Source organism: Setaria viridis, chromosome 2 (assembly GCF_005286985.2).
Source record: "Setaria viridis chromosome 2, Setaria_viridis_v4.0, whole genome shotgun sequence".
Classification (NCBI taxonomy): Eukaryota; Viridiplantae; Streptophyta; class Magnoliopsida; order Poales; family Poaceae; genus Setaria; species Setaria viridis.
This window is the reverse complement of record NC_048264.2, coordinates 1-120,745: the sequence shown is the minus strand read 5'-3', so window position 1 is coordinate 120,745 and position 120,745 is coordinate 1. Positions and strand designations below refer to the sequence as shown.

General features: G+C 49.0%; 14 protein-coding genes and 1 pseudogene across 17 annotated transcripts; 7 read left to right on the top strand and 8 right to left on the bottom strand.

The window, feature by feature from the left end:
• Window positions 1-2,633: 2,633 nt before the first annotated feature.
• LOC117843249 (probable transcriptional regulator RABBIT EARS) lies at window positions 2,634-3,925 on the bottom strand. Its single transcript, XM_034723821.2, has one exon. The coding sequence runs from the start codon at window positions 3,811-3,813 to the stop codon at window positions 3,010-3,012; it is 804 nt and encodes a 267-aa protein (XP_034579712.1). The 5' UTR covers window positions 3,814-3,925; the 3' UTR covers window positions 2,634-3,009.
• Window positions 3,926-15,371: 11,446 nt separating this feature from the next.
• LOC117842335 (BTB/POZ and MATH domain-containing protein 3) lies at window positions 15,372-19,655 on the top strand. Of its 2 annotated transcripts, none has more exons than XM_034722744.2 (4): window positions 15,372-16,023; window positions 16,236-16,584; window positions 17,133-17,409; window positions 19,268-19,655. In XM_034722744.2, the coding sequence occupies exons 1-4, from the start codon at window positions 15,638-15,640 to the stop codon at window positions 19,381-19,383; spliced, it is 1,128 nt and encodes a 375-aa protein (XP_034578635.1). In that variant the 5' UTR covers window positions 15,372-15,637; the 3' UTR covers window positions 19,384-19,655. The 2 variants fall into 2 exon arrangements, with proteins under 2 accessions (XP_034578635.1, XP_034578633.1); XM_034722742.2 differs by having other exon boundaries at window positions 15,374-16,023; window positions 19,187-19,655.
• Window positions 19,656-19,902: 247 nt separating this feature from the next.
• On the bottom strand, window positions 19,903-24,187 carry LOC117842334 (transcription factor EMB1444). The gene is made up of 11 exons (XM_034722741.2): window positions 23,907-24,187; window positions 23,200-23,632; window positions 22,528-22,719; window positions 22,331-22,409; window positions 22,200-22,241; window positions 22,017-22,076; window positions 20,836-21,843; window positions 20,653-20,730; window positions 20,428-20,538; window positions 20,232-20,357; window positions 19,903-20,100 (listed from the first exon to the last, which is right to left on the bottom strand). The coding sequence occupies exons 2-11, from the start codon at window positions 23,295-23,297 to the stop codon at window positions 20,029-20,031; spliced, it is 1,866 nt and encodes a 621-aa protein (XP_034578632.1). The 5' UTR covers window positions 23,298-23,632; window positions 23,907-24,187; the 3' UTR covers window positions 19,903-20,028.
• An 865-nt stretch (window positions 24,188-25,052) lies between these two features.
• LOC117842333 (uncharacterized) lies at window positions 25,053-28,285 on the bottom strand. Of its 2 annotated transcripts, none has more exons than XM_034722739.2 (3): window positions 25,827-28,285; window positions 25,563-25,723; window positions 25,053-25,403 (listed from the first exon to the last, which is right to left on the bottom strand). In XM_034722739.2, exon 1 carries the CDS (start codon window positions 28,246-28,248, stop codon window positions 26,002-26,004), a length of 2,247 nt encoding a protein of 748 aa, XP_034578630.1. In that variant the 5' UTR covers window positions 28,249-28,285; the 3' UTR covers window positions 25,053-25,403; window positions 25,563-25,723; window positions 25,827-26,001. The 2 variants fall into 2 exon arrangements, with proteins under 2 accessions (XP_034578630.1, XP_034578631.1); XM_034722740.2 differs by having other exon boundaries at window positions 25,660-25,723.
• Window positions 28,286-31,605: 3,320 nt separating this feature from the next.
• Window positions 31,606-33,876, top strand: LOC117842408 (laccase-14). The gene is made up of 2 exons (XM_034722858.2): window positions 31,606-32,050; window positions 32,128-33,876. The coding sequence occupies exons 1-2, from the start codon at window positions 31,928-31,930 to the stop codon at window positions 33,712-33,714; spliced, it is 1,710 nt and encodes a 569-aa protein (XP_034578749.1). The 5' UTR covers window positions 31,606-31,927; the 3' UTR covers window positions 33,715-33,876.
• A 110-nt stretch (window positions 33,877-33,986) lies between these two features.
• Window positions 33,987-36,431, bottom strand: LOC117842409 (uncharacterized). Of its 2 annotated transcripts, none has more exons than XM_034722859.2 (6): window positions 35,820-36,431; window positions 35,517-35,714; window positions 34,756-35,401; window positions 34,556-34,659; window positions 34,388-34,450; window positions 33,987-34,280 (listed from the first exon to the last, which is right to left on the bottom strand). In XM_034722859.2, the coding sequence occupies exons 1-6, from the start codon at window positions 36,262-36,264 to the stop codon at window positions 34,258-34,260; spliced, it is 1,479 nt and encodes a 492-aa protein (XP_034578750.1). In that variant the 5' UTR covers window positions 36,265-36,431; the 3' UTR covers window positions 33,987-34,257. The 2 variants fall into 2 exon arrangements, with proteins under 2 accessions (XP_034578750.1, XP_034578751.1); XM_034722860.2 differs by having other exon boundaries at window positions 34,388-34,447; window positions 35,820-36,428.
• A 924-nt stretch (window positions 36,432-37,355) lies between these two features.
• LOC117843577 (uncharacterized) lies at window positions 37,356-39,099 on the top strand. The gene has a single exon (XM_034724222.2). The coding sequence runs from the start codon at window positions 37,736-37,738 to the stop codon at window positions 38,750-38,752; it is 1,017 nt and encodes a 338-aa protein (XP_034580113.1). The 5' UTR covers window positions 37,356-37,735; the 3' UTR covers window positions 38,753-39,099.
• Window positions 39,100-41,363: 2,264 nt separating this feature from the next.
• LOC117843576 (probable proline transporter 2) lies at window positions 41,364-45,182 on the top strand. Its single transcript, XM_034724221.2, has 8 exons — window positions 41,364-41,850; window positions 42,347-42,551; window positions 42,749-42,973; window positions 43,076-43,170; window positions 43,503-43,692; window positions 43,839-43,963; window positions 44,038-44,253; window positions 44,408-45,182. The coding sequence occupies exons 1-8, from the start codon at window positions 41,839-41,841 to the stop codon at window positions 44,786-44,788; spliced, it is 1,449 nt and encodes a 482-aa protein (XP_034580112.1). The 5' UTR covers window positions 41,364-41,838; the 3' UTR covers window positions 44,789-45,182.
• A 2,023-nt stretch (window positions 45,183-47,205) lies between these two features.
• LOC117842455 (uncharacterized) lies at window positions 47,206-47,815 on the bottom strand (annotated as a pseudogene).
• A 20,068-nt stretch (window positions 47,816-67,883) lies between these two features.
• Window positions 67,884-68,414, top strand: LOC117842449 (uncharacterized). The gene has a single exon (XM_034722913.1). The coding sequence runs from the start codon at window positions 67,884-67,886 to the stop codon at window positions 68,412-68,414; it is 531 nt and encodes a 176-aa protein (XP_034578804.1).
• A 10,044-nt stretch (window positions 68,415-78,458) lies between these two features.
• Window positions 78,459-80,752, bottom strand: LOC117843456 (cytochrome P450 93G2). The gene is made up of 2 exons (XM_034724040.2): window positions 79,320-80,752; window positions 78,459-79,243 (listed from the first exon to the last, which is right to left on the bottom strand). Exons 1-2 carry the CDS (start codon window positions 80,211-80,213, stop codon window positions 78,599-78,601), a joined length of 1,539 nt encoding a protein of 512 aa, XP_034579931.1. The 5' UTR covers window positions 80,214-80,752; the 3' UTR covers window positions 78,459-78,598.
• Window positions 80,753-80,900: 148 nt separating this feature from the next.
• LOC140222017 (protein TIC 62, chloroplastic) lies at window positions 80,901-83,204 on the bottom strand. Its single transcript, XM_072291995.1, has 7 exons — window positions 82,813-83,204; window positions 82,655-82,703; window positions 82,294-82,558; window positions 82,091-82,163; window positions 81,624-81,866; window positions 81,212-81,330; window positions 80,901-81,039 (listed from the first exon to the last, which is right to left on the bottom strand). Exons 1-6 carry the CDS (start codon window positions 83,170-83,172, stop codon window positions 81,277-81,279), a joined length of 1,044 nt encoding a protein of 347 aa, XP_072148096.1. The 5' UTR covers window positions 83,173-83,204; the 3' UTR covers window positions 80,901-81,039; window positions 81,212-81,276.
• Window positions 83,205-86,582: 3,378 nt separating this feature from the next.
• Window positions 86,583-88,228, bottom strand: LOC117843457 (probable pyridoxal 5'-phosphate synthase subunit PDX1.1). Its single transcript, XM_034724041.2, has one exon. The coding sequence runs from the start codon at window positions 87,753-87,755 to the stop codon at window positions 86,799-86,801; it is 957 nt and encodes a 318-aa protein (XP_034579932.1). The 5' UTR covers window positions 87,756-88,228; the 3' UTR covers window positions 86,583-86,798.
• A 7,878-nt stretch (window positions 88,229-96,106) lies between these two features.
• Window positions 96,107-99,495, top strand: LOC117845653 (sulfoquinovosyl transferase SQD2). Its single transcript, XM_034726716.2, has 9 exons — window positions 96,107-96,766; window positions 96,843-96,960; window positions 97,045-97,118; window positions 97,657-97,712; window positions 97,790-97,873; window positions 97,948-98,035; window positions 98,159-98,236; window positions 98,561-98,617; window positions 98,694-99,495. Exons 1-9 carry the CDS (start codon window positions 96,372-96,374, stop codon window positions 99,202-99,204), a joined length of 1,461 nt encoding a protein of 486 aa, XP_034582607.1. The 5' UTR covers window positions 96,107-96,371; the 3' UTR covers window positions 99,205-99,495.
• A 535-nt stretch (window positions 99,496-100,030) lies between these two features.
• On the top strand, window positions 100,031-105,226 carry LOC117845652 (uncharacterized). The gene is made up of 5 exons (XM_034726715.2): window positions 100,031-100,419; window positions 100,514-100,629; window positions 103,061-103,304; window positions 103,479-104,606; window positions 104,679-105,226. The coding sequence occupies exons 1-5, from the start codon at window positions 100,048-100,050 to the stop codon at window positions 104,874-104,876; spliced, it is 2,058 nt and encodes a 685-aa protein (XP_034582606.1). The 5' UTR covers window positions 100,031-100,047; the 3' UTR covers window positions 104,877-105,226.
• Window positions 105,227-120,745: the final 15,519 nt, after the last annotated feature.

The following is a 120,745-nucleotide window of genomic DNA, read 5'->3' as shown; positions in this document are numbered from 1 at the left end:
ATTATTTGGGTAATGTATGAAATGGTTCAAAATAGATAGTTATTTTTTTTGGTTGGGTGAACTGTACCAACTCATCCAGAATTATGTCATCCCACTTGGTATAACTATCTACTACGAGGGGTGAACTATATGGTTGAAGCAAATTGGTTGAACCATACTATACAGGATAATCTATACATACATCATGTGGTGCATTCAACCAAACGCAACCGTGTCAACGTGCCTACCAAAACCAGCCTGAGGTCTGGTTAGCTGAAGGCTACCTCTCCTCCTTTGCTTGTGTAATTTCTATTGGTGTCTGCAATGTTCTGTACCTCCATTATGTGCACAGCCCTATCATACTCCAGCATGACACAAGCCAGTATAAACACATGTGCTTCCTCATAGGAACCAAAATGTGACAAATAAGAGGCGCTCTAGGGATAGCCAATAGCAAAGTTTTATTTTGTTGTTAGTCATTGAAAATAAAAACAAACTTACATATATATTTGAGGTTGAACTACAGGAACACAAACCCAAATCATGTTTACATACAATTTATGACATGATAAAACGATATATGACGCATTGACGTAGAATTTGGCAAAATAAATTAGTACAGAGTACATGTAAATGCTAGGAGCCGGAAATTTAAATTTTATGTAAAAAAATAAAAATAACCTTACAATTTCTAATATAGAGTTTACCTCATGCATGGAAATTTCTAATACACACATTGATTACGTAGCCACTAGCTAGGGCCGGGTTCACCTAACCCATAATGAAAGAACAAGGGAATGACACACACATGTATACATATGTATATCCGGCCGGCAGTACGCGATGCATGTGCGTCATATATAGATATTCCCCCTAGCCTGTCAACTGGCAGCTTACTGACTAAAATATCTGAATTAATACTCCCCATGCATCAATCAAAGTGCACTCCATCTGTGAGCATCTCCTGCCACTCGTATTTTTTATAGCTAATTAATAAGTTATTTTGTTCAGAAAAATCCAACCATGTGCATATATTTTTATATATTTTGAATTCCTCACTTGACATTATATTAAAGTAAGCAGGTACGTAAATGATCCAAGCTAGCTAGTGAGGAAATTTATTTTTGGAGCACACACATATATTTACTAGCTACAAGCCTACATATAATGCAAGAGTAATTAAGTTAATTCTATGCAGTATGTAGTAGAGGTAGCTAGAGCTAATAATAAGTGTATATATGATCTGCATGGTTCAGAGCAGGATGGATGGAAGCTATAGCTAGCATGCTTAATTATTATATAATGCAGTTGCAGCAGAGAGACACGACAGAGATGCAAGCTAATCTCACCCACTCACAATATATGCCACTGACACATTCCAGCACAGCTCAGAATACGCATATATAGCATCAGATACGTACAATGCATGCATGGAATAATACAAGCAAGGTGCCCCCACTGCATCTTTGCAATTGCACGGATCGATATGATATGATCCCCCCCTCTCTCTCTCTAGATCAGACCAGACCAAGAATGTGGTGGCAGCAGTGCTCATACATGCATGATACATCATCATCAACGCTCGGTTGTTCCCTCTGTCTCTACATTCATGTGATCAGTGCAAACTTTTCACTGCACAATAATGTATGCATTAACGATCAAGGGGAGCGGCAAAAGACATTCAAAAGCCAGGAAAAAAAAAGATAGTCATACAAAAACCTTAGATAACTGCTGGTTATCTAAAAAAGGGAGAAAATAGCAAAAAAAAAACATAATGCACATACAGCATTAATAAGTAGGACTACTAGTTTAATTCGGTTCAAAAAAAATAGTAGGAGTAGTGCATACTACTAGTACTAATAATAACGACAAGTGTAAATAATATATGTAGTGTATAATCTTGATACGATATAATAACGTACAGAGAAACATTATATTCCTTGCTGCCCTGTCTACTTTGCCCTGTCTGCTGTCTGCTTGTGATCTGAGCTAAGAAGCAACGTTAGGCTTCTACATTGCTTATGGTTGAAGCGAAAATCAAGCTAGGACCAGCAGACCAATGCCCAAACTACAGTCGATTCAGAGGCAAACATGCCCAAACATGTGTACGTGATGATCTATACGGATCGGACAAGGTTTAATTATTTGTTTGGGATATATCTATATATTGCATTGCTATCTCCCACCCGTGTATATATCTTATGAGAATAGCTAAAGTACTGGACTTGGGAACAAACTATGATTTTTTGTTTCGCAGAAAAAAAGAATTTTACTTTTATTGTTAGAAGAGATATTTGTAAAATGATGAGGTGAAGAAATAGGATATCCTATTTTACTGGACATGTAATGAGAACCGATCATTTTACACATACTTGTTATGTCGTTCCAATTTTAATTAATCTTTTGTATGCGCTCCTAAGCAAAGCTTCTTTGTTCTTATTAGAGCTTGTACTTGTTCTTTTTTTTTAAAAAAATAAATGATCAGTACTTGAATTATCCTCAAGTATAAATCTTGACAAAAACTTGACTATATATGTTACTTAAGAACAAAAGGCAAAAGAAAAAAACAGAGAGACCATCAACGACTAACAATCAAATAAGTAGCAAGTAATGTACAGCAGGAATCGAAGGAAAACAAATAAAACACAAGAAAAAGGTTCAGAACGAATTTACGATCATATATCGATGGAGCTATGTGGTCAGGAAATATTATGAGAGGAACTACATACATACAGTATCACTTTTTGATTTATAGATCATCATTTATATAGTTTTAGTTTGACAATTAACATACAAGCTCTTACAACAAGAACTCTGGCCAAAGGCGGCTTCGATAAAATCAAGAACATCATGCAGCCGATGACGATGACCAATGAAACCTTAATCGAGAAGAGAGGGGGGGAAGAACAACTGAAAAGTCCTCATCACGAAGGATCAAGTATATGATTCGGCTGTGCACGCACACACTCGCATGGTGATCGAGAAAGAGATGAAACAAGAGCGAAATCGCGTACGGATCCATTTAGGATCCTACTTCAAAGCTAGCCTGAGCTCCAGATCCACTTCTTGCCGGGCTGCAAGATGAAGTGTATTGGGGCTACTAGGGCTTGTGATTACTTTGGGTACCTTTGCGTCATGTTCAGCTCCGGATTTGGATGATGCCAGCGGCCGCAGGAAGAAGAGCGGCAGCAGAGCCTCTGGTTGCTGGTGGACTCGCCTTCGCTTCCTCCTCTCCGCCGCCACGGTCACCTCATCCTCATCATCGATTGTTGCTGCAGGTATGGAGATGACTAGCTTGTTCTTGCTCTCCTTGACGACGGTTGATATGTATGAAGGAGAAGTAGTAGTGGTAATCACAGCCTCCTGATGATCGTGACTGTAAATTTGATGATCACAACAAGTAGATTTAGGGCCAGAGATTGATACTGCTGCCTTGGCCCTCAACAAGGGAGATTCCTGCAGCTGAAGAAGCTGGTGATGATGATCAGCAGCAGGAGGGGCGATATCGATCGACGGCTGTTGCTTGTGTGCGTCGTCGTGGTCCGGCGAGGCGCACTGGCGGAGGCGAGCCCGGTCGCGGCGGTGCACGTTCATGTGGCCGCCGAGCGCCTGCGCGGACCTGAACTCCCGGCGGCAGAAGGTGCAGGTGTAGGAGCGCGGCGGCCACACGCAGCCGCCGAGGTGCCCCGCCGCGTCCCGGGCGAACGCCAGCTCCTCCCATGACGGCTCGCCGGCGGCGGTGGCATGCGCCGGGGGTGGCCAGTAGGACCTGGGGCTGCTACTACCAGCCGCGGCCGTCAACATGCCCCAGTAGTACTTGGCCATTTGCTCCATGGCTTTGCTGCTGCTGCTGCTGCTGCTAGAGAGGTCGCCAGAGGTAGCAGCTGAATTGAAGGTAACTAGTACACGACGACTGCTGCTGCGACTAGTAGTCCAACATGACAACGCAAGTTGGTCCAATACCATATGCGATGATGTGACACATATACAAATACTTAGCAGCAGCCCTGTAAAAAAATATTTATAGCTATGTGTGCGTGGCTTTATTTAACTTTGCGAGTAGAGCGCATATATCATATCATAGGAGTATACATGATGAGGAGGAATGAATTGAAGCTAATCAGTACGTAATAGCTTATTAGAAGAAGTAGTTACTGCTAGCTAGATAGTAGTACTAATTAAGCTAGTAGATGAGAGAAGCAGGAAGTCTTCTCGATCGATCAATTACGAGTTCATTAATTGTTTGTACGTTTGCTTAGGCGGTGTTGGTGGGTGTGCCTCGCTAGTTGGTTTGTTTTGTTCCTGATTTCAATTCAGGAGAAACAAGGGAGGCGCTGTCGCTTGCTTGCTTAATTTAATTGCTATCTCTCACTGCACTGGACAAATTAGCTAGCTAGATCAACTAGTGATCGAACTGTTTTCAATTTCCACAGTACATGCATGCATCAGATAGATGCTTGGGAGCAAACAGTTTTGTTTGGAAACCAAAATCACAATTTCACATCTCTTTAATTTTCCAATATATATGCATGCACATGCGTGCTTGTGCGCCCAAAGGGAGCCATTATTCTCCAGATGCCGTACATCCACAAGACCATTATATTATCAGATCAGATAATAAATTTAGCATATAGATCATGACCGAGTCAGTAAAATGCATGGACTGTCAAACTTGAGCAATTTTGACTAGTGTGTCTCTGTCAAATCGAATCTCAGATTGGCATTGACGAGTGAATTAATATCATCAGTTAATAACTATTAATTTTGTTAGATGAATTGAACATACACAGTACGTATTTCTCATGCATTATTAACGACTGGATTGCTGTATCTCTAATTTCATTACCTAGCAAATTCTCGTCTAATTGAACCATATATGGTACGGTTCAATTCCTAGCGTACGTCCGCCTACTTAATAAATGTTAATGAGTTTAATAGATGTATTTATGCATCCAACCACGCAGTCGGTGAAGAGGCCGGAACTTAAATTCTTGGATTATTCATCTGAAAAAGAAAATTTGCCCTGATTATTTGCATTTAAATATAGAGCATTAGTAAACAGGCTAAAGATCAGAAACGGTAGATTTAATTTGGGGGAAAGGAATGATATATGGGTAAACAATATATATATATATACATAATAATATATACATGCATTGTGTGATAGCTAGCTTGCACTCCTCAACCACCACTTTTTGGCCTTTAATTTGTCTCTTCATTTGTTCCATCTATCGACGACACACCAACTAGCATACGTCACTGATTCCAACTAACTCTCTGTCTGTCTCCATCCGATGAGTCAACATATGGGATAATTTAGTGTCTCATGTCATAATAAAGTCGATGCTTGTGTGATGCCTTTGTCTTGTGACCTTTTCTTCCCATTATATATCCGCTCATTCGATCCAAGGTAGAGAAGGAAGGTGCAGTGCTTGCTTGGGTGCCGCGCCGTACGTTGATCTCTCTCATGCATGTTGCATGATGACGGTCAGATCGACCGGAAACTATCAATCAATGGCCATCGATATGATCATGCATGGGGCCTGCCGGGCACTAAGATTCTTGTGCTCTTGTCTCTGTATGCATAGCATATATATAGAGCTAGCTAGGGTGGTAGCTCTAGCTCTCTCTTCGATCTGATCCCATCAATTTGCCATGAAAAAAAGATCCATTATTATTATTATTTGGACGAAATTAAGATAGAAGACGTAAAACCTTTAATTTGCATACACACACCAATATAATTAATGAACTCTGCGATCTGGTTCATGTGTGGGCCTCAGGGTCTGTACGTTGTCAGCAAGTGATCTGTCATCGTATTCGCATAAGCATGTGGAATCGCATGCATCTATTTTGCAGCAAGCACGGTCTGCATGCATGCAATGGGCCTGAAACAATGAGCAAGCTAAGCAAAGTACGCCGCTACAGCACACGCTGCTGGTCGTGCATTCATGCCCATGAGGGGCTTCAATTTATTTGCTTTTGTATGTTTCTTTAGTGCATTGTACTCTCCATCTATCCATATGCATATATGTATATACAGGGTTCCATCAATTACTCCATAGTGGCTTCACCAGTGATCCGTCCATGTACAGGCAGGTACAATTATACGATCAGTGTATTGTGTAGTAGTACCTTGGCATCAAAGTCTCAACTACACCATACTGTGCTCATCGAGCCATCATAATTGTACAACAAGTACTTCCTGCACATTCTATCTCATTCATCCCTCATCTGCATTGTTGCCCTACTGTCGATATCGCAACAACAATTGCCGTCCCATACGCCACCAACTTTAATAATGTATGTACTCAATTATTCCCTACTCCAAACTTGTAGCAATGGCAAGTGTGCCTATTTTTTTTTAAATTTCGTTCATAAAGTTTGCATTGGTAGAAACATATAGTATATGAATGCTAAGATCGCATATTACGTATTCTATTACAAGGAGCTCGTTTCTAAAACATCTTGCAAGGAACCATTCCATTCCTGGATTCACCCTAGAGAATTTGCTAGCTACCTCCTAGCCCCCAGCTATTAGGACTATGAGAATGATGTCAACCAGAAGGGGATGTGAGCGAGGGGAGCCTGATGAGGGAGCGGTGGTTCTCTCTTGACACGCGGGCCCTGTGGCTAGGCGACATGTCAGCCAACTTCCCGCGCTAAGGGGCGTGGGCCCCACCCACCAAGAGCGTGGAGCATCAATAGCTCACGCCACGAGGCTACACTGAGAGCCAAGTGGGCTCGGGGCGCTCACCCCACACGCTAGCCCTCCGTCCCACAGGATCCACATGGACACGAAACCTAGCCAAACCACCCCGACCACCCCCCTCCCGCTCTCACAGGAGGTTCGAGGGGAGCATACACACACGAACACATTTCATGCGCCCGCCATAGGAGCGTATGCACAACATTGCATGCCTCCCATAGGGAATACTATCATGATAGGGCCTCATCTTGTCAGCCACAGTTGACAAGAGGGGCAGGTGCGTACGGTCGTCTCACTTGTCGTACGGGGAAACATGGGTGGCCTTCCCACCGACGTGACCTAGGGCAACTTGCACTGCTTCCTGTCACTGGTGAGTACCCTCACCTAGCCCTAACTAGTGGGGTGGTTGAAGGAATAATAAGGATTGGCGATCCTTGTTGTCTGCGCAGGTAGTACAACCACGCGGCACCTAACCCCATGACAAGCAGGTGGTTGCCAAGGAGGGGTCCCAAGCAATTTCTCCGATAGATGTATATTTCAACGGTATCATCGTTCTTAGTGTTTTATGCGCCTTCATGATCTTAGAATCGACCCCTATCATTTAGTACGCTCTTTTAAAGCTTTTCTTTGATTAGTGTATTGTTCTTAGTTGTACTTATTTATTTGTTTTGTATGCTTTTGCCGATATTTTCTTCGAGTAGAAGGATTGTTGTTTGAAAGCTTTGAAGATTAAGAGTTTCAAGAGAGCAAGAGCTGAAGAGTGGTAAGAGCAACTTTTTTTTGGAGAAAGGCAAATGTCTCTAACCATCCTTCTGTCTATGCTTATTTATAAAAATACGTTGCATCAATTGGAACATGGAGAACCACCCAGGAAAACAATGCAACCACAAGAACTACATGGCTCTGGTAATTAAAGACTCTAGTTTGAAGCGATCTCACCGAAAGAGCAAGAGGGGCGGCGGCAGATGGGGTATATCCCAGCACTCAGACTGATCTGCTCTATGGTAGCTTCACAGTCTTGAGAGAGATTTATGCTCTGCTACTGATCCGAAAACCTTAGGGGGCTACTTCTTATTAGGGAATCTTTGTAAAGATCTCGTAACGTCCCTATGCAATCACACCTCGGTAGTGTGATAAGTGCCTACTTTTGCACAGCATGGTTGGGTCTAAAGTTCTTCTGAACTTTTCGCGACTTGTGGTGAAAGTGTACAGCCTCTGCAAAGTGTAAAACTGATATATCAGCCGTGCTCATGGTTAGGAGCGGGCTGAACTCTCACATGATTAATAAACTTGAAGATAGACTTAAATCAATATTCTAGTTATTTCTTGTGGCATTGCTGAGTACCAACCATAAGTGTACTCACCCTTGCTAATTGTTGCTCAAAAGGGGAATGTGCGTGAAGTCCCGTGAAGATGATGCTAGGCCTACGCGACCCCAGTCGATTGCATGTGAAGTTTGGAGCCTTCGTTTCCAGGATTAAGCTGTATATCTCTGATAGACTCGTAAGTCATTATTTATATTCTTTTACGTGATACTATTATTGTTATTCACTGATGATGTCACTATATGTATGAAACTTGATCCTGGCATATATATAGGTAGCACTTGGTTTTGTTTTAAAATTGGGTGTGACACACATCCAATCTCATACACTAGAGTACAAGCCACAGGAACATAGAAAGTAGGGTATTGCATCATTGGTGCATGGAACCTTTAAATCTTGTGTGTTTGTGTTAGCATCTATCGGAAAAATGGCCCATGGAGAGGTCCATTTAATGGAATCCCAAAGCAAGAATGTGGTGGCTTTTAATAGTCCCATGCTGCTAGTTTGAGTTGGTGGAAACCAACTTAAATAGGAGAGCTCTCTCACTGCTCTCAATACGTAATTGAAGGAGAGAATGGGGCTTGGGTTACACAACGCACGCGCGCGTGTATTCGCGTTTCTTTTCGTGTAACCAGCTGCGTGACTTGTGACTTGCGATGCAGCGAGCAACCAAGCTAAGTTTGTGTAACCTTTTTACCGTTTTTTGTGTAATCTTTTGACAACAGTCATTAGAGGTGATAAGCATGCAGTCAATGCCTTAATCTTGAATTAACTAGACAATTACTACTGCCATTTAGTGGGCCGATTTTATAGTAGAAACGGTCAGCAGAAGGTTGTGTTCTTCTCTATAAGAAGTCCTAGAGACGTCTAGGAACATAGACGTGAGATACCCACGAATTCCTTCTCTTTCTCTTTTTCCATCTGGTGATTTGTGCTGCTGAATCTCGCCGGCTCTCCTCCTTGGCGTGCACTGAGGAGCAGGGTGAGCGGTATCTCCGAGCCGTTGCCATCGAGAAGCCTGCACGAGGGGCGGCAATAAGGTATCTGGGCAGCACAACTGCGTGACCGCTCGAATCGATCTACTACGTTCTACGCTGCCTCATCTTTGATCTGCACTGCATCGAGTAACCCTGCACCCGATTCTACACGAGGACAGGACGCTTGATCTGTAAGTCCATAGATTGGATCTGTTACAATTTGGGTTACATCATGTGCAGGAAGGTTACATGCTTAGAAGTTTTTGTTACATCTGCTTTGCTTATACTGCTTTTACACACCATTTATATGAGTATGGTGCAGGTCACGCATGTCTGTTTGAATCTAGAATTTGATTATATAGCAGTAGCAATGAGTTATGTAATACGCCTCATGTTTATATCCAGTAGATTTAAACGCATATCTCCAACAGCATCGAGCTTCATATCTAGTACACCGCCGCCTCCGAACAATTGTGGTACGAACACCGACAAAACCAAAGTGCTGTAAGGTCAAACCTATTCAACAGGTAAACACCATATCACCGGAGTATGATCGAATTCATAGCGCATCCAAACTTCGATTTAGCGAAAAATTGAACACCAGAAGATCCAGCGATGAACATTAGACCGAGCTTTGATAGAGCTATAGATAGTCCCAAGACTATTCGATCATTACATAAGACAAAAACACCAGGATGTTCATCGATCTTAGAAAGCTCAAAGCTGCACGTGGGAGTAGTGCTTGGTCAAGTAGCTCAACACTTGCAAATTAAAGTGCACTGGTATATGCATACGAGTTGCATACCTCTGTGTGCATATGCATGTATCCACACGTATGTGACAGCGAACTGAGCAGCTCAGTAGTAAGATTCCTTGTGGTGGAATTTGCTCACTAGGGTTCGAATCCACGACTCGGCACTGCATTGGTGCTCGTATTTTTCAGTGGTAGGCGACGTGTCCGTCGACAGCGAAGTGCCGGTAGCAACTTCGTCAATCTCGAGAATTTGATGGCTTAGTCTCTCGGAGGTGCTCATAGAGGTAAGGTTGCATGCTTATGTTCGTAGGGGCAAGTGTGCGTGCGTGTACGTGAGCGTCTATATCTGTACTGTGTGATTAGAAAAAAAAACACATAAGTGTGACAAGTAACCATGAGTTGGAACTGTTTATTAGAAATAAACCGGTATGATCTCATCCACCGAGTGTCTCACACCAGACTTTAAATGTGTCCGTTCGTAGCACCCCTTCCTCGTGTGTGTCTATGTATGTATGTATGTATGTAAACAGTCTAGAGATCAATACAAGGATTTATTCCTGCCTACATTTGTGTCTCTCTTTTACACTAGCACAAATTATATTACTCATCTTCATAGGAAACTCTAGCATATATACTGTAATTGTTGTCGGTTGTGTGTGAAATGAATTAAGCTGCATGATTAAGTACTATACTTGTCCATGTCAAGAACATGCATATATTATCTATCATTTGTGTAGTGCCTGGCTACGGAACAATAAGTCATATCTCGCTCCGTGATTGTGTGCCAACCAGCCAGGCCAGCTATCCGATCCCTTCATCAGTTGGTTCTATGCATGTCTAGCTCCTTTTTAGACAAAGGCATCTGCCCCGCTTTTATGTAAAGCGAAAGAATCGAAATTATCATCCTGAAACATATTTTCACAGTAGATATCTTTTTGACGTTGTACAAATTTAGTTAAATTTAAGATAGTTTGATTTGCATTGTAATAATACTAGAAATGTATTCCTTTTATGAAGGAGGGGAGTACGGTACTACTCCAATCGAACAATTTTCTTTAGGTATGTTGGGTTAATGTTTTCATAATTTTCCGCAAAAAGTTAATCTTTTAATAATGCCAGCTGTGGCAATAATCGATAAATATGTATAGGGTTATTTTTCGAGCAATTTGTAAATAGATAATTAGCGTAGTACTACCTGCAGCGGATAAACATATCATTTCAGACAAAGTAATATCTTCTTGTTTCATGTAAAGCAATATCTTAATGACACAATCAGTACATAGTAAGTTATAGACCTCCAGGGCAAATGCGGAGATAGCACGGTAAGGCCATTCGTTATTTCATATTTATTTTACAAAATGCCACGCAAGCAAGATCACATTCATACTCACTATATCCCAAATTATAGTTCGTTTTGGCATTTGTAGGTTCATAACTTTTTGTCCAAACACTAATTGGTTTGGTATGCATCTAGATAAGCACCAGCCAGCATAGAAACCATATGTGCTGGTGGGTGATCTACCACCCGCCAGCACATAAATCATCTGTGCTGGCGAGTGGCTAACGTCGTCTACTAGCATAGAGCGGTCTGTGCTAGCAGGCGAGCACCCGGCAGCACAGGCGGCATTTGTACTAGCTCAAGGTTGCTGACGGGTGCTCGACCCACCAGAACATACCCGTTTTAGCCGTTAGCACATATCTTTTGTGACCTCGTGTATTTAGCTCATCAACGTATATATATGGAGCCCTCCTGTTTTAGGTAATCCAAACGCCCCTAAAGTATCATCACGCGTGCAGTGCGTGCAGCCGATGGACCGATGAATAATCGATCGACGACATGACGTACGGATGGTTATTAATTAAATTATATAATAATGCGTGGGGCTGCCGTGCAGTGTTAAGCATGCAACTACCAGCAAGACATCGAGATGACATGCATGATTATAATGTGAACGCACGGAGACAAGACAGACCTAAGAATCCAAGCAACTAGCAGCAGCAGTCCATGGTACATGCGTGATTATAATGCAGGGATCCATGCAGGGGGACAAAACAAAACACACACAGCAGCAGAGCTGATGGATGCTGGAATGCATGTCATCTGTGTGTGCCTGTGGAATACACGTCGACCACCGTATGTACCAGCTCGCTTCCTCGCGCGTGATCCAGTAGTACTCAATTTGCTACCTCTAGAGTCCTAGACTACATATACATATAGCTAGGGCATTTATATATATATGTAGTATCTTTCTTCTTGTCAAACTCAAATTAACGTACTATTCGGCTTTACAATAATGTATGCATACACGGACTGTTACTTATTAGGTCTTGACATGATATCTCTGCAGATTAATCGTCAACTGCCTAGCAGCTGTTTGATGACTGTTGGTCCAAGTTGAAGACCCTACTTACGGTCTGCTCTTAATTAGCTTCCATCTATATTTTTGTTTTATTAAATCTAACTAGCTTGAGGCAGCCTAAGAGAGATGAGGGAACTCTGTAAAACCAAGTTGGCAAGAATCTTTATTTTTTTATGATGAGTACTGACAAATAATGAAATGGGGTCGGGTTTTAAAACTTATGGGAATGCATGAAGTTCCCGTGTCTCACACTTGACTCCTCGATTGTGTTTAACACTTGTCCTTCCTTTGAGAACGGAGAGTTTTTACCGAAGCTTTCATGATCCATTCTGTTAGCGACTCGATGCTTTCTTTTATACTTTCTATTATCATGAATATGCTTGTTCTTTAGTCTAATACTAGGTTAGACTACATAGCATGCTTTATGTAATCGTGATGATTAGATCTAATATGTTGACCCTTCATGGTAGCTAGACACGTTCACTTGTGGTCGTGCCCTTAAACTGCCTGCATCGATAGGGGGATTGTGACAGGATCTGCTTCCGTGTAAGGTGGGGATTTTCAGGGCAATGACCGGAGGTAATAGTTTAAAGATTACTTTGGATGAGATGCATGATGTGCTTGTTTATTGGCTAGAATTGTAGCTAGAAGGCGATAGGTCCTTTGTACCTTTTGTTGCGCTCTCTCATGTGTATCTGTGGATGTGATCAACCTATGCTCTATCATTCATATTTACCAGGTTTACCTTTATATGCAATCAATATTTCATATTAGGATTGATATGTCAAATTAGATGGAAAACCCTAGTAAGTTCGTTATCAATCCACGGATTGATAAACCTTGGATGAATAATCTAAGGAAAAGGCTATGATGATCCGTGCACTTGCGGTTCATAAATTGGTGCGCTAACTGCCGCCAACAAGGGCCTTGATGATGGCTGGACATGTGTCGACATTACAGGGGCTCGTGTAAGTGTGCTACATGGGTTCAGATGGTTTGATCGGTTCAAACCAGCGGCGGGTCACGCTTCGAGAGGTGTGTAGGAGGGTTTGACTGGTTTGAACAACAAAACTAGCGGTGAGTCACACATTGCGAGGTGTCTAAGAAGGTTTGCCAGTTTGAATCTCAAAACTGGGAAGGGATAGTTTAATGGTTTAGTCCTCAAAACTATTGGCGGGGTATGTCTGGTACACTGGGTCAACGGGGTAATCATGAAGCTTGCATCGAGATGAAGCAAAATCATGAATGAGTGGTATTCATTTGATGGTTCGACGAATAATAGGATGGTTTTACCCTAAGGTATTTGGGTTGCAGATGCTTCATGTAATTCCTTTTGTCTTTGGTGGCATGGTGGTCGGAAAGTGAATTTTTTTTAATGCTTTTAGGTGGAGCACTATGGTTAGTATGGTGAGGAGTTTTGATTTAGGGTTAGAAGATAGAAAAAGGGGAGGGGAGAGGCTCTTTGTCCCTCATGGTTTTGCCCTCCGATGTTGCAGAGAAGGCTGCATGGGCCAACCGTGCTGCGGCGGATGCCAGCGGCGAGGGAGCCCAGTTCGACACGGACAAGCTCTGCCGGGCACCAACTGCGGGCGAGCCACGTACAACCCAGCTGAGCTTCAGTGTACACTAGTGGTGGTGCCCTATGCGGTGTGGCTGAGGTTCGGCTGATATCGGTGGTGGTGCTCCGGCTCCTCACTCCGGTGATGGGTTCTACTCCGTGCGCACCTACTTCCCCGCACTCACAGCGCACTTCGCCCCACCTAGCCCACTGCAGCAGCGAGCTTCGCTATGCTCGCTAAGTGGGTGCGGCCTGTGCGCCGGCCAGGGGCACTTGTCACCCCAAATGTTGTGCCGCCGCGAGGGCCCGCAACGTGACTATCCACTGCACCCTCCTTGTCGGGGATAGATCCCTAGTACCCGCAAGCAAGGAAGAAGACGGACTCCTATTAGGATTCCCCTGTAATCCTACATGGACTCATACCTTGTAATCCTACTAGGACTCCTACTTTAGTAATCCCGCCCCCCTGAAGTATATAAAGGAGGGCAGGGGTCCCTAGATCAGTAGGCGAAGACCTTATAGAACCACAATAGAGGACCAAATCCTCAATACCAAACAACACCCAAACGCAGGGCGCAATATACAACACCCCGAATAGGACGTAGGATATTACGTTATTATGGTGGCCCGAATCTGTATAAATTCGTATCTTGTGTCCTCATTTTTACCTTCAAGTTTTAGATCCAATAATCCTCTACCAATCAATCTATTCTCTCGTGATACCCCTCCAACCTGGCGAGGTTGACTGTATAAAACACTGACGCTTCCGGGCCCCCTCTCCCTGCCTTCCCCGCGATGCTGCGCACCAACGGTCGCACCCCTCCTCGACGCCTCCACCAAGGGTCCATTTGGTTTTGGGACGAAGTAGGTTGGGTTGGAGCCGACCCACTTTTATGGGTTGGAGCCGACCCATCTCATGTTTGGATGGGTAGGTTGGAGCTGACCCAGTCTTTTGTTTAATTGGAGAGGTTGAGGGTTGGAATGGATGTCCATTTAACACTGTTAGTTGTGGGCCCCACCGGTCAGCTACGGGCCCACCTGTCACCCTCTCTCTATTTTCCCCCTCCCTTCCATCTTTCCCATCGAGCTTGCCCAGCCAGCGGCGGGGCTCGAGCTCGCTCGACCGCGGTGGGGCACGAGCTCGCCCACGCACCTCCTCGGCCCGCGCACCTCCCCGTTGGTACCAGTGGAGGGTGGCGGCGGAGGGCGGTGCCGATGTCGGGTGGGCGAAGGGCGGCGCCAGTGGAGGGTGATGGAGGGTCGGGCGGGCAGCGGCGGCAGCGCCAGTGGAGGGCTACGACGGTGTCGGGCGGGCGGGCGGACGCGGGCAGGGCGAACGGAGAAGAAACGGAGAAGAAGTGGGTTGGGATGATTCCACCTTTTTTCGGGGATCGGATGAACCCGGATCTATGAGGAATATTCCTCAACTGGGTTGGACCCAACCCTCACCCTCTCCAACCAAACATGGGTCGGCTCCAACCCAACCCACTTCGACCCCAGAACCAAACACACCCCAAGTGACAGTCGAGCCCCGCCCCTCCAGCCGCACCCCGCCTCCACACAATGGCATGAATTTGGAGGGGCTCCATGGGAAGTGATATCCACTGTGGGCCTCAACCGTGACCAGGACCATCCAGAATGGGGGAACTTGTAATATTTCTTGTAGCAGAATGAAAATTCGGCATTAGAGGAGGACTAGAGTGAAAAGTGCTCTCTTCCCCTTCCCACACTCTCAACCCCTACCGCAGTAGGAAGAGAGAGAGAGGGAGAGGGGGGCGGAGGGCGACGGTGGGTGTCAATCCATCGCCATCGACCCCTGCCGGACCCAGAACCACCCCCTCGCCGGAATCCACCACCCACACCCAGAGCCCACCCAGAGCCCAGAGCCCAGAGCCCCTCCTAGTCGTAGCGTAGGCACGGCCAGGCCTCCCCCTCACCGGGATCCACCATCCCCTCCCTAGGGTTTCCGGATGCGATGGCGATTCCGCCGCAGACGCCTCCCCCGCCGACATCCTGGTCGCGCTCCGTCACCGAGGCGGTGCGAGGCTCGCACCAGTTCACCGTCAAGGGTTTCTCCCTCGCCAAGGGCATGGGCCCCGGCCGCTTCGTCACCAGCGACATCTTCGCCGTCGGAGGATACCACTGGGCCGTCTACTTCTATCCCGACGGCAAAAACCCCGAGGACAACGCCAACTACGTCTCCGTCTTCGTCGCGCTCGCCTCCGACGGCGCCGACGTCCGCGCGCTCTTCGAGCTCACCCTCCTCGACCAGTCAGGCCGCGCGCGCCACAAGGTCCATTCCCACTTCGACCGCGCGCTCCAGGCAGGCCCCTACACGCTCAAGTACAGGGGATCCATGTGGTACCATCCCTCCCTCCCTCCCTCACCCGCATTTTACTTTACCCCTTTGCTCTAGTATTAGATTGATTATGTTAATTACATCGGCTACAGTCATCTGCTCCCTTGATGAATTGCAACCAATGTCGCTACTCTCAAGTTAGGTTATTGGGGAGAAATCGATAAGGAAGCATCTTTTGTTTCTCTGATTATTCCCATCATCCTTTCCATTTCAGGGGTTACAAGCGCTTCTACAGAAGGTCACTCTTGGAAACATCTGATTTCTTAAAGAATGATTGCCTAGTGCTCAACTGCACTGTCGGTGTTGTCAAGAACCGTATCGAAACACCAAAGAACGCCCAGGTTCATTTTCCACTTTCGGACATGGGCCGCTGCTTCAAGGAGCTCCTCAGCCTCGGCATTGGATGTGACATAACCTTTGAAGTGGGTGACGAGAAAGTCAGGGCACATAAGTGGATTCTTGCTGCTCGCTCTCCGGTGTTCAAAGCCCAATTCTTTGGTCCTATTGGAAAACCTGATCTGCACAGAGTTGTCGTGGAGGATGTGGAGCCTGTTGTCTTCAAGGTAATGACTAGGTTGCTCCACTCCAACATATGTCCTCTGTACGCTACTGCTCAAGGCACTTGTTGTCTGAAGCTGTAGTTTAACCTATATCCAGGAGGGATGCATAGTTAGGCGGGTAATTTTTTTTTATGTAAATTTAGTGCTCAAACTGGAGGCGTTTTGATTATGCTTTTGCACCATAAATTAAGAACGCAATCAGTCTCAGTCTTATTCCTAGTAGAACTAATCTTTTTTTTTTGTTTCTGCATTGTAATGCTTCTTATAGCTTCTTAATGTGTTGGAACTTTTTACTTTGGAAAAAATAATTCAATGCATTGCTATTTGATTGAAGCGCTTTGATTATGCTTTTGCACCATAAATTAAGAACGTAATCAGTCTCGGTCTTATTCCTAGTAGAACTAATCTTGTTTTTGTTTCTGCATTGTAATGCTTCTTATAGCTTCTTAATGTGTTGGAACTTTTTACTTTGAAAAAAAATAATTCAATGCATTGCTATTTGATTGGAAGTATCCCCTTACTATAATGCCATTTCCCCCGCCCCAATGCAGGCAATGGTGAACTTCATATATGCTGATGAACTTCCTAGCATTCATGAACTTGCTGGATCTGTCTCGATGTGGACATCAACAGTAGTAGTACAGCATTTATTGGCCGCGGCTGATAGATATGGATTGGACCGGCTGCGTATCTTGTGTGAAGCAAAGTTATGTGATGAACTGACTCCTGAAACAGTCGCAACAACATTAGCCCTAGCTGAACAGCACCATTGTGCTGAGCTAAAGTTCGCCTGTCTAAAGTTTGTTGCTGTTAGAGAAAATTTGGGAGGTATGACTTTATCTCTGGAATATGAAGCATACTTTATGTCTATGATTCTGTTTGCAGTACACAGCATTTTGTGTATTCTGTTTATCAAGTTCTGCACCACTGGAGGGTTGTTTTCTTGGTTGTTCAAAGAATATATCTAACCATCTAAAGTATGGTGCATGGTGAGATACAAAGGTGTGACGTGTGTGTAGTTTAGATTTTCCTATATATATTCCTACTCTGCGATGTTTTTCTAGGGTAATCTACGTGATTGATGTTTTCCTATGGCTTAGGGCACTAAATTGAAGGGGTTAAATAGGCTAAAATCTCTTATCCTATTTTTGATCTGGAATGTGCCCTGAAACACAGGCTGGAATGTCAGGCTGGCTGGAAATAAGTGTGCAATATTTGTATATTTCGGTAGTATGATTGTCGTGCTAGATAGGTACTATCAGTGGTGTAGCCTTTATTACTTTCTTAAATGTTGTGATTGGATGGGTATATCTACCATTTTTGTGGGTGCTTGTGACTGGCTTAGTGGTGCTTAATTCATTTGGCAAATGTCGCAACCCTTGCACTTCTCGTCAAATAATATAATGATGCACTAATCTTATCCAGTACCCTAAAAAGCATGACCAAACTCTTATATAATGGTGTTACATTGTACAGGATTTAATAGCATTGACATATGTTTCACATTCTTATCTCATGTTTCAAAATAGTGTTGATGTTGTGCTCAAGGATTTCCAGTGAAGCATCAGGATGGATGAATCCATGACTTTTAGCATCTATTTTCTTATTAGAAAACAGCTCTTGTTTGAAACTGTTTGGAGTGCTTATTAGTACAGTTCATTCTGCCAATGCTAAAAACTAGAGCTATAAGTTCCTGATGTCAGCATACTGTGCCTGCGTGCAGTCCAGTGGGTCTGGGTGGGTGATTGGGTGGCCACACAAGCATACACATTCTATGTTTGTTTGTCCAGGGCTGTGGTTAATCCAATTCTGGTGTCATCCTTGTGGTATTCAAGGAATTGATTGTAAATTCTATTTCCAACATAAGAATGACCATTTTCTTTTTCTCTTTTAATCATCAGTCCGTCAATATCTGCACTTTCATTATCTCCAGTCTTTGGTGTGGTAACTTCAAATGGTTGCTCACTTGATACTTGATTTCTATATTACTATGCTGAAATATGATTAGTTTGTGCCTAGCTATGCAACTTTATCCTAGTTGCATCGGCCATGTCAATACAAATGAAGAAGCATCATGATGTGTCTGCCAACCTTAAAAAGATCTGCTCTTATAAATAATCTTCATCTTTGAGTTATTAGAACAGAAATGCAAAGCTGCTTGCCATTGTTAGTGTAGAGGAAGAATAATAACCTTGAGCGGCAGAATGATATTAGACCCCTTGGATTTTCCAATGATCCTTCACTCTGACAGTCTATATATGAAGTGTTGGTGAAGAGATATCAAGGTGAATCAGTAGTAGTACAATGTACAATGGCAGATTCAATTTCTCAAAAGGTTATTTAGCACCCTTCCCTGTTTTGGGTAGTTGGTCTCAGTGTGCCTCCAGATGATAATTCTAGGTCCAATCATCATCAACTCAGCCTCATTTAGAGGCCTTTGTTCTGTGTGTTTGTCAGATTGGTCTCTACAAGACTAACTCAGCCAAGGCTGTTCTGTTGTCTTGTGACACCTGCATCGGTTGTAACTGAATTACAGTTTTAGCCCGATGGGTGTTGTTTGCTGAATTTCTCATGCTGTGCTGTTGCTGCTGTTGTTATTCTGCAGCTGTTATGGATACAGAAGGCTTTAATTACTTGGAAGAGACATGCCCGTCCCTACTATCTGACTTGTTAGCCACTGTGGCAGTTGTGGACGATGATCATGCATCTGTTAACCGAAAGAGGGGAGTTTGTGGGAACGAAGGCGCAACACCAGTCGAAAGTGTTGAGGCTAGTGAAAGGCGCATCCGGAGGAGGTTTTAGCGGGCTGGTTAGATGCAAGCTGTAAACTAATGTAACTAAAATGCTGCCTCGCTTCCCAGGATCCGTATGCTATGGTGGGGGAAGGGGGATGGAAGTTCTGAGGTGACGGTTCAATGTAGACTTGAGTAGCTTGTGAATAATCTTGTATCCTGATGATTTTGTATTGCAGAAGTTGTAAATTTGTTACTAGCATGGAAAATTTATGTTGCAGGTTGACATGTGCAGCTGTGATAATCTGTGTCATGAAAAATGAGGAATTTACCATGTTTCAATGTTGTGTTCTGATGTGGTCGTCAGGATGGTAGGAATGCTGGATCGAAGAGGTTCTGGCGATATGTGATGATGAAAGATTGTTTATATCTCAATCAAATGTGTTCAAAATTCAATTACATTTTTGCAGATAAATAATTTCATGCTGGCATCAAATCATCCGCGAATGAAATTTTCGATAGTTTCCTGCTTGGTACCTTTTTTAGCAACATCGAATATTGAGTTTTAATGTGGATAACATCCCAGTCCTGTTGTGATGTAAATGCATTGTGAATCCATTTATTTGGCTGTAAGTACATAGTAGTAAAGTACCAAGCGAACAGACTGCATCAACCAATCCAAAATGAACCACAAACATTTCAAGGACAAGCCATGCTAACTGAATCTCCTGTGCAGGAGATGCATCAGTGGGCACAGAATCTGCGTCTGGCTGAAACCTCCCGATGCCTGCGAGAGACGTGGCAGAACACAGCCAAATAAGATTTGTATGAACGTGCTCCAAGGTATAATCGATCTTTGATGCACCACTCCACAACCACAATGGGTTGAAAACAAAGGAGAGAGGGTCTTTGATGTACCTCGACGACAACGCGAGCCCAGAGCTTGTCGGAACGATGCTCCAGCACTCCTTTTAGTATGCTCACCTCAAGGCCCTTCAGCACATGCGCCATCTCAAGAAAGACTTCATAATCCTCGCACATCATCTGGATGAAGCAATTGATGAGAATACTTCCCATTATGAAAAGACAAAACCCATGCATGCAGAACAGTCACCTCAATGAGAAGATGGTCAGGCATATCGAGCTCTTCAACTCTCAGAGGGCAGCTTTCAAGTTGTTTCTTTGTCTCATCGCGGGACTCCTTGTCTTCCAATGTATTCTGAATCTGTTTCAGTGTTGCGGCAAAACAGAAATCAAGCATCAGACTTAAAATACAAATACCACATGGACTTGTTGACTCAATATATGATAGGATATATTTGGATTTAAAGAAGCTTACCTTCTCAGCTTTCTCGGATACACTCTGGAGGAACAGCATGTATGCTATGGTTTTGTCCAGTAGAGCATCAATGCTACACTGTTTATGCAACAAGATGTAATCAGCACTTATCACTTCATTTTTGCCATGCAAACACAGCTTTAACGAGGCTTGAAACAAAAAAGAAGAAGTTAGAAGCCAAACCTTTGATGCATTTGGAATGAGCTCCCTCAATCCCTTCATCCTATCTTGGATCAATTGCCTGTCTCTTGGTCTTGGTCTCTGGAGCTCAACTTTCCTGCATCTTTTTTTTATTTTAGCTGAATTTGTCCCCAATGTATTTCGAACTATGTATTCTTCAGTTATGGTCTTGTTGGTTTCTGTAGGTGAAGCATCAGTCGTTGCACAAATTATGAAGCCTTCGTTCTCATTCATGGGGATAGGTGAAAGTTCTTGACCACCAGGGATATCAGGAACTGACGATTCATCCAGCCTCAACGCATGATCTTTTTCAATTTGTGTTTCGCGTGTAAATGGAGAATTAGTTGAGTGAGAAGATGCATTATTCGACGTATGACCAATCTGGTCAATTACAGTATCTAGTAACAGTTCTGCATAATTGTTGGTTTCAAGCTCCACGTAAAAGTCAGCATTGTTGCCATTCATTTGAAGGGGAGCAGAGCTTGTATGCTTCAACCTACTATGCCACATGAAGAGCTCATGTTCTTCCCTGCACAATTCCATGAGATCTCTGTGAAATTCTGAATGAGTTGAAGAATTTGGAATCACTACACCATAATTTAGAACAGTGCTGCCATCACCACAAGTATTCTCTTGATATCCATGTGCCATATCTGTCAGGGTAAAGCCATTGAAATATTCATACTCCATGGTTCCATTACCATCCAACAGTCCATTAGGCGGACCTGTTGGACTAGTTCTGTAAGAGCCAATAGTGATGTCTTCTGATATTGGAAATTCCGGTGAACTGAAGGCATGTGTCAAACTGAGGTGATCATTCAAAAGCTCAGCTGAACTATCGATCTCAAACAAGTTGACGTCTGGATGTTCATTTGATAGAGTTGCAGTAGGTGACCTCAAAGTATTTGAGTAGGCAGGCCCAACAGATAATGAGGTATGAGAAACCGGATCATCATAAAGCTCATGAAACAAGTCCTTGATGAGTGCCACCAATGCTGAACTTTCAAAAACCTGAAGGAAGTGAATTTGCAACAACATTTTGAATTAAGCATCCCAGTTATGCAGCAATGGCTCAGACTCTCTAAACCCATGATATTCCTCAATTGATGGAACAATGTAGACACATTGGTTATCAAATACCAATCATACTAAAAAAATTATTTTATTAGACAAGCTGAGCGTACCTTATGTAAAGAGCCCAATTGAAGAACCCCGTGAGGAACCACTGGTACAAGCAGTACTGTCTACAGGTAAAAAAAAAAAATACAGATATCAGTTTAGTCAAGCAGGATGTTTGCAGTGCAGCTGTTTAATATAGGCATAAACTGTAAGTGATATCCGGTAATTGAAAAATATAAGTCGGTTACCTTGATTCCTGCTGCAAATTGAAGCTCCCAGTCTTCTCGGTACTGAAAAGATAAGATGTTGAAACCACATCCTCTGCTATGCAAGATCAACATTACATAGATGTGGACTGCTAACTGTAAAATCAACTCACCTTAGGCATAGATCTTGAACAAAGCTCGTTAGCAGAAATCAAGCAATGTTGTCCTGTAAGTGCTACTTTACCAATAATCCTGTCAAAGTAGGAAATGTTACAGACAATAACCTTAGGCTTGGGAGAAAAAATTATTCGCAAAACAGGTGCATCCAACATTAACTGAAAGAAGTTGAGTAGTATGCAAGCATGCTTACCCTTCTCCAAGAGGGTACAAATGGCTAGTCATTCTCAGCAGTGCTGCCTCAATGGGGCAAAATGGATAGCATTTGTTGTAGCAAGAGGATGATACCATCTGAATCTTACTAACAGTGGGGCCAGAAGAAAGATCTCCCACTTGTCTGTCTTTTATCACTTTATCAACATAGCCATCGCCCCAAGTCAAGATCCTGCAAGACATATTATCCAATTATGAAAGAGTGAGATGAAGACTCCTTAGTGTTGTTTTTCTGTAAGTCTTTTTTTGTGAAACCCCAAAATCCCCTGCCCTGGCTCAAAGTGGGGTGATGTTGTTTTGTAATTTGGCCCATTTTTCCCTCTCTTAATACAAAGATGCGCAGCTCTCTTGCGTGTTCGAGAAAAAAAAAAGAGTGAGATGAAGACACTACAAACAGAAATTTCTTAACACCAAGTTTGTGCTAATCCATGCCAACTTCAAGTATAAGCTTTTGGCTAATGCTCTCATTCAATCATAGGAGGTCTAGTTACAACCATGACTTTAAGCTATGGAAAGTTATTTGAGCATGCTTGAAGATTGTATAGTGAGCAGTAGTTATTCTTGGACTTGATATGAGAATTGGAGTTATACTTCGAATTTTCATGCATGCTAGGTCAATAACAGTGTGCCAGAAACAAACAAATAGACTTACCACCCACTCATCTCGCTTTTGAAAGACCAGAAGATGGCATACCTCCATAGACCATCAGAACACAGGCCTTGTAACAATTGTATCATATGTGTGCCCATCCCTTTAATGTGGCTACAGCTCAAATTTCATGCATAAAGGTACATGAATTAACTAGGAGAATTATGTATCTAAGTAGCAGGAAGTTAAGAAAGACCAGGAGGCTAGCTGCAGCGGTAAGATGCTCTTCCCGCTTGCTTCCACCGCAAAGAAGCTCGTCGTTTAATTAACTGGCCCAAGAAACCCAGAAGCACAACTCCCATAACTCTTCTAATTATCGTTAATTCCCCTCACTTAACTCCTTGCAAGACTAATCAAGAAAATTCAGTGGCCAGGCTCATTTTCAAGAGGCAACATCTTGAAAGAGAGCAAGTCTTGAGAGCCTCAAGGTCCGGTGCTGCAGGTATATGATTTAGACGTCAGAACTCAGAAGACATGCAGCAGAAAATAACTCTCAAAATCAAAAACAGTTTGTGCTCTGTAAATTTGACATTCCTTTTTATTCACCAAAACTGAAAAGATGGACTCAAAGAAAAGGGAGGGGAACATACTGCAAGAACAATCAAAGATTGCGATTTTGATATTTATGAAACAAAAATATAATTGAGTGAAAGATGAAACGAGATCTGCCAAACAAGGTTTGATTCTATTTGACAAGGGTTTAAACAGACCTGAAATAAGAATATAATCGATCTGTAGAAGAAGCAGAGAACGTGAGAGGAGACCAAGGCCAAGAGGTGGCACCAATGAAAGCCAGGCTGAGGAGGAGGGCAGTTGGGTCCTATTGGTTCCCTTCTAACCAGCAGGACATTAGCTGCTTTAAGACCTTGATTTTACTAGGCACTATTATTTTTTAACAGATACAGTAGGGAAGTCTTCTCACAAATATATAGATGATGTCTTCTACCACAGACAATTAGCAGTACATGCAAGATTAAATGCAGGAAAAAAAACAAGCGATCGAAGAGCGGTCCACAGTTGGCGATGCTGACAAGATTTCAAGAAAGGAACGATTGACAAGCTACCAAAATACTTCTTTAAATAAACATAATACCTTTTTTCAAGGTGTCCATTCCATGACATTAGTTAGTAGCTGCAGGTCCAAGACAACGTAGCAAGAGGTGAATCAAGTAATAATAAGTTCAATATATAATCGAGTAACTACAAAGCTGGCTGGTTATGATTCGAGAAAAAAAACAGAGAGCTGGTTCTGAGTCCACATTTTGCAACAAGTCAACATATTACTATATTGTATGGTCCACATTTTTTGGCAAGACATCACCAATAATGGTTGAGGAAGCTAAGTAGTCTAAATCAGTTGCATCATGCTTACCCCAATTTTTTTTTATTGGTAAAGGCAACCGTTTGGTAGGTGAGTTGTGATGGTTGACTATATATGGTGCTCTCTTCCTTTAAGCATTTCCTCTCTTTTCTGCTGGCATGACATAAGCTGATAAGGATCGATTAGTATGGCCTAATTAAGAGGCGCTCAACTGACCAGGCGCGTCTTTTTGGAAAACGTTAGCAAATAAAAGCTTCTTCTCCCCGTCAGTCTGGTACATGTAGTTTAATAAATTGTGTTAATTCCGACTTGTGGTTAATTCAGTTGGTCCACTTCTCAAAAAAATATCAGTTGATACTTGGTTTACACATATCATAACACTATTACCATTTCTAATGCTGAAAGATTTTCCATAATTATTATTTGTCCTGTCTGTATAGAATTAGAATGTCTTGACTGCCGTCTCGAACAGGCAAAACCCCTCCATTTGCAAATACAAGCCAGCCTAGAAATATAATCCATGCACAGACAAGTATAGAGCTAGACATGCAGCATGTAGAAAAAAACAGTTAGGTTGCACAAAGCAAATTAATGGAATAACTTCACACTGAGATGTATCACTTGATCCTGTGTGTTACAGCAGACTGCCAGGAACAGATTAGAGAATGCAGGTATTTCATTGGTTGTAGTAGAGCCTTGGAAATTTAGTTCATCACCCCAGGTCAGCCCTTGTGTCTCTGAAAAACTGCTGGTGAGAAACATGAGGTGCCTGTCATCCTTCTTTATCAAATGGCAGAGAAAACATATAGAAGCACAAGCAGCAACAGAGAGGAGGTGGACAGAATCTTGTCACAAGCTCAGTCAGAACTCAGAAGAGCACAGCAGCCTGCATTAACAGGTTATAGAAATATAGTCAGGATCTAATTACATGTCAGTATTGTATATGTCAATATCAACAAACTTATCAACGTTTTTTAGCATGTCTTTATAATGTACAGACTATAGAGTAACTTAGAAATGCCCAAAATAGTATTTTACTATGTACCTCGAGTGGGACTGCATTCAAATAAGCCGATAGAGGGGGATTAGGGCACTCCCCATGAAATTTGTAAGCAAGACATAGAACATGGCCAATTACTCACAATTTCACAAGTACTTCTTATGAGCAATGCGTGCCTTCCAACATTGACTTCAAACATTGAGTGCCTGCCATCAGCAGCCACAGAGTGAAGCCTTTACTCGGATATTCAGAATGAAAAGAAACTGTAGCTAACATATTATTATACTCTTTCCAGCTCCTTAGAATTACCTTGAACTACCATGAGCCTTCAAAACATACATAGAAATGTCTCGATAGACTCCATATTCTGAGCAAATAAGTACAGAAGTACAAGAACTATTAGCATAAGCAGATCTTATGTTCAGGAACATCGAAGCTGCTTCGGCTTACTGGCATGATTTTTTACTGATGTGAAGTAAACACACTAGATGAACTTTTCCTTTCGAGCTTTTCTAGTTAATCTGTTATCTCTGACCCCTTCATGGAGAACTTCATAAGTAGAGTAACTAATGTGACCCTTCTTCATCAATTCCTCAACAAGTATCTTTGGTGCAGCTATCTCCTTCTTATCAGCACTTAAGATGGTATCAACAACCTCGGGAACAACTCCTATTCTCAGCATGATGTGAATAACGGAAACAGCTTCGGAAATCCGATGATTCACTGCAAGTGAATTTATTACACGACCAAAAGTCACCATGGATGGAACAAAACCCTTGTTTACCATTTCTGTCAGATGCGCATATGCACGGTCAACATTTGCAGCCTTGCATGACCCATCAATAAGAACACGATACGTATAGAGATCGGGTTTATAGCTCTTGCTTATCATTTCATCGAAAATATTTTCAGCCATTTCCATATTCAGCTTACTAGAATATGCACCAATCAAGATGTTGAAAGTATCAGCTGTCGCAGAGTACCCTTTCTCATCCAACTTCTGAAAAAGTAGGTATGCTCCATCAAGATCACCATTCCTGCAGAACCCATGAATCAGCGTGTTGAAACTAACTGCATCAGGAACTAACCCTTCCTGACTCATCCTGAGTATCACCCCAGAAGCCGCTTCTAGTTGGTTGATCTTGCAAAAATTCTCTATCAGTATGTTGTACGTAATAGCATTTGGTCGGCATCCTTTAAGAATCATCTCTTCAAATGTTTCGTTGACTTCCTTGGACTTCCCAGCTTTGCAGAGGCCATTCAGAACCGAGTTGTATGTAATAGCATCAGGGGCGATGCCATATGTCCACATTCTTTCAACAAGCTGAAGTGCTCTGTCCAGCTTCAACCTCTTGCAGTAGCCATCAATCAATGTGTTGAAGGTAAAGACATCTGGAAGGTATCCTTTCACAATGGCATCATTCATTACAACTGTCGCATCTGAAATATTTCCCATTTTGCATAGTCCATTGATGACAATGTTGTACGTCCAAATGTCGGGCTGGCAGCCATCCTCGACCATCTCATTCATGATCTGCAAGGCATGCAAGATCAGGCCCTGACGACAAAGCCCCTTGACAAGAGAGTTGTAGACGACAAGGTCAGGCTTCAGGTCTTTTGCCCGTGCCTCGCTAAAGAGCTCCAGGGCCCTCTCGACATCACCCTCGGCGCACAGTCCATTGATCAGTGAGCAATATGTGATCCGGTCAGGCACAAAACCTTTGAAGACAGCATCTTTCAGAAGCTCGGTAGCTTCCTGCAGCAAGCCCCTCTTGCAGTAGCCATCGATGATGGTGTTGTAGGTGAAATCATCTGGCATGCATCCCCGGTTCATCATCCTACGAAGATACTTCGCAGCTTCCCAGACCTTGGAGTTCTTGCAAAGGCCGCGCATCAGTGTGTTGTAAGTCACAACATCAGGCAAAATGGAGTAGTCCATCCTCTCCACGAGCGCAACAGCCTCTCCCAACATGCCACTTTCACAGAGTCCACGGATCCATATGTTGTAGGTGAACTTGTTGGCCGACATCCCCCGCTTGAGGACCTTGGCGAGAAGGGCCCCGGACTCCATGATATCCCCTTTCTGGCAAAGAGGGTGCAAGACATTGTTGAAAGTGGCAACGTCAGGGAAGACATCCCTCCCGAGCATTTCATCGAACAGGTGACGTGCGTCGTGACCCCGGCCGTTGGCATAGAGCCCCCGCACGACCGTGCAGTAGGCGAGCGGTTTGGCGTCACAGCCACGGTCCGGCAAGGTGCGCAGCAGGCGCAGCGCTACGTGCGGGCGGCCGGTGAGGCAGAAGGACTTGAGGCGGACGGTGTGGGTGCGGACGTCGGGAGGAACGCCGGCGGCAAGCATCCTGACGTAGACCTTGTGAGCCTGGTCGTGGTAGTCGGCGTTGACGAGGGCGTCCATGATGGCGTTATAGGCGGGGGTGGCGGGCGGGCAGCCGAAGAGGTCCATGCGCTCGAAAGTGTCGACGGCGGCGCGGAGGCGGCCGGCGCGGGCGTAGGATTGAATGGAGGCCACGTAGAGCGGTTGGAGGGAGTCGGGGGCGAGGCGGGAGCGCGCTGAGGCGAGGGCGGCGTCGACGTCATCGAGGCGGCCGGCGGAGGCGAGGTCGCGGATGAGCGCGCGATAGGAGGGGAGCGTGGAGGCAGTGGGCTCGGAGGCGGAGGCGGGTAGCTGGGGAGGGTGGCGGGTGATTACTGGCGGCGGGCGCGGCGGCATCGCATCCGCGGCGCGGGGGGCGGCCCCTGGCGGCGTAATTGCAATGGAGGACTATTTTGCAAAACATCCGTCATCCATATGGGCTGGGTCGCATTGCATTTATGGTGGCTCGGCCCGGCCCGATAGGACGCAGTTCGGGGCCTGTTGGGCTCCTCTCCTCCTCGACTCCTCCACTTGAGTTGAGGAGACATTGGGCTTCGCAATGCATTCATGCATGATTCCACGGCATGACGTGACTGCTCTCTTATTCCACCATCGATCCATATCCGCACGTACAATCCGATCCATCCCCTCATCTATTAGCTAGCTACTCCTAGCTAGCTAGGTAGCAGCATATGCAGCTGTCAACCGTCAACCGCCGGTTGTGCCGACCAGATCGACGACAGTTATGGTGGTCGGCGCTCTGGCACTTGATGCAACTTTGTTCATGAACGGAATAGCCTGCTGTAACATTATGCATGCATATATATTCGAGATGTGATGTTGAGTCCATTACATGCATCTATCTATCTGCTGCCAAGCATCACATGGATGCATGCATGCATCAATGAATGAATCCAGGCCATTAATTTGACCATACCTGGCCTGCTGCATCGCATTCGCATGCATGTGCTGTGTGTTGTTGAATCCTCATCCATCAGTAGTTCAGGACATGCATCCATCAGTAGTTCAGTACATGCATGTACATAAACAATCGATTCGATCGATCCATGTATAGAAAACGACCGATATCGATGCATATAACTCCAGCTACCAGCATAGGCCGTCTCTCCATCTATAAAACAAAGTTGCATCGCATTGCATTGGGCCAGCCAGTGCCAACAGAGAGGAAAGCTAGCACTAGCAGCCTCCATCTCCTTCCTTATTAGCTTCGTTCCTCTGCAAATTAAACATATATAATATTGGATGGTGATCACGGCGGCACGCTACTGAAAAACTGAGCATTTGTCCTTAGGCTCAGTATCGGTTGCATTTTGACCCGGTACTAATATGAGTATTAGTACCGGGTTTAACGGATAATCCCCGAGGAGCCCCCTAACCCCCATTAGTACCAGGTGGAGGTTCTACCCAGTACTAAAGGCTCTTAGGCACTTTAGTACCGAGTGGGAGCTCCACCTGGTACTAGAGCTCCACCCGCCGCCTGCCGCATCCATCCATCTGTCTCCCTTCCTATCTCTCTCCTCTATCTCTCCTGTCTCCCTTCCTCTCCCAGCCGCTTCCTCTCCCTTCCTATCTCCTTGCTCTCAGCACCTCCTCTCCCGACCCCTTCCTCTGCCTCCCCTCCCCTCCCCCCTCCGCTCGCCCCTCACCGACAGTGAGGAGCAACGGCGGGGCAAGGTGAGGCGGTGGCGGGGGCGGCGGCGGGCGGGCGGGAGTGGTGGGCAGGCGAGCAGGGGCGGCGGGACGGAGGAGGGTGGGAAGCGGAGGGCAAAGGGCCGCGGGCTGAGGCGGGTGGGCGAAGGGTGGTAGGGCCGAGCGGAGGCGGGCGGCGGGAGAGGGTGTGGGGGCTGCGGGAGGCAGGGGCGGCGGGGGCAGGGTCGACGAGGGATTTCAAATTTTTTATTTTTTAATACCCCTTTAGTACCGGTTATTTCAACCGGTACTAAAGGGTCCCATTTAGTACTGAACTAGTAGTATCGGTTGTGAAACCGGTATTAAAGAGGTTCCCAACTGGTACTGATGGTGCATTCCCTAGTAGTGAGCAGCAGGAAGCAGCAGCAGCTACTGGCATGCATGCTATCGATATCTACAATAAAAACTGGTATATATGTTATGTGCATGACACCATGCGCGCAGACATGCATGTGTACTACTATTTTAGATGCACATATAAGTCAGTCTATGTATTATATATATTTGTGTGTATCCCTATACTACTCCATTCCAAATTGTAAATCGTTTTGATTCTTTTAGATCCTTCATAAATATTATTATCTAGACATACACTATATCTAGTCAAATCGACCTACAATTTGGAACATAATATGTGTTTACGTGCATATATATGAATATGTGTCTCCAAAAAAATTTTAAAAAAATGCTTGGGACATGGTACTCTTACCTTCGAGATCGAGACATAGATGGCTTCTATAGAAAGTTCAAAAATCAAAACCTCTCCCATTGTTTTTACAGTTTTCACCTCTCTAATTAACCCTCTTCTAGAGACGGGGACCTGCTTCTCACCATTGGAGATCACCTCTCTTGAGCCGGCGCAGCAAAGCCGACGCAGATGAGGGAAGAATGTATCTGTGCCGGTGCATGTAAGCCCCGGCAAGGATAAGCAATTATCACTGTCAAACTTGGTTGTGACCCGGTAAGAATATTATACTGATTAACCAAACCAAATTACAACTAGGTTCGGGATGGATACTTGTGTATATATCGCACCCGGTAGTAATTAACATTACTCCGGCATGCATGGCTTGTTGATGTATGCTTCGTCCGTTCTAAATTGTAGGTTATTTTAACTTTTTTAAGTTTATAGATAGTATTATGCATCTAGATATAGTGTATGTCTAGGTGCATGATAATATCTATGAACTAAAAAAGTTAAAACGACCTATAATTTGAACGAAGGGAGTAACTACTACGGGCTCTGCTTATACACCAGCACAGATATATATTGTATCAAGATTCTAAAAATAAAACCGGTCACTAATATGCTAGCTAACTGAGTAAAATGCTGGTAATCCGTACATAACACAAGAGGCAACGCTAATTATATCGTCCAAGAGTGCGAGTGGGGCTTCCAAGTGTGGGCTGAATTTCTCCACACTAAAGAATATACCAAGAACTTGAGTATCCTAGTGAGATTCGGAAACTCTGTAATACTAGAACTCGGCCGGCTTGCCGGAGAAATTGGATAGTGAATCATTCGTCCTTGTACTGAACCTATTCTTGTAAACTATCGCCAACTCCACAAGCATCGTTACAGTATAGGCTATATTTATAGGAGCTGCCATTCCCAAGGGTGGGTGGAGGAAGACCTATGGTTACTGGGCCCGGCTCTAGCATGGGCTGAATTTCTCCACACTATAAAATATGTAAAGCTAGTGTAATTGGCCCATGAAGTGGCTCTAGCGCTGGACCGGCCCAGCTCCATCTTTGGTCATCATGAAGTTAAGGTTTCAAGTAAACAAATGTCGGATTAATACCTACAGAGATACGATGCACCTTAAAAGACAATGGCCGGAACACTTAGTGTCAAAGACAATGGCTGCAGAGGGACCAAACCGTTGTAAACAAGACCTACCTTGCAGGCAGGGTTTTCTTTCATTTGCTTGTGTTAACTGAACACGGCAACACCAACAGTTAGTTAGCGTTTTGTCAAAAAATAAAAAAACAGTTAGTTAGTGTGACAGGTTGGCGTGTGAATGCATGGGAGGTGCCGGCGTTTGCGTATGAAATGAATTGGGAAAAAACAAGATCATATGCAGCTGCCTCCTCTTTCTGACCAACTCCAATATGATCATCATCTGTCCTGAGGACTGACTGGATAACTGCAGCCTGCTGCTGCGGTAACAGAATGATGGGATTTATTATACATAATATCTTGTGATGCAAAGCAATGCTTGCAAATTAAGTTAATTTGCAAGAACACGAGCTGATGGATGCGAGACCTGACGACCAGCAGCTAGCTTCTAGCTATAAAGATGACAGAGCTTGAGCATGCAGTGCAATGCATCATACCCCAATGGCTCAGCCGAGGCCATTACTGTTGCTCCGTCTCGCATTCGCCCTGTGCTTCTTGCTCATAAGATGCATGTTGGCTGACGCGGCCATCGTTGAGCACACCTTCAATGTAAATTAATTCACTTCTCTGTTCTCCCTGTCTGCTTCATAATTAACATACCCTACCCCAATTATGTGGGCAATCAGGTGGGCAACCTGACGGTGGAGCGTCTGGGCCGGAGCCAGGTGATCACGGCGGTGAACGGGCAGTTCCCGGGCCCCAAGATCGAGGCCCGCGACGGCGACACGGTGGTGGTGCACGTCGTGAACAACTCCCCCTACAACATGAGCATCCACTGGCACGGCATCCTGCAGCGGCAGTCGAGCTGGGCGGACGGGCCCAACATGGTGTCGCAGTGCCCCATCCGCCCCGGCGGCGGCCGCTACACCTACCGCTTCAACGTCACCGGGCAGGAGGGCACGCTGTGGTGGCACGCCCACGTCTCCTTCCTCCGCGCCACCGTCTACGGCGCGCTGCTCCTGCGGCCGGCGCCGGCAGAGGGGTACCCCTTCGACAAGCCCCACCGCGAGGCCACCATCCTCCTCGGCGAATGGTGGAACGCCAGCGTCGTCGACGTCGAGAGGCAGGCCCTCCTCGCCGGCGGCGCGCCCAACAACTCCGTCGCGCTCACCATCAACGGCCTCGTCGATGGTGACCACCAGCTGCTCACCGTGGAGCGCGGCCGGACTTACCTGCTCCGCATCGTCAACGCCGCGCTCAACTACCAGCTCTTCTTCAAGGTCGCCGCCCACTCCTTCACCGTCGTCGCCGCCGACGCCTGCTACACCGACCCCTACCACACCGACGTCATTGTCGTCGCGCCGGGCCAGACGGTGGACGCGCTCATGCGCGCCGACGCCCACCCGGGTCGCTACTACATGGCCGCCCAGGTGTACCAGAGCCTCGCCAACGCAACCTACAGCGCCACCGCCACGGCCCTCATCACCTACTACCACCAAGACGATGCAACGCCGCCAGAGATGCCGAGCATGCCGGCGTTCAACGACAGCGCCACCGCCGAGCGCTTCTACGCCGGCCTCACCGGGCTGCTGCGGGACAGCACGCCGACGGTGCCGCCCCACGTGGACACGCGGATGCTGGTGACCTTCGGCCTGGGCGTGACGCCGTGCGCGCCGGAGCAGACGCTGTGCAACCGGACGCTGGGCTCCGTGGCGGGCAGCATGAACAACGTGTCCTTCCAGTTCCCGGCGGCCATGTCGCTGCTGGAGGCGCACATGCGGGGCGATCCGGACGGCGTGTACACGCGCGAGTTCCCGGACCGGCCGCCGGTGATGTTCGACTTCTCGGGCGAGGCGGGGGCGGGCGCCGCCTTCGCCTTCACCTCCAAGGGGACCAAGGTGAAGGCGCTGCGGTACGGCGAGACGGTGGAGGTGGTGCTGCAGAACACGGCCATCCTTGGCGCCGAGAACCATCCGCTGCACCTCCACGGCTTCAACTTCTACGTCCTGGCGCAGGGCGCCGGCAACTTCAACGCCCACAGGCACGTGCGCGCCTACAACCTCGTCAACCCGCACCAGCGCAACACCGTCGCAGTCCCCACCGGCGGATGGGCCGTCATCCGCTTCACCGCCGACAACCCGGGCGTGTGGATCATGCACTGCCACCTGGACTCGCACCTGCCCTTCGGCCTGGCCATGATCTTCGAGGTGGACGACGGCCCCACGCCTGACGCCGTTCTCCCACCGCCGCCGCCAGACTACCCCCGGTGCTGATCAAGCACTTAACAAATCAAGAACAAACAAGCTCCATCTCCTCCATTCTTTATTCCTTCCTTACCACTTTGTTTTATGTTCAGTTGCCAGTGTCTTGCCGATGAGTATATATGTTGCAATTGCAACAAGCTGCTATTCAGATTCTCCAATTTGGCGTACGTATGCTAAGAGAACAAGCAACTTCGTTCTGAACAGCAACAATGTACCAGGCCTCTAATTCTAAACAGCATGGGCCCAACAGCTAAATACCAAACAGGCTATTAATACCAAACTTCTCATACAAACAAACCATTAACCTTAGAATTAGTAATGCCATATTGCTTAGCATTTACATGAGGACAAAATGCTAACAAATGCAGGGAGGAAACAGCATAACATTACTAGCATGCTACAGGAGGCTGAAAACGCCCTCATCAGTGCAGTACAATTGGTCACTACTACAACATACACTGTCATGCATTGTCAGGCCATCTAGACATCGTTAGTCAGTCATGCCGCTACATACTGTGGCATTTGACTTGGTATGAAATCCCATCCACTGCTCTAAGAAGCTATGCGGCCCTTCACTGAAAAGAAATAACCAAGTACAGCACGTTAGATGGTTCTTACAACTGTTGATCACTGAATATGTATACAAGAATGACAAATGCAATCTCATAATAAGAATACATACCAGGGCTAACGATCTTTATCCTCTTAGTAATAGCCCTGACAGAAGTAACAGATGTGGCTCCTGCTGAGGAAGATATCAATCAGTATAGTTGTTGGGGACCAAAAGAATGATGATTGCAATAAGGGGCGAAAGAAAAAAAAAGGAGGATCTTATTAGCTGGATCACAACCTTGTGAATTGAAATCTTCAGCGAAATCTGCAGCCATTGACTTGACTGAATCAGGTAAGGCAGGATCCTCTGTCACATAACCACTCTTGGCAACAGGCTCTAGTCTGTATGCAGAAAGAACACATCTTAGCATGCACAGTTCTGCAAAAACTAGAAATTGAAAGGTTCCAAACAAACAAACAGAATGAACTATGACATACCTTTGAACTTCAGCGCTTGCTGAAGGGTTCTGGCAGTGAACGCCTTCAGTGTCAAGGTCAAGGTCAAGCAGAAGCTCGGAAAAGGAAAATTCGCCATCGAATATATCAAGATTTGTGAAATCAATGTCAAAGTCATCTTGCTTGTCTTCATCAGAGGAGGTAGAGGCCTTGTCACAAACCTGCTGCTCATTTGGAACTGGCCTTGAATCAGTAATGTCAAAATTTAGTTTTCCTTTGACATGTTCCCTCTTGGTTGACTTGTGGGTGGTCGATTTCAAGGGGGAGCTGACATGGTAGCTCCTCTCGACAGCATAATAGGCGCCTCCTTTGAGAGGGCTGACGATGAGGGTCTTGGAAGACACTATGGAGCACTGGGAGGAGGCAATGTCCTGTTGGGTATGAGCACTTGCAGCCACAGGCAATGGCATTTGAGTTGGATAAGCAGCGGCCTGATCCTGATCTTGTATGTCATAACTTTGTTGCGGTGTACAGGGAGAAGAGTGGAGCTGAGGCTGAAGTGGCCTGAATAAGCTCTTTGCAACAGATGAATTCTGGACAGGAAGCTTTGCCATAGCAGAGTGTTCAGCCGAAGTTGGATGGGCCGCTGACAAGTTATCATTCGACAGCTGAGAGGCAACAGCTTTACCTGGCAATGCATCAGGAAACAACATTTATGAAGTGCTCTGTTTGCTTGCTTGCTCTGTTTGTGCAAGTGCAATGCTAGTGGGGGCAATTACATACACACAGTAAACAGACTGTACCTTTTGTATCTGAGGTGGTAGCCGATGCGATGCAGGATTTCTTGGAGGCCGTCGTAGTCTTCCCTGCAGACTTTGAATGCTTCCTCTTTTTGGTGGGCTGCTGACAGGAGGACACGTCTGAGGAGTTGTGGACAAGAAGCGCCGTGGATGCATGAGCGTAGTGATGTACGACAGGCGAAGTATATCCCGCAGCGGTGCCTGCAGCAGCAGCAAAATACAAGAAAACGCAATGAATGAAGGAAGCAATATGTCGAACAGGTGGAGGGCAATGCAATGCAAATATGCAACAAAACTGATGATTACCTTGGGGCTGCGGAGGAGACGACGAAGACGAGGCGACGAAGAGCGGCGGCACGAGCGGGGGCGACGATGGCTGGGCGCTGTTGGTGGCCGGATGCAGGGGAGGCATCATCATCATCATCGGAGGCGGCGGCGAGGAGGAAGAGGAGGCGTAGTAGGTGGAGACGAGGGAGTGCATGGCGTGCATGGCGGAGTCGATTGCGACGCGTCCCTCCTTGAGGGCGATGTAGTCGTGGAGGATGTCGGCGAGCGGGAGGAGGCCCTTTGGCGGGGGCTTGGCGCGGTTGGGGCTGAAGAGGTGGGCGGCGTCGGAGCGGAAGGCGGCGAGCGCGGCGTGGAAGCCGTTGTCGGCGAGGTAGCGGTCGACGAGGAAGGCGACCTGCGCGGGGGTGACCTTCTTCTTGGGCTTGCTGGCAGCGTCGGGAGTGGCGGGCTTAGGCGGCGCCATGGCTAGCTTAGCTGATGCGGGGAGCGGAGATCTGCTCCCTTCTCGCTCGTCTCCTCCAATTCGATTGGATTGGATCTGGCGACCGGCGTGCCGGGAGAAGAGAAGGGAAATGGATTGTGGAGGGAAAAAACGAACCAAGGCGGGAGGGAAGGAAGAAGGGAGGGAGGGAGGGGAAAAGAAGAAGCGCGCGCGCGGGAAGGGAAACTATTCATTCGTTCACCGCCGATCACCGCTCCCGCGCTCCATTTCCACCAATCAATCACACCGTTTCTCAACTGGGCTGGGCTGGGAATGCTGGCGCAAGGCTGCTGGTATGGGCTGGAAATGCTTGCGGCCGGCCCTAAAAGCAGCAGCAGGCAGGCAGGCTGAACAACAAGGAAGGCTGCTGGTATGAGCTGGAAATGTGTGCGGCCCACACGCAGTTCCGGAACAAAAGTAAAACCGTGTGGATGGGAGAGGATCAGAGGAGTGGTGGTCCTATCGAACGAGAGAGAGAGAGAGGATTAGCAGGAGACTCACGGGTCTGCAAATCCAATCCATCCTGACTTGGGTGCATGCACGTTTTTGTTTTTCAAACGGTAGTATAGTACGTATATAGAGTAGAGTCCAATAAAAGGGGTGAAATACATACATATTGTATAAATAAACGGTCTGTTCGGCTGGACTTATAAACTAGCTGAAAAGTTGAAACGGTTGATTTGTTGGAGAGGAAAACACGGTGGCTGATAAACTGGCTGATAAGCCGAAGCGAACAGATTGAAAGTAAATAAATCTTGTACTAACTGTTTTTTTTTCTTTTTCTCACCTCTTTTCTTTTCGATGGAAAGAAATGGTTAGTGCATTGCTGCTGTAGCATTATCATGGATGTCATTTCTGGCAGATTATTATTACTGCCGACTGACTGCCGTAGAGTAGAAGGGGTGTGTGTGGTTGCGGCAAACACAAGAAGAGCACTAGCAAAGACAAGTAACAGTAACGGCAGGCGTGCGCGACGGCCCGACAGCACAGCACGCCTTTTTTTGTTGGCTTGCTTTTGCTTTGCTTTGCTTTGCTTTTCTTTTCTTCGATTGATGGACGCCTTCGAGTTGAGAGAGAGAGAGAGAGTGGAGGAATGGACGATAATCAATCAATCAACCCTAGCTGAGACTACTGTTCTTGGAGATGCTAGCCAGCGAGCTCGGTTAAAATTTCTCTGTCTCTCTGTCTCTCTCTCGTTTTCTTCTTGGAATTTGAAAGAAAAGAAATGCCGGTTAATTCTCTTCTCCAAAGGAGGAGCCAGAGCACTAGCTGATGGCTGTTGGTCTGGTCTGGACGTCTGGTCCACACTACAGCACTGAGCAGCAGTGAGCACAACCCACCCGCTCTTCTCTGTCTTGCTCCTATAGTCCTATCCATCCACCTCCATCCCTTTCCCCTGCAAATCTGCAATGCCGGCCGATCTACTGAACAATCCCTTTTGGACTTGATTTTCATGCATTGCAAATTTGCAATCTTGCAACTGCTGCTGCTGCTGCCGGTGCTCAAGCTCAAGGTGGCTCAAATGCCGCTGCTGATTTCCCTCTTCCTCCTCCCGCTGCTGCTAGCTCCACCTCCCTCCGCCGCCTCTTCTTCTTCCTTCTCCCTCGACTTCTTCCCCGCCGCCGGCGCCGCCGCCCAGCTCGCCCTCTCCGGTGGAGCCAATGCCACCGCCGCCGCCGTCTCCATGCCCTCCCCGGGTGCCCGTGTCCAGTACAGGACCCCAATCGTCTTCTCCTCCGCCCCCGGGCTAACCTTCTCCACATACTTCGCCTTCGCCCTCCCCGCTACCGCTTCCTCCCTAGCCTTCTTCCTCACGCCCTCCGCCGCCACCCACGAGCCCCCGGCCCTCGCCGTCGTCTTCTCCGAGCACCGCATCCGCGTCGACCTCGCCGGCCGCGCCGCCCGCCAGGCCAACTATTCCCCCACTGCCACTGCCACCGCCACCCGCCACGCCTGGATAGACTACAACGCCACCTCCGCCACGCTCCACGTCCGCCTCTCCGCCGCGACCACCATCCACAACCACCCGACCCCGCCGCTGCTCTCCTGCCCGCTCGATCTGTCCCCCGTCCTCCTCAGGGGGCCCGTCCTCGCCGGCTTCCGGACACCCTCCGGCAACTGCACCCTCTTCAGCTGGGCCTTCCACGCCGCTCCCTACCGGATGCACTCCCAGCCGCTCAACCCCGCCAGCCTGCTCGCCACGCCGCCGCCCGACCGCGCCGACCGTCATTACAGCCCCTGGGGGGCCGCCGTGTCCCTGCTCTTCGCGGCCGCGTGCGGCGCCATGGTCACCTTCTTCGTGCTCTACCTCTGGTATGCCGTGACGGCGCGCCGACCCGTCGCGCCGGTGGAGTACCCCATGCACCCCTCCGACGTTGCCTACCAGAAGATTGTGCTCGTCGGGGTCAAGGACGACTCTGCCACCACCGACGACGACGGCCACCCGCCTCCTGCCTCGGCTAACAAGTAACAAGTAGATGATGATGATGCTCCTTCTCGGCTCGTCCTCGTCCCCAAGTACTAGCTCTAGCTCAAGCTCTTACTACCTTATTCCTTTGTTTTGTTCGCACTTCAGTTCAATGAACGTTGCTGATGGCTTTGCAATTGTCCTGTAATTACTACTGTAGTAAGTACCCTGTGGTGGAAACTGCAGAATTTTGCCATCAAAGAACGCAGACAGCGCAAACTCTGCACTTTCCACCCAGATCAAATTAGTTACAAGTTCTTTCGTTTCGATTCCTAATTAATCAAGTTGTAACACCACTGCTACCACTGTATTTCCTCTCTTTGCACTGATGCTGCATAGTTGTGTGCTTAGTCTCGCATTCTAGTTATGTTTCGGTTCTCAGTTCTACCGAACAAACATGAGCTTTCTTTGCTTATTATATATATAAGTGCATACTAATGCTCACTATAAATTGGTTCAAATTCAACCTGGTTTGTATCACATACATTCAATTCGTACTTGCTCAAGAAGGTACCAATACATAGCACTTCTCCACTACACATCCTAAATATGTTGTGGTCATGTTCCGATACATCTCAGTGCATTCGTAAATTACACCAGTGCTATCTGCTTCCCTCTACCTGGATGGATGCGATTGTTTCTTCTATTCAAGCTAGTTCTTCCTTCTGTTGCAATTCCTCCTCCCATAGACCCATAGTATTCCAAGCTGTGGTTAGTTTTGGCCTGCATTTCAGCACCAAGCTTGATTTGATGATGAAGTTGCCAACAAATCAACTTGGAGTAAGTGACCTGCACTTTAGATTTGTGGTTAGAGCCCGAAAATCCGGGCTGCTTTCTGTTACCCAAAACGACATTGCCTTTGCATTGGGAGTATCATATGATTGCTCTTTATTATGGGAGCTACTAGGGGAAAGAGTCTAGAACTATATATTTCCATAGCGCTGCTTTCAGTTAGGAACTACAAACTAGAATATGGAATCCATGGTTGCTTTTAGCCTTCCGTTTCCTTTTCCTTTTCTGGGCATATGTCTCCTGTTTGAATTCCCGGTTCATTATGAGGAGAATATTTTCATCCACTAGAGTTTAGGTAAGTTACTGGATTGCCTTTAGTGATTGAGGAATCAGATGCTGCACTTAGCGGAGCGGAGATATGGCATGTTGCTTATAATTCTAATGTGAGCTGAGTGTGGCCATCATCATTAGTGATCGGTGTTTTGACAAGTGTTAGCCATGATAATTTTCAAGGCACAAGAGTGCATCTGTTGGGGAAAAAAATGGTGCTGCTCTCCTACCTTTTGGATGGTGAGTTTCTGTACTTTGTCATGTATATTCAGAATGACGCAAGACCCACCCTGTAATGGCATGTTGCAATTGCTTTTGGTGTTGGTTGCAACCAAGCGTAGTGGGCATCTCAAGCGAATTCGAATATTCCCAGCATGGATGATTGCAGCAGGATGGGTGTTCTTTGGTCATCGGAATACATGCATGAATGCGAATATGAATGGCGATTGAATTGGTGACGGCAGTCTCATCTCATTCTCATCTGGACTTGGGAGCAGGCTGGATCAAAAGTTTGTAGAAAGGAGGAAATGGACCTGCACATCTCAATTCACATGATATTGCCCCTTTCTTGTTTGTCCTACTTAGGATTCTCAAACCTTTGTTCGTTTCAATTTTGTCTCGTTGTCATGTTTTCCTTTTTGTGACCTTTGAAGCCGGTTCCGGTTGTATAGAAAAAGAAGAAACACAAATTTTTCTCATGTTTGCTTTTTGCATGCTACTATAATATATACGCTGACTTGGATAGTTGGATATGGGGTGTGTTCTTAAGATTTGGTATGCTCAAACATCTGGAATCTTTGCTGATTTGGGTAATTGGATAGCTGGTGATGATGTTGCAAATCGGGGACATCCCTGCACTGTTTGTTTTTGGTATCTTCCGGGTCAATCGATGGACGAAATTGAAGGAGCAGAAAATGACCCGGCCCTCCTGATCTTTTTTTCTGTCTTTTGATTGGATGTCATGCCGTCAATGTTGCAGCATATTTTTTTAAAATTTATTATTTTTTCTTTTTTAGTTTATTATTAATTTAATTTATTACTTTCTGTTTGACGATATTTTATGTACTGGTGGCCTTCTCTCCCCATCCCTTTCTGTTCGTTTCTTTTCAGAAAAAAAGAAGAAGAGGAAAACTGTTTAGGACGGAGTTGCTGCCTAAAGTTGTATATGTTGGAGGAAAACTTTTTATCTGCATGTCTATCAGTCTATGTACCGTGTACGCATCCATGATCCATCTATCCATATATTCATTTACTTATTATCACAATCAGTATACATGCTAGTATGTAAATATATACTTACATTATGGTTGCGTGGTGTTTGGTGGGTGGCTGTGCGGGGCCCAAGAGGCAGTGAGTGAGCAACGGAGGAGAGATAAAAAGAAATGCATTTTTTTTAGATCGAGAAAAAGAAATGTATTGCGTGCGTGGTTGGGGAATTTTGCAAGCAAAGGAAAGGAACAGTTTATTTATTTTTCTTTAAAAAAAGAGATACTAAGAGAGAAGGAGATGCAACGGAATGCGAGAAAAACAAACCAAGGCGGTTTCTTGTTGGTTTGAGGAGAAAAATCGGTTGCAATGCAACCAACGAACCAAGCAAGCCTTCTCCTTCCATCATCTTCGTCTTCCTCGCGTCTCCCCTGCCGCGGCTCGCTCTGCCCTGCCCTGCCTCTATATAAATAAATAACAGCACGGGCGGGCCCCGCGGCTGCCATTAGCCCCTTCATCTTCCTCCTCGCCGCATCTGCTGCTGCAATTCCTTTCCCCACCCACCAACTCCCCTCCCCCATCTGTAAGTGGCCGCGCAGGAGGAGGAGGAGGAGGAGGAGGAGAGGAGGAGCTCGTCGTGGTCAAGCCGAAAGGCGTTTGCTTCCCTTCCCTGCCCTGCAAGTGGCCGCCAGGGAATAATCAACCGATACGCAGTTGGGGAGCTCCATCAAATTCAAATTCATCCTCCGCACGCCCGGCCAATAGGATCGGACGAGGGACCGGAAAGCAGATTGGATTGGATTCCCTCAGGAACCAAAGCAATGGATGTCAACGTGAGTCTTCCTTTCTTTGTCGCCGGCTTTCCCAGCTTTCTCTGTCAATTCTATTGCAGCCTGTGCTTGCTATTGCTATGGCTATGCTAGCAGATTATTACTCTTCGGCGCGCACTCACTCACTCACTCACCTGCAGATGCTGCTGCTCTCATGAGCCACCGATTCAGTGCGTGCTTGCGCCATCGTTTTTCTTTCTTGCTTTCTTTCTTCCTGTGCTAGCTTGGACTGACTTGTGTTATATGTTGGTATTGTGTTGCACATGGCATATACTAGCAGTATATAATATAACCACACCAGTATCACATCAAGATCGCACTTGATTCTCTAATTGATTGGTGCGGCCATCATCATTCAATGTTCTCACCACTTTGGCAATAATAACGTGTCCCTCATTTTTTCCTTGCAAACGAAAATGAAAATGATGCTACTTTTGGGGAAGACACCGCATCACCGCGCTCTGGTGCCGTGGCGGCTTCCTCCTCCTCCTTTTTATAGGCCGCCTCCGCTTCTTCCTCCTCCTCCTCATCGTCGTGCGCCACACAGGAGACGGAGGACCGGCGCCTCGGCCTGCACCTGCCATTCGACGACGGCCACGAGAGGGCGCCGCTCCTGCTGCCGCCCACCAAGACCATGGACGCTGCCGACGAGAAGGGCGAGAGGCCCGACCTCTCCGAGGATACGGCCCACCAGATTAGCGTTGGTACGCGACGGACGACATAACCACCGTTTCTTTCTTTCTTGTTACCCCTGCATGCAAGCGAATCAAGTTCTCATCTTTCGTTCAATTCCAAAGTTAAAACATGCCACCACATGTGGAAGCGTAGTAAATTGCTGACTGCATTCAGATAAATTTACATTATTCATGGTTCAATCCTGCAAGATTTCTGTCATTTTCAGATCCATGGTATCAGGTTGGCTTCGTCCTCATAACGGGGGTCAACAGCGCGTATGTGCTAGGATACTCTGGGTCAATCATGGTCCCTTTAGGCTGGATTGGCGGGACATGTGGCCTCCTCCTAGCTGCTGCCATATCCATGTATGCTAATGCTCTTCTTGCACGGCTCCATGAAGTTGGTGGCAAACGCCATATCAGATACAGAGATCTTGCTGGGCACATATATGGTTAGTAGTGTTAACTTCAGAAACTAACTTCTTCTTTTAAAAGGGAACTTGCCTCGGCGTAGTGTAAGCTATGATCAATTTTCCTTATTCTTTTGACTGCAGGAAGAAAAATATATGCGCTTACATGGGCTCTGCAATACGTCAATCTTTTCATGATCAACACTGGCTTTATCATCTTAGCTGGACAAGCTCTGAAGGTATTCAGAAAAATAATCACAAATACATCTTGTTACTCCCTTTTTTTTCATTTTACAATCAAATTCTCCTCTCCGTGCCTCCATCTACCATATTTGCTTGGAAGTATTGTTTATCGATCCTGTATCTAAATTAGAGTTTGATTGGTCCATTTGTTGATGACATGCTGTAACACAGGTGGCACTGTAGTTCAAGATAATGTTAAGCAATCACCTGGATTTAATTTGTTCTCATAGTGAAATTATTGAAGTTAGATTAGTTGCCTTTAGCTTTGATATTAAATATACAAATGTTTTCCTCTGAAACTTATTTGCCACCTCCCCTATGCATGCAGGCAACATATGCACTCTTTAGTGACGATGGAGCTCTAAAACTTCCTTACTGCATCGCGATATCAGGATTCACCTGTGCTCTTTTTGCCTTTGGAATTCCTTATTTATCCGCCCTCAGGATTTGGTTGGGATTCTCCACACTTTTCAGCCTCATCTATATTGTCATAACATTTGTGCTGTCATTGAGAGATGGTATTATCCTTGGCTCCATCTTCAGCTACCTTGCCAACTTTGATACCATCATTTCGTATGCATTTCTGTTTACCATCCCTTGTTATACCAATATAACAATGCTAGAAGTATGTTTGACATTCTGTTTCATCGCTGATATTTCGTAGGAATAACTGCGCCTGCAAGGGATTACAGTATTCCCGGGTCACATGGAACTCGAATCTTCACTACGATAGGTGCTGTAGCAGACCTTGTGTTTGCTTACAACACCGGAATGCTGCCAGAAATTCAAGTGAGTCCAAACAAGCGTTGTCTAGTACTATATTTCCCAGGAAATCACCTTACGTGCTGAATATGTTATTACAGGCAACCATAAGGCCTCCTGTGGTCAAGAACATGGAGAAAGCTCTATGGTTCCAGTTCACTGCTGGCTCGTTGCCTCTCTATGCAGTAACCTTTATGGGTTACTGGGCTTATGGTTCCGCGACATCAAGTTATCTACTGAACAATGTTAAGGGCCCAGTTTGGATAAAAGCCACTGCAAATATGTCAGCCTTTCTTCAGACTGTCATAGCGTTACATGTAAGCCGCCTTCTTTGTGTTCTTCCAGTCCAAACTACAGTATTTAGTCCTATACCCCTCTTTAAGTATTCATGTAGCAGTGTGGTTTGTTTATTTCCGATGTAGCCACTGATGTTAGGTCACTAACTAGACTTCTAATTTATATATTTCCCAGATATTTGCGAGCCCAATGTATGAGTTTCTGGATACAAAATACGGAAGTGGGCATGGCGGGCCTTTTGCATTCCACAACGTAGTGTTCAGAGTACTTGTGAGAGGAGGCTACCTGACGGTGAACACGCTGGTGGCAGCAGTGCTCCCGTTCCTTGGTGACTTCATGAGCCTGACAGGCGCCCTCAGCACCTTCCCCCTGACGTTCGTTCTTGCAAATCACATGTATCTGATGGTGAAGAGGCATAAGCTATCTGCCATCCAGAAATCCTGGCACTGGCTGAATGTAATTGGGTTCACCGGATTGGCTGTTGCAGCCGCAGTCGCGGCAATAAGGCTTATCATGCTTGATTCCAGCACATACCACTTCTTCGCTGATCTTTGAGGCCAGGTTTAATTTCTCGTCCGGTGGCGATTTGGAACATTGCCTTGATAGATGAGTTGAAAGATTCAATTTTTATTTCTTTTTGGGTGGGCTGGGCATAGCATGGTAATAGAAGCAGTGAACTCAAGCAATAAAACGGAGACCAAATGTGCTTGCATATTTGGTCCTTCAGATTGGGTATGAGGCTATTTCAGAGAATGTTTTGGTGTGGATTGCGTAGCATTGGGAAGTGGAACTATAATGATCTGCAGTGCATCCTGACGAACATGAATACTGGAATAATGTATATTAGTTTGTAGATGTAAAATTTTAACTTCAGGCCTACTAGTTTGAATGAAGGATTATCAATCAATATTATAAAGGATTGATTATAAAGAATGAGTTCTCAGATTCACTCCTAGTTCAACCCTCGTTATTTGCGAGATTTATTGCGGTGGAGTTGTTTTGTATGACGAATTAATTCTTGCCAGGGATGCGTACGTAGTTGTTGGAGCCATTGCTGCTTGTCCTGTCCTGAGCATCTCTCATGTTTTCAAGCTAGTCCTGCTAATTGGATTGGGCTTAGGTGGTGTTTGGTTCAAATTTTGTATCGCAAACGTAAACGATATCGGATAGCAGCGGGAATGATTCTTTGTTTTGTTTGGTTCAAACGGAGATGAGCTCTGTAATTGGTTGCCACCATTGCATGCCAAAACTGCCACCTCGGCGACTCCCTTCTTTCTGCTTCCCTGGTCACCGTGGTCTTTGCACGGCACTTGTGAGGAAGCATAGCAGCAAGCAGTAGAAGATAAGCAGAATTAGTACGCTGATGACGATGAGTACGAGCTCATCGGTGCTGAACTCGCAGCAGCAGTACGCCTCATTCGCACTTGACGCCGGCGCGCGGACTGCGCCGGGTATGAGGACGCTCGACGGGATCTCGCCGGCGAGCACGTTGCCGAAGAATTCGAGCGCCTTGAGGTTGAGGAGGGAGCCAATCTCAGCTAGGATGGTGCCGTCGAGCTTGTTGCCGGCGAGGCCTGCATCCTGCAGCTTGGTGAGGTCCGTCAGGGAGTTATGCGTGAGGAGGAAGCCTCCTGCGGGATTCGATTACCCCCTAGATGAGAGGTATCGGTTAAAACGCCGGATAGGTATTATGTATATGGACGGGACCCGATTACACGGGACCTGATTGCTGCATCGTTGAACCAAACAAATTTATAACGGTATTAAGTTGTGCTGTAATCGGATAACACCCGAAATTTGCCGAACCAAACGCCACCTTAATGGTTTAGCTAGTCCTGCTAGTTGGATTGGGATTAATGATTTTAATGGATTGGTTTTCTCTTTAAAGTTGTTTAGATTTGTTACTAATAGGCTAATTCATCGAATAGTTTGGTTTAGTTTGAGAGGAAATGATTTGGGAGTGGTTTAGATTAGGTTGCATTGGTTCAATTCAAAAACAATTCAAGGGTCCGACTCGGCTATACTTTTTCGCACGAAGTAACAAACTAAGTCATCTCCAAAAAATTTCAATCAATTTTGTTAAAATTTTAAAGTGTGAACGTAAGATTTTAGTTCCAGGGTTCGACTCTGGACACGGGCCCATATAGCCACATGTATGTCCAGTCATACTATTTTGTATAAAGTAGTAGATAGTCAAACTGAGTCATCTACAGCAAGTTTCGATCAATTTCGCTAAACTTTTAAGGTGTGAACCTGAGGTTTTAATTCTAGAGTCCGACTCTTGACGTGGGGCCCACATGTATGTTTAGCCATACTACAAAGTTGTGGACAGTCAAATTGAGTCATCTTCAATAAATTTCGATTAATTTAGCTAAAGTTTTAAGGAGTAAACGCAAGGTTCTCTTGACGCGGGGTCCACATGTATGTTTAGCCATACTATTTTGTGCAAAGTGGTGGACCCTCAAATTGAGTCATCTTCAATAAATTTCGATCAATTTTACTAAAATTTTAAGGTGGGGACGCGACATTTTAGTTCCAGCTCTTGATGTATGGCCCACATGTCGGTCTAACTTTTATTTTAAATATATACATGATTTTTATATGAGCCCATAAGTTTATATAACAAAATCATGGGTTATATTAGCTAGAAGGTTGGATTGGCTTGGTTTTAGATCTCTACCTAATATTTTTAATATTAAAGGGCCACATGTTTCTTCCGACCGTCAAGAACGTTTAACAAAAAGAACACTCACTTTGTTCATAATTAATCCTAAAATCCTCGCCACTCCCTATCCATGCCTCTGTCCCTACCCGTTCGTGCTCAGCGGCAGGCATGACTCGCCATCCGCCCCTCACTCCCTCTCTCAACATGTCTCCGTCCGCGGCTCCTAACCCGACATGCGGCACTGGCAGCACGGCACCCATCCCTCCTTCCCTCCCCGTCCAGTCAATATCCAGATACATCTGCCCTTCTAGAGCTCCCTGCTGATAATCATTGCCATTGCATTGTTGCTCCCAGCCGCAGCCACCACCCGCCTTGGCGCCATGGGTGGGCCGCTTGAGCTCGTCGCGCTCCTGCAGCTCCTCTTGCAACCGCTCGGACGCATCGCCGTGACCCTACTAGGGAGCGAGAACGTGCCTGACCATGCCACCATGATGCCATTGGTGAACACTTGCGTGGAGAGAAGGAACGCATGTAGGGTCGTGGTGGTGACACCAATTGTGTCCCAGCTTGAAACCCATCGGGGATGTAGAGCGTCGGGATGACGAAGCCTACCATGATGTGCACCGCGAGGTAGAGCCGCCCGTCAAGGCTCAGTAAGATGGGCACGGACAGGTTAGGCTTTCTCGGACGTTGCGGGAAGAAGACTTGGCAAGGGCGAAGAGGCAGGGGAGGAGTACCGCGATGGCGATCTTCGAGAGTGGGACCGTGGTGTAGAAGGCCAACACAGCGGTTGCGTCCAGCGTATTCAGCTGCTTGATGGAGAAGATGTAGTAGTGGTGGTATGGGTGCGTCGTTGGGGAGGCAGGAATGGACGGCACTGTGATGCCACTCCCACCGTTAGGCCAACACCCTGGCATGCGAGTGAGCAGGCGAGGCAGTCGGGGAGTATAGCGCGCGTTGTGGCGTCGATTTGGATGGATGCTGGAAACGATAGTGAGCGACAAAGGTGTTTGGGCCTGGTGAGCCTAGCACGGGAGGATGTGGTGAGCCGTGGTGCCCTGGCAAGCACCGTGTGAGCTGAGACGAGATTTGAGTTGGATTATTTTACTAGCCTGGGAGAATAGTGCAGCAGAGAGAGTCCTTTGAATTTGGTTAGACTTGTTAAGTTGCTAAGTTGCGAGCTGCTAGCTTTGGCTCAAGCACTCAGCTCCCCAGTGCATTACTGGCATAAATAATGAAAGGCAGCTACGTGTTGGAGAGCAAGTGCAAAGCTATCAACCTCAAAGTTCCCAAGAAGATGTACACTCAATTTGTGGGTTCCTTCTGTATGATTTTTTTTCACCAGCGGACTGACTAAGAACGGGCAGGAGCGGACTGACTAAGAACGGGCAGGATCTGTAGCAACGTACGGTTATTTTTGATAGTAATATAAATATAGGACGAGTTAGGTTGAAAATTAAATTAATTTGACGTGGACTGCTGTGGGTTAGAATAGGATTGCAATCCAATTGGAAGCCTAATTCAAGCGTCCTCGTCTCAGCCACGGTGGTGGGCTCGCTGCCTGCCGCCGCCCGCCACCTCCTCCTTGTGAAAGATGCATCACACGTGAGCGCTATACAGCCCATAACAAAGAAGCCAGGACGGCCAATTAAACCTACCCACTCGTTTTCTTGTTTCCGCTTTGGCTGTTTGCATCCTCACGTGACAAGTCTCTTTGGCGTTCGATTACATTTTTCACTTGTTGGACGATCCCACTTATTTTCGTCTCGGATATTTGGTAGCTGCTTCCACCCCCGTTCCTTTACAGAGCAGTGTCTGGTACCATCTTTCACTTATTCGAAAGATCCCATTAACATATTTTTTTATCTTGATCTTGGATCTAGCTATTTTCCACCTCCCGCAGCTATAGCTAGAGGCAGCCCAAAGGTTCGAGAATGTGTATTCAAAAGATAAAAAGAATTACCTGTTTCAACCCTATTATTAATTGAATATAAACATGTTCCTTTTGCACGAGACGTGTCCGGGTGGTGGCACTTATTTCCATCCGGGGTCTCCGGTGAAACTGTTTCTGCCTGCCGTGAGGTATACCACATGTTTCCATAACATAACATGTGTTAGGTGGTATTTTTCACTGGTTCGAACGATCCTACTCATTTTCGTCCCGGCATCTCAAGTCTCCGCACCAACAATTTTCCGCCTAGCGTGACCTATAGCATATGTTTACTTGATAGAATACGTATCTGGTGGTATTTTTCACATGTTGGGGGTGGTGCTACTTGTTTTCATCCTTAGTTATTGGTTTGAGCTGTTTTCAATCTCTTCATACTTATAGCACGCGTTTACTTAGATGAACACATGTCCGGTGGCATTTCTCATTTGTTCAGGCGATTCCACTCATTTTCGTCTCGAGTCTCCGGTCAAGTTGTTTTCCACCTCTTGTGAACTTTAGCACACATTTCCTTGACAAAACATGTGTCGGGTGACATTTCTCACTTGTTCGTGTGAATCGACTCATTTTTCGTCGTGAATCTCAACTCTAGCTATTTTCCGCCTCCCGTGAGCTTATAGCACACGTTTCCTTAAAAGAAAATGTGTCAGGTGACATTTTTCACTTGTTCGGGTAGTCCACTTGTTTTCATCTCTGATCTCCGGTCAAGATGTTTTCCGCATCTCATGAGTTATAGCATACCTCCTAGGTGACGCTTATTAAGGTGATCCCACTCATTTTCGTTCTGGGTCTCCGCTCCAGCTATTTTCTGCCTCCCGTGACCTATAGCACACTTTCCTTGAAAGAACACGTGTTCAATGGCAATTTTCACATGTTTGGGCGATCCCACTCGTTCTCGTGTCGCATCTCCGCTCCAACTGTTTTTCACCTCCCGTGAGCTATAGCGCACGTTTCCTTGGCTGAACACGTGCCCAGTGGCATTTTTTCATGTGTTCAGGTGGTCCCACTCGTTTTTATCTCCAGTCTGCTGCCCAACTATTTTCCACCTCCCATGGCTATATAGCACACGTTTTCTTGATATTACACGTGTCCGATGGCATTTTACACTTGTTAGGGCGATCCAACTCGTTTTCATCTTGAGTCTCCGGTCCAGCTGTGTCTCACCTCCTATGAGCCATATCACACATTTTCTTAGCCGAACACATTACACGTGTCCATTGGTATTTTTCACTTGTTTGGGTGGTTGCACTGTTTTCACTTTTTTCTCTCATGATTCTCCAATCCTATTGTTTTCCACCTTACATGAGTTATAGGACACATTTTCTTGACATAACACGTATCCAATGGTATTTTTCAATTGTTCGTGTGGTCGCACCATTTTTACCTTAGTCTCTAGTTGGGCTATTTTTTTTTTGAGGGTCAAACGGGGGGGGGGGGGGGGATCCTCACCTGAATTTTCATTACTGGGGCCATTGTCTGGCCAAAGTCTTACACTGTGCATTTTAGCATTGAAAATTTAGGGGAAGAGGGGAAACTGAAAGTTTTCATGAAACTGTTTACATGGAGCTAAATAGAGAGCACCAAGCTTCTGTTACAACCCGCTCCTCTTGTCTGAACCTAGCGCTCCAAAGGCGAGCTTCCTCACGGCAGGAGAGCCAGAACCGTGTATGTGATGGTATGATTTGCCGGAACACATGTGCATTCCGTTCCTTCCAAAGCATCCAGGTAATCAGAAGGAGAAAAGCCGAGAACTGACGGACAGGAACCGTTGCCGGTCGGACTACAGTCCACAGTCGGCGCACTGTTGTGTTTGTTGTGTCGAAGCCCATGGAGTTCCAGATTTGGGAAGCAAAGTGGCGCTAGAAAATAATGTGGTCACAGCTCTCAATCTGACCACACAACTCACACAGGGGGTTATCTAGGATGTGTTTTTTGACCAAGTTTTTGCAGCTCTGTATTCTCCCTTGAACTAGCAGCCATCCGAAGAACTGCACACGGGGTGGTGCACGATTGCGCCAGATGAAGTTGAAGAAGGGCGAGGGGGTGGATCCTGCTGCAGCCATGAGTTTGTGGTAGGCGCCCCTTGATGAGAAAGAAGCATTCTGCTTGCTGTTGGGGTAAATTCTCTGGTCATCCCCGGTTCTCAGCGAGACATGTGTGAGCAGGTCCTACAGGCTACCAAGCTCTGATACTGCTTGAGCTGATAACCGTGGCGCCAGGTTCAGGTCCAAGTCACCGGCCATTGCTTGTGCTACGGTCATGACGTCGTCGAGGACATGGCTGTGAAGCATAGGGAACAGATCACGGAGCCGTCCTGTGGCGAGCCACCGATCATGCCAGAAACTTGTAGTTTGCCCGTTTGACACCAACGAGCAGGATAGGACTTGATATACTGGAAGCAGATCGCGCAGGTCTTTCCAGTGAGGCCCCGTGATTTCGCCATTGAGATCAGATATGTTGACAAGGCTGCGAACCCAGTTCGCCCAGGAGGAGCCATTGGGATGGTGCATTCGGTGCAGTGATTTGAGAAGTAAGCTTTTGTTCTGCATAGCAATATCCTTGAGCCCCAATCCTCCGTTTTCCTTTGTCTGACAGGCTTTTTCCCATGCTACTAAGCATTGAGCACCGCTGATCTTGTCTTCCCCCGACCACAGAAACCTTCTGCGACGGCTGTCCAGGGATTCAATTGTGCCATTGGGAAGGAGAAGCACTGACATGATGTAGGTAAAACTACTGTCTATCACACTGTTAACAAGAACTGCCCGGCCTGTTGCATTGAGTAGGGATGCACGCCAACCACTGAGCTGTTTATCCACCTTTGCGATCAACGGACTGAAAGCAGACAACCTGAGTTTTTCATGTGATAGTGGTAGTCCCAAGTAGGTTTGCGGGAAACTTTCAAGCTTGCACCCGAGGATTCCTTGAAAATTTTCTACCCTGGAACTTGTAATGTGCATGGGCACCATTGTGCTCTTGTGGAAGTTGATTGCCAGACCTGTTGTAGCAGAGAATCGATCGAGAACCTGCTTGAGAGCAGACACACCTCCCTCATCCGCCTGAAGTAACAACAGCGTATCGTCTGCATATTGCAGAACGCGGCATGGTTGCCCCATGGCAGCAGGGTGGTAGATGCGTGTATCTTGTTTGATCATCTGTTGCAAGATATCAGCCACAAGGAGGAAAAGGTATGGGGACAGTGGGTCGCCTTGGCGCAAACCACGTTCACAGGCAAACCACGGTCCCGGTACCCCGTTTACTAGCACTGCCAATTTTGTTGTTTCGAGCATGTCCATGATCCATTTGATCCAGGCTGGTGGGAATCCCCGGACTTCCAAAACCGCAGCCAGGCTTGCCCAATTGACAGAGTCGAAGGCTTTTGCAAAATCCAGTTTCAACACTAAGGTGGGAAGTTTGCGGCGATGGCAACATTGAACTAATTCCAGTGCATAGATAAAGTTTTCAGATATCGACCTGCCCTTGATGAAGCCCGTTTGGTCAGGGTCGATGAGGCGTTGGATCTGTTGCTGCAGCCTTGTAGTCATCATTTTTGAGATAATCTTGAGTGAACAGTTCTGCAGGCAAATCGGCCTGTAGTCGCCGGGTACCTTTACCGTGGTGAGCTTCGGGATCATGACAATGAACGAACGGTTGAGGCGCTCGAGTTCTGCATCGCCATTCTGGAAAGCCCATGCCAAGTTCATGACCGCCGGCGAGACCGTCTGCCACGTTGCCGTGTAGGGCGGGGCCGAACCCATCGGGGCCAGGCGAACTGTATGTATGGTGTTATTTTTCACTTGTTCTCTGGTACATAAGTTTTCCGCCTCTCGTCAGCTATCGCGCACGTTTTCTTGCAGAAAAAATCGACATTTCTCACATGTATTGGGTGGTGATACTCATTTTCATCCTTAGTCATTGGTTGAGTTATTTTCCGCCTCTTTGGTTGAGCTGTTTTCCGATTCGGAGTTATAACACACGTTTCCTTAACAGAACACGTACCATGTGATGTTTTACACTTGTTCAGGCGATGCCACTCATTTTCATTCCGGATCTCCACTCCAACAATTTTTCATCTTTCATGATCTATAGCACACATTTGTCAGGTGGTATTTTTCACATGTTCGGACAATGCCACTAAGCACACGTTCTCTTGGCCGAAAACGGGCCTGGAGGCTATTTTCACGGTTTCGGACCTTCCCCACGTTTTCGACCCCGGTTGCCGGTCTGACCGTATTCGGGCTCCCATGACCTATAGCACATGTTTTCTTAGCCGAAAATGGGTCCGGATGCCATTTTCACGGCTTGAGACCATCCCCCATGTTTTCGACCCTGAAGACCGGTGTGGTCGTTTTCAGGCTCTCGTGACCTTTAGCAAACGTTTTCATCGCCGAAAACGGGTCCGGAGGCCATTTTCACGGCTTCGGACCATCCCCCACATTTTCGACCTCGGTGGCCGGTGTGGCCGTTTTCAGGCTCCCGTGACCGTTAGCACACGTTTTCACGGCAAGAAAACGGGTTCGGAGGCCATTTTCACGGCTTCGGACCATCCGCCACGTTTACGACCCCGATGGCCGGTGTGGCCGTTTTCGGGCTCCCGTGACCTTTAGCACACGTTTTCACGCCCGAAAACGGGTCCGGAGGCCATTTTCACAGCTTCGAACCATACCCCACGTTTTCGATCCCAGTGGCCGGTGTGACTATATTCGGGCACCTGTGACCTATAGCACACATTTTCACGGTCGAAAACGGGTCCGAAGGCCATTTTCACAACTTCGGACCATCCCCACGTTTTCGACCCCGGTTGCCGGTGTGACCGTATTCAGGCTCCCGTGACCTATAGCACATGTATTCTTGGCCGAAAATGGGTCTGGAGGCCATTTTCACAGCTTCGGACGATCACCGACGTTTTCAACCCCGGTTGCCGGTGTGACCGTATTCGAGCTCCGGTGACCTATAGCACACGTTTTCTTGGCCGAAAACGGGTCCGGAAGCCATTTTTATGGTTTCGGACCATCCCCCACGTTTTCGACCCCGGTTGCTGGTGTGTCCGTATTCGGGCTCCGGTGACCTATAGCACACGCATTTTGGGCCAAAAAGGGGTCCGGAGGCCATTTTCACAGCTTCAAACGATCACCCACGTTTTCGATCCCGGTTGCCGGTGTGACCGTATTCGGGCTCCGGTGACCTATAACACACGTTTTCTTGGCCGAAAACGGGTCCGGAAGCCATTTTCATGGTTTCGGACCCTCCCCCATGTTTTCTACCCCGGTTGCCGGTGTGTCCGTATTCGGGCTTCCGTGACCTATAGCACACGTTTTCTTGGCCGAAAACGGGCCTGGAGGCCATTTTCATGGTAACGGACCTTCCCCCACGTTTTCGACCCCGGTTGCCGGTCTGACCGTATTCGGCCTCTCGTGACCTATAGCACACGTTTTCTTGGCCGAAAACGGGTCCGGAGGCCATTTTCACAGCTTCGCACGATCACCCACGTTTTCGACCCCGGTTGCCGGTGTGACCGTATTCGGGCTCCGCTGACCTATGGCACACGTTTTCTTGACCAAAAATGGGTCCGGAAGCCATTTTCATGGTTTCGGACCTTCCACCACGTTTTCGACCCCGGTTGCCGGTGTGTCTGTATTCGGGCTCCCGTGACGTATAGCACACGCATTCTTGGCCGAAAACGGGTCCGGCGGCCATTTTCACGGCTTTGGACCATCCCCCATGTTTTCGACCCCGATGACCAGTGTGGTCGTTTTCGGGCTCCCGTGACCTTTAGCACATGTTTCCATGGCCGAAAACGGGTTCGGAGGCTATTTTCACGGCTTCGGACCATCCCCACGTTTTCGACCTCGGTAGCCGGTGTGGCCGTTTTTGGGCTCCCGTGACCGTTAGCACACGTTTTCACGGCAAGAAAACGGGTCCGGAGGCCATTTTCACGGCTTCGGACCACCCGCCACGTTTACGACCCCGGTGGCCGGTGTGGCCGTTTTCGGGCTCCCGTGACCTTTAGCACACGTTTTCACGCCCGAAAACGGGTCGGGAGGCCATTTTCACAGCTTCGAACCATACCCCACGTTTTCGATCCCAGTGGCCGGTGTGACTATATTCGGGCACTTGTGACCTATAGCACACATTTTCACGGCCGAAAACGGGTCCGAAGGCCATTTTCAGAACTTCGGACCATCCCCACGTTTTCGACCCCGGTTGCCGGTGTGACCGTATTCAGGCTCCCGTGACCTATAGCACATGTATTCTTGGCCGAAAATGGGTCCGGAGGCCATTTTCACAGTTTCGGACGATCACCCACGTTTTCAACCCCGGTTGCCGGTGTGGCCGTATTCGAGCTCCGGTGACCTATAGCACATGTTTTCTTGGCCGAAAACGGGTCCGGAAGCCATTTTTATGGTTCCGGACCATCCCCCACGTTTTCGACCCCGGTTGCTGGTGTGTCCGTATTCGGGCTCCGGTGACCTATAGCACACGTATCCTTGGCCGAAAATGGGTCCGGAGGCCATTTTCACAGCTTCGGACGATCACCAACGTTTTCGACCCCGGTTGCCGGTGTGACCGTATTCGGGCTCCAGTGACCTATAGCACACATTTTCCTTGCCGAAAACGGGTCCAGAAGCCATTTTCATGGTTTCAGATCTAATCCCACGTTTTCGACCCCGGTTGCCGGTGTGTCCGTATTCGGGCTTCGATGACCTATAGCACAGGTTTTCTTGGCCGAAAACGGGTCCGGAAGCCATCTTCATGGTTTCGGACCTTCCGCCACGTTTTCGACCCTGGTTGCCGGTGTGTCCGTATTCGGGCTCCCGTGACCTATAGCACACGTATTCTTGGCCGAAAACAGGTCCGGAGGCCATTTTCACAGCTTCGGACGATCACCAACGTTTTCGACCCCGGTTGCCGATGTGACCATTTTCGGGCTCCGGTGGCCTATAGTACACGTTTTCTTGGCCGAAAACGGGTCCGGAAGCCATTTTCATGGTTTCGGACCTTCCCCCACGTTTTTGACCCCGGTTGCCGGTGTATCCGTATTCAGGCTCCGGTGACTTATAGCACACGTATCCTTGGTCGAAAATGGGTCCGGAGGCTATTTTCACAGCTTCGGACGATCACCAACGTTTTCGTCCCCGGTTGCCGGTGTGCCTGTATTCGGGCTCCGGTGACGTATAGCACACATTTTCCTTGCCGAAAATGGGTCCAAAAGCCATTTTCATGGTTTCGGACCTCATCCCACGTTTTTGACCCCGGTTGCTAGTGTGTCCGTATTTGGGCTCCGGTGACCTATAGCACAGGTTTTCTTGGCCGAAAACGGGTTCGGAAGCCATCTTCATGGTTTCCGACCTCCCTCCACGTTTTCGACCCCGGTTGCCGGTGTGTCTGTATTCGGGCTCCCGTGACCTATAGGACACGTATTCTTGGCCGAAAACGGGTCCGGAGGCCATTTTCACGGCTTTGGACCATCCCCGATGTTTTCGACCCCGATGATCGGTGTGGTCGTTTTTGGGCTCCCGTGACCTTTAGACACGTTTTCATGGCCGAAAACGGGTCCGGAGGCCATTTTCACTGCTTCGAACCATCCCCCACGTTTTGGACCTCGGTGGCCGTTGTGGCCGTTTTCGTGCTCCCGTGACCGTTAGCACACGTTTTCACACCAAGAAAATGGGTCCGGAGGCCATTTTCACAACTTCGAACCGTCCCCACATTTTCGACCCCGGTTGCCGGTGTGACCGTATTCGGGCTCCCGTGACCTATAGGACACGTATTCTTGGCCGAAAACGGGTCCGGAGGCCATTTTCACAGCTTCGGACGATCACAAACGTTTTCGACCCCGGCTGCCGATGTGACCGTTTTCGGGCTCCGGTGACCTATAGCACACGTTTTCTTAGCCGAAAACGGGTCCGGAAGCCATTTTCATGGTTTCGGACCTACCCCACGTTTTTCACCCCGGTTGTCGGTGTGTCCGTATTCGGGCTCCCGTGACCTATAGCACACGTTTTCTTGGCCGAAAACGGGCCTGGAGGCCATTTTCACGGTTTGGACCTTCCCCCACGTTTTTGACCCCGGTTGCCGGTCTGACCGTTATCGGGCTCCCATGACCTATAACACACGTTTTCTTGGCCGAAAACGGGTCCGGAGGCCATTTTCACAGCTTCGGACGATCACCCACGTTTTCAACCCCGGTTGCCGGTGTGACCGTATTCGGGCTCCGGTGACCTATAGCACACGTTTTCTTCGCCCAAAACGGTTGCGGAAGCCATTTTCATGGTTTCGGACCTCCCGCCATGTTTTCAACCCCGGTTGCCGGTGTGTCCGTATTCGGGCTCTCGTGACCTATAGCATACGTTTTCTTTGCCGAAAACGGGCCTGGAGGCCATTTTCACAGTTTTGGACCTTCCCCCACGTTTTCGACCTCGGTTGCTGATCTGACCGTTATCGGGCTTCCGTGACCTATAGCACACGTTTTCTTGGCCGAAAACAGGTCCGGAGGCCATTTTCACAGCTTCGGACGGTCACCCACGTTTTCGACCCCAGTTGCCGGTGTGACCGTATTCGGGCTCCGATGACCTATAGCACACGTTTTCTTGGCCGAAAACGGGTCCGGAAGCCATTTTCATTGTTTCGAACCCTTCCCCCATGTTTTCGACCCCGGTTGCGGTGTGTCCGTATTCGGGCTCACGTGACCTATAGCACACGTATTCTTGGCCTGAAACGTGTCCGGAAGCAATTTTCATAGCTTGAGACGATGTCCAATGTTTTCGACCCCGGTTGCCGGTGTGATCGTATTCGGGCTCTAGTGGCCTGTAGCACACATTTTCTTGGCCGAAAACGGGTTCGGAAGCCATTTTCATGGTTTCGGATCTTGCCCCACGTTTTCGACCCCGGTTGCCGGTGTGTCCGTATTCGGGCTCCCGTGACATATAGCACACGTATTCTTGTCCGAAAACGGGTCCGGAGGCTATTTTCACGGTTTCGGACCATCCCCCTTGTTTTCGACCCCGGTGACCAGTGTGGTCATTTTCGGGCTCCCGTGACCTTTAGCACACGTTTTCATGGCCGAAAACGGGTCCGGAGGTCATTTTCACAGCTTCGGACCATCCCCCAGATTTTCGACTCCGGTGGCCGGTGTGGCCGTTTTCGGGCTCCTGTGACCTTTAGCACACGTTTTTTGCGGCAACAAAACGGGTCCGGAGGCCATTTTCACGGCTTCGGACCATCCCCCATGTTTTCGACCCCGGTGACCAGTGTGGTCGTTTTCGGGCTGCCGTGGCCTTTAGCACACGTTTTCTTCGCCGAAAATGGGTCCGGAGGCCATTGTCACGGCTTCGGACCATCCCCCACATTTTCGACACCGGTTGTCGAGGTGGCCGTTTTCGGGCTCCTATGACCTATACCACACATTTCCATGGCCGAAAACGCGTCCGACGACCATTTTCATAGCTTCGGTCCATCCCCTATATTTTCGATTCCGATACCTGGTGTGGCCGTTTTGGGGCTCCCGGGAGCTATAGCACACGTTTTCTTAGCTGAAAACAGGTCTGGAGGCCGTTTTCACGGCTTCGGACTATCCCCCGGGGTTTTGACCGTGGTTGCCGCTGTAACCGTTTTCTGGCTGCTGTGACCTTAGCACACGTTTTCTTGGCCAAAAACGGGTCCTTTCATGGCTTCGGATCATCCCCCATGTTTTTGACCTCGATGGCTGGTGTGGCCATTTTCGGGCTCTCGTGACCTGTAGCACACGTTTTCTTGGCCGAAATTGGGTCCGAAGGCCATTTTCACGGCTTCGGACCAACCTACACGTTTTCTACCCCGGTTGCCGAGGTGGCCGTTGTCGGGCTCCCATGACCCATAGCACACATTTTTCATTGCCGAAAATGGGTCTAGAGGCCATTTTCACGGCTTCGGACCATACCCACATTTTCAACCTCGGTTGCTGAAGTGGCCGTTTTCGGGCTCTGGTGACCTATACCACACGTTTTCATGGCCGAAACATGTTCGGAGGCCATTTTCACGGCTTCGGACCATCCCCCACATTTTCGACCCTGATGCCCGGTGTGGCCGTTTTGGGGCTCCTGTGACCTATATAGCACACACGTATTCTTGGCCGAAAACGGGTCTGGAGGCCATTTTCACAGTTTCGGACGATCACCCATGTTGTCGACCCCGGTTGCAGGTGTGACTGGATTCGGGCTCCGGTGACCTATAGCACACGTTTTCTTGGCCGAAAATAGGTCCGGAAGCCATTTTCATGCTTTCGGACCTTCCCCCACGTTTTTGACCCCGGTTGCCGGTGTGATCATATTCGGGCTTCCGTGACCTATAGCACACGTTTTCTTGACCGAAAACGGGTCCGGAGGCCATTTTCATAGCTTCGGACGATCCCCCACGTTTTCGACTCCGGTTGCCGGTCTGACCGTATTCGGGCTTCGGCGACCTATAGCACACGTTTTCTTGGCCGAAAACGGGTCCGGAAGCCATTTTCATGGTTTCGGACCCCCCCCCCCCATGTTTTCGACCCCGGTTGCCGGTGTGTCCGTATTCGGGCTCCCGTGACCTATAGCACACGTATTCTTGGCCAAAAACGGGTCCGGAGGCCATTTTCACGGCTTCGGACCATCCCTCATGTTTTCGACCCCATTGACCAGTGTGGTCGTTTTCGGGCTCCCGTAACTTTAGCACATGTTTTCACGGCAAGAAAACGGGTCCGGAGGCCATTTTCACGGCTTCGGACCATCCGCCACGTTTTTGACCCCGGTGGCCGGTGTGGCTGTTTTCGGGCTCCCGTGACCTTTAGCACACGTTTTCACAGCTAGAAAATGGGTCCGTGGCCATTTTCACGGCTTCGATCCATACCCCATGTTCTCGACCCCGGTTGCCGGTGTGGCCGTTTTCGGGCTCCCGTGATCTACAGCACACATTTTCACGCCCGAAAACGGGTCCGGAGGCCATTTTCACACCTTCGGACCATCCCCCACGTTTTCGACCCCGGTTGCCGGTGTGACCGTATTCGCGCTACCGTGACCTATACCACACGTATTTTTGGCCAAAAATGGGTCCGGAGGCCATTTTCACAACTTCGGACGATCACCCATGTTTTCGACCCCGGTTGCCGGTATGACCGTATTCGGGCTCTTGTGACCAATAGCACACGTTTTCTTGGCCGAAAACGTGTCCGGAGGCCATTTTCACAGCTTCGGATGATCACCCATGTTTTCGACCCCAATTGCCTGGGTGGCCGTTTTCGGGCTCCTGTGACCTGTAGCACACGTTTTCTGGGATTGCAAATGGGTGTAGAGGCCATTTTCACGACTTCAGATCATCCCCACGTTTTTGACCCAGGTGGCCAGTGTGGCCGTTCTGGGGCTCCCGTGACCTGCACACGTTTTCTTCACCGAAAATGGGTCCGGAGGCCATTGTCACGGCTTCGGACCATCCCCCACATTTTCGACCCTGGTTGTCGAGGTGGCCGTTTTCGGGCTCCTATGACCTATACCACACATTTCCATGGCCGAAAACGCGTCCGACGACCATTTTCATAGCTTCGGTCCATCCCCTATATTTTCGATTCCGATACCCGGTGTGGCCGTTTTGGGGCTCCCGGGAGCTATAGCACACGTTTTCATGGCCAAAAAAGGGTCTGCAGACCATTTTCACTTCTTCGGACCATCTCCACGTTTTCGACCTCGGTTGCCAATGTGGCCGTTTTTTGGGCTCCCGTGACCTATAGCACACGTTTTCTTAGCCGAAAACAAGTCTGGAGGCCATTTTCACGGCTTCGGGCTATCCCCCGGGTTTTCGACCCAAGTTGCCGCTGTAGCCGTTTTCTGGCTCCTGTGACCTTAGCACACGTTTTCTTGGCCAAAAACGGGTCCTTTCATGGCTTCGGACCATCCCCCATGTTTTTGACCTCGATGGCTGGTGTGGCCGTTTTCGGGCTCCCGTGACCTGTAGCACACGTTTACACGGGCGAAAACGGATCCAGAGGCAATTTTCTCGGCTTCGGACCTTCCCCCACGTTTTCGACCCAAGTTGCTGGTGTGGCCGTTTTCTTAGCCGAAAATGGGTCCGGAGGCCTTTTTCACTCCTTCGGACCATCCCCCACATTTTCGACACCGGTGGTCGGTGTGGCCGCTTTGGGGCTCCCGTGACCTATAGCACGCGTTTTCTTGGCCTAAAATGGGTCTGAAGGCCATTTTCACGGCTTCGGACCATCCCACACGTTTTCTACCCCGGTTGCCGGATGTGGCCGGTGTCGGGCTCCCATGACCCATAGCACACGTTTTCTTCGCCGAAAATGGGTCCGGAGGCCATTTTAACGGCTTCGGACCATACCCCCAAGTTGCTGAAGTGGCCGTTTTCAGGCTCTGGTGACCTATACCACACGTTTTCATGGCCGAAACATGTTCGGAGGCCATTTTCACGGCTTCGAACCATCCCCCACATTTTCAAGCCTGATGCCCGGTGTGGCCGTTTTGGGGCTCCCGTGACCTATAGCACACGGTTTCATGGCCGAAAATGGGTCTGTAGGCCCTTTTTACGGCTTCGGACCATCTCCACGTTTTCGACCCCGGTGGCTGATCCTACCATTTTGGGGCTCCCGTGAACTATAGCACACGTTTTCTCTACCAAAAACGCGTCCGGAGGCTATTTTCACAGCTTCGGACCATCCATCACGTTTTTTATCCCGATTGCCGGTGTGGCCATTTTCGGGCTCCCGTGACCTATAGCACACATTTTAATGGCCGAAAATGGGTTCTGAGGTCATTTTCACGTCTTCGGTCCAACCCCCACGATTTCGACCCTGGTGGTCGGTGCGGACATTTTCGGGATCGGGTGACCTTTAGCACACGTTTTCACGGCCGAAAACGGGTCCTGAGGCCATTTTCACAGCTTCGGTCCATCCCCCACGTTTTCGACCCCGCTGGCCGGTGTGGCTATTTTCGGGCTCCCGTGGCCTTTAGCACACGTTTTCACGGCCAAAAACGGGTCTGGAGGCCATTTTCACAGCTTCGGACGATCACCAACGTTTTCGACCCCGGTTGCCGGTGTGACCGTATTCGGGCTCCCGTGACCTATAGCACACGTTTTCTTGGCCAAAAACGGTTCCGGAAGCCATTTTCATGGAGTCGGACCTTCCACCACGTTTTTGACCCTGGTTACCGGTCCATCCATATTCGGGCTCCCGTGACCTATAGCACATATATTCTTGGCTGAAAACGGGTCTGGAGGCCATTTTCACAGCTTCGGACCATCCCCCATGTTTTGAACCCCGGTGACCGTTGTGGTCGTTTTCGGGCTCCCGTGACCATTACCACACGTTTTAATGGCCGAAAACGGGTTCGGTGGCCATTTTCGCAGCTTCGGACCATTCCCCACGTATTCGACCTCAGTGGCCCGTGAATCCGTTTTCAAGCTCCCGTGACCTTTAGCACACGTTTTCACGGCAAGAAAACGGTTCCGGAGGCCATTTTCACGGCTTCGGACCATCCGCCACGTTTTCGACCCCGGTGGCCGGTGTGGCCGTTTTCGAGCTCCCGTGACCTTTAGCACACGTTTTCAGACCCGAAAACGGGTCCGGACGCCATTTTTACGGCTTCGAAGCATACGCCATGTTTTCGATCCCAGTGGCCGGTGTGACTGTATTCGGGCTCCTGTGACCTATAGCACACATTTTCACGACCAAAAACGGGTCCGAAGGCCATTTTCACAACTTCGGACCATCCCCACGTTTTTGACCCCGGTTGCCGGTGTGACCGTATTCGGGCTCCTGTGACCTAAAGCACACGTATTTTTGGCCGAAAACAGGTCCGGAGGCCATTTTCACAGTTTCGGATGATCACCCACGTTTTCGACCCCGGTTGCCAGTTTGTCCATATTCTGACTCCCGTGACCTATAGCACACATGTATTTTTGGCCAAAAACGGGTCTGGAGGCCATTTTCACAGCTTCGGACGATCACCCACGTTTTCGACCCCGGTTGCCGGTGTGTCCATATTCTTGCTCCCTTGACCTATAGCACACGTTTTCTTGGCCGAAAACGGGTTCGGAAGTCATTTTCATGGTTTCGGACGTTCCCCACATTTTCGACCCCGGTTGTTGGTGTGTCCATATTCTGGCTCCCGTGACCTATAGCACACACGTATTCTGGGCCGAAAACGAGTCCGGAGGCCATTTTCACAGTTTCGGATGATCACCCATGTTGTCGACCCCGGTTGCCGATATGACCGGATTCGGGCTCCGGTGACCTATAGCACACGTTTTCTTGGCCGAAAACGGGTCCGGAAGCCATTTTCATGGTTTTCGACCTTCCCCCACGTTTTCAACCCCGGTTGCCGGTGTGATCGTATTCGGGCTCCCGTGACCTATACCACACGTTTTCTTGGCCGAAAATAGGCCTGGAGGCCATTTTCACGGTCTCCGACCTTCCCCCACGGTTTCAACCCTGGTTGCCGGTCTGACTGTATTCGGGCTCCCGTGACCTATAGCACACGTTTTCTTGGCCGAAAACGGGTCCGGAGGCCATTTTCACAGCTTCGGACGATCACCCACATTTTCGACCCCGGTTGCCGGTGTGACCGTATTCGGGCTCCGGTGACCTATAGCACACGTTTTCTTGGCCGAAAATGGGTCCGGAAGCCATTTTCATGGTTTCGGACCATCCCACACGTTTTCGACCCCGGTTACCGGTGTGTTCGTATTCGGGCTCCCGTGACCTATAGCACAGGTATTCTTGGCCGAAAACGGGTCCGGAGGCCATTTTCACGGCTTAGGACCATCCCCCATGTTTTCGACCCCGGTGACCAGTGTGGTCGTTTTCGTTCTCCCGTGACCTTTAGCACACGTTTTCACGGCAAGAAAACGGGTCCGGAGGCCATTTTCACGGCTTCGGACCATCCCCCACGTTTTCGACCCCGGTGGCCGGTGTGGCTGTTTTCGGGCTCCCATGACCTTTAGCACACGTTTTCACGGCAAGAAAACGGGTCCGGAGGCCATATTCCCAGCTTCGGACCATCCGCCACGTTTTCGACCCCGGTGGCCGGTGTGGCCGTTTTCAGGCTCCCGTGACCTATAGCACACGGTTTCATGCCCGAAAACGGGTCTGTAGGCCATTTTTTCGGCTTCGGACCATCTCCACGTTTTCGACCTGGTGGCCGATCTGGCCGGTTTGGAGCTCCCGTGAACTGTAGCATACGTTTTCTCTGCCGAAAACGCGTCCGGAGGCTATTTTCACGGCTTCGGACCATCCCCCACGTTTTCGACCCTGGTTGCCGGTGTGGCCGTTTTCAGGCTCCCGTGACCTATAACACACGTTTTAATGGCCGATAATGGGTCCCGAGGTCATTTTCACGTCTTCGGTCCAACTCCCACGATTTCAACCCCGGTGGTTGGTGCGGCCATTTTCGGGATCGGGCGACCTATAGCATACATTTTCAAGGCTGAAAATTGGTCCTGGGGCCACTTTCACGGCTTCGGACCATCCCCCACGTTTTCGACCCTGGTGACCGGTGTCACCGTTTTGGGGATCCCGTGACCTATAGCACACGTTTTCTTGGCCAAAAACGGGTCCGGAGGCCATTTTCATAGCTTCTGTCCATCCCCCACGTTTTTGACCCCGATGGCCGGTGTGGCTGTTTTCGGGCTCTCGTGACCTATAGCACATGTTTTAATAGCCGAAAATGGGTCCCATGGCCATTTTCATGGCTTCGAACCATTCCCAATGTTTGCATCCCTGGTGGCTGGTGTCGCATTTTTTGAGCTTCTGTGACCTATAGCACACGTTTTCTTGGCCGAAAACGGGTTCGGAGGCAAGTTTCACGGCTTCATACCATCCCCCACCTTGTCGACCTCGATGGCTGGTGTGGCCATTTTCGCGCTCCCGTGACCTATAGCACACGTTTTCATGGCCGAGAATGGAACGGAGGCCATTTTCACGTCTTCGGTCCATCTCCCACGTTTTCGACCCCGGTGGCAGGTGTGGTCATTTTCGGGCTCCCGTGACCTATAGCACACGTTTTAATGGCCGAAAATGGGTCCTGAGGCCATTTTTACAGCTTCAGACCATTCCCAACGTTTGCAACCCTGGTAGCCGGTATCGCAATTTTCGGGCTTCCGTGACCTATAGCACACATTTTCTTGGCCGGAAACGGGTCCGGAGGCCATTTTCATGGCTTCAGACCATTCCCAACGTTTGCGACCTCGGTGGCCGGTCTTACCGCTTTCGGGCTCCCATGACCTATAGCACACGGTTTCATGGCCGGGAACGCGTTCAGATGCTATTTTCACGTCTTTGGTCCAACCCCCACGTTTTCAACCCTAGTGGCCGGTGTGGCCGTTTTTGGGCTCCCGTGATCTATAGCACACGTTTTCATGGCCGAAAACGGGTCCGGAGGCCATTTTCACGTCTTCAGTCCATCCCTCACATTTTCGACCCCGGTGGCTGGTGTGGCTGTTTTCAGGCTCCCGGGACCTATAGCACACGTTTTAATGGCCGAAAATGGGTCCAGAGGCTATTTTCACGGCTTCGCACGATCCCCCACATTTCTGACCCTGGTGGCCGGTGTTGCCGTTTTCGGGCTTTCGTGACCTATAACGTTTTCTTGGGCGAAAATGGGTCCGGAGGCCATTTTCACGGCTTTGGACCATCCCCCACATTTTCCAACCCCGGTGGTCGGTTTGGCGGTTTTTGGGCACCCGTGACCTATAGCACACGTTTTAATGGCCGAAAATGGGTCCTGAGGCCATTTTCACGGCTTTGGACCATCCCCAATGTTTCAACCTGTGGCGGAACCGCTCAAATTAACTTAGCTAAAGCACCAATAAGCTGCCTAACACGCGATCATGTACTTTAATCAAGTTAACTCGGCAGTCCGTCGGATTTCATCCGATAAACCACTTCACAGGACCGAGAAAGCATAGCTCACAAGATGGTGACTACTTCCAGAGATTACAATAGATCATCCAAATTAAACAAGTGCAACAAGATTATTACAACATTGAGTTCGAAATTCAAACATAGTTGCAGAGTTTAAATAGTGGAAATAAACAAACAGAAGCTAACGTCGTTGCCGGACATCATGATGAAGCCGATCATGACATCAGTGATCCCGGTCCTAGCCGTCCGAGGAGGGATCCATCTCGACCATCCACCCAGGAGGAAGCTGGGGAGGCCAAGTGCCACTTGCAGCAAGCTCAGAGGCATCAACCTCACCTGAAAGAGATATGCCACAACAAGGCTGAGTGACTACGCTCAACAAGACTTAACCGATCGGTGGTACTAATCCACCAACACCTAGACATGCAAGCTTTTTGGCTCTGGGGTTTGTTTTTGCCAGAAGCGACTAGAGTAGGTCCTTACTTTCAATATTTTAGCCGCAAGTTCTAAGTCATTTACCCATCTAAGTTAGCAACTATACTAAACAAACATAGTTTTCAAAACAATTTATGACAAGTATTAATATTAACATCATTATCAAGCTCCATTCTTACTCAGCGAAGCATAGCGATCAAGTAGTCCCAAACTGTGAGAGGCAGACGAATCGATTTGAATTTCTTAATCATGTATGGCGAACCTAATCTCACGACATCCGCGCACCACGAAGGGTCGCTTCACTTGTCCGTCGTCCCCATCAATTCCCAGACCCGAGTCGGGCCCACTTCCCTTGGTGCAAGGCTCCATAGACCTAGCCTCTGCCATCCTATGACTGCACTTGTCACCACATGCGGCCGCAAGGGAACTTCGTTCCAGAGACAGTGGAACGATCCGCTCACGTCCTGGTTCAATCAGGTACTAGGCTTCCCCATCCCATACTAGGTATGAGATTAGTACTTTCAAACACTTGATCACGAACACTATCACATCTCAACCTTAGTCCAATTTCGTGTGGACAGACGGGGCAATCCACTGACCACCAAAATAGTTCATAGAGCCCAGCCCCATCCATCGTCCTTATAGTTGTAACAAAAGGATAGAAAACAACTCCTATAACTCGCGAGTGATAGTCAATCACTCGACTTTCCTTGAGTCCTATTAAGCATTGCAACTGCTCGGCCTATCATACTAGTGTTCCAAATAAAGGGGTACTATGTTCATGAATCTATGGTTTCAATCAAATCCTAGAAACGTAAATGCACAATCAAAGCAACCAATATATATTGCAAGTAGTTAAAGATAGGATTTTTATGCTCCGGGGCTTGCCTTCACGCGGGAAGGTAGCGAATAGGGACTCCCTCTCTACCGAGTCCTGAAGAAGACTAACCGCTTTGTGTGGACCGCCGAGGCCCAGGAGGCGCTTGACCGGCTCAAGCACATCCTGACGAAGGCCCCAATCCTGGTCCCACCGACCGATGGGGAGCCACTCCTGCTCTGCATCGCAGCAACCACCCAGGTGGTTAGCACCGCTCTAGTGGTGGAGCGAGAGGAGGAGGGACACGCCCTCAAGGTGTAGCGCCCGGTGTACTTCATCAGCATGGTCTTGTCCAAATCCAAGACCCGCTACCCTCAAATCCAAAAGCTCATATACGCAGTCCTCATCACGAAGAGGAAGCTGCGCCACTACTTCACCTCCCACCCGGTGATGGTCGTGTCATCGTTCCCCCTCAGCGAAGTGATTCAGAATCAGGATGCCACAGGATGGATCGCAAAGTGGGCGCTCGAGCTTATGGACTAGGGCATCACCTACGTCCCCCGGACAACCATCAAGTCCCAGGTACTCGCCGACTTTGTCGTGGAATGGACGGAGATCCAGACGCCATTAGCATCAGAGAAGCAGGAGTACTAGACAATGTATTTCGACGGGTCGCTGATGAAAGCTCGCGCCGGAAAGGGCCTGGTTTTCGTCTCCCCCCTCGGCGTGCGCATGAGGTACATGATCCGCATCCATTTTCCCGCATCTAACAATGTCGCCGAGTTTGAGGCTCTCCTTAATGGGCTTCGCATCGCCATCGAGCTGGGCATCCGACGGCTGGACATCCGGGGCAACTCTCAGCTAGTCGTTGAGCAAGTCATGAAGGAGTGGAGCTGCCACGATCCCAAGATGGCGGCGTACTGCAACAAAGTCCGCAAGCTCGAGGAAAAGTTTGACGGTCTGGAGCTCAACCACGTCGCAAGATGCTTCAACGAGGCAGCTGACGAGCTGGCAAAGGCGGCGTCCGGTCGGAAGCCAATCCCCGACGGCGTCTTCATCAGTGACCAGCATAAGCCCTCGATATGCTACAAGGAGCCGGGAGAGGCTGGCAATGTGCCACCTATTCCGGACTCGGGAGCCGACCCGGGAGAGGTCGGCAACACGCCACCTGTCCCAGACTCGGAGGTCAATCCCTCTGACCCCGAGGTCATGGAAATCGACACGAATCTAGCGGAGGGGCCCGACCCTCCACCTGACTGGAGAGTCCCGTACCTCAATTACCTCATCCGCGAGTTGCTCCCGACGGACAAGACAGAAGCGCGAAGGATTGCCCGCCATGCCAAATCCTTCGTCATTATCGACCAAGAGCTCTACAAGCGGAGCCATACCAGCATCCTGCAACGCTGCATCCCGATCGAGCAGGGAAAGGCATTACTCTAGGACATTGACGCTGGAGCCTGCGGCCACCACGCCGCACCAAGAACCCTCGTCGAGAATGCCTTCCGACAGGGCTTCTACTGGCCGACGGCGGTAGCCGACGCCACCCGCGTGGTGCGCACCTGCGAAGGATGCCAGTTCTTCGCGCGATAAACCCATCTTCTCGCCCAAGCACTCCAGACCATCCCCATTATGTGGCCCTTCGCGGTCTGGCATCTGGACCTCATCGGGCCCTTCAAGAAGGCGCTTGGGGGCTTTACCCACCTGCTCGTCGCCGTCGACAACTTCTCGAAGTGGATCGAGGCACGACCAGTTGCGCAGATCAAGTCCGAGCAGGCGGTGCAATTCTTCACCAACATCATCCATCGCTTCTGAGTTCCCAACTCCATCATCACGGACAACGGCACGTAGTTCACCAGGAAGAAATTCCTCAAGTTCTGCAATGATCACCACATCCGAGTGGACTAGTTGGCTGTAGCGCATCCCCGCACAAACGGACAGGTTGAGCGGGCTAACGGCATGATATTCCAGGGTCTCAAGCCACAGATATTCGACCGCCTCAACAAGTTCGGCGGCCAATGGGTTGCGGAGCTCCCCGCAGTCCTATGAAGCCTGAGGACAACCCCCAGCAGGGCAACCGGCTTCACCCCGTTCTTCATGGTCTATGGGTCCGAGGCAATCCTCCCCACCGACCTGGAGTATGGGTTGCCGAGGGTCAGAGCATATGACGAACGAGGGAACCAAGCATCTCTCGAGGACGCGCAAGACCAGCTCGACGAAGTGCGTGACGTGGCCCTGCTGCACTCGGCCAAGTACCAGGAAGCTTTGCGACGGTATCACAGCCATAAGGTATGGGGTCGGGCCTTCAACGTCGGTGACCTGGTGCTTCGCCTCGTCCAAGACAACAGAGGTCGGCACAAGCAGACCCCTCCGTGGGAAGGTCCTTTCATCATCATGCAAGTACTGCGGCCGGGCACGTACAAGTTGGTGACCCCCGATGGGCAGGTCTTCACCAATGCTTGGAACATCGAGCAGCTAAGACATTTCTATCCTTAGCTATTATTTCCAAGTTTGTACATACATAATTCCGTCATCTTTTAGTTTGTGAAAAGGGGCTGTTTTGAGTTGCCCTCGCTAAAGTTTCGTCCCAAGCTTAGGGATATCCGACCCAGGGTCGCATATCCCTCGGGGGCTATCAAGGGCTCCGGCCCAAGACACTTGGCGTCTTCTCAAAACACCATCTTTTTGAACCGACCCTCTTCCAAAATGTTTGGGCGTGAAAAGAAAGGAGTGCGCGAATGACGCTCGGGCAAGACCGATCGGACTGCGAGAAACCTACGCTCTAGCAGCTACGGCGCCTTTGCTCATCGGCACTTCCTAACGCGTCTGACTCGCGCTCTGATCTTTCCAAACCCAAAAAATAGAAAGAGAATCGAAACCTTTTTCCAAAAATTGCATGAACCAAAAAGGCCTCTATGGCCATCACAAAAGCAAGTTCAAAATTACTTAACTTATTTACATATTTTTGGGCATCTTGGCCTGATACAGCTAGCTCATCCCCGGGTCCTACGGCGGGATGGCTTCATCCTCCAGGAGCTTCACCAAGGCCTCTGCTGGATTGAGCACCGACGTGTCGATCTCGTCCAGCTCGGCCTCAAAGTAGCCGGAGGCGTACCCCCCCGCTCATCGCGTCGAAGTTGATGCCAGAGTAGCGAGAGCCGAAGATGTCGAAGGCCCACCTCACACCAACATGGAGCGCCTCTCGAGCGATCTCACGGGCCCACCGGTACGTCCCGAGGACACGAGCCACTAGCGTGCTCGTCCCCTCCTCTTGGACCACACTGAGGTCCTCGCAGACGATGCGAAGAGCGTCCCACAGGTTGGCGAGCTCGACGTGCTCCGCATCGGTGGCGTCCCTCAGCCGGGCGAGGTCGGCCTCAAGGCCTGTCCAGAAAAACCCGCCAAGTCAGAAACCAGCGCAACATGCTAGCAAGAAGACAACGAAAGCCTTATCCTCAGATTGGGCTCTCAGCAGACATTCCTGGTCGAGCCCTTGAGACACAGCGGTCTAAAGCCCCTGCATCTGCGACTCGAGTTGACTGACCTCCGCCCCAAGGTCGGCCGCCACCCTCACGGCCTCAACCTTCCGGCCCGCCTCGAGGTCGCGCTCCTACCGAGCCGTGTGTCGCTCGTGCCGGATGCGCTCAACGGTTTTTTGAAGGGCCTCATGCTCCTTCCTCAACCATGAGAGCTCCTCGGCATCATGGCGGGCCCTCTCGGCAGCGGCCCGGAACTTGTCCTCTGCCCTTCGCGCGCCTTCGTGCGCCTCCTGCTCCCACGTTCGCAGGTCGGTGGTGTTCTGCTGGGCGGTGGCGAGCTGCCCGGTCAGCTCCCCGGTCCACCGCAGCTCCCTGGCGAAGCGCTCCCAGACCCCCCGCTCACGCCGGAGGAACTCGGATTTCCCCCGGCTGCATTCCTGGAGGGCCTGCAGAACGATTTTTGCTCAAGAGCCGTCGGGAGAAAAAAGGGACGGAGAAATGAAAGAAAAATAACCACCAAGGAGAACACCGTACCTGACCGCCAGGAACAACAATGCCATCAAGCTTCCCCATCGTGGATGACAGGGCGGCACGGACGTGTTCGAGTCTACCCTACACCTCCTACCATCTTTTCCGCTCCCCGACATCGTCCAGCATGAAGCGGGGCCTCTGTGGATCCTCACGGGACATCCAGCGCACGGTCGGCCCTCCCCACACGTTGGGGTCACGACCAAGCGGGATGAGGGCACAGGAGGACTCTCCGACCAGCCCCGACGGCGCCACCATCTCCACCACCGCCGCCGTCCCCATCGTCGCCGCCGTCCCCGCCATCGCTGTCGGGGTAGGCACTACCGTCTCCACTGCCGCCGTCGTCTCCATCGTTGCCGCCACCGTCTCCGCTACCGCTGCCGTCTCCACCGCCGTTGGCGCCACCTCCACGGCCGGCGTCTCGGACATTGGTGCCTCCCTCCCCAGCTCCTCCTCTGCCTCGTCATCAAGGTTTATCACCTCCTTGGATGAAGGAACCCCAGGAGCAGCATCTTGTCCTGCAGGGTCAGTTGCGGGGGCAGAAGGCGAGACACGGGTCGGCCCCTGCTCCTACCCGACTGCGGAACCCTTTCGCCAATCGCCGCCGGGGAGGCCGCCTCCACAGGGGGCACCGCGGCCCCTCCAACGACACTACCGCTCAATCCCGGCGGGGTCATGGTTGGCCCCACGGAGGCGATCGACACCCGGAGCGCCTTCTTCAGCACCAGTGGCAGGACGAAGTCCCACAGAGCAGCACTGCGAGATGATGACAACCTCATCAAAAACATCTCGACTCTAGGAAGGGAATAAGGTGCGCGAGAACTTTCCACTTACCTCGCAGTGGTACAAGGGCGGCGAGCGCACTTCGCCTCTGAGCTCGACGCCGACCCTAGGACATCCAATAGCAGCCGCTTGCCGCTACCCCTCTGCTCGTGTGACGCGGGCACAGGGCCGGGGGTCGGTCCTGTTGATCCCTGAGGCGCGTCCCTCGCCAACCCCCAGGGCACGGCCTCCGAGGCCTGCGGGGTCGGGCCCTGTGCGGGTGGTCCGCTCGACCTGTCCCCCGCGTCCGGTTGAGGGGGCTGGTCCCGGATGATGAGCGCACCCGGCACGAAGGCTGGAACATAACCCTCCTCCTCCTCCTCCTCGGTCTCATCTTCATCATCCTCATTGTCATCGTCGTCGTCCGACGCGACCGCGCCCCTCCACTTCCTTTGGAACTCTTTCGCGGCCCTCTTCCTCTTCCTCGTCGTCTCTTTGTCTTTCCTCCTCTTCTGCTTTTCGGTGAGGAAGCGGTTCTGCTGCCGCCGCGCTGTGTCCTCTGGCACCGGCGGGCGCGAGGTCATGACCTGGTTTAGCTCACCCTGCAGATTCAAAGACTCCGCGTCAGAACGGCAAACTAGAAAATGCAGGAAAGAAGAATGAGAGTGCAAAATTGTCACCAGCGTGACGAAGTCCTCGTACGGGCGCATCGGAGGGTGACCCGGCACTGGGTAGATGATGTCCCTGTCATCCAACGCCTCCCGGACGCGCTGCTCGATCTCGGCATCGGCAAGCACGCCCGTCGCAAGGACGGTGCCGTCAGTCGCCACGTCGGGAACCATATCGCCGAGCGCACAGGCCCGGAGCATCAGTGGCACCACCCTCCGAGCGTGGTACGCCCCGATAACTCCGGCCCCGGTCAGACCCTCCTCCTTCAAGCGATTGATGGCCTGAAGAAGACTGGCGATGTGTTTCTTCTCCTTCTCAACCGAACCGTACGACCAGTGGTCCGGCGCCACCTCGATGACGTGGCCGGTGAACTCCGGCAAGGGGGACTTAGGGCAGTTCTTCACATAGAACCACTGCTGATGCCACCCCTTGTGGGACGCCGCGGTCTTCATCGCCATGTACTCCCTGGCGCGATTCTGGCGGAGGTGGATGCCGGCGCACCCCATCGGCACCGGAACCGTCCGCACCTGGATCCCCCTCTTCTCGATCTTGTGATGTAGGCTGACCGTGAAGAAGTATTTCTAGAGCGAGAAGTTGGGCTCGATCCCCAGGTACCCCTCGCATAGCGCGACGAATGCCGCGATGTGCTTGATCCCGTTGGGGTTGAGGTGCTGCAGCTCGAGCCCGTAGTAGTGCAGCAGCCCGCGGAAGAAGAGGCTCGACGGAGTCGTGAACCCCCTCTTGTGGAAGTGCGCGAACGAGACGACGTATCCGTCATCCGGCTGCGGCGCATCCTCCTTCCCGGGGTAAAGCCACTCGTTCTTGGCAGTCCTCTCACAAAGGAGGCCCTTCTTCACGAGGCCGGTGGCGCGCGCGGTGCTGAAGTTCGAGCGCATCCAGGACTCCATCGCTAAAGGAATGGAAGGCTTAACGGCGGGGGCGGAGAAGGCTGCTGCGCTGGAGCGAAGGGAGGCGAAAGGTGCGCAAGAAGACAAGAAAGGCTAGAGACGAGTGCGGGGCGGAATCGGCAAGGCGTATGCGGATGGAGACGACAAGGAAATCGCTCGAGTCCTTGCTGCCTACAACAAGGCAGCCGATTCGGTCATTGCAGCCCCTCCTTCTGATAAGCTTAGGGGCTTTTTGGTTCCGTTTGCTTATTTTTAGCACGCGTCACATCGAATGTTTAGATACTAATTAGGAGTATTAAACGTAGACTATTTACAAAACCCATTACATAAGTGGAGGCTAAACGGCGAGACGAATCTATTAAGCCTAATTAAGTCTAATTAATCCATCATTAGCAAATATTTACTGTAGCAACATATTGTCAAATTATGGACTAATTAGGCTTAATAGATTCGTCTCGCCGTTTAGCCTCCGCTTATGTAGTGGGTTTTATAAATAGTCTACGTTTAATACTTCTAATTAGTATCTAAATATCGATGTGACGGGTGCTTAAAAATAAGCAGTCTAAACCAAACCAGGCCTTAAAGTGATGGAGTCAACTTTCAAACACGCCGGCCAGCGGCGCATGATCAATACTGTACTGTACCGTCGTTCATCTGTTCCATCGTCACCATCACTCCGAAAGTGACAGCATGCACAACATATATCTATGATCGCCCATTTACTCAATTAATAATATTTACTACCATGCATCATATCGTTCCTTTCCTCTAAAACACACCACATCAATCGCTGTGCGCAGAAGCATTTGACTGATTGGGTTGTCATTTCTTATAGGAGGACAAATGCCTTTTCCTTCTTACCCACTTTTGTACCATCTAAACTTTTTTTTAAGAGCTAGCTAATGTGGGGTCCGTTTTTAACACTGTTGTATTAACACTAAGAGAGAAACGACTCTCGATCCAACCCTTTAGTCCCGGTTGGATGTGGATTCGGGACTAAATCAGCTCTAGTCCCGCGTCTAAATTAGCTAATGTGGGGTCCGTTTTTAACACTGTTGTATTAACACTAAGAGAGAAACGACTCTCGATCCAACCCTTTAGTCCCGGTTGGATGTGGATCCGGGACTAAATCAGCTCTAGTCCCGCGTCTAAATTTCAGAGTTCATGGAGACCCCTTTAGTCCAGGTTTCTAGCACAAACCCGTACTAAAGGTGACACTTTAGTCCCGGTTGGTGTTACAAACCCGGACTAAAGCCTCACACCCCTTTAGTCCCGATTTATAATAAATACCGAGACTTTCTTTTTCAGCATGTTTTGTAATAAATAAAGTAGTTTTTCCCAACCAGGACTTTTAGATTCGGGGTATAAATTAAATATGTAGATTTAGGGTATAAATATGTACCAGTAGGTCTTGTAAACGTATTCATCGATAATACAACTTCTCTCGGCTTCACGCCAAACCCTAGTTTTAGTAGTTTTCAACATGACTCGGCAGCGACCAGTTCAAAAGAACCTATTGCCGCAACCAGTTCAAAAGAGTCTTTCAGCATGACTCAGCTCTAGTCCTGGGTCGCTGTTTTCAGACTCCCGTTACATATAGCACCCGTTTTCATGACCGAAAACGTGTCCGGTGGCCACTTTCACATCTTTGTCCATCCCCCGTTGTCATGCTCCTGTGACCTGCACAATTTTTCATGGCCGAAAATGCGTGCGGAGGCCATTTTCACATCTTCAGTCCATCCCCCACATTTTCAACCCCGGTGACTGATGTCGCTATTTTCAGGCTCCCGTGACCTATAGCACACGTTTTCATGGTTGAAAATGCATCCGGAGGCCATTTTCACGTCTTCGGTCCATCCCCAATGTTTTTGACCCCGATGGCTGGTGTTGCTGCTTTCGGGCTCCCGTGACCTATAACACACGTTTTCATGACCGAAAATGTGTCCGGAGGCCATTTTCACGTCTTTGGATCATCCCCCATGTTTTCTAGCCCGGTGGCCGGTGCCGCTGTTTTGGGCTCCCATGAACTATAGCACATGTTTTCATGGCGGAAAACGCGTGCGGAGGCCATTTTCACGTCTCGGGTCCATCCCCCACGTATTCAACCCCGGTGGCTGGTGTGGCCATTTTTGGGCTCCCGTGACCTATAGCACATGTTTTCATGGACGAAAACGCGTCCGGAGGCTATTTTCACGTCTTTCGGTCCCGCCCCTAAATTTTGGTCCTCGGTGGCCGGTGTGGCCATTTTCGGGCTCACGTGACTTATAGCACACGTTTTCGTGGACGAAAACGTGTCAAGAGGCCATTTTCATGTCTTCGGTCCATCCCCCACGTTTTCGACCCCGGTGGCCGATGTCGCTGTTTTCGGACTCCCATGACCTATAGCACATGTTTTCGTGGTTGAAATTGTGTCCGTAGGCCAATTTCACATCTTCAGTCCGTCCCCATGTTTTCGACCCCGGTAGCCGGCGTTGCTATTTTTGGGCTCCCGTGATCTATAGCACATGTTTTCATGGCCAAAAACGCATCCAAAGGCCATTTTCACATCTTCGGTCCATCCCCCACGTTTTCGACCTGGTGGCTGGTGTGGCCGTTTTCAGGCTCCCGTGGCCTATGGCACACGTTTTCGTGGCCGAAAACACGTCCGGAGGCCATTTTCACGTCTTCGGTCCATCTCCCACGTTTTCGACCCCGGTGGCCGGTGTGGCCGTTTTCAGGGTCTCGTGACCTATTGCACACGTTTTTGTGGCTCAAATTGGTCCGGAGGCCATTTTCACGTCTTCGGTCCATCTCCCACGTTTTCGACCCCGGTGGCCGGTGTGGCCGTTTTCAGGGTCTCGTGACCTATTGCACACGTTTTCGTGGCTAAAAATGGTCCGGAGGCCATTTTCATGTCTTTCGGTTCAGCCCCTACATTTTAGTCCTTGGTGGCCGATGTGGCCGTTTTTGGGCTCCTGTGACCTGTTGCACATATTTTCGTAGCCGAAAACGCGTCCGGAGGCCATTTTCACGTCTTCAGTCCATCCCCACATTTTCAATCCCGGTGGCTGTTGTCAAGCTCCCGTGACTTATAGCACATGTTTTCATTGCCCAAAACGCGTCCGGAGGCCATTTTCATGTCTTCGGTCCATCCCCCATGTTTTCAACCCCGGTGGCCAGCGTCACTGTTTTCGGGCTCCCGTGACCTATAGCACATGTTTCGTGGTCGAAAATGCGTCCAGAGGCTATTTTCACGTCTTTGGTCCATCCCCCACGTTTTCGACCTCGCCGGCCGCCGTTGTCAGGCTCCCGTGACCATAGCACACGTTTTCAAGTCCGAAAACGTGTCCGAAGGCTATTTTCACGTCTTCGGTCCATCCCCAACGGTTTCGACCCCGATGGCCGATGTCGCTGTCTTCGGGCTCCTGTGACCTATACCACATGTTTTCATGGCCAAACATGTGTTCGGAGGCAATTTTCTCTTGCTTGATCCAGCCCCTACATTTTAGTCCTCGGTGGCCGGGGTGGCCATTTTCGAGCCCCCGTGACCTATAACACACATTTTTATGACCGAAAACACATACGAAGACCATTTTCAAATCTTCGATCCATCCCCTACATTTTAGTCCTCAGTGGACGGTGTTACCGTTTTCAGGCTCCACTGACCTATAGCACATGTTTTCGTTGCCGAAAACGCGTCCGTAGGCCATTTTCACATCTTTGGTCCATCCCCCCACATTCTTACCCCAATGGCCGGTGTCGCTGTTTTCGGGCTCCGTGGCCTATAGCACACGTTTTCGTGGACGAAAACTCGTCCGGAGGTCGTTTTCACGTCTTCGGTCGATCCCCCACGTTTTCGACACCAGTGACCAGTGTCGCCTGTTTTTGGGCTCCTTGACCTATAGCACATGTTTTCATGGCCGAAAACGCGTCCGGAGGCTATTTTCACGTCTTTGGTCCATCCCCCATGTGTTCGACACCGGTGGCCGGCGTCGCTGTTTTTGGGCTCCCGTGACATATAGCACACGTTTTCGTAGCCGAAAATGCGTCCGAAGGTCATTTTCACGTCTTCGGTCCATCCCCCATGTTTTCGACCCCAATGGCCGGTGTCGTTGTTTTTGGGCTCCCATGACCGATAGCACACATTTTCGTGGTCGAAAACGCGTCCAGAGGCCATTTTCACGTCTTCAGTCAATCCCCACGTTTTCGATCCCGGTGGCCGGTGTCGCTGTTTTCGAGCTCTCGTGCACGTTTTCATGGTCGAAAACGCGTCCGGAGGCCATTTTCACATCTTCGGTCCATCCCCCACGTTTTTGACCCCGTTGGCCGGTGTTGCTGTTTTCGAGCTCCCGAAAATAGCGACACGAGCCACCCGGGTCGAAAATGTTAGGGATGGATCGAAGACGTGAAAATGACCTCCGGATGCGTTTTTGGCTATGAAAATGTGTGCTATAGGTCACGGGAGCCCGAAAATGGCCACATCGGCCACCGAGGACTAAAATGTAGGGGTTGGACCAAACAAGTGAAAATTGCCTCCGAACACATATTCAGTTAAGAAAACGTGTATTATATCTTGTTTTTCGTCCTTCCTACTGCATCCGATGGAGGTATCCGTGGGTTTATAACGTGGAGCTTCTTTCCTCAACCATGACCTATAGCGCATTTTTCTCTGAAATAACGCATGTCTTGTGGTTTTTTTTTCACTTGTTCAGATGATCCTACTCGTTTTCATCTCAGGTCTCTGGTGCAGGTAGTTTCCACCTCCCATGAGCCAAAGGACATGTTTCCTTGGCCGAACACGTGCCCAATGTCATTTTTCACTTGTTGGAGTGGTTGTCTTTTTTGTCCTAGATCTCCGATCTAGCTGTTTTCCACCGAAATGTGTGTCTACTAGCATTTCTCACTTGTCCTACTGGTTTTTATTCTGGGTGTTGCCTAGGAAATTAAATGGTGGAGTCAATCAGCTTGAGGCCGCACGGATGCAAAATACCCTACGAGATGTATGCTCTTGGTTACTTTAGCATTCGATCCCAGTTACCAAGCGTATGCCTCTCTTTGTATAACTCCCTCTCGGGGGAGGAGGAGCCTTCTTGTAAAATTTTCATTCCACCGCCTAAGGTGTGAATGCGGCTGCTTGGTCACTACCGCCTTGTCACCCCGGGTTTGCACAAAAAAATACCATCGATCTTAATTATTCCGGGTTGCACAAAAAAAAATAACATCGATCATAACTCAAACTGGTAGCAATTCATACTACACTCAGCAGAATTAATTCATAGTGTACTTAGGAGCAGGGTGGTAGCTAGACTCCGGGCAGCGGATCGAAGCGCGGAGTGGGAATGAGCACGAGCGGCTGCTTCCGTGCGGCGACGAGCCCCTCGGCCTCCTCCATGTCGAGCGGCGGCGCCTTGGAGTGCCCCTGCGGGATGGGCACCGCCCAGTCGAAGCACTGCACGAGCGCGGCGAGGAACGCCGGCACAGACACCATGGCGAGGCCCATGCCGGGGCAGGCGCGGCGGCCGCTCCCGAAGGGGATGAGCTGCATGTGCTGGCCCTTGGGGTCGACGCCGGCGCCGGCGCCGCCGGGCATGAAGCGCTCCGGGCGGAACTGGAGGGGCTCCTCCCACGATCCCGGGTCGCGGCCGATGGAGAAGATGTTGAAGAAGACGGAGGTCTTGGGCGGGATGGTGTAGCCGCGGACGTGCACGGGCTCGATGGTCTCCCGCTGCGCGAACACGGCCGGCGGCTGCAGGCGCAGGGTCTCCTTGAAGACGGCCTGCAGGTAGGGAAGCCGCGCGACGTCGTGCTCGCCCACCAGCCGCGCGCCGCCCACGACGTCGTCCACCTCCGCGCGCAGCCTGTCCAGGCACGCCGGGTGGTTGATGAGGTGCGACAGCATCCACTCCACGCTGGTGGCGGTCGTGTCGGACCCAGCGGTGAAGATGTCCTGTTCGTTGTCGTGTACATGTTGCATAAATTATTTGCATAAAAAGAGATGCAAAGAGATATGGTGTAGTACTGACGAGGATGAAGGCCTTGATGTTCTCCCTGGTGAGCTTGACCTCGGCGTTCTGGTCCTCCGCGGCGTCCATGAGGATGTCCAGCAGGTCCTTGGTGGCGGCCTTTGGTTGGCCGGCCGCCGCCGGCGACCGCCGCGCCTCCTCCTTTGCCGTGATCATGATCTCCATGAGCGCGTCGAACTTGTCCCTCACCTCGCGCGTCCTCCTCGTGAGCCCCTGCAGGTCCCACCCCCGGCAGATGCCGACGTAGTCCTCGAGGTTGAAGGCCCCCACGACCTCGGCGACGTGCTTGGCGCAGTCCCTCGCCGCCTCCGTCATGTGGCCCGGCAGCGCGCTGGCCACCATGCGCATGATGGCGTTGTTGGACATGCTGATGAGGTGGCGGCTGACGTCCACGGCCTCGCCCCTCGCCGCCGCGTCGCGCGCCGCCCGCAGCACGGCCGCCAGCTCCGCCTCCCGCACGGGGCGCAGCTGCTCGACGGTCCTCGGGCCCAGCAGCTCCGACATGCAGAGGCGCTTCATGAAGCGCCAGTGCTGGCCGTAGGGCGCGAAGGCGAAGCCGGCGTCGTCGTAGGCCAGGTGGCGCGTCACCACCGTCAGCGGCCGCTCCGGGATGCTGGCCTCGAACTTGAGGAGGTCGCGCGCGGCGTCGGCGGTGCCGGCGACGACGCAGTGCGTGGAGGGGCCGAGGCGCAGGTACACGAGGGGCCCGTAGCGCGCCAGGATGCGGTCGAAGGCCCGGTGCGGCGGCGGGCGGATCAGGTGCAGGTGGCCGATCAGCGGGAGAGCCATCGGGCTCGGGGGCAACCGGTGGCTACCGCTCCTCCTCCTGCTGACGAGCGCCGCCGAGAGTGCGAGGAGGAGCAGGAGGGCGGCCACAGCAGCGGCGGCCTCCATTTCTGGTTGCTTTTTTCCGTTCCTGGTGTGCTAGCTAGCTTCTCTCCGGCGGCGACGACAGAGCTTAGATTTTTTTGCCTTAACATATATAACAATTATATGGTGGGACGAGGAGGAAGGAAGGCCACCCATGGCACCTACCCGGCGTATCCATCGCTGAGGTTGGTCGATGGGCTTCGTGGCTACTGCTTTCATTTATATTGCAGTGTCGGGTAGGTGCCATATACGGGCCCGATTGCACCATCCAGCTCGCTCCAACGCTACCGATAATTCGTTTTGATATTTTTTTAGGTGCATAATAAAAACTATGTATTTAGACACAACACAAATTAACCTAGATGCATGGTAAAAGTTATATCTCTAGCAAAGTTAAAATAATTTACAATTTGCGAACTAAGCGTAGCTCAGCTGATAAGGTTTCTTGTGGTGGAACTTGTCCACCAGGGTTCGAGCTCTCAACTCGGCACTGGTGCTCATTTTCCTAGATTTATTCTAGGATGTAACCGGCGCTATTCTTTCAGTGGTAGGCGGTATGCCGTCGACAGCGAGACCCTAATGGTGACTTCATCGATCTCGAGGATTTGTCGGCTCAGTCTTTCGGAGGAGCTTGTATGAGTAGGGTTGTGTGCGTGTGTTCGTAGGAGCAAGTATACGTGCGTGTATGTGAGTGTCTACGTCTGTGCTGTGTGATTCGAAAAAAAACTTATAATTTGGAACGGATGGAGTACCAAGTAGAAAAACATATAAGAATGAACAAAAAAAAATTTATATCTATATCTTGGGCGCCGATAGGGTTGATGAGCTTGGAGCCTTCAGGTCCTTGTACCTACAGCAAGATCAAATAAAGATTGCTGACTTAATCATCAGTAAAATTAAGGAAATTAAATGATTACATCAATTTGTTTAATTTGCTGGATACATGCGGATATATATAGATTATGCATGCATGTATGTATTGCCAACTTGATCACATATATATAATTGGAAGGAATTATTACGATGTGTACGGTGAGAGTGGTCGCTCTGCTTTCGCCGGCTCTCTGCTGGAGGGTCTGGCTTTGGCTCACCCATTGGCTATTGACTTCACCTTCTCCGTTTCGTCCTCGGCGGGGGGTTCCTGCGAGTGGTTTCGTTAGGTTTGGTTTGATTTATTCACATGCTTCTGATAAAAAAACGTCCTTAATAGTCTTTTCTTTTTTAGAGGGATATTTTTTATAGGGTTTTGTCATTGATGTGGATCGCGGCAATAAATTACATAGATAACGAGAAGTCATTAAGGGAAAGCATTGGAGGACTAATGAGAAAAGGCTTATTTACATTTATTAAATGATAAGCTTGGTTGTGTTTCTTATCATTGTGTCAAGGTGAAATATCCCTACGTCAAAAGAGAATATAGGGAGTATTACATACCCTCTTGGAAGGGATGGCGGCGAGGAGCTGCTCCATTGGCAGCAGCGGCGCGGTTGTCTCGGCGATCACCTCCACCACCTTGCAGTAGGCCGCCCTCCTATTGTTGGCCATGCATCCGATGAGCTCCGCCACCTGGAGGTTGGAGACGAGGCCACCCACGTAGGTGTCCTCCATTGCCACCACCAGGTTGTGTGTCTCCTTAAAAGTGTCTGTCGGCCTCTCCATTCCTCCGGGCCTTATGATCTACTTACACCATTATTAATTGGCAGCATTCCTTACACCGTGTAATGTAATATAAATTTCATGCTCCGTCCGTCCCAGAATATAGCTATGTTTAGATTTTTTTCAAAGTCAAATATAAAAGAAAAATAATTGGCAGCATTATATTATTGGCAAATCGACAACGACACGTACAAGCTAAGGTAAGGTAGGAATTAATTAGAGCAGGAGGGAGTGCCTGCCTATACCGTGTATGGGATGCCACTGGCGATGAGTGCTTCTTCAGCTCGTCTCTTCCAGAGCAGAACGCCCCAGAACAAGCTGCTTGTTCATTAATTATTAGTTATATTTGCCAAGAAAATCGATTAAGCCACGAATTAGTATCAAGCAGCTAGTAGGCCGTTGTTGCTTATATTAATTAATTCCAAGTGAGATGGGATCGATCGATTACTTGAGGAGGAACGCAGGGAAGCCGATCCTGTTGGTGCCCAGGGATGTAACCAGGACGAAGTGCTCGACCTGTGCAGCAGTGGCTGCTTGTACAAGCTTGGTGGTGGCCATGTAGTCGATGCGGTACGGCCCCGTGACATCCAAGATCTCCTTCTCGCTGGCACCAATGGAGCACACCACCAGTGAAGCATTGCCGATGGCCTCAACGATGCCGTCCTGCGGCTGCTTCTCCAGATCACACTCCACGATCTCAAGCTTCTCCGAGGCTGCATATCGATTAATAAGATCACTATCATCAGCTCGATATATTAGATAGATGACACTGATCGAGATCGCATCGTTGTCTGCGTTGATCATCTCACGCGAAATCGCAGCTGCTGCGTTGCCGTCTAGTTTCAGCTGCTGGACGCTCTGGAAATCAATGCAGATTCATTCCTTCATTATTCATATTGATCATCCTCTCCATTGTATTGAGTAAATAAAATAAATAATTGATGCACAAGCAAGCTAAGTAAGGTACCTGCACCAGGGACGACGCCCTCTCCGCGTTCCTGACGGCAGCGCGGACACGGAAGCCAAGCTTGATGAGCTCCCTTACGGCTCGGGAGCCAACTCTTCCGGTGGCGCCGGCCACGAAGACGAGGTCTTTCTCTTTCTGCTGCTGCTGCGGCGGCGGCGGCGTCGCGGCACTAGAAGCGGAAGCAGAAGCACGAGGCGGCCATGCCCTTGGCCGGGCTGGTAGTGAGTTACTGCTACTGATCAAGCTCCTCTGCTTGAGCTTGAGCAGCCACGGACTAGGGCGACTGGTATTGCATGACGCCGGCGACGAAGAAGATGGGTGGCCGTGGCGCAGAGGCGACAGGGAGGCGACGGTGTCCATGCCCACTCCCAGCTCTTCTCACGGGAAAACTAAACACACCGACACGGCCGGATGAATTTTTTAGGATCCGACGTGGCGTCGCCGAGTCCACACTCTGGGATAGCGTGGGGTCCACCCCTAATCCCCCTTGTCGTTTCTCGTCCTCTCTCTTGCCCCGGCAACACCTCGCTTTCTTCCATTTAACTTGATTGAGCCCCACTTTTTATTCGGTTGCAGTTCTTTCTAGCTAAACATGAGGTTTACAGCCCATATATTTGGACTTGTGCCGTGGCAAATCCTCAGGTAAAGAGTCCCTTTGGTAAGAATCCGGCTCCTCCTAAAATATCTCCAGACTCTAACTTTTCTGGTGGAGCAACTTCTCTGGTGAAGTTGAAGTCATTTTAGAAAAATATTTGTCATAACGGCTTCTCCTAAAATATCTCCAGACTCTAGCTTTTCTGGTGGAGCAACTTTTCTGGTGGAGTTGAAGTCATTTTAGAAAAATATTTGTCATAACGGCTTCTCCTATTTCTTCTGAATAATGTGAGGGTCAAATGTATATTGCACCCCTCCCTATTTTCACTTTATTGTACACACAATTTTATATGTTCCCGCAATTTATAATATCATTGCATGCGGAAATTAAAAAAGGATTAATAAGTAATGGATACAATTATAGATTACTAATTATTTCTTTTTCTATTTTTATGGTTCTCTCTTCCCCTTGTTTCTTTCCTCCTTGTCCGCTACTCACTCCCATCCTCATCCTTCCTCCACCCAATAGCACACCATGTCCCTCCTTCCTCCACCCAATAGCACACCATGTCCCTCCTTCCTCCGCCTTGCGGTGGTCCCACCATCCTGCAAGCAGCACGTGGCTCTGACCTCATCGTGCCACGCCCTTGCCACCACATTGTGGCCCTGACGCGCCACCCCACTATGGCCTCGCGGTGCAGCCCTCGCCGCTCCCCAGCTCCATCGCGCCGGTCCTGTGCCGTCCCGCAGCCCTAATGCACGCTCCGACCCTGCCGCATCGCTCCCCTGTCATCGTGCCTTTGCTGCTATCCTACTGCTTCTATTGCTCCACCGCCGTTGGTGCCCACGCTCCGCTGTGGTCGCTATTCTTCGCCACCGTGTGCTCCGCTGCAGTTGGTGCCTAGCTGCTACTTCTGCTTCGCATGGAGCAGCTAGTGCCCGGCAGTGCGCTGCCCTTGGCCACTGCGCGCCCCATCAGGGGTTGGGTGGGTTGGGAGGCTGGTGGCATTTTAGGGTGAAAATTAGGTGAACTCTATAGGCATTTTGGTACAATCGATGCGAGTGCGGAAGGAGGAGCCACTGGAGCTAGTATTTTCAGCTCCAGATCTCAGTTCATTTTCGCGAATGGCTTTGCGAGTGCTTCACTATTGAAGTTGTTTTCTTTTATGCGTTTGGTATGACTCCTTCAGAAGCTGAAGTCGGAGCCATTGGCGTCCTACCAAAAGCCTCAAAATTTCTATTTCCTTGGCATGACATTCAAGTACCCCCTTTCACCAGTTTTGCCCCAAAGTACAATATGGAACATGTTAAGCCTCAAAATTTCTATTTCCTTGGCATGACATTCAAGTACCCCCTTTCACCAGTTTTGCCCCAAAGTACAATATGGAACATGTTAAGGTGTCTCACGTATTTTTAAGACCAAAACCATACGCAGCAGGATGTGTGCTACATTACACGTATAACAAAAGAATAAAATAGGAGACAAAATAAGAAAGAATGGGCGGCAGGAATCTCAACAATGCGTGTGTTTTTTTGGCCGAATGCAAAGATTAGGACCATTCACGAAGAAGGCGGTGGGCAGGTCCGGTGGGTTCGCAGTCAGGAGGCCGCCGCCGCCGCGACCTCTGACATCAGGCGCGCCTGCGGCGGGTCAATGGGCCGTGGATTGCCATCCAGCTGCTCCATCCGGCTCTAGGCAAGTGATTCCCTGCTCGCTGCTCCACCCATCCCCTGTGACTGACTGGATGAGAGAACTCACTTATCTGGCAAGTCCGTTGTCTGCATTACAATAATATGAAATTCATATGATGGATCGATGTACATCCATCATGGGTACAACAACGAATCACGAAACCATAGCGACAGCAATAGCATCACGCAATGCACCCATATCCATGTCATCTCGTAAAGCAGCAGCACCACCATCTATGCTAGGTTAGGTTGGATTACCATCATCTTCCTTAAAAATCCCATTCAAAATGCACGGCTAGCTGCGGGGGCCAAGCCCAAGGGCGCGGCATCGGATGCAGGGAGGCGGGTAGGGGCGGCTGGCGGTGGGGGCCAAGCCCAAGGGTGTGGCGTCGGTTGCAAGGAGGCAGGCAGGGGCGGCCAGCTGCGGGGGCCAAGCCCGGCGGAGGCAGGGAGGCGGGTAGCGAGAACCGAGCCGGCGGTGAACTGAGATGGCGGCGACGGGATCTGCAGGAGGTGGCGAACGGGATCTAGCCGGTGGAGAGCGGGAAATTTGCAAGGGACCGGTGGAGGCAGGTGGGGCGGTGGAAAAATCGCTTTGTTTGCCCCAGAAGCGCCTCCCGAGCCGCGTACAGGATAAGCGGTGCGCTAGTTATTTCCTAGATTGTAGGCTAAGCGGCTTAGGTGGTAAGCAGGAAATAAGCAAGACGTTTGGGTGGACTTATGGCTTATTTCCACCGATAAATGGGAAATAAGCGGATCCAGGCCCAAAACCACGGCACCCCAACGGGTTCCACCCGCCTAATTGAAGGATCCAAAAATTCTTAGCCTGATTTTAATGCAAACTGAGGGGGGAAAACAGCGTCGTCTCGCAGGGTGACGGGAGGGGCCCCTCCGCCGCCCCAAAAACCACCGCACACTGCCTCCGGACTCCGGACTCCGGACTCCGCACTCTGTGGCTCGCCATAGCTGCTTCTGTCACTGCATGCATGCTTATTGACTGGCTTCCAATGGGCAGCAAGATCAGCGGAAGAGAAGGAAATATGTGATATCCGGCAAAATTAGGGGCACTGGATGGATGAGCTGCCCATGAGCAACTGATTTTATAAGCCACTGGCGCGAGATGGTGACCGACAACGCTGCCTCGTGCTATGCGTTGGAGAAGAAAGGAGAGATCTTTGCATAATTGGGCTGCGGCTAGTGAACGGATTGGATGGGCCACGGCAGCCCATTTCACAACCTAAGGTTTTCCAGGGTTTAGGAGTTGAGTGTCTGCTAATCACATCAGCGGCAATGACATTAACATTGTGGTAACCTGCATTCCATCAACTTCCATAAGCCATAATTTTAGTACCAGCACCAAGGCAAGGAATTCCCAATAACAATCTATCAATCAGAGATTCAGAGTTGGGATGGCTCGTCAGCCAGAACAAATTCATCGAAGCAGGGCAGGCTGTGCACTCCATGATGCATAGGATCATCATCGATGAACAACATAGGTTGGTTTCTTCATTCATCCATTATTGACGGAGAGAGATGGATGATCGAGAAGCAGGCTACCGATCGGATCGGATCGGATCAGATATTCGGATGGGAGATGTACTATGCAGTACTAGTAATAGAAATTACTTTATTGCTACTAAAAAGAAGACAACAACAAAGGAAGGAAGGATAGATTGGTTGATAATAGACGGCAGAAATGGTCACTCGGATCTGGCGGCGAATCGCTCGACCTTTGGGTCGTTGAGGTTGATCCCGACCATTGCCTCCCCGAGCCCCGCGCTGACGTCGGCGAGGATGTTCGGGTCGCTGTAGTGGGTGACGGCCTGCACGATGGCTCGCGCCCGCCGCGCAGGGTCGCCGCTCTTGAAGATGCCGGAGCCGACGAAGACTCCGTCGCATCCGAGCTGCATCATGAGCGCGGCGTCGGCGGGGGTGGCGACTCCCCCCGCGGCGAACTGGACGACGGGGAGGCGTCCCAGCTGCTTGGTCTGCATGACGAGGTCGTAGGGGGCGGCGATGCGCTTGGCGTAGGCGAAGACCTCGTCGTCGTCCATGTTACGGAGCGCGCGGATGTCGCCCATGACGGAGCGGACGTGGCGCACGGCCTCGACGACGTTGCCCGTGCCAGCCTCCCCCTTGGTGCGGATCATGGCGGCTCCCTCGCGGACGCGGCGCAGCGCCTCGCCGAGGTCGCGGCAGCCGCAGACGAAGGGGACGCGGAAGTTGTGCTTGTTGATGTGGTGGGCGTCGTCGGCGAGGGTGAGGACCTCGCTCTCGTCCACGTAGTCTACGCCGATGGCCTCAAGGATCTGGGCCTCGACGAAGTGGCCGATGCGCGCCTTGGCCATGACGGGGATGGTGACGGCGCGCTTGATGTCGCGGATGAGGCCCGGGTCGGACATGCGGGCGACGCCGCCCTGCGCGCGGATGTCGGCGGGGACGCGCTCCAGGGCCATGACGGCGCAGGCCCCGGCCTCCTCGGCGAGGCGCGCCTGCTCCGGGGTGACGACGTCCATGATGACGCCGCCGCGCAGCATCTGCGCTAGGCCGACCTTGACGGAGAAGGTGGACTTGGACTGCTTGGAGGGCTCCAGCAGGGCGGCGCCGTTGTTGCCGTAGACGGTGACCACGCCGCTGCCGTTGCCGTCGGAAGCCATTTCGTTCTCTCTTGGGAGGTGGGGTGGGGGATTGGTTGGGTTTCTCTCTGGATCTGCTTACTAGTCTCTCTGCTCCCTCTCTCTCGGGAGGTGGATGAGGAGGAGGTGGAGGAGGAGGAGAGAAGATAGGAGGGGATTCTGGAGCCTTCCCTTCCCTCTGCCTGCTTCTTTTAAGGCTCAGGCAGGCTCTCCCACTCCCAGGCACAGAGGGGGGGAGAGAGAGGCGGCGGCGGCGGCGGCTGCCCCGGGCAGGAGAGAACAAGTCTGGTAGGTGGGCGGAAGGGAAATGGGTGGCGACGGCGGTCCAGTGGGATGCACGGACGGCCCAGATGGCCTCCTAGGTCAGTAGGAGTAGTAAAAACACACACGACACGAGGAAAAAGAGGAGGAATCCAATCCCGTCTTTCCTTCTTCCTTCCATTCCTTGGTTGGCTGTTGGCCTCTCTTTCACCACTCAACTCGAGCGTTCCCTTCTTCCTTTCGACTCCGCGATCTACTGCCCTCTCCGTTTTAAATTATAAGCTATTTCAACTCCCTCTCAAATTTGATCAAATTTATACAATAAAATACTAATATCAAATATGTATCATTAGTTTCTTCATTAAATATATTTTTATGATCTTTTCTATAATTTTAGTCAAACATAAAATGATTTGATTCTCCAAAAAAAGTTGAAATGACTTATTATTTGGAACGAAGGGAGCATTAATTAATTATAGGTATAATAATATAAAATATGGCCAGATAGAGCATGTCTCTGCTTTTGAGGATTTTTCTCTACCTTTTCGTTTTCTTATTATTCTTTTTTGCCAAAAGGATGGAAATTGGTTTTCCAAAAAAAAAAAGAGAAGGTCTTGAATTGGATCCCATGGCCGTCTGCAAACAGAATCTAGCTAGTCCAGTGGCGGGCGGGCGTGGGCGTCAGTGAGAGTGATGTATGGCTTCTTTTCTTTGAAAAGTGAGTAGCAAGCAAACAAAACAAAAGGAGATTCGTGACCTCACCTCACCACCGATGGAGTGGAATGGAATGGAAAGCAGGAGCGCAGCGTCTCCACCGCCGACGCCACACAATTTCCATCACCAACTCAAACTGCTGCTGCGTTTTGCCTGCTTCAAATAGATATTTCTCTTCCTCCTGGCCTTCTTTATCAAAAAAAAATATTTCTCTTCTTCCTTGAAAGAAATATTTTCCGATTTTCCGGTCACAATCCGGATTGTCCAACCTCCGATCCCTAGCACACGCCTTCCCATCCGTTCCCCTCCACCACTTGCGCCGCCGTATCTCCCTATCTCTAAAAGGTTTGTGGAGGCGTGGTCCATGGCGGCGCCCATGAAGGGGGAAGGAGCACCCCCTTCCAAGTGGAGCGTGAAGACGAGGAGCTGCAGGCGGAAGAGGCCAGCCTCTGCTTGCGCACACACCAGCCCCAGCTGCCCCTTGTGCCTACCTACGTGCAGACACCTCCCCTTATCCGATTCGTCGAGGAAAGAGAGAGTCACCAAAATCTATGTGGGCCCCCACAAAAAGGATAAAAAAACAGGCACCGCTCTTCCATGCAGCCCGGCGTCTGGTTTCCTCCGTCCTCGTTTCCTTCGCTGGCGCTTCGATTCATAAATATGAATCGGATCTTCTCTCCTCCGAGTAACGATGCGTCACTTTGAGCATGCCACGTCCGGCACCTGGAGACTTTGGAGTAGAGTCATCAGAGGTGGGTGTAGTTCGAATGTGATATCGATGCATTGCAGTCCTGTTGCCATGGCATGCTGCTAAGGTGTTCGAAGGATTGCCTGCACAAGGAAGTCAATAATGGGAGTGCAGCTACAGTCCACATGTTTCTTGCTGTGAGTTGGGGGTAGGAAAGAAAAGCTAAATCTTGCATCACTATCTTTAATACATTTCCACCTATCACAAATGGTAAAAGTTAAAATGTTTTACTTCTACAATGTTGATAATTATAATGACAATAAGCCCTCCGATTTCACTGGTAGTTTGCACGCTGATTGAAGGCGTGATGATGGTTAAGAGGTAAATGATCATTTTTCTCTACTAATCTGTGTAATCTCTGTGTCCATGTGTTTCCATTGTTTGATTCAGTTGAGTGAAAAATTAAGCCGTTCTCCTTTTTCGGCATGGAGCGGATTTATTCCTAAAGAGGAATGAGTGGATCCGGTTGGGTCACTCGATCCTGGAGGGTTTCGTTCCAAAGTTCAAGATATAGGGATTGATTCCGTGTCGCTAAAAGGTCAGAATAACCAAAACAAGCTGCAATAGAATCAAGGCCAGCTCTATTCCGGTCAATGGTTATTTTGTATTAGACCAAATTTTAAACTGGATCAAATTAATCCATGCGGAATAGATCTCGTTCCGAGCAGTTTCGAAAGAAATGAACGAGGCTTTAATGCATGCAAATTCAGAAAACCATGAACTAAGACTATGACTACGAGGATCAGACAAGTTTCATGATATATAGTTCAACTATGACTATGACTAGCAGATAAAGGACAGGTATTTGGGAGTGTTTGGCTCTTCGTGACCTCCTAAAATTCCTATCACATCGAATATTTAGATACTAATTAGGAGTATTAAACATAGATATAATTACAAAACCAATTGCACAGATGGAGGCTAGTTTGCAAGACAAATCTATTAAGCCTAATTACTCCATGATTTGACAATGTGATGCTACAGTAAACATATGCTAATGATGAATTAATTAGGCTTAATAGATTCGTCTCGCGAATTAGCCTCCGTCTGTGTAATTAGTTTGATAATTAGCTCATGTTTAGTCCTCCTAATTAGCCTCCGAATATTCGATGTGACATGAATTTTAGTTTGGACTAAAGATCCAAACACCCCAAAATTTTTAGTCTGCACTAAAGATCCAAACACCCCAAAATTATTTGAAACTGTATTGCGATGAGTGCAGCTACACTGCAGCCGAGGGGACCATCAAATGAACACCAAAGCAGCGAACCACTATTAGAGGAGGTCTGTTTTCTTTTAGGCATGCATGCAAGACATGTTTATCTTATCTGTGCAGTTATCTACCACTATTACAAAAGGTCTGTTTTCTTTTAGGCATGCATGTAAGACATGTTTATCTTACCTGTGCAGTTATCTACCCAATGCAATACTCCAGTTAGTCTTGTGAATGCTCTCTTTTTTATCATCCTGTGCAGATCTGCGTTTCAAGATTTGAGCAGTGGATTGAAGGTGTGTTTATGTCATGTATCAATCGTCCTAATGACTTCTTATATTTTCATAATATGCCGTATACTCTGCATATTTACATGCGAGCAGTGGATTGAAGGCTTAGTACATGGGTGGTTCAGATATGCCGTATACTCTGCATATTTACATGGAAACAGTAATCGAGCTCCAAGCGTGGAGTTCAGAACAACCTAATCTCCAGCATTAATACTGCGTGTGAAAGGACAATATATATGTATGGCGTGGCACATTACAAACATGGGTTCCTAAAGCAGAAGACTGGTAACCTGCTTACAACTAGCATACAAGCAATTAGATTGTCAACATAGATGTCATATTGTGTTCTTTTGCAGGGATGTGATAGGCTTTTTGGTTTATAACTCTTCATGTGTTCGTGAAATGATTCTATTGTATCAATGAAAACCACTATGAGTACTCATTTACTAAGTACTTGATCAATAACATTTGTATAATTAATTAATGTTTTCTTACAATGATCCATAGTAATGTGTAATAACATTCTACAGTTCATGCTTTCTTACAATTATCCATATTAATGCATAATAGTTCTGAACTAAGTTGTATGAACTGGAAATTTCATATCCTAATAATAAAACATTGCGTGATTGATTGGCTTAATTTACAGTTAACTTTTACGAGCCAGGGGTAATGATCCTCCACTCTGGTATTAGTCATTGATTAGAGGGTGACCATAAGATGCAGACCAAGGTGATTCATTTAAGTGCTCATTTGATCTTGCACGCTTTATTGAATAATATAATTGTTACCGCGTTTTGGTTTACCTTTTTTTAGACCTTGACTACACTGCACGTTGCCCGCCTCCATTTAGAAAATGTGAACTTTTTTGTGTGAGCAGTCTTATGATCTATGAAATAAACACATGTTGCAGCCCAGTCGCAGATAGTGTTGTTTACTTATATTCTTTTGATGCTTTCAGTTAGATGGGCAACTCAAGAGCACCTAAATAGTGGCATTTCTTCGCAAAAAATAAATAGTAGCATCTTGAGGCTAAGGCCTAAAGGTGAGGAGGTCTGTGAGCAAGCTGCTTACAGCCGTGTTGCCTCCCTAATTGGCATTCTAGCTGGGTGGCCTCGGCTTGCTGCTCTAACCTCTAAGAGATTGGCGGGGTGCCTAGCTCTTTGGGCTAATAATCCATTATTGGTTGTTAACTATGGTTGATACATAACTTATTGTGTACAACATAACATAATGTGGTGATTTTCCAAGTGTGACTGGTTTTGCTCATAATGATTTTTCATTCAAGGAATTGTTTCGAAAAATATAGTGACGAGTTATTTTGCATACGATGAGTACTGGAGTATATTGAGTACCAAAGGTTCTTAGTCCAATGCGGTGATATGGTGCAATTTAACTAGTAATTTAGGAGGAGCTAGGCGTCCTAGGTGATTTTTCATTAAAAAGAAGAAATAGCACCCAAATTCAAACTAGCGGGGACTCAAACTTAGGTGGTTAAAGTGCACGGCCATACCTCTGACCCTAACCAGTTAAGCTAGTCTCACTTGCTGCAGACTTCATCAAATCATAGTGGTTGCTAGTAACAGTACGAGTACAAAAACATTTCATCAAGTCTGGTAACGAGAAAGATAAGCACACAAGAAACATACCTGAATAACCTTCAGCCCCCATCTCTTTGCATAGTGACGGTACACGAGCTTCGTTCAGAACTAGAACTCTTGAGTCTTACAATGTCATTGGTTTGGTTTGAGCAACGTACAACGACTCTACCGGTCATATTAGGGTTATGCTAAGTTACCACCGAGGCTAAACTACAACACACAGGTGGCAGGTGTCGATGTTTAGATCTGGCAATCTATCGAGGGAAGTGCCCGAGGTAGTGTTTAGTACGTGGGGCTCGCCGAGATCAGAAACTCGAAGGTAAACTCGAACACACGATTTAGACAGTTTCGAACCGCTGAATAGCGTAATACCCTACGTCATGTATGTTGGTTGTATTGTATTGGATTGAACTTGCTTTGGAGGGGGTCCCTGCCTCGCCTTATATTGCCGGGGGCAGGGTTACAGGTCGGTTGTTTACAAGAATATTAGTCGGATTTGACTAGTGAGTCCTACTCTAATTGCTACGAGTAGTTTTCTAATCCTCGACTAGTTTTCGTCCTCCACGTAGACCATACCGTCCTGCACCGTAGTCTTCACGTCTGACACGTCTCGGTGTATAGTCTTGTATCAAGGACTGTCCAAACCTTCTAATGGATTCATAGATGTATGGACGACAAGCCTCCGGGTACTTTTTAGTTAAATGTAGCGGCCCCGAGTACTTTTGCAGGCTTCCCCGACTAGTGCTCTTCGAGTTGAGTCTTCAAACGAACTCGAGTACTGCCATACGGCTAGAATGTGCTCAAACCTCATTTAAGCTCTTCGCTGATAAATTCCCCTTCTTCCTCCTCGCGCCCGAACCACTCCACTAGACCAAGAGCTTCGGGCTCCTTCTCCATGGCAAGCAAGCAACCTTAGGGAGGTGCTGCTCGATTTTTTTTCCTTATTTTCATGGGGATTTCACTCATCCAAAGTATTGTAAATGTTAGCTACTTCATCCTCCCTTCATTTATTGTTATTATGCTTTGTTTTATCCTTTAGAGATAGAGAAAAATGAGTTTTTTAGAATGAGGGAGAATGGAGAGGGTTTTTATTTATACCTGTTTTTGAGCTAGAATTTGATGGGTAGCTTTGTTATAAATGATTCGTATCAGGTAAAGAACTTGATCAATATTAGGTATAAGAAAAAAATAGAGTAAATGTGTTTTTAGTATTTAGTCATTGTAATAAAATTAAGGTAAATAAATTGTAGGTGTAAAAAATAGAATTTGGTCATTGCTACAATTTTTCATGTAACTGTAATTTAACAATAATTATATTTATTTGATTAATAATTTATTTATCTCATGTTTAGTGCAAGGACTAAATATTATAAACACATTTACTCTATTTTTTCCTACCTAATATTGATCAAGTTTTTTATCTACTACGAAGCTCTATGTTCATTTTTCACGTAATACGATACAGATAGATCGGCAATGGATGTACCACCTCCGCTCCTCCAATCCCATAGAACAGTGTCTGCACATGGTATGAATGTGCTTACACTATTCTCTGGTATTGGAGGAGCGGAGGTGACTCTCCGTAGACTTCGAGGAACATTCTAAAGAGCTAGTTCCTCCGCTCCTCCAATACTAGAGAACAGTGCCTGTACATGGCATGAATGTGCTTACACTATTCTTCGGTACTGGGGAGCGGAGGTGGCTCTCCATAGACTTTGTAGAAGGTTGAGTCATGTGCAGAGATAGCTTGGAGGGCGAACATTCTACTATGTTGTACCATTATTTTAGGATAATTGACTACGTGAAGTCCATTATGAAGCATATGTAATCTTTAGTGTATATGTATCTTTATTGTCTTGTTCCAGAATTCTAGCATTTTTCTTTTTGTCAACCTAGTGAATGTTATGAATGTTGATTGGTGTAATTTTCATGTGAATTGTTTTTATCGTTATGAAGGTTGATTGGTGTAAATTATCAATATTGATCAAGTCTTTATCTAATACAAAGACCTATATCCATTTCTTACGTAATATTATTTATCTCACGTTTATTGCAAGGACTAAATATTATAAACACATTTACTCTATTTTTTCTCTACCTAATATTGATCAAGTTCTTTATCTAATACAAAGACCTATGTCCATTTCTCATGTAATACGAATGGACGCATAACGCGGACAGATGGACCAAGAAGTTTGTTGATGGCTTGCATTATTTTCTCGAAGTGGCTAAAACTAACAAACCAGAGAAGTGATTCATATGTTGTCCATGCTTCCAATGCAGTAACAAGAAGTGCTACTCTTCCTGGGGGACTGTTCACAGCCACTTGTTTAGATACGGTTTCATGCCTAACTATTTGGTTTGGACCAAGCACAGAGGGGTTATAATAGAAGACGACAAAGAAGAGGAGGATGATAACAATATTCCGGACTGGGCCGCGAGTCAAGCTTTTGTAGGTATTATTATGGACGAGGCTGATGAAGAAGAATTTGAAGAAAACAATCCTATTGATAATCTTGGTCAGGTGCTACAGAATGTATAGAAAGCCTCTGGTTGGAAATTCTTTATGTCTAGCTGAATACACCTCCCAGAAAGGCTCAACATTAGTGTGTCGGATTGGGGCATGGGCGACCCATCCCTATCCATATATATCAAACTATCTCCATCCCAACCCTGGAGGTAGAGCAATTGTTTGTGCACAGCTGATTCCTGGATCAAGCTTGCAAATAGTTTGAGTTGACAGGAGTGCAGTGCAAGCTTATAGTAGATTCAAAACGCGAAAACTTTGCATGTCATTGAAATGGGCGAAGACTAGTCCGATAATCCATCTTTTTATAAAGTTTGGTTACAATTTGGTGAAAATTTGAGGATTGAATACTCCCGGAGAAGATGTTGGAGAATTACGAAGGTACCCATGTATTTTATATAAAGGGGAGTATGCGTGCTTTTTTATAGACCCTTGCAATGACTGAAAGATCCAGATTAGTTCGATTTTTTTACCTGATCGGTGAAATATGCAAATTTCAACAAAATTCGAAAATCTATGGGATTTTTCAATCGTACCTTAAACTCGACTGAACCGGATTGCATGCATACCTGATTCAATCCAACCTTAATCAAAACCCATGTAAACCCAATTAGCCATCAATTTACAATGGGAAGTTGACGCAATAATAGTATCCAATGCAAGGAAAAAGTCTATACTAACTAGATACGGGACCTCTCATGATTCCAGAACCCCCCTCCTCAAGTGGTTCTCACAATAGTTTTCTCTTCAAGTGGGATGCATCGCGCCTGCTTCTACACGAGAAGGTCCCATGTTCAAGCCTGTCGTCCTTGAATGGAGGGCTGTAAAAAAAGCTTCGAGATCAATTCAAACTCTAAACGAGCAGACACAGACATTGTATCTAGGATGGAGTCATTCTAAACGAGATCATCTTTCGGTTCATTTCTCGACAAGTCCGACATGCAAACACAGACGCATATCATGTACAAAATGGCATCTTGGACGCAACGCTTGAGCTGTTGAGCAGATGTTGAGCGACTAGCGAGGAGCTCATGGTGATTGGTTGGACGCGGATAAGGCTGCTCGCTGATGGCATCTGCTAATCCTGGCAAACCGAATATGCTCTCTGTCCTCACCTCAACCTCAACGACAAACGCTCAGCAGTACTGTATCATCTTCCTCCAGCCATTTTCCTGGATTCCATTACCATTCCACTGGCGAGTGTGGTGTAGCAGCAGCCGAGAATACTAGTAGTGATCAGTGAACCAGAACCAGAGGGTCTTCAGCCAGCGACACAACAAAGGATGGCGGCGGCGGGCGCCGTCGTTCCCAGGCCGCCTCCTCCTCTTCCTATAACGGCCTTCCCCTCCTCCTCGTGGCCCCGCCTCTCCCCGCGGTATCCCCTAAGATTAAGAAGCATGCTCCGCCGCCCCCTTCCGTGCGCCGCCGCATCCTCCTCCTCCGTCTTGATGCCCGATCCGGACCTGGAGCCTGAGCCCGCCCACGAGGACGAGTCCAGGCCCCGCCGCATCGCCCTCTTCGTCGAGCCCTCGCCCTTCGCCTACGTCTCCGGCTACAAGAACCGCTTCCAGAACTTCATCAAGTACCTCCGGGAGATGGGCGACGAGGTGATTGTGGTCACCACGCACGAGGGCGTGCCTCAAGAATTCCACGGAGCCAAGCTAATCGGATCCTGGAGGTCCGTTCCGCCGGCCCCCAATCCCTTTGCTTTCTGCTGCTGCTGCTGCTCGTATCACCTTCTTGCTTGCTTGCAGCTTCCCTTGCCCCTGGTATCAAAAGGTTCCGCTCTCGCTGGCGTTGAGCCCTCGAATCATCGGAGAAGTTGCTAGATTCAAGCCTGACATTATTCATGCCTCTTCCCCTGGGATTATGGTAATTTCTTTTTTTACTACAAAGGTACATCAGTACCTCACCTCTTCACAATACTCTGCTTACTGCTTCTTCTGTTCATGACAGGTATTTGGTGCGCTAATTATCGCAAAGCTGCTCTGCGTCCCTCTTGTAATGTCATACCACACCCATGTCCCAATGTGAGTTTCTCATTCTCAATGCCAAAGGGAAAAGTAACACTAGGTGGCCGCGGAACACAATTACATTCTTTTCCGCCAGACACTACTAACAGTTGCTTGGCATGCCATTGTCTCTGTTCATTCATTGTCAAAACCACCATTTTGAAAAATAAAATGAAAAAAGGCTGTGAACTTTTCATAACCGAGAGAACTTGAGTGTCAACAAAGAACTGCAACTTGAAGATAACAGAACCATCTTGTCCTTTCTTCTGTCTTCATTCATTGTCGAGAACCATCAATGTGAAAAACAAGGGGGGCGTGTGAACATTTCATGACCAGGAGAACTTGAGTGTCACCAAGAAAATGGCAACTTGATGCGAACAGAGTCATCTTAGCTGACAACAACAGATCAACATAATCCTAGGTTCCTTAAGAAAAAAAAACTTTGTGAGGACTTATTGACATTCTTTAGATGACACCTATTTCAATTGTATGTATCCTAGCATCATGGTTTTACACACATGGCTGCATGGCAAACTGATTCTTTTGATTATGGCAGTTATATACCCCGATATACATTCAGCTGGCTTGTCAAGCCCATGTGGCTAATTATTAGTAAGTTTCACTCATTTGCTCTAGGAATACATTATTTTGCATGATTAGTCAACTGATATGTTTCTCACGTGCCGTAGAATTCTTGCACCGAGCTGCCGATCTCACACTTGTACCATCAGTTGCTATTGGCAGGGATCTTCAAGCTGCCCGCGTTACAGCAGGTTTACTTAACCACTTTGTCTGTAGTTTCATATTCTTTTACTTCTACCATTTCTCACATGGTTTGTGTTTCCAGCCAATAAGATACGCCTTTGGAACAAGGGTGTTGATTCAGAAAGCTTCCATCCTCGCTTCCGAAATAAGGAAATGCGTTCAAGGCTAACGTATGTATTTCTGTTATTCTCACTCAGTCTGTATCTGTGCACTTAATGTTTGACTGGTTGTTGCAATGAGCAAATATTTTCTTACATATGCCTGACTGTGGGGCTTACATGTTGTTCAAGCAGTAATGGAGAACCAGAAAAACCACTAATATTGTATGTTGGACGCTTAGGAGTGGAGAAAAGTTTGGATTTTCTTAAGAGGTGAGCTCTTGATGTGTCTGACTTTTTTTAATGCTACGGTAGAAGCTGGATGGTGCATTATTCATTTTGCAGCAACTTTTATTAATTGGGTCATCAACAACAAGATACGGTCACGAATAGTTGAGCACAGAAATTGTCCAAAAGCATGTTCAACCAGTCTGATTCGTTTTTATCAGGTTATAGTTGCTTGGGACCTCTGTCACTCTGCTTTTTACGGAGACCCTCACATGTGCTTATTTAACCATAATAATGTTTTCTTGGCATACTCTACCCCGTGATTGTCAAATGTCAGTACTCCTGAATTGTTGGTTTGGTACCTTGCAGAGTCATGGACCGACTTCCAGGATCAAGAATTGCGTTTATCGGAGATGGCCCATTCAGGTCAGCACCAGAGCAAGTGTTATTGGGAAGATGGTAGAAGGGAAACGTGATTCTTTCTTACCATCTTTCTGTGCAGGGCTGAGCTTGAGCAGATGTTCTCAGGTATGCCTGCAGTGTTCACGGGTACGTTGCAAGGGGAAGAGCTATCGCAGGCCTATGCCAGTGGGGATGTGTTTGTGATGCCTTCAGAGTCAGAGACGCTTGGCTTTGTGGTGCTCGAGGCCATGTCATCAGGAGTTCCGGTAGTCGGCGCTCGAGCTGGAGGAATACCTGATATTATACCGGAGGACCAGGAAGGGAAGACCAGCTTTCTGTACACGCCAGGGGATGTTGATGACTGCGTTAGCAAGATTGAGCGTCTCTTGTCATGCGAGGAGTTGCGAGAGACGATGGGGAGGGCTGCCAGGAAGGAGATGGAGAAGTTCGACTGGCGAGCGGCGACGAGGAAGATCCGGAATGAGCAGTACAGCGCTGCGATCTGGTTCTGGCGCAAGAAGAGGGCACAGCTGCTGAGGCCCGTTCAGTGGGTGGTCCGGAAGCTGGTGAGGCCGACAACGCCTGGGGCTGCCGTTGCGAAGCAATCATAGAAGAATGTTAAAAAAACAAGCAATCATAGAAGAGGAAGCATTTCCATAAAAAAAAACAGAGAGAGAGAGAGAGAGGAAGCATTCTGGACGGTGCATCTGCTTCTGTGGTGTTGACGATTGGATGTCTGATGCTCAACAATTGATGGGAAGGAAGCTCGAGCTTCCAGTACAATTGAATGGATGATCACTCACCATTAGGTTTAGGACTGGTTGATTGTAAATCGTACATACGCGTGTACTACTTCATTCGCTTGCTACATTGCATCCTACTATTCTGTCTTTGGTAGACTACTATTCTGTCTTTGGTAGAATTGGCAGTCCGTAAATGAGATGCGTTGCCATGTCATAGAAATTACGAAGAGAAGAGACGAAATGAGTTTCATGAAACTCGATTTACACGATTTCCAACATATGAAACTCTTTCACACCTTCCATTGAGAGCTACTCTTTTCATTCCAAATTGTAGGTCGTTTTGATTTTTCTAGGTGCATAATTTTTTTATGCATATAGATATAGTGTATGCCTAGATGCATAATAATATTTATGAACTTAGAAAAATTAAAACGACGGATGAAGTAAAGTTTTATTTCATTCGATCATGTGTCCAATTAAAAACTTCGACATCATGAATTAAATAATGGGGAATTCCATTATTTGCCACAAAGAAAACTTATAATCCCTTATATACCATCGTTGTGTCTATGATACGTGGACCCCACCCACACTGATAGTGGCGTATAACGGATCATAACCTGCGTGCTGATACGATGACATGGGGGGCGAAGGCTGAAAGGCCAACTGGGGAGAAAAATATCTGTATCCGGATCTAGCGTAGTATATGTGATGTTGGCGTTGGGAGTGGCTGGCAGCCAAGCCAAGCCAACCAATCGCCCCCCAAATCAAACCAAATCCCCAATTCGCTTCGCCCCCAGCAACCCTAGCCCTTCCCTGATGGATCCGCCGCCCTCCAGGGAGGAGCCGGAGCTGGAGCCCGGATCCCGTCCCTGCCCCGACGCCGACGAGCCGGAGACCTCCCCATCGGAGCGCGACGACCCGGAGACCTTCCGACCGGAATCGTCCGGTGCTTCGCCGCCGCCGCCTCTACGCCAGCAGCTCATGGGGGCCTGCCGCGCCGACGAGCGCCTCAGGCCGCTCCTCGCCCTCAACGTCTCCTGCACCGCCGCCGACGACCGTTTCATCGCGCACCTCGCGCAGGTAACTTAAGCCTGCTTCCTCCTACGATGCTTAGGGTTTACGGATTCATTCATTTTCCTTCGGTTAATTTGCTTGCTTCGCTTCGTCCGTGCAGCACTTCGAGGTGTCGGAGGTCGGCATGCTCGCGCGATGCCTCTGCGTCCCCCTCGTCTCCCTGCGCGTCGGCAAGGTTCAGAGGGACGGCGCCCTCCTCTGCCCAACACCCATTAGGTTGGTACCCACTCAGTCCTTTTCCTCGCTTCATCTAATTCTATTATAATACACAGGGACGCGGGTTCACTAACATTGCAGCGCGTGTTTCTGTTGTTTTATGATTTCGCTCACTGTCGCGCTTCAAATTACCATTCAAAAGCCAACGCATTCAAAACTAATCGTAGCATGTTTGTGCTATTTAGATCGGTTCCTTTGTAGGTTGCCCTCAAATATTTTACTCATTGATTTTCAAGTACATTTGCACTGGTTGAGCATGAACACAGCCTGATTCTCCTTATGATTGCTTCAGGAAGTTGTATTGCTACTCAAAGGATCCTAAAACTTTCATATTTTACTTTTGAAAGGGCTAAGGTTTCATAAAAATATGACTCAACCTAGCTTGTGATATCATGTAGAGGCACTGCGTAAGTTTTGTGTTTAATGAAAATGTTGTTGGCTAATACGTCCTTGCATAGCTGCCAAGTGCTCTTGTAGCGGTCTCTCCAATTGTACTTTCAGGAAAGTGGCATGCCACTGTATCTATATGATGATGTAGTAATGGTCGCTGGTCTATATGATCGTGTTTTCTAATTGCATGGGAATACAAATATATTAGTGCAACCAAAGTTATCATATTATTAGATTCATGATACAAGAGTTCATTTATGCATGTGAACCTGCAAGTACTAAAGCGATGATACGATTCAATTAATTGTTGGAGGACTATCATCTACAACACTCAACAATAATTTCGTTCTTCTCTGCTTATTATTTGTTCTCATATCCTTCTCTTTTTCTGCCCTTTTCATATCACTATCCTTTTACAGTTTGACCTGTGGAAATGTGGATCATGCAGTTCTTGTCCTGTGCTGCAGTAATCTGTATTTGCTACAACTTTGTTTGTTTCTTTGACCCTCTGTGTTTTTGAATTAGTAGTATGTGTTGCCTTTCTTTATTTCCAAGTCACCTAGTTACTTTTTAGGAGAAATGTTTCTTCCAACTATCGCGCCTTATTTAGAATGATGTGCAGGTTGATTCTAGGGTTACATAATTCATCTTATTAGTTATTAGTGATGGCACTGTTCATCTGCCAAATAAATTTATCTTTTCATTTGTAGGTAATTTGGGCGTGTGTCATAATCTCTGATATATGAGGAAAGAGAAGGTAGTTTCTTTCATGGCCTTGCAATATTTGTTACCTGCATTGATAATGACTAATCATGTATTGCAATATTTGGTGAGACTGATCAATAGGATCCCTGATTATGGTTGCAATATTTTAATGGACGACTGCAAAGTTGTTCTGCAGTTATCTCTGAATCTGTTGCAGGATGTGCTCTAGCATCATTAGTTTGTGCAGCAATACTTTAATTCTCTGGTTATCTTGAATAGATGTATTTGTGCCCACACCGGATCTCATTCTAGAACCAATTACTTGGCTTGCCAAGTTCTTCGTCCGTAAAACATCCGTCTTGTTTTTCATAGCTGTTCTTTTGTTTTACTCCCTGTTATGATAGTCCACGTGCTTTCTACACAAATGCGTAATGTTTATAAACACTGCTTACTTTTGAGACTTTTTGTTCCATTTTTCATTTTATATTTGTTGGATTTAGTCCTAATGGGAATTTTTGGTACTAACTGCCCTGAGCAGTTTTGTGTCCTTTGCCATCTTTCTTTTTTGGGATCCTTCATACTCACAAAGTATGTTGATTTGCTCATGTAGAAGAAAAATCATAATTTAGTGGCCCTTATTTATTTTATATATCTAGGTTATTTCTATAGTTCTATGGAATGTTTCACACTTATTTTGTCACTTGTGAGGTAGATCATTCATGGGGCTATGAGCTCACATGAAAGGCGGAGCTACTGCTATTGTTCAGAACAGGTTCTCGAACATTGTGTTTTGATTTATTCAAAGGCATTCTCTCAAGTTGAGTCATGCACACCTATGTAATGGTGCCAAGCGTGAAGATTTTGCCTAGCCTCTTGGTTTTTATTTTGATAATTTATTAGTGAGTTTAGGCCTGAAGACAATGTTACTTTATTAGGACCTTAACAAGGTTACTCTTTTCTTATATAGATGTATGTAACGGCACCTTTTTAGTGACACTGAAGGGCTTTATTTTTTATTCTATAATTTCCTGATGTGAGACGTTCAGTTTCATAGATATCAAAATTAGTTTTTCTCCTTTTCCTTACTAGTGGCTGTGTTGCATGCTAACGCTTGCATGTGTGTGCACTGGAGCCTCTTTTGTATTAATTTATTTTCTTTCTATTGAAGTAACTCTTCTGATCTTTGATTTTCCTTTTCATTGAATTTCAAATAATATTTTTCTTTTCTTATACTATATAGCTGTCTTGTCTGTGTTTTCTAAGAGCAAACAATATGCCATTTGGTACTTCTGGTGATAATTCAGGGATCTCATGTATGCTCATTTACTATGTGCAGAGGGAAGCTGAACCTCGGTCTTCTGCCGTCATCTAGCATGTGCCTTACTTTTGTTGGTGATGATGGTTATTCAGAGCAACTAGCTCTCTTGAGCAACGGCTTTGAATTTTTAGATGTTGTGATTGAAGAGATATCAGCTGATAATTCTGGGCGTTCTTTCCTAGTCAGAATTTCAGAATCTAAGGTATTTTACTACTGGTGTGCTGAGAAGTCAAAGGAACATGGAATAGAACTTCTTGCAAAGGTTTGTATAGATGTACAATGACCTTGATCTTAACTATGATGTGCTAAAGTTATGTTTTCCTCAGAGAGAAACTACAGAACCAAAATATTATATTTACATGGTACGAAAAATGATGTGGTCCATAGCGGTTTGCACGCACTGATAAGGATTATCGTTTTGTTTTTGTGTGCGCAGATGAAAAGCCTTTTGGACGGGAGGCCAACACTCTCTGATCTGACTGGCATCTCCAATTCACGACTAGACGCTTTTGCCACTCATTTACATGCTTATCTTCTTGCATCAAGTATTGGTGATGTTAAATCGTTAGGATCACTTAATGACTTTCTGGGCCTTTCGAGACCGCATGATCAATATTTGCAGCTCCAGTCAGCTGTTTCCAAGACTTCCAGGTTTCGTGCCTCTGCAACTAATGCAACTAAGCCAAGCTCTGTCTATCAAGCCAGCCTAAGTCCCAGATCTGGCACTTTTAAAGATGGTGTGCCAAGGGCCTCATGTTCAAGGGTTGTTGGGAGAGAGAAACTGAAGCGTCGTGCAGAATGGTCGAGCCCATCAATTGCTCCTCTTGACGCAAATGACGTGACAACAAACAGTATCAACTCTGATTCTACCAGTGAGAAGTGCGATGCAGATTGTTCAAGAAGTACTGTTAACTCAGTTCCGCTGGACTTGCCTCTTTCATTTCCCTTGCCATCTATTTACTCTCTTGGCACTTGTCCCCCACCTGAGGTTTCTTTGGAGAAGCAGTTTAAGCCTTACTATTGCTGGTGCCCTCCATGTCCATCTTCACTGCAATACACTGTTACCCCTTTGCATCTGCCAGCTACATCTGTAGATCCATTGCCCCTAACACCTTTGAGTTCACTGCTAGCAAATGAGCAGCCACCTTCTTCAGCAGCGTCCGCAAAGCTGGATACAACTGATCTCCCTTCCCTTAATCTTCCATCGATACTACATGATCCTTTACTTCACCTGCCACTTCCCACCTCACCACTTATTCCCCTACATGGTTCACAGGTTCCAACGTTCACGCCATTGATGTCTGATCCCATTGTGCATGTCCCAGTTATTGATGTTTGTTCCGCGGGGCAGGCATACCTGGTGAGCTGTGGTCCATCAATATCTTCAGCAGTTCCCCTGCTCCCTAGCTTGAAGCCTCTGCTTCCAGAAGCAGACTCGTTAGTCGAGAGAAGTGCAAGGGAAACACTAATGAGGCTCATAGCTTCGACACCACCTGCAAGCAATCCTCAGTTAGTCAACATTCTTCCTGTGGTCGTGCCAGAAAGTATATCTCGTGCCAATAATGTAAGACATCTGGATGTAGTTTTCAACTTGATTTTACCTTCATGCCTTGTGGCTTACTTCTCTGTTTGATAGGTGAACCAGTATGTCAATGCAGACACCAAGGACAAAGGTTTTGGTACATCTTGTGTTGCTGTGTTTGGAAGTGGGATTGGAGGTGTGGATTTGCACTCCCAGGATGAAGTTTCAAGTGAAGATGATTCTCGTGAACTGTTTGCAGAATATGATAGTGCCAGCAACGACTGTGATGTACATCATTGCCAGAAAATTTAGTTTGCAACAGTTTGGCACGATAACAAAAAAGGTATTTGTCTAGCTAAATGTCGGCATGGAATGTCATAATATTTTGAGCGGCAGTTGCATCACCATGGTAAATAGGGCTTTGCAGGGATTGGTGATTCGATGCTATGTATGCTGTATGCAGCCTTTTTTCGGCCATAATTTCAGTGCCCAGCCAGCACGCTTATCTGGTTGGCAATTGTAATTAGTTGTTCGTACTGTATTTCGTTTTGGCAAACTTACTACGAACCGCCAAGTTATTTTAGTTATTTTATGCGCCTGTAGTCTCATAAAATATGCTACCATACATTTCCTTTTATAAGGCACAAGCACATTTCCATTTCTTTTTACGGGGCACTCTTTATTTTAGTGTTCAGGCCTCGTAATCTTCACAGTGACTTGTTATATCATAATTTTTGTTGTATGATACATAGGGCAATTGCGTTCTTGCCGCCCCTGTCTTGAAGGTCTGTTTCACGGAGTCGGACTCCACGAATAAAAATTAGAATAAGTTAACATCTATTTTAACTCCCTCACCAAAATTTAAGTTCACGGGAGGTGGAAAATAGTCCAACTTGAGACTCGTGAAATAAAAACTGCGATCACACGAAGAAATGAAAAATACCACTGGGCACATGTTATGTAAAGGAAGGAAACCTCACAGGAGGCAGAAAATAGCAGGGGTGCAGGGTCTGGGATGAAAACAAGTGGAATCGTCCAAATAAGTGAAAAATGTCACTTACACCTCACGAGAGCTGCAAAACAGCCCGATTGAAGACCTTGGGTGGAAATAAACAATCACCTGAACAAGTGGAAAAATACCACTAGACACGTGTTAAGCTAAGGGAACGTGTGCATGAGAGGTGGGACATAGACTCGAGACGAAACCGAGTTGGATCGCTCAAACCAGTGTAAAATGCCGTCGGACATGTGTAATGTAAAAGAAACGTATGCCATAGCTCACAGGAGGCGGAAAACAGCTAGACCGGGATTGGAGATGAAAACGACTGGGGAGCAAGTGACAAATGTCACTAGACACGTGTTCGTTATGAAAACGTGTGTTATAGCCCACGGAAGGTGGAAAACAGCTCGACCGGAGATTCGACATGAAATATAGGTTACGGGAGCCCGAATACGGACACACCGGCAACCGGGGTCGAAAACGTGGGGGAGATCCGAAACCATGAAAATGGCTTCCGGATCCGTTTTCGGCAAGGAAAATGTGTGCTATAGGTTACCGGAGCCCGAATACGGTCACACCGGCAACCGGGGTCGAAAACGTTGGTGATCGTCCGAAGCTGTGAAAATATCCTCCGGACCCGTTTTGGGCCAAGAATACGTGTGCTATAGGTCACGTGAGCCCGAATACGGACACACCGACAACCGGGGTTGAAAACGTGGGGGAATGTCTGAACCATGAAAATGGCTTCCGGACCCATTTTCGGCCAAGAAAACATGTGCTATAGGTCACCGGAGCCCGACTACGGTCACACCGGCAACCGGGGTCGAAAACGTGGGTGATCGTCCAAAGCTGTGAAAATGGCCTCCCGACCCGTTTTGGGCCAAGAATACGTGTGCTATAGGTCACAGGAGCCCGAATACGGTCAGACCGGCAACCTGGGTCGAAAAAGTGGGGTAAGGTCCGAAACCGTGAAAATGGCCTCCAGGCCCGTTTTCGGCCAAGAAAACGTGTGCTATAGGTCACCGGAGCCCGAATACAGACACACCGGCAACCGGGGTCGAAAACGTGGGGGAGGGTCCGAAACCATGGAAATGGCTTCCGGACCCGTTTTCAGCCAAGAATACGTGTGCTTTAGGTCACGGGAGCCCGAATACGGACACATCGGCAACCGAGGTTGAAAACGTGGCGGGAGGTCCGAAACCATGAAAATGGCTTCCGGACCTGTTTTTGGCCAAGAGAACGTGTGCTATAGGTCACCGGAGCCCGAATACGGTCACACCGGCAACCAGGGTTGAAAACGTGGGTGATCATCCGAAGCTGTGAAAATGGCATCCGGACCCATTTTTGGCCAAGATAACGTGTGCTATAGGTCACGGGAGCTCGAATACGGTCACACCGGCAACCGGGGTCGAAAACGTGGGGAGGGCTCGAAACCGTGAAAGTGGCCTCCAGGCCCGTTTTCGGCCAAGAAAACATGTGGTATAGGTCACGGGAGCCCGAATACGGACACACTGGCAACCAGGGTCGAAAACGTGGGGGAGGGTCCGAAACCAAGAAAATGGCTTCCGGACCCGTATTTGGCTATGAATACGGTCACACCGGCAACCGGGGTCGAAAACGTGGGTGATCGTCCGAAGCTATGAAAATAACCTCCGGACCCGTTTTGGGCCAAGAATACGTGTGCTATAGGTCACGTGAGCTTGAATTTGGACACACCGGCAACAGGGGTCGAAAACGTGGGGGGAGGTCCGAAACCATGAAAATGGCTTTGGGACCCGTTTTTGGCCAAGAAAACGTGTGCTAGAGGTCACCTGAGCCCGAATACGGACACACCGGCAACCGGGGTCGAAAACGTCGAGGTAGGTACGAAACCATGAAAATTGCCTCCGGACCCGTTTTCGGCCAAGAATACGTGTGCTATAGGTCACGGGAGCCCGAATACGGTCACACCGGCAACCTTGGTCGAAAACGTGGGGATGGTCCGAAGTTGTGAAAACGGGCTTCGAACCCATTTTCAACCGTGAAAACGTGCGCCAAAGGTCACGGGAGCCCGAAAACGGCCACACCGGCCACCGGGGTCGAAAACCTGGGGGATGGTCTGAAGCCGTGAAAATGGCCACCGGACCCGTTTTCGGCCGTGAAAACGTGTGCTAAAGGTCACGGGAGCCCGAAAACAGCCACACCGGCCACCGGGGTTGAAAACGTGTGGGATGGTCCGAAGCTGTGAAAATGGCTTCAGGACCCGTCTTCGGCCAAGAATACGTGTGCTATAGGTCACGGAAGCCCGAAAATAGCTGTACCGACCACCGGGGTCGAAATCATTGGTGTTGGACCAAAGATGTTAAAATGACCTCGGGACCCATTTTCGGCCATTAAAACGTGTACTATAGGTCACGGGAGCCCGAAAACGGCCACACCGGCAACCGGGGTCGAAAACGTTGGTGATCGTCCGAAGCTGTGAAAATGGCCTCCGGACCCGTTTTGGGCCAAGAATACGTGTGCTATAGGTCACGTGAGCCCGAATATGGACACACCGGCAACCGGGGTCGAAAACGTGGGGGACGGTCCAAAACCATGAAAATGGCTTCCGGACCCGTTTTCGGCCAGGAAAACGTGTGCTATGGGTCACCGGAGTTCGAATACGGTCACACCGGCAACCGGGGTCGAAAACGTGGGTGATCGTACGAAGCTGTGAAAATGGCCTCTAGACCCGTTTTGGGCCAAGAATACGTGTGCTATAGGTCAAATGAGCTCGAATACGGACACACCGGCAACCGGGGTCGAAAACGTGGGGGTAGGTCCGAAACCATGAAAATGGCTTCCGAACTTGTTTTCGGCGAAGAAAACGTGTGCTATAGGTCACCGGAGCACGAATAGGGTCACACCGGCAACTAGTGTCAAAAATGTGGGTGATCGTCCGAAGCTGTGAAAATGGCCTCCGGACCCGTTTTCGGCCAAGAATACGTGTGCTATAGGTCACGTGAGCCCGAATATGGACACACCGACATCCGGGGTCAAAAACGTGGGGGACGGTCCGAAACCATGAAATAGCTTCCAGACCCATTTTTGGCCAAGAAAACGTGTGCTATAGGTCACCGGAGTTCGAATACGGTCACACCGGCAACCGGGGTCGAAAACGTGTGCTATAGGTCACCGGAGTTAGAATACAGACACACCAGCAACTGGGGTCGAAAATGTGGGGGACGGTCCGAAACCATGAAAATGGCTTCCGGACCCGTTTTCGACCAAGAAAACATGTGCTATAGGTCACCGGAGTTCGAATACGGTCACACCGGCAACCGGGGTCGAAAACGTGGGTGATCGTACGAAGCTGTGAAAATGGCCTCTGGACCCGTTTTGGGCCAAGAATACATGTGTTATAGGTCACGTGAGCTCGAATACAGACACACCGGCAATCGGGGTCGAAAATGTGAGGGTAGGTCTGAAACCATGAAAATGGCTTCTGAACCCGTTTTCGGCGAAGAAAACGTGTGCTATAGGTCACCAAAGCCCGAATACCGTCACACCGGCAACCGGTGTCGAAAATGTGGGTGATCGTCCGAAGCTGTGAAAATGGCCTCCGGACCCGTTTTCGGCCAAGTAAACGTGTGCTATAGGTCACCGGAGCCCGAATACGGTCACACCATCAACCGGGGTCGAAAATGTGGGGGTAGGTCCGAAACCATGAAAATGGCTTCCAAACCTGTTTTCGGCGAAGAAAACATGTGCTATAGGTCACCGGAGCCCGAATACGGTCACACCGGCCACTGGGCTCGAAAACGTGGGGTATGGTTCGAAGCTGTGAAAATGGCCTTCGGACCCATTTTCAGGCGAGAAAAAGTGTGCTAAAGGTCACGGGAGCCCGAAAATAGCTACACCGGCCACCGGGGTCGAAAATGTGGCGGATTGTTCGAAGCCGTGAAAATGGCCACCGGACCCGTTTTGGGCCAAGAATACGTGTGCCATAGGTCACGTGAGCCCGAATACGGACACAACGGCAAGCGGGGTCGAAAACGTGGGGGAGGTCTGAAACCATGAAAATGGCTTCCGGACCCGTTTTCGGTCAAGAAAACGTGTGCTATAGGTAACCGAAGCTCGAATACGGTCACACCGGCAACCGGGGTTGAAAACGTGGGTGATCGTCCGAAGCTGTGAAAATGGCCTCCGGACCCGTTTTCGGCCAAGAATACGTGTGGTATAGGTCACGGGAGCGCGAATACGGTCACACCGGCAACCGGGGTCGAATAATTTGGGGATGGTCCGAAGTTGTGAAAATGGCCTTCGGACCCGTTTTCGACCGTGAAAATGTGTGCTTCATCGGAGCCCGAATACGGTCACACCGGCCACTGGGATCGAAAACGTGGGGTATGGTTCGAAGCCGTGAAAATGGCCTCCGGACCCATTTTCGGGCGTGAAAACGTGTGCTAAAGGTCACGGGAGCCCGAAAACGGCGACACCGGCCAGCAGGGTCGAAAACGTGGCGGATGGTCCGAAGCTATGAAAATGGCCTCCCGACCCGTTTTCTTGCCATGAAAATGTGTGCTAAAGGTCACGGGAGCCCGAAAACGGCCACACCAGCCACCGGGGTCGAAAATGTGGGGGATGGTCCGAAGCCGTGAAAATGGCTTCAGGACCCGTTTTGGGCCAAGAATACGTGTGCTATAGGACACGTGAGCCCAAATATGGACACACCGACAACCGGGGTCGAAAACGTAGGGGAAGGTCCGAAACCATGAAAATGCCTTCCGGACCTGTTTTCGGCCAAGAAAACGTGTGCTATAGGTAACGGGAGCCCGAATACGGTCACACCGGCAACCGGGGTCGAAAACATGGCGGAGGGTCCGAAACCATGAAAATGGCTTCCGGACCCGTTTTTGGCCAAGAAATCGTGTGCTATAGGTCACCGGAGCCCGAATACGGTCACACCGGCAACCGGGGTTGAAAACGTGGGGGAAGGTCCGAAACCGTGAAAATGGCCTCCAGGCCCATTTTCGGCCAAGAAAACCTGTGGTATTGGTCACGGGAGCCCGAAAACGGACACACCGGCAACCGGGGTCGAAAACGTGGGGGAGGGTCCGAAACCATGAAAATGGCTTACTGACCCGTTTTTGGGCAAGAAAACGTGTGTTATAGGTCACCGGAGCCCGAATACGGTCACACCGGCAACCGGGGTCGAAAACGTGGGTGATCGTCCGAAGCTGTGAAAATGGCCTCCGGACCCGTTTTTGGCCAAGAAAACGTGTGCTATAGGTCACGGGAACCCGAATACGGTCAGACCGGCAACCGGGGTGGAAAACGTGGGGAGAGGTCCGAAACTGTGAAAATGGCTTACGGACCCGTTTTCGGGCAAGAAAACATGTGGTATTGGTCACGGGAGCCCGAATACGGACACACCGGCAACCGGGGTCGAAAACGTGGGGGAGGGTCCGAAACCATGAAAATGGCTTACGGACCCGTTTTCGGGCAAGAAAACATGTGTTATAGGTGACCGGAGCCCGAATACGGTCACACCTGCAACCCGGGTTGAAAACATTGGTGATCATCCGAAGCTGTGAAAATGGCTTCCGGACATGTTTTTGGCTAAGAAAACGTGTGCTATAGGTCACCGGAGCTCGAATACAGTCACACCGGCAACCGGGGTTGAAAACGTGGGTGATCGTCCGAAGCTGTGAAAATGGCCTCCGGACCCATTTTCGGCCAAGAATACGTGTGCTATAGGTCACGATAGCCCGAATACGGTCACACCGGCAATGGGGGTCGAAAAATTTGGGCATGGTCCGAAGTTGTGAAAATGGCCTTCGGACCCGTTTTCGGCCGTGAAAATGTGTGCTATAGGTCACAGGAGCCCGAATACAGTCACATCGGCCACTGGAATCGAAAACGTGGGGTATGGTTTGAAGCCGTGAAAGTGGCCTCCGGACCCGTTTTCGGGCGTGAAAACGTGTGCTAAAGGTCACGGGAGCCCGAAAACGGCCACACCCGCAACCGGGGTCGAAAACGTGGGGGGGGGGGGTCCGAAACCATGAAAATGGCTTCCGAACCCGTTGTCGACCAAGAAAACGTGTGCTATAGGTCTCCAAAGCTCAAATACGGTCACAACATCAACCGGGGTTGAAAACGTGGGTGATCGTCCGAAGCTGTGAAAATGGCCTCCGGACCCCTTTTCGGCCAAGAATACGTGTGCTATAGGTCACGGGAGCCCGAAGACGGTCACACCGGCAACTAGGGTGAAAAACGTGGGGATGGTCCGAAGTTATGAAAATGGCCTTCGGACCCGTTTTCGGCCGCGAAAATGTGTGCTATAGGAGGCCGAATAGAGGCACACCGGCCACAGGGATCGAAAACGTGTGGTATGGTTCGAAGCCGTGAAAATGACCTCTGGACCTGTTTTCGGGCATTAAAACGTGTGCTAAAGGTCACGGGAGCCCGAAAACGGCCACACCGGCCACCGGGGTCGAAAACGTGGGGGATGGTCCGAAGCCGTGAAAATGGCTTCAGGACCCGTTTTGGGCCAAGAATACGTGTGCTATAGGTCACGTGAGCCCAAATATGGACACACCGACAACCGGGGTCGAAAACGTAGGGGGAGGTCCGAAACCATGAAAATGGCTTCCGGACCTGTTTTCGGCCAAGATAACGTGTGCTATAGGTCATGGGAGCCCGAAAACGGTCACACCGGCAACCGGGGTCGAAAACGTGGTGGAGGGTCCGAAACCATGAAAATGGCTTCCGGACCCGTTTTTGGCCAAGAAATCGTGTGCTATAGGTCACCGGAGCCCGAATAGGGTCACACCGGCAACCGGGGTTGAAAACGTGGGTGATCATCTGAAGCTTTGAAAATGGCATCCGGTCCCATTTTGGGCCAAGAAAACGTGTGCTATAGGTCACGGGAGCCCGAAAACGGCCACTCCGGCCACCGAGGTCGAAAACGTGGGGGATGGTCTGAAGCCGTGAAAATGGCTTCCAAACCCGTTTTCGGCCTTGAAAATGTGTGCTAAAGGTCATGGGAGACCGAAAATGACCACACCGATCATCGGGGTCGAAAACATGGGGGATGGTCCAAAGCCGTGAAGATGGGGGACCCGTTTTCAGCCAAGAATACGTGTGCTTTAGGTCACGGGAGCCCGGATACGGACACATCGGCAACCGAGGTTGAAAACGTGGCAGGAGGTCCGAAACCATGAAAATGGCTTCCGGACCTGTTTTTGGCCAAGAGAACGTGTGCTATAGGTCACCGGAGCCCGAATACGGTCACACCGGCAACCGGGGTTGAAAATGTGGGTGATCATCCCAAGCTGTGAAAATGGCATCCGGACCCATTTTTGGCCAAGATAACGTGTGCTATAGGTCACGGGAGCTCGAATACGGTCACACCGGCAACCGGGGTCGAAAACGTGGGGAGGGTTCGAAACCGTGAAAGTGGCCTCCAGGCCCGTTTTCGGCCAAGAAAACATGTGGTATAGGTCACGGGAGCCCGAATACGGACACACTGGCAACCGGGGTCGAAAACGTGGGGGAGGGTCCGAAACCATGAAAATGGCTTCCGGACCCGTATTTGGCTATGAATACGGTCACACCGGCAACCGGGGTCGAAAACGTGGGTGATCGTCCGAAGCTGTGAAAATAACCTCCGGACCCGTTTTGGGCCAAGAATACGTGTGCTATAGGTCACGTGAGCCTGAATTTGGACACACCGGCAACAGGGGTCGAAAACGTGGGGGGAGGTCCGAAACCATGAAAATGGCTTTGGGACCCGTTTTTGGCCAAGAAAACGTGTGCTATAGGTCACATGAGCCCGAATACGGACACACCGGCAACCGGGGTCAAAAACGTCGAGGTAGGTACGAAACCATGAAAATTGCCTCCGGACCCGTTTTCGGCGAAGAATACGTGTGCTATAGGTCACGGGAGCCCGAATACGGTCACACCGGTAACCTTGGTCGAAAACGTGGGGATGGTCGGAAGTTGTGAAAACGGCCTTCGGACCCATTTTCGACCTTGAAAACGTGTGCCAAAGGTCATGGGAGCTCGAAAACGGCCACACCTACCACCGGGGTCGAAAACGTGGATGATGGTCCGAAGCCGTGAAAATGGCCTCCGGACCCGTTCTCGGCTGTGAAAACGTGTGCTAAAGGTCACGGGAGCCCGAAAACAGCCACACCGGCCACCGGGGTTGAAAACGTGTGGGATGGTCCAGAGCCGTGAAAATGCCTTCAGGACCCGTCTTCGACCAAGAATACGTGTGCTATAGGTCACGGGAGCCCGAAAATTGCCGCACCAACCACCGGGGTCGAAATCGTGGGGGTTGGACCAAAGACGTGAAAATGACCTCGGGAGCCCGAAAACGGCGACACCAGCCACCAGGGTCGAAAACGTGGCGGATGGTCTGAAGCTATGAAAATGGCCTCCCGACCCGTTTTCTTGCCATGAAAACGTGTGCTAAAGGTCACGGGAGCCCGAAAATGGCCACACCGGCCACCGGGGTCGAAAACGTGGGGATGGTCCGAAGCCGTGAAAATGGCTTCAGGACCTGTTTTGGGCCAAGAATACGTGTGCTATAGGTCACGTGAGCCCAAATATGGACACACCGACAACCGGGGTCGAAAATGTGAGGGTAGGTCCGAAACCTTGAAAATGGCTTCCGAACTCGTTTTCGGCGAAGAAAACGTGTGCTATAGGTCACCGGAGCCTGAATACGGTCACACCGGCCACTGGGCTCAATAATGTGGGCTATGGTTCGAAGCCGTGAAAATGGCCTTCGGACCCATTTTCAGGCGAGAAAACGTGTGCTAAAGGTCACGGGAGCCCGAAAATAGCCACACCGGCCACCGGGGTCGAAAAATATGGCGGATTGTCCGAAGCCGTCAAAATGGCCAACGGACCCGTTTTGGGCGAAGAATACGTGTGCCATAGGTCACGTGAGCCCGAATACGGACACACCGGCAAGCGGGGTCGAAAACGTGGGGGAGGGTCCGAAACCATGAAAATGGCTTACGGACCCGTTTTCGGTCAAGAAAACGTGTGCTATAGGTGACCGAAGCTCGAATACGGTCACACCGGCAACCGGGGTTGAAAACGTGGGTGATCGTCCGAAGCTGTGAAAATGGCATCCGGACCCGTTTTCGGCCAAGAATACGTGTGCTATAGGTCACGGGAGCCTGAATACGGTCACACCTGCAACCGGGGTCGAATAATTTGGGGATGGTCCGAAGTTGTGAAAATGGCCTTCGGACCCGTTTTCGGCCGTGAAAATGTGTGTTTCATCGGAGCCCGAATACGGTCACACCGGCCACTGGGATCGAAAACGTGGGGTATGGTGCGAAGCCGTGAAAATGGCCTCCGGACCCATTTTCGGGCGTGAAAACGTGTGCTAAAGGTCACGGGAGCCCGAAAACGGCGACACCAGCCACCAGGGTCGAAAACGTGGCGGATGGTCTGAAGCTATGAAAATGGCCTCCCGACCCGTTTTCTTGCCATGAAAACGTGTGCTAAAGGTCACGGGAGCCCGAAAATGGCCACACCGGCCACCGGGGTCGAAAACGTGGGGATGGTCCGAAGCCGTGAAAATGGCTTCAGGACCTGTTTTGGGCCAAGAATACGTGTGCTATAGGTCACGTGAGCCCAAATATGGACACACCGACAACCGGGGTCGAAAATGTAGGGGAAGGTCCGAAACCATGAAAATGGCTTCCGTACCTGTTTTCGGCCAAGAAAACGTGTGCTATAGGTCACGGGAGCCCGAATACGGTCACACCGGCAACCGGGGTCGAAAACGTGGCGGAGGGTCCGAAACCATGAAAATGGCTTCAGGACCCGTTTTTGGCCAAGAAATCGTGTGCTATAGGTCACCGGAGCCCGAATACGGTCACACCGGCAACCGGGGTCGAAAACGTGGGGGCAGGTCCGAAACCGTAAAAATGGCCTCCAGGCCCGTTTTCGGCAAAGAAAACATGTGGTATTGGTCACGGGAGCGTGAAAACGGACACACCGGCAACTGGGGTCGAAAACATGGGGGAGGGTCCGAAACCATGAAAATGGCTTACGGACCTGTTTTTGGGCAAGAAAACGTGTGCTATAGGTAACCGAAGCTCGAATACGGTCACACCGGCAACCGGAGTTGAAAACGTGGGTGATCGTCCGAAGCTGTAAAAATGGCCTCCGGACCCGTTTTCGGCCAAGAAAACGTGTGCTATAGGTCACGGGAGCCCGAATACGGTCAGACCGGCAACCGGGGTGGAAAACGTGGGGGGAGGTCCGAAACTGTGAAAATGGCCTCCAGGCCCGTTTTCGGCCAAGAAAACATGTGGTATTGGTCACGGGAGCCCGAGTACGGACACACTGGCAACCGGGGTTGAAAACGTGGGGGAGGGTCCGAAACCATGAAAATGGCTTCCGGACCCGTATTTGGTTATGAATACGGTCACACCTGCAACCTGGGTCGAAAACGTGGGTGATCGTCCGAAGCTGTGAAAATGGCCTCCGGACCCGTTTTGGGCCAAGAATATGGTGCTATAGGTCACGTGAGCCCGAATACGGACACACCGGGAACTGGGGTCGACAACGTGGCGGGCGGTCCGAAACCATGAAAACTGCTTCCGGACACGTTTTCGGCTAATAAAACGTGTGCTATAGGTCACCGGAGCTCGAATACAGTCACACCGGCAACCGGGGTTGAAAACGTGGGTGATCGTCCGAAGCTCTGAAAATGGCCTCCGGACCCGTTTTCGACCAAGAATACGTGTGCTATAGGTCACGGGAGCCCGAATACGGTCACACCGGCAACCGGGGTCGAAAAATTTGGGGATGGTCCGAAGTTGTGAAAATGGCCATCGGACCCGTTTTCGGCCGTGAAAATGTGTGCTATAGGTCACAGGAGCCCGAATACAGTCATACCAGCCACTTGGATTGAAAACGTGGGTATGGTTCGAAGCCATGAAAGTGGCCTCCGGACCCGTTTTTGGGCGGGAAAACGTGTGCTAAAGGTCACGGGAGCCCGAAAATGGCCACAACGGCCCCCGGGGTCGAAAACGTGGCGGATGGTCTGAAGCCGTGAAAATGGCTTCCGAACCCGTTGTCAAACAAGAAAACGTGTGCTATAGGTCTCCAAAGCTCGAATACGGTCACAACGGCAACCGGGGTTGAAAACGTGGGTGATCGTCCGAAGCTGTGAAAATGGCCTCCGGACCCCTTTTCAGCCAAGAATACGTGTGCTATAGGTCACCGGAGCCCGAATACGGTCACACCGGCAACCAGGGTGAAAAACGTGGGGACGGTCCGAAGTTATGAAAATGGCCTTCGTACCCGTTTTTGGCCGCGAAAATGTGTGCTATAGGAGGCCGAATACAGGCACACCGCCATAGGGATCGAAAACGTGTGGTATGGTTCGAAGCCGTGAAAATGGCCTCTGGACCTGTTTTCGGGCGTTAAAACGTGTGCTAAAGGTCACGGGAGCCCGAAAACGGCCACACCGGCCACCCGGGTCGACAACGTGGGGGATGGTCCGAAGCCGTGAAAATGGCTTCAGGACCCGTTTTGGGCCAAGAATACGTGTGCTATAGGTCACCTGAGCCCAAATATGGACACACCGACAACCGGGGTCGAAAACGTAGGGGAAGGTCCGAAACCATGAAAATGGCTTCCGGACCTGTTTTTGGCCAAGAAAACGTTTGCTATAGGTCACGGGAGCCCGAATATGGTCACACCGGCAACCGGGGTCGAAAATGTGGCGGAGGGTCCGAAACCATGAAAATGGCTTCCGGACCCGTTTTTGGCCAAGAAATCGTGTGCTATAGGTCATCGGAGCCCGAATACGGTCAGACCAGCAACCGGGGTCGAAAACGTGGGGGAAGGTCTGAAACCGTGAAAATGGCCTCCAGGCCCATTTTCGGCCAAGAAAACATGTGGTATTGGTCACGGGAGCCCGAAAACGGACACACCGGCAACCGGGGTCGAAAACGTGGGGGAGGGTCCGAAACCATGAAAATGGCTTACGGACCCGTTTTCGGGCAAGAAAACGTGTGTTATAGGTCACCGGAGCCCGAATACGGTCACACCGGCAACCGGGGTCGAAAACATGGGTGATCGTCCGAAGCTGTGAAAATGGCCTCCGGACCCGTTTTTGGCCAAGAAAACGTGTGCTATAGGTCACGGGAGCCCGAATACAGTCAGACCGGCAACCGGGGTGGAAAACGTGGGGGGAGGTCCGAAACTATGAAAATGGCCTCCAGGCCCGTTTTCGGCCAAGAAAACATGTGGTATTGGTCACAGGAGCCCGAATACGGACACACCGCCAACCGGGGTCGAAAACATGGGGGAGAATCCGAAACCATGAAAATGGCTTCCGGACCCGTTTTCGGCCAAGAAAACGTGTGTTATAGGTCACCGGAGCCCGAATACGGTTACACCGGCAACCGAGGTCGAAAACGTGGGTGATCGTCCGAAGCTGTGAAAATGGCCTCCGAACCCGTTTTGGGCCAAGAATACGTGTGCTATAGGTCACGTGAGCCCGAATACGGACACACCAGCAACAGGGGTCGAAAACGTGGGGGGAGGTCCGAAACCATGAAAATGGCTTCCGAACCCATTTTCGGCCAAGAAAACGTGTGGTATAGGTCACCGGAGCTCGAATACAATCACACCGGCAACCGGGGTTGAAAACGGGGGTGATCGTCCGAAGCTGTGAATATGGCCTTGGACCCATTTTCGGCCAAGAATACGTGTCCTATAGGTCACGGGAGCCCGAATACGGTCACACCAACAACAATGGTTGAAAACGTGGGGATGGTCCGAAGTTGTGAAAATGGCCTTCGGACTCGTTTTCGGCCACGAAAATGTGTGCTATAGGAGCCCGAATACAGGCACACCGGCCACTGGAATCGAAAATGTGGGGTATGGTTCGAAGCCGTGAAAATGGCCTCCGGTTCTGTTTTCGGGCGTGAAAACGTGTGCTAAAGGTCACGGGAGCCCGAAAACGGCCACACCGGCCACCGGGGTCGAAAACGTGGGGGATGGTTCGAAGCCATGAAAATGGCTTCAGGACCCATTTTGGCCTAAGAATACGTGTGTTATAGGTCATCGGAGCTCGAATACGGTCACTCCGGCAACCGGGGTCGAAAACGTGGGTGATCGTCCGAAGCCGGACCCGTTTTTGGCCAAGAAAATGTGTGCTATAGGTCACGGTAGCCCGAATACGGTCAGACCGGCAACCGGGGTTGAAAACGTGGGGGGAGGTCCGAAACTGTGAAAATGGCCTCCAGGCCCGTTTTCGGCCAAGAAAACATGTGGTATTGGTCACGGGAGCCCGAATACGGACACACCGACAACCGGGGTCGAGAATGTAGGGGAGGGTCTGAAACCATGAAAATGGCTTACGGTCCCGTTTTCGGGCAAGAAAACGTGTGTTATAGGTCACCGGAGCCCGAATACGGTCACACCTGCAACCCGGGTCGAAAACGTGGGTGGTCGTCCAAAGCTGTGAAAATGGCCTCCAGACCCGTTTTGGGCCAAGAATATGGTGCTACAGGTCACGTGAGCTCGAATACGGACACATCGGGAACTGGGGTCGACAACGTGGGGGTCGTCCGAAACCATGAAAACTGCTTCCGGACACATTTTCAGCTAAGAAAACGTGTGCTATAGGTCACCGGAGCTCGAATACAGTCACACCGGCAACCGGGGTTGAAAACGTGGGTGATCGTCCGAAGCTATGAAAATGGGCTCCGGACCCGTTTTCGACCAAGAATACGTGTGCTATAGGTCACGGGAGCCCGAATACGATCACACCGACAACCGGGGTCGAAAAATTTGGGGATGGTCCGAAGTTGTGAAAATGGCCATCGGACCCGTTTTCGGCCGTGAAAATGTGTGCTATAGGTCACAGGAGCCCGAATACAGTCACACCAGCCACTGGGATTGAAAACGTAGGGTATGGTTCGAAGCCGTGAAAATGGTCTCCGGACCCAATTTCTTGCCGTGAAAACGTGTGCTAAAGGTTACGGGAGCCCGAAAGCGGCCACACCGGCCACTGAGGTCGAAAACGTGGGTATGGTCCGAAGCCGTGAAAATGGCCTCCGAACCTGTTTTCGGCCATTAAAACGTGTGCTAAAGGTCACGGGAGCCCGAAAATGACCACACCGTGAAAATGGCCTTCGGACCCGTTTTCGGCCAAGAATACGTGTGCTATAGGTCACGAGACCCCGAATTCGGACACATCGGCAACCGGGGTCGAAAACGTGACGGAGGGTCCGAAACCATGAAAATGGCTTCCGGACCCGTTTTTGGCCAAGAAAACGTGTGCTTTAGGTCACCGGAGCCTAAATACGGTCACATCGGCAGTTGGCGTCGAAAACGTGGGTGATCGTCCGAAGCTGTGAAAATGGCCTTCGGACCCGTTTTTGGCCAAGAAAATGTGTGCTATAGGTCCCGGGAGCCCGAATACGGTCAGACCGGCAACCGGGGTCGAAAACGTGGGGGAAGGTTCGAAACAAAGAAAATGGCCTCCAGGCCCGTTTTCAGCCATGAAAACATGTGGTATTGGTCACGGGAGCCCGAATACGGACACATTGCCAACCGGGGTCAAAAACATGGGGGAGGGTCCGAAACCATGAAAATGGCTTCCGGACCCGTTTTCGGCCAAGAAAACGTGTGTTATAGGTCAACGGAGCTCGAATACGATCACACCGGCAACCGAGGTCGAAAACGTGGGTCATTGTCCGAAGCTGTGAAAATGGCCTCCGGACCCGTTTTGGGCCAAGAATACGTGTGCTATAGGTCATGTGAGCCCGAATACGGACACACCGGCAACCAAGGTTGAAAACGTGGGGGGAGGTCCGAAACCATGAAAATGGCTTCCGAACCCATTTTCGGCCAAGAAAACGTGTGCTATAGGTCACCGGAGCTCGAATACAGTCACACCGGCAACCGGGGTTGAAAATGTGGGTGATCGTCCGAAGCTGTGAAAATGGCCTCGGACCCATTTTCGGCCAAGAATACGTGTCCTATAGGTCACGGGAGCCCGAATACGGTCAGACCGGCAACCAGGGTCGAAAACGTGGGGATGGTCCGAAGTTGTGAAAATGGCCTTCGGACTCATTTTCGGCCGCGAAAATGTGTGCTATAGTAGCCCGAACACAGGCACACCGGCCACTGGGATCGAAAATGTGGGGTATGGGTTGAAGCCATG

Excerpts from the sequence above, each read along its gene's own strand:
- LOC117843249 (XM_034723821.2), bottom strand. The coding sequence starts at position 3,813 with ATGGAGCAAATGGCCAAGTACTACTGGGGCATGTTGACGGCCGCGGCT.
- LOC117842335 (XM_034722742.2), top strand. The coding sequence starts at position 15,638 with ATGGCGATTCCGCCGCAGACGCCTCCCCCGCCGACATCCTGGTCGCGC. Across the intron at positions 16,024-16,235 it reads AAGTACAGGGGATCCATGTG|GGGTTACAAGCGCTTCTACA; the intron begins GTACCATCCCTC and ends TTTCCATTTCAG. Across the intron at positions 17,410-19,186 it reads TGTTAGAGAAAATTTGGGAG|CTGTTATGGATACAGAAGGC; the intron begins GTATGACTTTAT and ends GTTATTCTGCAG.
- LOC117842334 (XM_034722741.2), bottom strand. The coding sequence starts at position 23,297 with ATGGGCACACATATGATACAATTGTTACAAGGCCTGTGTTCTGATGGT. Across the intron at positions 20,731-20,835 it reads TCATTCCAAATGCATCAAAG|TGTAGCATTGATGCTCTACT; the intron begins GTTTGGCTTCTA and ends TTGCATAAACAG. Across the intron at positions 20,358-20,427 it reads CTGACCATCTTCTCATTGAG|ATGATGTGCGAGGATTATGA; the intron begins GTGACTGTTCTG and ends TGCTTCATCCAG.
- LOC117842333 (XM_034722739.2), bottom strand. The coding sequence starts at position 28,248 with ATGCCGCCGCGCCCGCCGCCAGTAATCACCCGCCACCCTCCCCAGCTA.
- LOC117842408 (XM_034722858.2), top strand. The coding sequence starts at position 31,928 with ATGCATCATACCCCAATGGCTCAGCCGAGGCCATTACTGTTGCTCCGT. Across the intron at positions 32,051-32,127 it reads TCGTTGAGCACACCTTCAAT|GTGGGCAACCTGACGGTGGA; the intron begins GTAAATTAATTC and ends GTGGGCAATCAG.
- LOC117842409 (XM_034722859.2), bottom strand. The coding sequence starts at position 36,264 with ATGGCGCCGCCTAAGCCCGCCACTCCCGACGCTGCCAGCAAGCCCAAG. Across the intron at positions 35,715-35,819 it reads GTCTCCTCCGCAGCCCCAAG|GCACCGCTGCGGGATATACT; the intron begins GTAATCATCAGT and ends CTGCTGCTGCAG. Across the intron at positions 34,660-34,755 it reads GCAAGCGCTGAAGTTCAAAG|ACTAGAGCCTGTTGCCAAGA; the intron begins GTATGTCATAGT and ends TTCTGCATACAG.
- LOC117843577 (XM_034724222.2), top strand. The coding sequence starts at position 37,736 with ATGCATTGCAAATTTGCAATCTTGCAACTGCTGCTGCTGCTGCCGGTG.
- LOC117843576 (XM_034724221.2), top strand. Across the intron at positions 42,552-42,748 it reads GGCCCACCAGATTAGCGTTG|ATCCATGGTATCAGGTTGGC; the intron begins GTACGCGACGGA and ends TGTCATTTTCAG. Across the intron at positions 43,171-43,502 it reads TAGCTGGACAAGCTCTGAAG|GCAACATATGCACTCTTTAG; the intron begins GTATTCAGAAAA and ends CTATGCATGCAG.
- LOC117842449 (XM_034722913.1), top strand. The coding sequence starts at position 67,884 with ATGGCGGCGTACTGCAACAAAGTCCGCAAGCTCGAGGAAAAGTTTGAC.
- LOC117843456 (XM_034724040.2), bottom strand. The coding sequence starts at position 80,213 with ATGGAGGCCGCCGCTGCTGTGGCCGCCCTCCTGCTCCTCCTCGCACTC. Across the intron at positions 79,244-79,319 it reads ACATCAAGGCCTTCATCCTC|GACATCTTCACCGCTGGGTC; the intron begins GTCAGTACTACA and ends GACAACGAACAG.
- LOC140222017 (XM_072291995.1), bottom strand. The coding sequence starts at position 83,172 with ATGGACACCGTCGCCTCCCTGTCGCCTCTGCGCCACGGCCACCCATCT. Across the intron at positions 82,559-82,654 it reads CGCAGCAGCTGCGATTTCGC|CCTCGGAGAAGCTTGAGATC; the intron begins GTGAGATGATCA and ends ATCGATATGCAG. Across the intron at positions 82,164-82,293 it reads TTCCCTGCGTTCCTCCTCAA|CTTGTTCTGGGGCGTTCTGC; the intron begins GTAATCGATCGA and ends ATGAACAAGCAG.
- LOC117843457 (XM_034724041.2), bottom strand. The coding sequence starts at position 87,755 with ATGGCTTCCGACGGCAACGGCAGCGGCGTGGTCACCGTCTACGGCAAC.
- LOC117845653 (XM_034726716.2), top strand. The coding sequence starts at position 96,372 with ATGGCGGCGGCGGGCGCCGTCGTTCCCAGGCCGCCTCCTCCTCTTCCT. Across the intron at positions 97,713-97,789 it reads GCCCATGTGGCTAATTATTA|AATTCTTGCACCGAGCTGCC; the intron begins GTAAGTTTCACT and ends CACGTGCCGTAG. Across the intron at positions 98,237-98,560 it reads AGTTTGGATTTTCTTAAGAG|AGTCATGGACCGACTTCCAG; the intron begins GTGAGCTCTTGA and ends GGTACCTTGCAG.
- LOC117845652 (XM_034726715.2), top strand. The coding sequence starts at position 100,048 with ATGTTGGCGTTGGGAGTGGCTGGCAGCCAAGCCAAGCCAACCAATCGC. Across the intron at positions 103,305-103,478 it reads GAATAGAACTTCTTGCAAAG|ATGAAAAGCCTTTTGGACGG; the intron begins GTTTGTATAGAT and ends TTGTGTGCGCAG. Across the intron at positions 104,607-104,678 it reads GTATATCTCGTGCCAATAAT|GTGAACCAGTATGTCAATGC; the intron begins GTAAGACATCTG and ends TCTGTTTGATAG.